At 42.5% G+C, this 144,179-nt stretch overlaps 2 protein-coding genes across 5 annotated transcripts in view; one reads left to right on the forward strand and one right to left on the reverse strand.

Annotated features, from left to right (window-relative positions):
- The first annotated feature begins 2,541 nt into the window (after positions 1-2,541).
- On the forward strand, positions 2,542-104,527 carry MYO15B (myosin XVB). Its single transcript, XM_075846653.1, has 43 exons — positions 2,542-2,593; positions 2,924-2,959; positions 34,532-34,589; positions 35,299-35,429; positions 40,998-41,093; positions 41,176-41,411; positions 41,489-41,658; positions 49,064-49,136; positions 49,249-49,551; positions 67,348-67,448; positions 68,864-68,931; positions 69,030-69,117; positions 71,812-71,910; positions 73,623-73,771; positions 73,895-74,179; positions 74,713-74,797; positions 74,894-75,022; positions 75,200-75,398; positions 75,507-75,594; positions 76,282-76,447; positions 76,554-76,663; positions 76,823-76,882; positions 77,989-78,064; positions 78,405-78,523; positions 81,859-81,977; positions 82,057-82,198; positions 82,274-82,385; positions 82,574-82,731; positions 85,296-85,408; positions 85,747-85,810; positions 86,973-87,045; positions 92,644-92,717; positions 92,795-92,871; positions 93,452-93,570; positions 94,673-94,767; positions 94,862-94,939; positions 96,097-96,193; positions 96,596-96,744; positions 96,826-96,950; positions 98,135-98,268; positions 99,989-100,122; positions 101,029-101,169; positions 103,132-104,527. The coding sequence occupies exons 2-43, from the start codon at positions 2,957-2,959 to the stop codon at positions 103,192-103,194; spliced, it is 4,959 nt and encodes a 1,652-aa protein (XP_075702768.1). The 5' UTR covers positions 2,542-2,593; positions 2,924-2,956; the 3' UTR covers positions 103,195-104,527.
- Positions 104,528-127,945: 23,418 nt separating this feature from the next.
- RECQL5 (RecQ like helicase 5) overlaps positions 127,946-144,179 on the reverse strand; it is a 123,082-nt gene continuing 106,848 nt past the window's right edge. For all 4 annotated transcript variants that reach the window (XM_075846045.1, XM_075846046.1, XM_075846047.1 and 1 more), the window contains exons 13-20: positions 136,977-137,050; positions 136,707-136,800; positions 135,682-135,816; positions 134,867-135,579; positions 134,737-134,773; positions 132,732-132,989; positions 132,269-132,344; positions 127,946-128,875 (exon numbers count right to left, since the gene is read on the reverse strand). In XM_075846045.1, coding sequence (XP_075702160.1) covers positions 128,775-128,875; positions 132,269-132,344; positions 132,732-132,989; positions 134,737-134,773; positions 134,867-135,579; positions 135,682-135,816; positions 136,707-136,800; positions 136,977-137,050 — 1,488 coding nt within the window. In that variant the 3' untranslated portion in view covers positions 127,946-128,774. The remainder of the gene's footprint in view (positions 128,876-132,268; positions 132,345-132,731; positions 132,990-134,736; positions 134,774-134,866; positions 135,580-135,681; positions 135,817-136,706; positions 136,801-136,976; positions 137,051-144,179) is intronic.

A 144,179-nucleotide genomic window follows, 5' to 3' on the forward strand; every position in this document is an offset into this window, starting at 1 on the left:
CGGTGGGGATCCGAGCTGTTGGACACCCACCGATCAACATATCACCTCTTCCCCTACGGATAGGGGGTAACTTGTTGTAACTGGAATACACCTTTAATGTATAACAGTATGTAGTAAGCTCCCTTTAGTGTCAGCTGCAGGTAGCCAGCATGTTTGGTTTTAAATTTATGTCTATGCAGGGGATTTGGAGCTCTGTATAAGAAAAACAAAGCTCTGACCGCTATAAAGATGTAATGAGAAATTAATCAGCCCACAATTTTGTACTTAAAAAAGGTTTAAAAGGTTGAGATTACTTTGAGGCTGGGTTCCCACAGTGCAGATTCTGCATGTATTTTTTTCAGCCAAAACCAGGAACAGAACCTAAACAGAAGAAATCTATAAAGAAAGGCCTTATAGGTCTGCTCTTCTCGATCCAATTCTGGTTTTGGCTTACAAAATGCAGGCAAAATCTGCAGCAAATCTGCACTGTGGGAACACAGCCTAAGGGTATGTGCACACGGTAGCAGGCTTTTACGTCTCAAAAGACAGACTGTTTTCAGAAGAAAACAGCTGCCTCGTTTCACACGTAAATGCTCCTCCTCGCATTTTGAGTTCAATGAAGAACGGCTCAAATTACGTCTGAAAGAAGTGCCCTGCACTTCTTTTGACGAGGCTGTATTTTTACGCGTCGTCGTTTGACAGCTGTCAAACGATGACGCGTAAATTACAGGTCGTCTGCACAGTACGTCGGCAAACCCATTCAAATGAATGGGCAGATGTTTGCCAACGTATTGTAGCCGTATTTTCAGACGTAAAACGAGGCATAATACACCTCGTTTACGCCTGAAAATAGGTCGTGTGAACCCAGCCTAAGGGTATGTGCACACGCTAGCTTGCTATTACGGCTGAAATGACAGACTGTTTTCAGGAGAAAACAGCTGCCTCGTTTCAGCCGTAAAAGCTCCTCCTTGCATTTTGCGAGGCGTCTGAGACGCTCGTAAATCTTGAGCCGTGCTTCATTGAGTTCAATGAAGAACGGCTCAAATTACGTGGCAAAGAAGTGTCCTGCACTTCTTTGCCGAGGCAGTCCATTTACACATCGTCGTTTGACAGCTGTCAAACGACGACGCGTAAATTACAGGTTGTCTGCACAGTACGTCGGCAAACCCATTCAAATGAATGGGCAGATGTTTGCCGACGTATTGTAGCCCTATTTTCAGGCGTAAATCGAGGCATAATACGCCTCGTTTACGTCTGAAAATAGGTTGTGTGAACCCAGCCTTAGGCTAAGCATACTGTTTCTCAAATCTTTTCTGTAAAGTTTTATATCTTAATCTGGACACACAGTAAATCCCCATGCACACGACTGTAAAATCGCCCATAATTACAGACCGTAATTACGGTCCATAATTACGGTCCCATTCATTCTATGGCAGACGGACACCTTCCCGTATATCTAAGGAAGGGTGTCCATGCTGTAGAAACCTGCCGAAAAAAATAGGACATGTCCTATTTTTTTATTTTACGACTGTGCTCCTATACTTTAATGGGAGCACGGCTCGTAAAAACGGCCGGCTGTCTGCGGGAACGGTTATGTGCATGAAGCCTAAAGCAAACAACACTTGGAAGATCAGTAGTAGGTCAGTTTATTCCAATAAATGATCAGTCCCACAGAAAAATATACTATATACTATTGCAGATTAGGAAAGGCCCGAAATTCAACTTGGGTCTGCATTTTTCTAGGACAGAGCCACTCTTGCTCATTGACTTGTGTTTCAGATTAGCCCCCTTCACTTCAATGGTGATGAGCTGCAATAGCCGACATAACCCATGGACAAGAGTGGCATTGTTTCTGGGGAAAGAGAACAAATAAACCCAGGCTTTTTTCTAATCCCAGGCTGCCCTTTTTCAACCATGTCTGTGCTGCTTCCAATCAGTTCTTCCCCCACCATGTTGGGCTCTAAAAAAATGGATATCTTCCTTTCAGATATTTAGAATATCACATTTCACAACTGCAGTATAAAAGAACAAAAAAATCTAAGAGTTCGTGTTTAATAACCTTTTTTTCCTTTATTCATATCATTTTGTTCTTCTATGCCACATATACAGGCAACGTTATAGGAGACTGAAGAATACACGAGTGCAGTTTGGAGCAGTCCTCCTGATCTCAAGGATTCCTTCCATCCACCGGCGTATTTGTCAGGTGACCCATTCAGAAATATGTAACATGTTCTATCTTTATCTCTTACAACATCTCAGACAGTAATAATAAGTCTCCATCCTTGTGAAGGCCTAATCACTCTCAGGCCAGTGTAATGGCGGTGTATCTCCTCCTGCACCATTACGTCCGCATACGCCTAGTTTAAGAATGTATTTTCCCTTTTGCCATACCCTGAGATCTGTGATGTGCCAAAGTCCATGGGACTTGAAACAATTACAGCCGCCTTAAATCTCTTTGTGTAAGGTCTACTTTGCTCTTGCTCTTGTTTTTTCCCTGTTGGACTTTGTCTTTTCCTGCCCTCGGGGTGTGTCTCTCTGTCACTTTTCTGTCACACAGAGCTACAGACACTACATGAGATCTGCTTTGGACGGACTCCTTTACTTTTAAACTGGGGTATGCATATTGATATGAAAAGGTAGAATGTTGTACATTGACATTGTGACTGTTGTGAAACAGTAGAGATGCTGTTAAGTGACTGAGGATTCTGTGTCTGTTTTATATGGTTTTATTTTATACAAAAGATTATGCGTGACTGCACGTCTTATAAATATATATGTCAGTCTGAAGTTTCATTAAACCTATCAAATCAAATATGTGACTTTATGTTTACTTGTGTATCAAGTCTGTAATCTTTCCTGCTTTTGTGTAATCATCTGTGTCAATGTGACAGGCTACATTTTTGCATATCAGTCAGTATATTAATGGAAGCCTTCGTCTCTACAGCTGAAGGTCAAGGGTGAGGAGTCCCTTCCCGGCATGGTAAGTATACATTACTGTGTTTTTAAAAAATAGTGTCTTTGCGTGGCCATAAACATTTAGAATAATGGAGTTAGATTTCTGCCATGACCAGAGCGCAATGGTTTACAGCTTCTGACTCGACATTATTGTGAAATAACAATATGGTGGTGAATATTTCACCTATTCACTATAAGATGGACACTGTACCCATAGCCAGGTATTGAAGCACCATGCAGCTAGTTATATGTACAATATCAATGAGCATCTGCACTCTTAATAAAAAAAAATTGTTTTATTTGGTATACAAAAGAAGTTTAAACTGTACCCAGTAGGTCTCAGATTTACCACATAAGGTAAAGAAAATAGGAAATGGTATATATTGAGGTTCGCGTAATATCTACCACCCCCTTTGTCAAAAGTAATGCTCACCCTCATTAACAATGAATGTGTCTCTCTGCTAATCACTCTTAGATCAGTATATACAAATAAATTATCCTTGAAGTAGCATTGTTCCCGGGGAGTCCTCGACGAGCGGAGGAGCTCCCTCTGCTCCTCCGCTCTGTACTAATGCTGAAGCAGGGAGCTGACAGTTCCTTGCATTGGATTCAACTGTATCTGCAACGTGATGACGTAGATACAGTTGACACCGGGACATACCACCTCCCGCCCGGGACAGCGGGACCCTGCCCGGAATCCAGGAGTGTCTCGCTGTATCCGGGACGGTTGGGAGGTATAGGTCAAAGGAGGAGCTCAGCTCAAACATACAAGTCCATAAATCATTTTTGCAGAGAAAAGAGTGTGCAGCACTCACCCAGTTTGACGTTTTCTTCTTTATTTTATTGCCCATTTAAAGGGGAAAGACAGAGACTTCGACGGGCAAACAGGGGTGTAACTAGGAAAGACAAAACCCCATAGAAAACTGTTGACTGGGCCTCCCCTCACAACCAAAACTCCATACCCCCACAACCCCTGCCCTCTCGACAATGAATATTTATCAGTTCTTTGAAAAGAGGGACCATTTTTTTTTTTCATTTTAAGCCACGTCTCTAATCCTGCCTAATCCCAGCCCATACACACCCGGTTCAGCCCACACAGTAGCATGCTTTTATAGTGCCTCACAGCAGTATAATGGCCCCATAGAACCCCCATAGTATAATGCCCCCATAGCTGCCCCACATGCAGTATAATACCCCATAGTGCCTCCCACACAGTATAATTCCAAATAACTTCTCCACACAGTATAATACCCCCATATAGCCAACACAGATGCCCCCATACAGTATAATGCCCGCACAGATGCCCTCATACAGTATAGTGCCCACATAAATTCTTCCATACAATATAATGCCCCATAGTTACCCCATACAGCATAATGCCCCCATAGCTGCCCGATACAGTATAATGCCCCATAGATGCCCCATACAGTATAATGCCCACACAGATTCCCCCATACAGTATAATGCCCCTATAGCTGCTCCATACAGTACAATGCCCATAGCTGCCCGCATACAATATAATGCCCCTATAGCTACTCCACACAGTATAATGCCCCATAGCTGCCCACATACAGCATAATGCCCCCATAGCTGCAACTGTACAGTATAATGCCCCATAGCTGGCCACATACTGTATAATGCCCCATAGCTGGCCACATACTGTATAATGCCCCATAGCTGCCCCATACAGTATAATGCCACAATAGCTGTCCCATACAGTATAATGCCCCCATAGCTGCCCCCATATAGTATAATGCCCCCTTAGCTGCCACCATACAGTATAATGCCCCCTTAGCTGCCCCATACAGTATAATACCCCCAGGGCCGGCCTTAAGATAGATGGTGCCCCGTGTGAAATTATCTTTTGGTGCCCCACCCCATCATAAAAAAAATGCGCCTTATAGGATGCAGGCCTAACGTGGTCCGTAGCCTAGTAAACGGCAGAGCAGGGAGCTAGCTCCCTACTCTGCAACAGTATACAATTGAATGTGGCAGTCGCCCGGGGTCCCAGATGCCCGATGCTAGCGACGCCACCTGGCATCAGCAGACCTGTGCCGCCCGGCCCACAATGTTATGTGCTGGGCTGCACGGGCCCCCTCATCCTGCGGGCCCCGTAACAGCCGCTTTGGCTGCTACAGCAGTAGTTAAAGCACTGCAGGCAACAGCTGTTTCGCTTTCACAAACCTGATTACATGGGACGTGCCCACGCTCCTTATATGCGTGCGTCATGTGAGATGCCATGGAAACATACATACACAATACAAATTTAAAGAGACAGTGAGTAATAAAAACACGCGATAGTTAAGTCCTAAGTTGACTAGTTAATTTGTCTTAATGATCCAACTAGCCTCTCTTTGGATTAGAACTCTATGGTGATCACCCCTGCATAGGGCTTATCAGCCTTTTCTATTCCTGCAAATGTGAGGACGTCTGAATTTCCTCCATGCGTATTCCTCACATGTTCTATCAACTTTGGCGCTCCTTCACCTGTCACAATAGATCAATAGTGTTCTTGGAACCTAGTATGTAAACACTGTATGGTTTTGACAATATAATAATAGCCACATGGGCAAAAGAAGGCGTACACCACAAATATGGATTTGCAATTTATGAACAATAGCTGTGCCTCCTATTTTCAGGAACTTAGTTTTTAAAAGTAAATGACAACTGTTACATTGGTCACATTAATAATTCCCCTTTGGAACTGATTTTCAAACCAAGTCTCGTGGTCCTTCTTTTAGCGTACTTCTAACTAGCATATCACTAATATTCTTGCTTCGTCTGAAGCTTATAAGGGGTTTATTAGTAGCTACTTCTTTAACCCCTTCCTGCTCCGTCTAGTTTTGATCTTCCAGACTGCCTCAATTTTCAAATCTGACATTTGTCACTTTATGTGGTAATCCCTTTGCGATTCTGAGATTGTTTTCTCATGACACATTGGACTTTATGTTAGTGGTAAAATTTGATCGTTACATTCAGTATTTAATTGTGATGAACACCAAAATGTGACGAAAAATTGCAAAAATTAGCATTTTTATCAATTTAAATCCATCTGCTTTTGCTTTTACCTATCAAAGCCTTTCTGAGATTTTCTCGTGACATATTGGACTTTATGTTATGTTTACTTTATCAATATAAATGCATCTGCTTGTAAGATAGATAGTAATACTACACAAAATAGTTGCTAATTAACATTTCCCATATGTATACATTATGTTGGCATCGTTTTTTGAACATCCTTTTATTTTTCTAGGACGTTATAAGGCTTATAACTTTAGCAGCAATTTCTCACATTTTCAATAAAATTTCAAAAGGAGGTTTTTTTCAGGGAGCAGTTCAGTTCTGAAGTGGCATTGAGGGGCATACAGCTGACAGCCGGTGGTGATGGTGTGGGCTCAGCTTCTGAGCCCGCACTACCACTTCAAGGTAATGGTACTGCGCTTTGTGGGAACATCTTCCCGATAGTGCCGTATATATATGGCGGATTTCGGGAAGGGGTTAAGATCCGGATCACTTTCTATGATATGCCAATTTTTGTTAATAGCTGACCTGATTGCTGACTCCAGGGGGCGGCTGAGCTGGAAGGAAAAAGTAAACCTCCTTCCTTCTTACATTTGTTTTTGTCCAATTTATTATTTTGACGCTAACTATGCAGCAAGTCAACCCTATCTTTTTCCAAAAATTCTTTTCAGCGCAATATCCAATGACTCATCTGAGAAGCCTCTCTCCAGAAGGCATTCCTTGAAATCGAATGCCTGCTGGAGGAAGGCTTGCTCACTTTTCTCTGGCATTAACATCAGCACAAAAACTGTGCGCAGGGAGCTTCAGGTCATAGATTTCTATTGCCGAGTAGCTGCATGCAAGCCTTACATCACCAAGCACAATGCAAAGTGTTGGATGTAGAGGTGTAAGGCCTCATTCACACGGCAGGGTTTCCCGGCCGGGTGCCGGCCGTTCATAAATCGGCCGGCACCCGGCTGCATTAGGAATAATAGACCCCTAATGGGGCTATTCACACGACCCATTTTTTGACGGCCGGGAAAACCGCCCGTCAAAAAATAGGACATGCTCTATTTTCGCCCGGGTACCCGGCCGCCCGGCTCCCATAGAAGTCTATGGGGCCGGGTAATACCCGGCCATCACCGGGATGTGTCCCGAGTGACGGCCGGGTTTTCCGGCTCTTGCGCTCTATCTCCTCCTCCTCACAGCGCAGAGTGCATGTGAGGAGGAGGAGTTGATGCCATTCTGACGAATGGCATCGCTCTACACGGTGTGGCAGGGCCGGGGTGTACAGCAGGTGGAAGGGAGCGCTGCGCTGGCTCCCTTCTCCTGCTTGTTTTAAAAGCACCCTGGCCCGGCGACACCTTCGATGGCGCCGCTAGCAGCAGCTGCAGCTGCTGCTGCTGCTACTACTGTAGCGACGCCACTATAGCAGAGCGGGGAGGTATCTCCCCGCTCTGCTATGTGCTAGCCGCACTTTAGCTCCTTGAAGGAGCGGAATCCCCGTGTTTTCGGGGATTCCGCTCCTGGACAGAGCGCTTGATGTCTCTGTCCATATCTGGCAGTGACATCAGGGGAAACTCCTGAAGCGGAATCCCCGAACACATGGGGATTCCCCTTCAGGAGTTGCCGCTGATGTCACTGTCCGGATCTGCCCGGCCCGGCGCGGATGCATAACTTTATGCAAACCGGCCGGGCAGAATGGCCGATTTTACCGGCCGGCACTCGGGCTCGGACGCGACCCGGTCGTGTGAATCCCGCCTAAAGCACACCGCTACTGGACTCTGGAGCAGTGGAATCATGTTCTGTGGAGTGACGAATCTTCCTTCTCTATCTGGCAGTCTGGTGGACGTGTCTGGGTTTAGCGAATGCCAGGAGAACATTACCTGCCTGACTGCATTGTGCCAACTGTAAAGTTTGATGGAGAAGGAATAATGCTATGGGGTTGTTCTTCAGGGCTCTTCTTATAGTCCAGGGTGATCATGGGCTAATTGATTATTTTCATGTGTGCACGCTGGCCCTTTAAGGCCGGGCACGAGCGTGCGCACTCACCCTACAGGATACAGCAGAACGGAGCAGAAGTGAGCGCTGGCGTCTCCTAGGAAGCCTAGTGGGTCCTGACAAAGTCAGGACCCACTATGCTTGCTGTCAGCGTGTAGCTGACCGCTCTAATACATTGCACTACGCATGTAGTGCAGTGTATTAAAATAGCGATCAGGGCCTCCTGCCTTCAAGTCCCCTAGTGGGACAAAAATGGACAACCTACATAAACCTCTAACCAAACCAATGGCGTAGGCAGGGGTCCCAATTATACAAGTAGACAACCTAAACGCGAACCATAAGGGAACAAGTCCCCAAAAGAAATAATGAGCAAAATATTTGCAAAAGTATAAAATCTTTATTAAATATAATATACAATAACATAACCAGAATAAAAAGGATGGACCATATACGGAGAAGAAAAACAATATGGTCAGATGTAAAAGACCAGTGACAAACAGTAACAACCGACGGTCAGTGGCCAAAAACCACTCATGTAACCACCCACAGTAGGAAAATATGTACAGATGGAATGGTACGTGCTACAGTATTAACCCCACTTGTAAGTAGTAACTAGTGGTAAAATATCCACATATAGAAAAAGTGCAACCTAAGTACAATGCACATAGGATAGTGTAGGATGTCCAAATAGCCCAACACAAGAATGCAGGCAAAGAGACAAGGAGGTAAACTGCAGTGATCGTCCGACAACAATTTAAAGACATGAGCACATACCCTGAGACATGGTGGGGAGTGGAAATGGCATCCTCAGGCCTGGAAGAAAAAAGCGTCTCAACGCACGTTTCGCCTATAGACTGGCTTCGTCAGGACAAAGTAAAAAAGTGTAAAAATAAAAAAATAAAAGTTTTAAAAGTAATAAAAGTAAAAATCCCCCTTTTTCCCTTATCAGTCCTTTATTATTAATAAAAATAAATAAACTATACATATTTGATATCGCCGCGTCCGTAACAGCCTGAACTACAAAAGTACGCCATAAAAAAAATAAATAATAAACCATACCAGAATCACAATTTTTTGGACACTTTACCTCCCAAAAAATTGACTAAAAGGAGATCAAAAAGTCGCATGTACCTAAAAATAGTACTGATCGAAACTACAGTTCGTTACGCAAAACACAAGCCATCACAGAGCTTTCTCGATGGAAAAATAAAGAAGTTATGGCTCTTAGAATAAGGCAACACAAAAAGTAAATGATTTTTGTAAAAAGTATTTTATTGTGCAAACACCATAAGACATAAAAAAAAATATATAAACATATGGTATCGCCGTAATTGGATCAGCCCGCAAAATAAAGTGAATATGTCATTTATAGCGCACGGTGAACGCTGTACATTTTTTTTATAAAAAGAATAGTACAATTGGCAGTTTATGACCACATATGGGGTATTGCCGTAATCGGGAGAAATTGCTTTACAAATGTTGGTGTGCTTTTTCTCCTTTATTCCTTGTCAAAATTAAAAATTCGGACCTTTTTTCGGAAAAATTTGATTTTCAATTGCACAGCCTAATTCCACAAAATGCAGCAAAAAATCAGTGGTATCTAAATGCCCACTATACCCCTCGATAAGTTCCTTGAGGGGTGTAGTTTGCCAAATAGGGTCACTTTTGGGGGGTTTCCAATGTTTTGGTACCACAAGACCTCTTCAAACTGGACATGGTGCCTAATAAAAAGGAGGCCTCAAAATCCACTACATGCGCCTTTGCTTCTGAGGCCGGTGCTTCAGTCCATTACCGCACTAGGGACACGTGGGATATTTTTCAAAACGGAAGAATCTGGGTAAAACCTATTGAGTTGCGTTTCTCTGGTAAAACCTTCTGTTTTACAGAAAAAAATGGAATAAAAAGGATTTTCTGTTTTGAATACTTTGAGGGGTCTAGTTTCTAAAATGGGGTGTTTGATACGGGTTTCTGATATATAGGCCCCTCAAAGCCACTTCAAAACTGAACTGGTACCTAAAAAAGAGGCTTTTGAAATTTTATTCAAAATATAAGAAATTGCTCCTGATGTTCTAAGCCTTGTACTGTCCTAGAAAAAAAAAAGAATGTTCAAAAAATGATGCCAACATATAGTAGACATATGGGAAATGTGAACTAGTAACTATTTTCGGTGGTATAACCCTCTGTCTTACAAGCAGATGAATTAAAATTAAAAAAAATTCTATTTTTTTCACATTTTCTCAAAATTTTGCTATTTTTCACAAATAAACACTGAATATATTGACCAAATTTTACCACTAAAATAAAGCCCAATGTCTTTTGTGAAAACAATTTCAGAATCGCTTGGATAGGTTTAAGCATTCCGAAGTTATTACCACATAAACTGAAATATGTCAGATTTGAAAAATGGACTCTGAGCTTTAAGGCCCAAACTAGGCTGCGTCCTTAAGGGGTTAATGTTGCTCTAGTCCTCTGGGTAGCCTCTCAGTCTAATTTTCATCATGTTTTGAGGGACGCCCAGTTCTTGGTAATGTCACTGTTGTGCCAAATGTAATCCACTTCTTGATGACCGTCTTCACTGTGTTCCATGGTATATCTAATGCCTTGGAAATTCTTTCGTACCCTTCTCCTGACTGATGTCTTTCAACAATCAGATTCCTTTGATGTGTTGTAAGCTCTTTACGGACCATGGCTTTTGCTATCACATGCAACAAAGAAAATGTCAGGAAAATAATAATAGAACAGCTGAACTTTGTATGGGGTTACTCAGAATCACTTTAAATAATGGCAGCTGTGTACTGACTACTATTTAAAATGAGTTTAAGGGCAGATACAGACGGACGTTGCGTTTTTGCGTGCGCAAGCAACGCGGCGTTTTGCGCGCGCAAAAACCATTTGACAGCTGCGTGTGTCATCTGTGTATGATGCGCGGCTGCGTGATTTTCGCGCAGCCGCCATCATAGAAATTAGGCTAGTCGACGCCCGTCACTGTCCAAGGTGCTGAAAGAGCTAACTCTTTCAGCACCCTCGACAGTGAATGCCGAACACAATATCGAAAAACCTGTTGAAAAAAAAGAAAAAGTTCGTACTTACCGAGAACTTCCCGGCCGTTGCCTTGGTGACGCGTCCTTGGTGACGCGCCTCTCGACATCGGGCCCCACCTCCATGGATGACGCGCCAGTCCATGTGACCGCTGCAGCCTGTGCTTGGCCTGTGATTGGCTGGAGCTGTCACTTGGACTGAATTGTCATCCCGGGAGGTCAGACTGGAGGAAGAAGCCGGGAGTTATGGGTAAGTCAGAACTTCGTTTTTTTTTCTACAGGTTCATGTATATTGGGATCGGAAGTCACTGTCCATGGTGCTGAAACAGTTTAACTCTTTCAGCACCATGGACAGTGACTATCTCCTGACGTCGCGTACCGATAATTTTTCTGCCGGGTTCGGCCAAAACGAGTTCGGCCGAACCCGGTGAAGTTCGGTTCGCTTGTCCGGCTTCGCTCATCGCAAAGACACTCCGTTTGGATGTTCGGAAACAGAAAAGCACGTGGTGCTTTTCTGTTTACATTCATCCTTTTGACAGCTGGTGCGCTGTTTCAGTCGGTTCGCACGGAAGTGCTTCCGTGCAACCTGCGTGGTTTTCACGCACCCATTGACTTCAATGGGTGCGTGATGCGCGAAATACGCAGAGTTATTGAACCTGTCGCGCTTTTTGCACAGCAGACAAACGCTGCGCAAAAAGCACGGACTGTCTGTACTGCGCCATAGACTTGTATTGGTCCATGCGTGCCGCGTGAAAACCACGCGGCCCGCACGGACCGAATACACGCTCGTGTGAATCCCCCCTGAATGTGATTGGCCAATTCTTAACACAACCACATCCCCTATTATAAGAGGGTGTTCACACTTATACAATAACATTATTTTTGTTTTTTATTTTTATTTTTCACACAAAGTTTTTTGGCGGCAGAAAATTCTGCCTTGAAACATCAGCTCCGGTTTTTTTAAGTGGTTTTTCACCACACACGTTTTTGACGCTTTTTTTTCCACGATTTTTTACGCCTTTTTTTAGGCTTTTTTTTTAGCTATCTCTTCAACAGAAAGATGGAATAACCGCGAGCGGTTTTTACCGAAAAACGCATAAAAACACGCGTCAAAAATCACGGCAACAAAACGCATCAAAAAAAGGTCTCCCATTGATTTCAATGGGGTTTTTGAGGTGGAAAACGCCTCAAGATAGGGCATTTCGCTTCTTTTTACCTCAAGCGTTTTTTCTGCTCGTGGTAAGAAAACACTCCTCCTCCTGGTTTCTGCTGCAAAAACCGCGGCAAAAAACTCTGTGTGAACAGTGCCTTAATGATTTCAGTTTGTTTTTCAATGGAATTGTTCAGATTATGGGTCACATTAAAGGTAGAAAAAGTTCTGAAATGACTAATCCTGTACTAACTTTGCAACATGACAAAAACTGTCATTTTAACAGGGGTGTGTAGACTTTTCATATCTACTGTACATTCAAATTATATTTTTATAAATGTTCTCAAAATGTTTGTGTTTTTCACAATTAAACAGTGAATGTATCGCCAAAATTTTACCACTAACATAAAGTACAATGTTTTACAAGAAAACAATCTCAGAATCGCTTGGATAAGTAAAAGTATTCCAAAGTTATTACCACATAAAGGTACATGTCAGACTTATAAAACGGGGCTATGCCCACAGGGCCAAAACTGGCTGCGTCTCCAAGGGGTTACAAAATGATATCACAATCATTTTTCAGATTAACCCCTCAGTTTCGTATTTTCCTCCCCGCCTTCCAAAAGACATAACTATTTAGTTTTTTCGTCAACACAGCTGTATTAGAGTATAGAAGAATGATCGAGGCACTCACCGGAGCTGGCAAAACAGTTTCTTTATTACAAAAAGATCTCGGTCAGGATGTGGAATTGGCAATTCCACATTCTGACCGAGATCTTTTTGTAATAAAGAAACTATTTTGCCAGCTCCGGTGAGTGCCTCGATCATTCTTCTATACTATATTTAGCTGGTTGTGCTACACTTTCGATGAGCAACTCCGTGGCAACTTACCTGCAACTATCAAAATAGAAAGAAAGCCACTTTCCATATTCCTATTCCGATTGTGCGGTTTTAGCAGTGCCAGCCTTTTTTCCTTCTTCCCATTTAACAGCTGTATTAGAGCTTGTTTTTGTGGGACAAGTAGTTTTTCATGGCACCATTTAATTTACTATACTGAGAAACTGCATATTTTTTGGGTGAAATGGGCAAAAACGCAGATTGCGTGTTTTTTTGGGGGTTTTGTTTATACTCCATTCTTCATGCGGCAAAAATTAGACATTCACTTTATTCTAGGGGTTGATATGATTACGACGATACGAAAATTATATTTTTTTTATGTTTTAACACTTTTGTTAAAAAAATATATATATTCTGAGACCCATAACTTTTTTTCTTTCGATTTAGCGATGTCATGGCTTATTTGTAGCAGGACGGGCTATAATTTTTTATAACCTTTTATCACATCCAATTTTTTGTGGGGCTAAGGTGACCAAAAGACAGCAATTTGGGCCTTTTTTTCAACTGCTTATTTACGGTGTTCACCGAGTAAGTTAAATAAAGTTATGTTATTATAGTGGACTCTTACACACGCAGCGATACCAGTTATATTAACTTTCTTTTTTTAATGTTAACATTACTTTAGGGAAAAAATGAGACAAGGGATATTTTGGAACTTTTAATATATATTTTTTTTGGTACATTAAAAAAAAACTTTAACAGTTTTTTTTTTTTGTTTTTTAGAAGTCCCCCTGGGGGACTTGACTCAGTGATCGTTGGATCCCTTGCACTTTATACTGCAATACTAATGTATTGCAGTATATTGCGATTTTGACAGGCTCCTATTAAGCCTGGATGTACATTAATAGGTGTACAAATATGGCAGACCTGAGTACCTTCATTAGGCCCCGAGGTTGCCATAATGACCATCGGCAGCCCGCGATCGCTCTGGCCGGGATTCCGCTCCTGCAGAAGACCCTGGCGTTACTATCCATATGTGAACAGTGGCTCTCTCTAGGAGCGGACTCCCCGGCCAGAGTGTCGGCAACGCTCTAGCCGTGGATTCTGCTACTAAAGAGAGCCCCTGACATCCCTGTTCATACATGGACTGCGAAGTCAGGGGCTCCTCCAGGAGCATGGTCCCCAGTCACAGTGTTGCTGACCTGATGCTCTGGCCTGGGATTCCCCTAATAGAGGGAGCCCCTGATGTCCCTGTCCATATATGGACAGGGACATCAGTAGCCTTCCTGGACTGGAGTCCCCAGCCAGAGCATTGCTGATGCTCCAGCCGGAATTCTGCTCCTGGAGAAGCCACTGACGTCACTTTCCATAAATGGACAGTGATGTCAGGGGCTCCTCCTGGACCGGAATCCCCAGCCAGAGCATTGCCGGTGCTCTAGCTGGGATTCCGCTCCTAGAGGGAGTCTCTGACGTCCCTGTCGATGTATAGACATTGACGTCAGGGCTCCTACAGGAGCGTAATCCCCGATCAGAGCATCAGCAAAGCTCTAGCTGGGGATTCCACTCCTAGAGGGATCCCTAAAGGATGGCACTATCTACAGGGGGGTGTGGGTGGCACTATCTACAGGGGGCGTAGGTGGTGCTATCTACAGGCGGTGTGGGTGGCACTATCTACAGGGGGCATGCGTGGCACTACCTACAGGGGTGTGCTTGGCATTATCTACAGGGGGTGTGCATGGCGCTATCTAAAGGGTTCGTGTGGTGCTATCTAAGGGGTTCATGTGTGGTGTTATCTTCAGGGGACTGTGTGGCGCGATCTACATGGGGTGTGTGTGGCATATATACAGAGGGCACTGTTGCACTATATACAGAGGGCACTGTGACATTCTCTATAGAGGGCACTGTGGCATTATCTACAGAGAGCACTGTGTCATCTATAGGGGTTGTGTGGTACTTTCTACAGAGGGCACTGTGGCATTATCTACAAATGAAATTCATCAGTTTCTAAAATGGACAGTGAAACACGAATGCAAAACAAGTCACAATCGGCCGTCACAAACAGAAACACGGACATTAAGCGGATGCAAAACAGCTGTCAAAAACGGACCTAGATGGCCGTTTTTAACAGCCGACACCCGGACCCTGTCGTGTGAATAGAAACAACAGCAATCCCGGCGTGGTGTGGGGCGGGGAAGAGATGCGGGTTAGGATTGGGTAGCTGGTAAAGGCACCAAAAACTAACACCTCCCTAAAGTTATGGCTAGTGTTTGGCGCCTTTGCAGGTTCACAAGGCTGCTTCGAAGATCTGAGGTGAGGCGAGTGGACAGCAGCTGCCTTCTGGGCTCTCCCTCTCTGCGCCGGCCTCAGCGCTGCACTGAATATTACACACGTGACATTACAATGTGTGTGTCAGACTTCAGTATGGCACCGAGGCCGGAGCAAAGAAGAAGAGCCCTGACATGCCAGGATCACGTCAGAAGTTTTCTGAAATGACAAGTAGACGACATGCATCTAATCTATCATATATCCAATCTATAACAAACTATGCAGCACTCTGATACAATTGGTACATTTTAGACCCTAGACTACCTTTTTGGTGGAACATTGTGGTAAAAACTGATGTTAAAAACAGATGGTAAAAACTAATGACAACTGATGGTTTTGCAGTAAAAAATTGTGAAAAAGCCTGATGACAACTGACACATTGTACGAGAAATGTCGTTAAGGGGTTATGTAAGAAAGTTATAGTTTAACAATCTGTAAAAAAGTGCTAAAAAAAAAAGCTTGAGTTTTATGGTGCTTGTTTACACAAATTGCTTATAGGTCGCATTTTTTTATTTTTTTTAATCTAGGAGTACAGGGCTGTTTGTCTTTCAGTCTATCACACGTCCACCATTTTGGTATGTTTTTCTCGGCTGTTTAACAGCCGATTGTGACCTGTTTTTCATCCGTTTTTCACTATCCATTTTAAAAGTGGATGAATTTCATTTGTCAAGTTTTTGGGTGCCAACCCATTAAAAACACCCACAGTTAGATTGCATGATCGCCCAGTCACCATTTTCTCTTGCTTTCAGAGTATAGAGAGATTTGTTTGATCCCTGAGATTCTTTGCATTGGTTTCTGGCTTTTTCTCAATATTTTGCTTGCTGCCATGTCCTCACAACCATTGAACCATGTACTGCAGCTTTGGCTGGTTTCTCGGCAATTCGGACAGCAATCGCAGAAGTTGATGCCCTCTGTAGATAGTGCCACAGTGCCCCCTGTAGATAGTGCCCCAGTGCCCCCTGTAGATACTGCCCTCTGTAGATACTGCCACAGTGCCCCTGTAGTTACTGCCACACAGCCCCCTGTAGATAATGCCACAGTGTCCCCTGTAGATAGTGCCCAGTGCCGCTGTAGGTAGTGCCACACAGCCCCCTTGTAGGTAGTGCCACACAGCCCCCTTGTAGGTTAGTGCCACACAGCCCCCTTGTAGATAGTGCCACTTTCCCCCCTGTAGATAGTGCCACAGTGCCCGCTGTATGTACGGCCACACAGCCTTCTGTAAGTTGTGCCACAGCTCCATTGTAAATATCACCCCCATAGATGGCACTCCCCCTGTAGAAAGTGCCACTGTAGCCCCCTGTAAGAGCGGAATCCCTCTTGCCAGGGATTCCGTTTCAGGTGTTTCCCCTCAGGTCACTGTCCATATATGGATAGTGACATCAGGGACTTCTCCTGAAGCAGAATCCTAGGCAGCGGCGCCTGGGATTCCACTTCAGGAGTTGCCCCTGATGTCACTGTCCATATATGGATATTGACGTCAGGGACTTCTCCTAGAGCGGAATCCCCAGCCACAGTGTCAGCAACGCTGCGGCCGGGGATTCCACTTCAGGAGTTGTCCCTGATGTCACTGTCCATATATGGATAGTGACGTCAGGGGCTACATCTAGGAGCGGAATCCCTGGCCAGAGGGATTTCGCTCCTATGTGGATCTACATTGGCACTATCTACAGGTTGGGGGTGTCATCTATGGCACTACCTCTGTGGCACTACCTACAGCAAAAAAAATATCCTCCTCACATGCACTTCACACTGTGAGGAGGAGAAGAGAGCGAGCGGCAGAAAGCACGGCCATCACCTAGATCACATCCATGGAGGCCGCGAAAACAGACCAAAATAGGCATGTTCCATTTTTCAAAAAATCGGCCGTGTCAATAGCCCCATTTGGTGTGTATTGTTTTTACTGCGGCCGTGTGACAGCCGTTAAATAAGCAGCCATCACACGTGCCAACTATCCCTGCCGTGTGAATAGGGCCTAAAGGTATGTTCACACATAGAAATAGAAGTGGCTGAAAATTACATAGCTGTTTTCAAGGGAAAACAGCCTCTGATTTTAAGGCGTGTTTGAAGCTGAAAAGGAAGCTTCTTTTAGCTTGAAGCTTATTTTGAGGTGTTTCTATAAGGGTATGTTCACATGGCTTATTTTTGACCGTTTCTCGAGCCGTAAATGACTGAAAAACGGCTGAAATATAGGAAGCAGAATGCCTCTAAACATCTGCCCATTGATTTAAATAGAAAAGCGGCGTTCTGTTTCGACGGAGCGTTTTTTTAAAAAAAAAAACAGCCGCGTAAAAAAACGCCTGCGAAAAAACAGTGCGTGTCACTTCTTGAGTCGTTTTTGGAGCCGTTTTTCATTGACTCAATAGAAAAACAGCTCCAAAAAGGCTGTAAAAAATGTCGCAAAAAACGCTAGTTAATTAAAAAACGGCTGAAAATCAGGAGCTGTTTTCCCTCGCTTATGCTCCAAAATCAGCCCGAAAATAAACCATGTCAAAATACCTTGAGGCTGGATTCACACATCGTGTTTTGCTACGTTTTTTGTGGCTTTCTTTTGTGGCGTTTTTATGCGGTTTTTTTAGTGCGGTGAGATGCTACATTAATGTCTATAAAAAAATATCAAATGCACTACTACATACAACTGTATTTTGTTTTTTGGCAATCTTTTGGTCAGTGGCGTTTTTTCCAGGCGTTTTTTCCATAGGCTTCTCTATAGGAAAAACAAGGGAAGTAATCCAGCGCTGAGTCCAGTTGTAAGTTTAAAAAGGAAGCGTTGTTCCCATCTTTATTGAAGTAATATTAAAAATCGTAGGGAGACGCAGTCCCAGAAAAATTGTGAGTAGGCAGTATGCCCCAGCCTACGCGTTTCGAGCAGCTCCTGTGCTCTTAATCATGATTCTTTGCCATGATTAAGAGCACAGGAGCTGCTCGAAACGCGTAGGCTGGGGCATACTGCCTACTCACAATTTTTCTGGGACTGCGTCTCCCTACGATTTTTAATATTACTTCAATAAAGATGGGAACAACGCTTCCTTTTTAAACTTACAACTGGACTCAGCGCTGGATTACTTCCCTTGTTTTTTCTATTATATACCGCCAGCCGTAGCGGGAATCCGAGCAGAGAGTCAGGAGACGCACATAACTGGTGAGCTGGAGGTTTCCTCCCCTATTTCTTCTTCTCTATAGGACTTTACAAACGCCATGGAAAAAAAACATATACGTTACATATTAATAAAACGAGCGTTTTTAGAAAAGTTTTTTGACGCAGTTTAAATTGCTGGAATTATTCTGTGTCTAAGGCCTTATTCACACGAACGTGATATACGTCCATGCTACGGACCTATGTTAATGAATGGGGCCGTTCAGACTGTCAGTGAATTTCACGCAGCGCATGTGCGCTGCGTGAAACTCATGACATGTCCTATATTTGCACGTGTTTTTCGTGCTGCACACACCTGTTAAAGTCAATGGGTGCGTGCAAATCGTGCACGGCACACGGAAGCACTTCCGGGTGCCGCGCGTGATGTGCTCAACAGCAGTAAAATAAATGAATGAAAACAGAAAAGCACCCACGATGCCGCAACCGTGCACCATATGCTGATGACACACGGACCTTTTGCACGCGCAAAACACACGCTCGTGTGAATCCGGCGTAAGGGAGGTTAGGATGGTTTCACATAGCCATTTTAGGAAAAACCCTGCATTTTTTTGGTTTGGCGTTTTTTTTCAGGATTTTTCCTATTGGTTTCTTTATAGAACTTGAATACTGGCTAAAGAAAATGGCATGTTGATAAAAAGGGTACCTAAAAACCCTTGTAAAAAAAAATGCATGATCTTCATGGCGTTTTTTTTACAAGCCCAAAAAAATCGCCACAAAAAGTGTGTATTTTCAGACGTAATTCGGAAGTTTTACGCCTTGAATTACGCCTGAAAAAACGGCTCCATTATGCCTACAACATCTGCCCATTGCTTTCAATGGGTTTTACGATGTTATGTTCAAACGAGGTGTCATTTTACGCGTCACTGTCAAAAGACGGCGCGTAAAACGAAACCCGCGTTAAAGAAGTGCATGTCACTTATTGTGACGTTTTTGGAGCAGTTTTTCATTGACTCCATTGAAAAACAGCTCCAATAACGCCAGTAAAATACGCCGCAAAAAACGCGAGTTGTTAAAAAAACGTCTGAAAATCAGGAGCTGTTGTCAGGTGAAAACAGCTCTGTATTTTCAGACGTATTTTGCTAAGCCGTGTGAACATACCCTGTATGCAAAGTCTTAGAACACTTCTGGTCCTCTAAATATGTTATAACTACACCTGCATATTCTTATCTATTATATTTTATACAAGACATTTAAGACATTTGCAAGGTATTTTTATGGAAATTCATATAGGATTAGTCAGGTATAGCTGTAAAATGCCAGAGATACATTGTTTAAAACCTTGTTCTGCCTCTCAAATTCAATGGGGGCAAGGGTATACATTACATAGAGCCTTCCCATGGAAGTGTGTACCTGCCACAAGGGTCCACAGTAACCTCCACATTACCAAACAAGGGAGGGGAATCATCCAAATGTCTTAAGAGAGTTGCACCGGAATATAAATCTTTTTGCTTTCTTTCAGTAGCAATGCCACATGTATACATGTTGTGTTTGGTAGTGCAGCTGAGCCCCATTCAATTCAATAGAGCTGAGTTACAATAGCTTATTATTTTAGCTTGATATTTTCCGGCCTTTTGAACCAATTACTAGTTTTCCATAGAGTAAGGCCGGGTTCCCACGTAGCGTAAACGCTGCAGAATTTCCGCAACGGATCTCTGCTGCTACTATAAATGCTGCAGAATTTCCGCACAAAGTGGATGAGATTTAGAAAATCTCATGCCCACGCTGCGAAAAAAAACTGCAGCGGAAACGTTAATAAATTGACCTGCGGTGCGGAATTTAATTCCACTGCATGTCAATTTGTGCTGCATTTTTGTTGATTTTACGTTGCAGCTTTACCCTATTGAATTCAATGGGGATGCAAAACCCGCAACAGAAAGCCAAGTTTTGCGACTTTTGCGGCGTATTCGCAGCGATTACAGCAGCCAATCACAGGCTGTAGCGGCGGTTACATGGAATCATACGTCATCCCAGGAGGCCGGTTTGGATAACATCAGAGGGCCGGCCTCCTGGGATGACGTTACATCGCATGTGACCGCTGCTGCAGCCAATCACAGGCTGCAGCGTCATCCAAGAAGTACGGACCGGACTGCACAGGAGGGAGCCGTCGCCATAATTACAGCTTACGTAAGTATGAGTGTTTTTTCACAATAGCACTCTGATATTATGACAGCGGATGTGCGCTCTCCCTGTCCATCAGGAGTGCTCTCTGACAGATTCTGCAGGGACAGGTGGAGCTGGATGCTGTTAGCATTCGGCACCGGGTGGAAGTAAGAAGCTACCACAGTGAGCAAACCTGGTCACCAGGGCTGATTTTGTAGTTGTCCAGGGTTACTGGGTTTATTCCAGCCATTAGAGCAGAGTTCCCCCACCTCGTGAGGATGGCCGGATTAAAGGGAGGACACCCAGGAGAGCCTCCACCAGTTGCGGTGGTCCTCACTAGTGCAGGTTTACAAGGCAAGGGATTCTTTTAAATAGAAGTACATTGTCCTGTCGAGCGTCAGTCGCTTCACAAAATTGTTGGAAAAACATCGTCACCTCTAAGCACAGGCAGCAAGATTATATAAGTGAGGAGAATGTCATCTACCACACAAGTGACACGCAGCTAGACTCAAACCCAAGAACCTGGGCTAACTCCATAGGAAGCCTGATCTAAGCACTTGAACCCCAAGCCACGGTGCTGTCATGATGCCACCCCCTCCCCAATGTGATCTAATGTTTTTCTTGTTGAAGGTCCGATTTACCTGTTTTTACAAATAGGTGAAAAAAATATGTGTCTTTGTAAGAGCTGCCGTGCAGCTATATCACAGCTTGCATGATCCGAGTTGAATGCAGGGATCACTATACAATGTGGGTTCTAATCCCCATGTTGTTCTCCTGGTGACCTTGGGCTGCTTCCCCCTTTCCCAAAGTGCCACCTATGGAGAGATGGCCACAGGCTAACTCCATAGAAAACCTGGCCTAGACACTTAAGCCCCAAGCCGCCCTACTGCCCCCTCCCTCCCCAATGTGATCTATAGTTTTTCTTGTTCAAGGTCTGATTACCTGTTTTTAAAAGAGGTGAAAAATATATACTTATAAGGCTGCCGTGCAGCTAGCTCACAGCTTGCGTGATCTGAGTTGAGCGCAGGGCTCACCTCTATACAATGTGGGTTCTAATCCCCATGTTGTTCTCCTCCTGGTGACCCTGGGCTGCCTCCCCCTTTCCCAAAGTGCCGCCTATGGAGTGATTGATTCTGATACCTATTTGAGAGATGGGTATATTGCCGAAATATACAATAATCTACAGGGTGGGCCATTTATATGGATACACCTAAATAAAATGTGAATGGTTGCTGATATTAACTTCTTGTTTGTGGCACATTAGTATATGGGAGGGGGAAACTTTTCAAGCTGGGTGTTGACCATGGTGGCCATTTTGTATCCTACTTTAGTTTTTTCAATGCGAAGAGGGTCATGTGACACATCAAATTTATCGAGAATTTCACAAGAAAAACAATGGTGTGCTTGGTTTTAATGTTACTTTATTCTTTCATGAGTTATTTACAGGTTTCTGACCACTTATAAAATGTGTCCAAAGTGCTGCCCATTGTGTTGGATTGTCAATGCAACCCTCTTCTCCCACTCTTCACACACTGATAGCAACACCACAGAAGAAATGCTAGCACAGGCTTCCAGTATCCGTAGTTTCAGTTGCTGCACATCTCGTATCTTCACAGCATAGACAATTGCCTTCAGATGACCCCAAAGATAAAAGTCTAAGGGGGTCAGATCGGGAGACATAGGGGGCCATTCAACTGGCCCACGACGACCAATTCCCTTTCCAGGAAGCTGTTCATCTAGGATTGCTCGGACCTGACACCCATAATGCTGGAAAAACTCAGGGAACGGGCCAGCTTCAGTGCATAAAGAGGGAAACACATCATCATGTAGCAATTTCAGATATCCCGTGGCCTTGAGGTTTCCATTGATGAATAATGGCCCCACTATCTTTGTACCCCATATACCACACCATACCATCAATTTTTGTGTTCCAACAGTCTTGGAGGGATCTATCCAATGTGGGTTAGTGTCAGACCAATAGCGGTGGTTTTGTTTGTTAACTTCACCATTCACATAAATGTTTGCCTCATCACTGAACAAAATGTTCTGTGTAAACTGAGGGTCCTGTTCCAATTTTTGTTTTGCCCATTCTGCAAATTCAGTGCGCCGATCTGGGTCATCCTCGTTGAGATGCTGCAGCAGCTGGACTTTGTAAGGGTGCCATTTGTGAGTAGCTAATATCCGCCGAAGGGATGTTCGACTGATGCCACTCTCCAGTGACATGCGGCGAGTGCTACGCTGTGGGCTCTTGCTGAATGAAGCTAGGACAGCCACTGATGTTTCTTCATTAGTGACAGTTTTAATGCGTCCACATTTGGGCAAATCCAACACTGAACCAGTTTCACGAAACTTGGCAAGCAGTTTGCAAACTGTAGCATGGGAGATCGGTGGTCTCGTAGGGTGTCTTGCATTGAAATCTGCTGCAATGACCCGGGTACTGCGTTCACCAGACATCAACACAATTTCTATCCGCTCCTCACGTGTTAACCTCTGCGACATGTCGCTGTAAACAAAGAGAAACTTGTAAATAAATCATGAAAGAATAAAGTAACGTTAAAACCAAGCACACCATTGTTTTTCTTGTGAAATTCTCGATAAGTTTGATGTGTCACATGACCCTCTTCCCATTGAAAAAACTAAAGTTGGATACAAAATGGCCGACTTCAAAATGGCGGCCATGGTCAACACCCAGCTTGAAAAGTTTCCCCCCTCCCATATACTAATGTGCCACAAACAGGAAGTTAATATCACCAACCATTCCCATTTTATTTAGGTGTATCCATATAAATTGCCCACCCTGTACTATATAAATACAGCTGTCTCAAAAGAGACAGCTGCATAAGTAACATTCTTCTTAGAAGTAACTTTCTTATGTAGCAACATACTTACTGCACTGCCTCCACACCAATATAAGGACAACCAAGTAAATCACACTTTTGGAGTAATGACACTACCTGCCACAACACAGCCAGGTATCCTTTTAGAGAAGGACACACATCAGGATTTAAACCAGGGTCTACACAGAAGACACACACTGTTTAGACACACAGTTTAGACACTACTTAAGCAACAGACCACCAGCTCAGGTTAATATGTCTGTGTTTTCTTATTGTCCCCATAAGACCAAATGTGAACGTCACTTCCAGCAGGAATAAGAACATGTCATCTTTGGAAGAGTTTGTGGTTGGCTCTCAGCAGCAGAGGTAGTGCACTGGTAATGTTCTCTGCTGATAAACTAGAAGTGTCAGGGATGTGTTGGTTCTATCCCCAGGAGCTCCTCCTTGTGTCTCAGTTTTGAAAGTCTTTCACCAGTTTAGGTTCACAAGGTGAGGCATACTTTTAAATGAGAAACGCATTGCCCTGTTGAGTGGCAGGCACTTGCCAAAATTGTTGGAAAAGAAGTCACCAAGCAACAAACTCATATAAGTGAGGAGACCGCCACCTACCACACAAGCAGCATGCAACATGCTTTGAACCTAGGGACACAGGCTAACTCCGTAACAAACCAGGCATAGGCACTTAAGCACAAAGCCACCACACTCCCTTACTGCTGCCTCCCTCCCCAATGTAATCTAAAGTTTTTCTTGTTCAAGGTCCGATTACCCGTTTTTAAAAGAGGTGAAAAATATGTCCTCTTAAGGCTGCTGTGCAGCTAGCTCACAGCTTGTGTGATCTGAGTTGAGCGCAGGGATCACTTCTATACAATGTGTGTTCTAATCCCCATGTTGTTCTCCTCCTGGTGACCTTGGGCTGCTTCCCCCTTTCCCAAAGTGCCACCTATGGATTGATTCTGATACCTGTTTGAGTGATGAGTATATTGCCAAAATATGCAATAATCTACTATATAAATACAGCTGTCTCAAACGAGACAGCTGCATAAGTAACATTCTTCTTATAAGTAACTTTCTTATGCAGCAACATACTTACTGCACTGCCTCCACACCACTTTTGGAGGAACAACACTACCTGCCACAACACAGCTAGGTATCCCTTTAGAGAAGGATACACATCAGGATTTGAACCAGGGTCTGCACAGAAAACACACACTGTTTAGACACTACTTAAGCACCAGACCACCAGCTCAGGTTAATAAGTCTGGGTTTTCTTATTGTCCCCATAAGACCAAATGTCAAGGTCACTTCCAGCAGGAATAAGAACATGTCATCTTTGGAAGAGTTTGTGGTTGGCTTTCAGCTGTGGAGGTAGTGCACTGGTAATGTTCTCTGCTGATAAACTAGAAGTGTCAGGGATGTGTTGGTTCTATCCCCAGGAGCTCCTCCTTGTGTCTCAGTTTTGAAAGTCTTTCACCAGTTTAGGTTCACAAGGTGAGGCATACTTTTAAATGAGAAACGCATTGCCCTGTTGAGTGGCAGGCACTTGCCAAAATTGTTGGAAAAGAAGTCACCAAGCAACAAACTCATATAAGTGAGGAGACCACCACCTACCACACAAGCAGCATGCAACATGCTTTGAACCTAGGGACACAGGCTAACTCTGTAACAAACCAGGCATAGGCACTTAAGCCCAAAGCCACCACACTCCCTTACTGCCGCCTCCCTCCCCAATGTAATCTAAAGTTTTTCTTGTTCAAGGTCCGATTACCCGTTTTTAAAAGAGGTGAAAAATATGTCCTCTTAAGGCTGCCGTGCAGCTAGCTCACAGCTTGTGTGATCTGAGTTGAGCACAGGGATCACTTCTATACAATGTGGGTTCTAATCCCCATGTTGTTCTCCTCCTGGTGACCCTGGGCTGCTTCCCCCTTTCCCAAAGTGCCACCTATGGATTGATTCTGATACCTGTTTGAGTGATGAGTATATTGCCAAAATATGCAATAATCTACTATATAAATACAGCTGTCTCAAACGAGACAGCTGCATAAGTAACATTCTTCTTATAAGTAACTTTCTTATGCAGCAACATACTTACTGCACTGCCTCCACTATAAGGACAACCAGGTGCCTCACACTTTTGGAGGAACAACACTACCTGCCACAACACAGCTAGGTATCCCTTTAGAGAAGGATACACATCAGGATTTGAACCAGGGTCTGCACAGAAAACACACACTGTTTAGACACTACTTAAGCACCAGACCACCAGCTCAGGTTAACATCTTTGCTTTCTTATTGTCCCCCATAAAACCAAATGTCACCGTCACTTCCAGCATGAAGAAGAACAGGTCATCTCGGGAAGAATTTGCAGCCAGCTCTTGACAACAGAGGTAGCACACTGGTAAAGTTCTCTGCTGATAAATTAGAGTCAGGAACATGTGGGGTCTATCCCCAGGATCTCTTCGTTGTGTCTCTTCCTTTTCTCTCCAGCCTTTCACCAGTGCAGGTTCACAAGACGAGGGATTATTTTAAATAGAAGTACATTGGCATGTCGAGTGTCCTTTTAAAAGAAAAATACAGGGGCGAGGAGAGTGGTCGCATAATCCCGAGCTCCGCTCCTAGCCTTAGCTAAAACGGCTCACACATAACCTGAATTGCCCAGAATCGGTACACACTCACCTGGACCCCACAGTAGAGGTGCTAGAGTAGTATCAATGGGTAAGGGAAGACCCAAGGTGGCCAGACCGGTCAAACTTACCTCATATTATCCTCCGGCGGAAAGCACACATAACGGTGTCGACCATCCTCTGCAGGCAGAGACGACGGAGCTGACCGCTCCTCACCTTCCCCTTTCAGCTCATCGCACGGCTGGTACTTACTCTGGCTCAGATGGTTCCTCAGGCACCCCAGATATGCTGTGCGCAATGGAATACAGGTCAGTCTCTTCTCCACCCACACTGTCTATGATGGGTGGTTCCAGGGAATGCAGCCCTCCAGAGGGGACGGCATTTACTGTGTATGTGACCAGTATGTTACCAGTGTGTGACCAGCGTGTGATCAGCGTGTGATCAGCGTGTGACCAGCATGTTATCAGTATGTGACCAGTATGGGATCAGTTTGGGATAAGTATGTTATCACTGTGTGACCAGTATGTTATCAGCATGTGACCAGTGTGTGACCAGCGTTTGATCAACGTGTGACCAGTGTGTGAAAAGTTAAAAAAGTTGTGTAAAAATAAAAGTTTTAAAAGTAATAAAAGTAAAAATCACCCTTTTTTCCCTTTTCAGTCCTTTATTATTTTTAAAAATCAATACATAAACTATACATAATTGGTATCGCCGCGTCCGTAACAGCCTGAACTACAAAAGTATTTTGTTATCTATCCAGCGCAGGGAAAGCCATAAAAAATAATAATAAACCATACCAGAATCACAATTTTTTTGGACACTTTACCTCCCAAAAAATGGAATAAAAGGAGATCAAAAAGTCGCATGTACCTAAAAATAGTACTGATCGAAACTACAGTACGTTACGCAAAACACAAGCCCTCACATGGCTTTCTTGATGGAAAAATAAAAAAGCTATGGCTCTAAGGGTATGTGCACACGACAACGCCAAATACGTCTAAAATTACGGAGCTGTTTTCAGGAGAAAACAGCTCCTGAATTTCAGACGTTTTTACAAGTGCACGTGTTTTTCGCAGTGTCTTTTACGGACGTAATTGGAGCTGGTTTTCATTGGAGTCAATGAAAAATGGCTCCAATTACGTCCCAAGAAGTGTCCTGCACTTCTTTGCCGCGGGCGTAATTTTACGAGCCATCTTCTGACAGCGACACGTAAAATGACAGCTCGTCTGCACAGAACATCGTAAGACCCTTTGCAAGCAATGGGCAGATGTTTGCCGACGTATTGGAGCCGTCTTTTCAGGCGTAATTCGAGGCGTAAAACGCCTCCATTACCTCTGAAAAGAGGTCGTGTGCACATACCCTAAGAAAAAGGCAACACAAAAAGTAAATGATTTTTATAAAAAGTATTTTATTGTGCAAACGCCATAAGACATAAAAAAAACTATAAACATATGGTATCGCCATAAATGTATCTACCCGCAAAATAAAGTGAATGTCATTTATAGCGCACGGTGAACGCTGTAATTTTTTTAATAAAGTACAATAGTAGAATTGCTGTTTTTTAGTCACCATGCCTCTTAAAAATAGAATAAAAACTGATCAAAAAGTTGCATGCACCCCATGAAAACTACAATGAATTCCTCAAGGGGTCTAGTTTCCAAAATGTGGTTACTTTTAAGTGGTTTCTCCTTTACTGGTACCTCAGAAGCTCTGCAAATGCGACATGGCGCTCAGAAACAAATCCAGCAAAATCTACATGACAAACAGCGCTCCTGCCATTCTGAGCTCTGCCGTTTGTCCAAACAGCAGTTTATGACCACAAATTTCTTTACAAATGTTGGGGTGCTTTTTCTCTCCTTTATTCCTTGTCAAAATCAAAAATTCGTACCTTTTATCGGAAATATGTGATTTTCAATTGCACAGCCTAATTCCACAAAATGCAGCAAAAAATATCAGTGGTATCTAAATGCCCACTGTACCCCTCCATAATTTCCTTGAGGGGTGTAGTTTGCCAAATAGGGTTACTTTTGGGGGGTTTCCAATGTTTTGGCACCACAAGACCTCTTCAAACCGGACATGGTGCCTAATAAAACGGAAGCCTCAAAATCCTCTACGTGCTCCTTTGCTTCTGAGGCCGGTGCTTCAGTCCATTACCACACTAGGGCCACATGTGGGATATTTCTCAAAACTGAAGAATCTGGGCAAAACATATTCAGTTGCGTTTCTCTGGTAAAACCTTCTGTTTTACATAAAAAAATGGAATAAAAAGGATTTTCTGACATTAAAAAATAAATTTGTAAATTTCACCTCTATTTTGCTTTAAATTCCTGTGACAAACCTAAAGGGTTAATAAACTTTCTAAATGCTGTTTTGAATACTTTGAGGGGTCTAGTTTCTAAAATGGGGTGTTTGATATGGGTTTCTAATATATAGGCCCCTCAAAGCCACATCAGACCTGAACTGGTACCTAAAAAAAGAGGCTTTTGAACTTTTATTCAAAATATGAGAAACTGCTCCTTATGTTCTAAGCCTTGTAACGTCCTAGAAAAAAAAAAGAATGTTCAAAAAATGATGCCATCATATAGTAGACATATGGGAAATGTGAACTAGTAACTATTTTGGGTGGTATAACCCTCTGTCTTACAAGCAGATGAATTTAAATTCAGAAAAATTCTATTTTTTTCACATTTTCTAAAAATTTTGCTATTTTTCACAAATAAACACTGAATATATCGACCAAATTTTACCACTATCATAAAGCCCAATGTCTCACGTGAAAACAATCTCAGACTCGCTTGGATAGGTTTAAGCATTCCGACGTTATTACCACATAAAGTGAAATATGTCAGATTTCAAAAATGGGCTCTGAGGTTTAGGGCCCAAACTAGGTTGCATCCTTAAGGGGTTAATGTTGCTCTAGTCCTCTGGGTAGCCTCCCAGTCCAATTTTCATCATGTTTTGAGGGACGCCCAGTTCTTGGTAATGTCACTGTTGTGCCAAATGTAATCCACTTCTTGATGACCGTCTTCCATGACCGTCTTCCATGGTATATCTAATGCCTTGGAAATTCTTTGGTACCCTTCTCCTGACTAATGCCTTTCAACAATCAGATCACTTTGATCTGTTGTAAGCTCTTTACGAACCATGAGTTTTGCAGTCACATGCAACAAAGAAAATGTCAGGAAAATCCTAATAGAACAGCTAACCTTTGTATGGGGTTACTCAGAATCACTTTAAATAATGGCAGCTGTGTACTGACTACTATTTAAAATGAGTTTGAATGTGATTGGCCAATTCTTAACACAACCACATCCTCTATTATAAGAGGGTGTTCACACTTATGCAACCACATTATTTTTATTTTTCCCCTCTAAGGGTATGTTCACACAGAGTTTTTTGCAGGCAGAAAATTCTGCCTGGAAACATCAGCTCCGGTTTTTTTTAAATGTTTTTTTACCACACGCGTTTTTGACGCGTTTTTTTTGCGTTTTGTTTTTTTTTAGCTATCTCTTCAACAGAAAGATGGAATAACTGCGAGCGTTTTTTGCCGAAAAACGCATAAAAATACGCGTCAAAATTCGCAGCAAGAAAACGCGTCAAAAAAAGGTCTCCCATTGATTTCAATGGGGTTTTTGAGGTGGAAAACGCCTCAAGATAGGGCATGTCGCTTCTTTTTACCGCAAGCGTTTTTTCTTCTCACGGTAAAAAAAACGCCTGCACCTCCCATTGAAATCAATGGGAGTCAATTTTGGCCATTTTTTGCCGCGGTCTTTGCCGCGGTTTCCGCGGCAAAAAACTTTTCAATGGAATTGTTCCGGGGATTATGGGTCACATTAAAGGTGGAAAAAGTTCTGAAATGATTAATCTTGTACTGACTTTGCAACATGACAAAAACTGGCATTTTAACAGGGGTGTGTAGACTTTTTATATCTACTGTACATTCAAATAATATTTGTATACATTTCTCAAAATTTTTGTGTTTTTCACAATTAAACAGTGAATGTATCGCCAAAATTTTACCACTAACATAAAGTACAATGTTTTACAAGAAAACAATCTCAGAATCGCTTGGATAAGTAAAAGTATTCCACAGTTATTACCACATAAAGTGACATGTCAGACTTGTAAAATGGGGCTATGCCCACAGGGCCAAAACTGGCTGTGTCTCCAAGGGGTTACAAAATGATGCGTGTTTTTTTGGGGGGTTTTGTTTATACGCCATTCTTCGTGCGGCAAAAGATAGACCTTCCTTTTATTCTAGAGGTTGATATGATTACGATGATACCAAAATTATATTTTTTTATGTTTTACCACTTTTGTTAAAAAAAAAAAATATTCTGAGACCCATAACTTTTTTATTTTTCTTTCGATTTAGCGATGTCATGGCTTATTTGTAGCAGGGCGGGCTATACTTTTTTATAACCTTTTATCACGTCCAGTTTTTTGGGGGGCTAAGGTGACCAAAAAACAGCAATTTGGGCCTTTTTTTTCAACTGTTTATTTATGGTGTTCACCGAGCAAGTTAAATAAAGTTATGTTATTATAGTGGACTTTTACAGACGAGGCGATACCAGTTATATTAACTTTCTTTTTTTTGTGTTAACATTACTTTAGGCAAAAAATGAGACAAGGGATTTTTTGGAACTCTTAGGCCTCATGCCCATGAACGTGCTTTTGCGGCCGCAATTCCCCCAAAAATCCACGGGAGAATTGCACATTCATTTCTATGGGGTCATGCACACGACCGTAGTTTTTACGGTCCTTGCATGGCCCGGGAGCCCGCACCGCAGAAATAACGGACCTGTCTTATTACGGCCCTGTTCTGCGGTCCGGGCTCATTGAAAATAATGGCACCGGCCATGTGCATGGCCCGCGATTTCCGGGCGGCTCGCGGCTGACAGTCCGCTGCCGGCTGACCCGAAAATCACGGCCGTGCACATGGCTACGGTCGTGTGCATGAGGCCTTTATATATATTTACAGAACAGGGGTTTTTTTAATTTGTTTTTTAGAAGTCCCCCTGGGGGACTTGACTCAGTGATTGTTGGATCGCTTGCACTTTATACTTCAATACTAATGTATTGCAGTTAATCGCGATTTTGACAGGCTCCTATTAAGCCTGGATGTACATTAATAGGTGTGCAAAGATGGCACACCTGAGTACCTTCATTAGGCCCCCAGGTTGCCATAATGACGATCGGCACACCGCGATCGCTCTGTCCGGAACTCCGCTCCTGCAGAAGCCCCTGGCGTTACTATCCATATATGAACATGGGCTCTCTCTAGGAGCGGACTCCCTGGCCAGATTTTCGGCAAAGCTCTGGCCGTGGATTCCGCTACTAAAGAGAGCCCCTGACATCCCTGTCCATACATGGACTGCGAATTCAGGGGCTCCTCCAGGAGCAGAGTCCCCGGCCACAGTGTTGCTGACCTGATGCTCTGGCCTGGGATTCCCCTACTAGAGGGAGCCCCTGATGTCCCTGTCCACATATGGACAGGGACATCTGTAGCCTTCCTGGACTGGAATCCCCAGCCAGAGCATTGCCGATGCTCTAGCCGGGATTCCGCTCCTGGAGATGCCACTGACGTCACTTTCCATAAATGGACAGTGACGTCAGGGGCTCCTCCTGGACCGGAATCCCCAGCCAGAGCATTGAAGGTGCTCTGGCCGGGATTCCGCTCCTAGAGGGAGTCTCTGAAGTCCCTGTCCATGTATGGACATTGACGTCAGGGCTTCTCCAGGAGTGGAATCCCCGACCAGAGCATCAGCAAAGCTCTAGCTGGGGATTCCACTCCTAGAGGGAGCCCTAATTGTGCTATCTAGATGGCACTATCTACAGGGGGCACGTAGGTGGTACTATCTACAGGGGGGCATGGGTGGCACTATCTACAGGGGGCGTAGGTGGCGCTATCTACAGGGGACGTGGGTGGCACTATCTACAGGGGACGTGGGTGGCACTATCTACAGGGGACGTGGGTGGCACTATCTACAGGGGTCGTATGTGGCACTATCTACAGAGGGCGTGCATGGCGCTATCTAAAGGGTTCGTGTGGTGCTATCTAAGGGGTTCGTGTGTGGTGTTATCTTCAGGGGACTGTGTGGCGCGATCTACATGGGGTGTGTGTGGCATATATACAGAGGGCACTGGTGCACTATATACAGAGGGCATTGTGACATTCCCTATAGAGGGCACTGTGGCATTATCTACAGAGGGCATTGTGTCATTTTCTACAGGGGTTGTGTGGTACTTTCTACAGAGGGCACTGTGTCATTATCTACAAATTAAATTCATCAGTTTTTAAAATGGACAGTGAAACACGAATGCAAAACAGGTCACAATCGGCCGTCACAAACAGAAACACGGACATGGAATGGATGCAAAACAGCTGTCAAAAACTGACCTAGATGGTCGTTTTTAACAGCCGACACCCGGACCCTGTCGTGTGAATAGAAACAACAGCAATCCCGGCGTGGTGTGGGGTGGGTAGGAGATGCGGGGTGGGATTGGGTAGCTGGTAAAGGCACCAAAAACTAACACCTCCCAAAAATTAGAGCTAGTGTTTGGCCCCTTTGCAGGTTCACAAGGCTGCTTCGCAGATCTGAGGTGAGGCGAGTGGACAGCAGCTGCCTTCTGGGCTCTCCCTCTCTGCGCCAGCCTCGGCACTGCACTGAAAATTACACACGTGACATTACAATGTGTGTGTCAGACTTCAGTATGGCACTGAGGCCGGAGCAAAGAAGAAGAACCCTGACATGCCAGGATCACGTCAGAAGTTTTGTTAAATGACAAGTAGACGACATGCATCTAATCTATCATGTATCCAATCTATAACAAACTATGCAGCACTCTGATACAATTGGCACATTTTAGACCCTAGACTACCTTTTTGGTGGAACATTGTGGTAAAAACTGATGTTAAAAACAGATGGTAAAAACTAATGACAACTGATGGTTTTGCAGTAAAAAATGGTGAAAAAGCCTGATGACAACTGACACATTGTTCGAGGCATGTCGTTAAGGGATTATGTAAGAAAGGTGCGACACCCATCATATATAATTTGCAAGGGTATACATTACATAGAGCCTTCCCATGGAAGTGTGTACCTGCCACAAGGGTCCACAGTAACCTCCACATTACCAAACAAGGGAGGGGAATCATCCAAATGTCTTGAGAGTTGCACCGGAATAGAAATCTTTTTACTTTCTTTCAGTAGCAATGCCACATGTATACATGTTGTGTTTGGTAGTGCAGCTGAGCCCCATTCGATTTAATGGAGCTGAGTTACAATAGCTTATTATTTTAGCTTGATATTTTCGGGCTTTTGAACTAATTACTAGTTTTCCATAGAGTAAGGCCGGGTTCCCACATAGCGTAAACGCTGCGGAATTTCCGCAACGGATCTCTGTGCGGAAATTCTGCAGCATTTATAGTAGCAGCAAAGTAGATGAGATTTAGAAAATCGCATGCCCACGCTGCGAAAAAACCCCCGCAGCGGAAATGTTAATAAATTGACCTGCGATGCAGAATTTAATTCCACTGCATGTCAATTTGTGCTGCATTTTTGTTGATTTTACGTTGCGGGTTTACCCTATTGAATTCAATGGGGATGCAAAACCCGCAACAGAAAGCCAAGTGTTGCGACTTTTGCAGCATATTCGCAGCGATTACGCTGCAAAAATCGCAACTACGGAAAAAATAAATACATTAAATATACTTACCCAGAACGCCCTTCTTCTTCCTACAGTCCGGCCTCCTGGGATGACGTTGAATCCCATGTGACCACAGCAGCCAACCACAGGCTGTAGCGGCAGTTACATGGAATGATACGTCATCCCAGGGGGCCGGCCTGGATAACATCAGAGGGCCGGCCTCCTGGGATGACGTTACATCCCATGTGACCGCTGCTGCAGCCAATCACAGGCTGCAGCCTCATCCAAGAAGTACGGACCGGACTGCACAGGAGGGAGCCGTCGCCATAATTACGGCTTACGCAAGTATGAGTGTTTTTTACAGCTGCTTTCCGCAGCGGAAATTTTGCCGGAAAAAACGCACCACAACGTGGTGCGGTTTTCGGACGGAATGTGCTGCGGCTTCCAGGTTAGATACGCTGCGTGGTTTTTACGCAGCATATCCGTCTCGTGGGAACCTGGCCTTATGGTCTCAAGTTACGATGTTTTAAACTTACAATGGTCATTCCGGAACCAAATAATATTGGAACTCGATGTAACACTGTATTTTTAGAAACTAATTTTGGAAACTCAATGGGAGTGATTCATCAAAACTGGTGCAATGAATAGGGGAACAGTTTCCTATATCAACCAATCAGATTGCTTCTTTCATTTTCACAAAGGCCTCTAAAAAAAAAAAAGAGAGTTGGAGTCTGATTGGTTCTATAGGCAACTTCTCCGCTATTCCTTGGCAACCATTTTGATAAATCTTCCCCAATATTTGTCAAAAAATTAAAATGTTTGAAAGCATAGATATAAAATCAAGCTACAATACTAATATGTTACTATTTTCATCTCTTTTTAAGGACCTTTCAGCTCTGGATGTGCCTGCTGAGCTAGCTGCTGTTTTGAACTCTGCACAGGGTGAGCACAGTGTTTGCAGCTCCAAATACATGGAATAGAAAGCAGTATAGGCACATTCATATTAAAGTTAGGTGTCTTTAAAGGGAACCTGTCACCAGCATTTCACCTATTGAGCTTTACTTATCCCTCACTGGCCGCTGCTTCTAAAAGTTCATTGCCGTTATCCCCTCTCCTAAACTCCTCCTCCGACTGTAAATAACATTTTGCACTTTTTATTGTAATAATCCGGTGTCCCTTTGTGCGCACACACCAGAAGAGGACATTAATGCACAAGTGCGGGATTTTGTGTGCTGGGGAAGGCGAGGAGCTGTCAATCAAAAGTAAGGAGGCGGGGTCAACTCGGAAAGACTTGAGGAATGAAGATATGACTCGTTTCAAATTTAGATTTGACTCTTTTCAAACGAAGATTTGATTCTTTTCTGCTCATTAGCATACGGTGTGGAAACACTAAAAAACTGAATACTAAAGGTTCAGAGCGGACTAAGAAGACAATTATAGGTTATATAGAAATGATTTTTCACCCACTACCACCAGGTATTGCTGGTTTAATAGGTGAAATGCTGGTGACAGGTTCCCTATAAGAAGTAGTTGTATTAGATTTGTGTTTTTAGGCTAATCATATGTATGTAAGTAAATCTTCTTTTGTTGTCTTTATAAACTATGTTACTATTTTCTAAGCCAGTAACTTCAATGTGTTATTGTTTCACAGCAAAGTCTAATGCACAAGGAACGGGAATCACAGAGGTACCTCCACCTCAAGTCAAGGCCCAGTTCGTCTTGACGCTTCCTCCTGACATAAACAATTATCCATTGTCCATCTTCATTCGCTCCTATTTCAAGGTAGACAATCATGTTTATCTTTTATTTTTTAATTAACCTCTATATATTATTTCCACTTACCTACAGTCTGAAACAAATTTTGGTTTTCACAAAATTTGCTGTTTCAGTGTTTTTAGATCTTTTAGTCAGATGTTTCTATGGTATAATGAAGTACAATTATAAAAATGTAATGCGATTTTAACCCCTTGAAGCACCATGACGTACCGGCATGTCATGGTGCAGGGGGAGAATAATGGAGTGCGTTTACAGGCTGAGTGCGCTCCATACGCTTCGGGTGTTGGCTGTGTTTTACAGCCGACACCTGGGAGTAATGGCCAGGAACAGCGATTGCGCTGTTCCTGGCCATTTAAGGGGCACGGCCAGACGTGGTGGAGTTTTTCCACTGCAAATGTTGGTGCAGATTTGGGGCAATTATGCAACGAATCTGCACCAACATTTGCATATATGACAGGTAATTCAGACGTTGCAGAAAAGACAGCGGACATGCCACATATTTCAGTTTTTGCATTGCAAAGGCTTAAATCCGCAGTGAAATTCTGCTTCTTCTCCGCAACAGTCAGTGCATGCTGCTGAGGGAAAATTCCGCACCGCAGCCTATGGTCCACAGCGGAGTGTTCCGCAACGTCTGAATTAACTTGCCTAAAAATGTATTGAAACAACTGTAAAAAAACGGCCGCTGGAGAATTCCACTGCGGACTGTCCGCAACGGAATTCCACAGCAATTCCACCACGTCTGGCCGTGCCGTAACCCCTTAAATGCTGCGGTCAATCGCGACTGCAGCATTTGAGGCATTATAGAGAGGGGAACGTCCCCCTCCGACAGCTCATCGGCGGCCCCATAGGGCCATCGTGGGTCGCCGATGGTTGTCATGGCAGCCCATGGTCTTCATGACGGCCTCCAGGTCTATACACTGACTATACGATCAAACGATCGCTGCTTCAAGTCCCCTAGGGGGACTAATGTAATGTGTATAAAAAAAATGGTGAACATTTTTTAGTAATGTAAAAAATAAAAATAAATAAACAAAATCGGTATCACTGCGTCCTTAGAAGTCCAAACTATAACAATATAATATTATTTAATTTGCATGGTGAACGCCTTAAAAACAAAAAATATAAAAGACCAGAATCGCTGTTTTTTTGTCAACTTAGCGATAAAAAAATGTAATAAAAAGTGATCAAAAAGTTGTATGTACCAATAAAACCACTGCTCGTGCCACAAAAAATAAGCCCTCACACTGCTCAATCGATGAAAATATAAAAATAAAAAAGTTATTACTTACAGAATGTGGGGACACAAATCTTTTTTTTTTTTTTAAAAGGAGTAAAACGCAACAAACTCAAATATTATCTCACCTGCTAATTCCATCGACACAATTAATCTCTCAGAAAAATCTGGAGAGGACATTTCAGCGGAGGATATATCCCAGACCAACCCGGAGGAGAAACAAGCATGGGAAAAGAATTAGAATCCAGATCAATTAACTGTGGAAACACTACAAAAAAATGTTGGATAATTTACATCTGGGAATCCCAAAAAACATCAAAGCCATGGCAACAGAATTAAAATCTGAAAAACAGCAACTGGGAGTGCGCACTGCAGTAATAGAAGAACAAACGTCTAATTTAACAGTAACGTGTAACGCTCTAATAGATGCAAATAAAGCTTTAGTCGATAAGATGGAAGTTCAAAATATAAAATTGATGGATCTTGAAGACAGATCAAGACAAAATAACTTCCGACTGAGAGGTGTCCCTAAACTCATAACAGATCCTGATCTGTTAAGATATATCTGGGACTTGATGTCTACGCCATGGCAGAAGCTACAGACACAGATTTAATGATAGACCAAGCACATCGCTTAAGAAAACAAAGCAATATATCAACGAGTTGACCAAGAGATGTTATTGTTAAAGTGCACTTTTTTCAAATCAAAGAGGAATTCATAAGACCTGCCCGACAAAAAAGATAATATACCTGAAAAATACATAAATATCTCTATATTTCAAGATTTATCACCTACTACATTAGCTGGACAAAAATAATTTAAAGAAATAACATCAATCCTACTAGCAAAAAATATTCAATATAAATGGGGATTTCCGACTAAATTAATATTTTCGCGAGGTGACAACATCTATACATATTTGAATACAAAAGCCGCAAGGGATATGTTTGAAAAAGGCAAATGAAATAACGTTGAGGAAGAATTCCATCAGTATTCCAGTCAAAATCCCAGAAGAATGGACTAAATTGGCATCTTCTTCTACGAAGCATTGACAACTTTATAATAGTCTATCATAAGGAAGAAAAAAAAGAAATAAAAAATGTAAGATGAATTGTATAGTCTAGATGATATATATATATATATAAAAATTTTCTTTCTCCCTTCTCCCCCTTTTTTTTTTTTTCCTCTCCCTTCCACTCCTATCTTGTCTTCTCCTTGTAAGCCCAATTTGTTCACTTGTTTGAATGAATTCTCAAAGTGGTCCATATTGCGACAAAAGGACGCGAAGATTAACATCCTCTAAATTAAAGGATGAATCCCAATTTAAGAACTTGGGGCGAAATATTTCCATACTAATAGAAAGGAGTTATATATTAGAGGAAAGCATAACACACATCTATACCTCATGTTGTGTTTTTTTTTTTCTTCTCTTTTCCTCCCTCCATATTACGCTGTATACATGGATACTGGGAAAGTCTTATATAGTGCTCTAAATGCCGTTAAATCTTTATTGTTTAAATGTTATGGGGTTAAATTCCCCTCAAAAACGTTTTATGGCATGGAGAGACATTCTGAACTCAAAGTGTAATGTCGCTTTCTTGCAAGAGACACACCTCCTCACTAAAGATGCGACTAGATTTTCAGATAAAAGATTCGAACAGGTCTTTTATGCCACTTCTGGCCAGATGACTGCTGGAATGCTAATTGCAATTAAAAATGATATAAGCTTTAAACTTAAAAAAATGTAATGTGACATGGGCAGATATCTTATATTATCGTGTAGCATGCAGAATTGTCTATTTACATTCGTAAATGTTTATGCACCGAATGCCGGACAATATAAATTTCTGAGCATCTTACTATCTAAGATCAGAAAAGAAGCAAATCGGTCATATTATTGTAGCCCGCGATTTTAATGCAACTATAAACCCTGACTTGGATGTTCAGTCTAAAACATCTAAAGGAATTAATTAAATATAAGAGAGTTAGTCTCTCATGGATAGCAAGAATTAATATAATTAAGAGGAATATATTACCCCTAATACTATATGCATTCAGATGTATTCCGCTGTTCTTTCCTAAATATTTATCTATGGAATTAAACTCACAAATCCTTAAATTTATCAGAGGATATAAACGGGCAAGAATTTGGAATCACATTATGTTTAGTCATATGAATAGAGGGGATACCAGATATAGGGGCTTATCAAATAGCAGCATTACTGGAGCCTCTAAAATATTACTGGCTTGAATATACTGATGAACCGTGGGTTCAGATTGAATGGATGCAGCTAGAAAAAAAATTTCACTTAAAGAGGCTCTGTCACCAGATTTTGCAACCCCTATCTGCTATTGCAGCAGATAGGCGCTGCAATGTAGATTACAGTAACGTTTTTATTTTTAAAAAACGAGCATTTTTAGCCAAGTTATGACCATTTTTGTATTTATGCAAATGAGGCTTGCAAAAGTACATCTGGGCGTGTTGAAAAGTAAAAGTACAACTGGGCGTGTATTATGTGCGTACATCGGGGCGTTTTTACTACTTTTACTAGCTGGGCGTTCTGACGAGAAGTATCATCCACTTCTCTTCTTTACGTTAGGAAAACTATATAAAGTTTGGATCACCATAATCATATTGACCAGCAGAATAGAGATAAATTATCGTTTTTGATGCAAGGTGAAAGACGTAAAAATAAAACCCAAAAGAAAATGGAGGAATTACAGTTTTTTACAATTCCACCCCACAAAGATTTTTTTTTCAGTTTTACTGTACATTATATGGTACTTTAAACAATGTCAGTAGAAACTACAACTCCTCCCGCGAAAAAAAAGCTCTCACACTGAAAAATAAAAAAGTTATGGCTCATAGAAAGTGAAACTCGAAAATAAAAAATAAAAAATGGCTTGTATTTCAAGGGGTTAAACTTTTATTAACAAATGCATCAAGTTTAAGCAAAGAGAATATTTAAAGTGTTGAACCTTCTTTTTTAAGACTTCTGCAATTCACCCTGGCATGCTGGATATCAGCTTCTGGGTCAAATCCTGGCAGATGGCAACCCATTCTTGCCTAGTCAGTCCTTGGAGTTTATCACTATTTCTGTGTTTTTGTTTGTCCACCAGCTTATGGAGGATTGACCGCAGGTTTGGGATCAAGACCTAGGGATTTTCCTGGTCATAGACCCAAAATTTCCGTGTTTTGTTCCCCGAACCACTTAGTTATCACTTTTACCTTGTGACATAATGCTTCATCATACTGGAAAAAGCATTGTTCATCATCAAATTGCTCCTGGATCATTGGGATAAGTTGCTCTTAGAGGATGCTCCGATACTATTCTTTATTCATGGAAGTGTTCTTAGGCAAAATTGTGAGTGAGCCCACACCCTTGGATGAAAAGCAACCCCACACATTAATGGTCTCAGGATGCTTTACTGTTGGCATGACACAGGACTCATGGTAGTGCTTTCCTTTTCTTCTCCGGACAATCATTCTTCCAGATGTCCCAAACAGTCTGAAGGGGGCTTCATCAGAGAAAATAACCTTACACCAGTCCTCTGCAGTCCAATCTCTCTACTTCCTCCAGAATGTCAGTCTGTCCTTGATGTTCTTCTTGGAGAGAAGTGGCTTCTTTTCTGCCCTTCTTGACACCAGGCCAGCCTCCAAAAGCATTTGCCTCACTGTGCACGTAGATACACCGACACTAGCCTGCTGCCATTCATGAGCAAGCTCTGCACTGGAATTGAACCGATCCCATAGTGGAATCCTCTTTACCAGATGGTTCTGACACTTGTTGGACTTTTTGGGTGCCCCGAAGCCTCCTTCAAAGCAATTGCACCTCTCTCCTTGAAGTTCTTGATGATCCGATAAATGGTTGATTTAGGGGCAATCTTACAAGCAATAATGTCTTTGCCTGTAAAGCCCATTTGGTGCAAAGCAATGATGACTTCACATTTCCTTAGAGGTAACCATGGTTAACAGAAGAAGACAAGGATTTCAAGCAATTAGTCTGCTCTTATAATTCAATGAGCATAATAGAGTCATGACAGCTGCCCTGTCCTCATTAACACCTTCTCCTGAGCTAACGAGAATAATGTTAGCATGTCATTGTGTGTCAGAGCTGAAAGTCAGTGGAAATAGGGTTTTTGTGATTAAGTTAATTTTCATGGCAAGGAATGACTTTGCAATTAATTGCAATTCATCTGATCACTCTTCATAACAATCTAGAGTTAATGCAAATTGCCACTATAAAAACTGAAGCAGCAAACTTTGTGAAAACCAAAATTTGTGTCAGTCTCAAAACTTTTGGCCAGGACTGTATGTTTCAATTCTGTAACTTTTCAGGACTCTACTCTACCACCCTTGGGACAACCCCTCCAGAATCCTCTTACTCGTGTTTCACAAAACGATCATGGAGTTGCACTGGAGCTATATAAACTGGTGAGAGACACACTTATTTGTATATTTGTCACGTAAAATTGGTTAAGCTTACTACTAACTGCCGTTTCTGTACTCTTATTAGGCCTTGCGTTTTGTGGGGAATACAACAATGCCCCCCTGGCAGCAGAGGATCATTGGTAATTACATTGTGGAACGCTGCTTGCGCCAGCCTTCACTTTCCGATGAGGTGCTCTGTCAAGCAGCATCTCTTACAGTGCAGAACAACAATGAGGAGCAAATTCAGCGGGTATGGCTCCTGCTTTCTGGCCTACTAAGCTGCCTTATTCCTTCGCCAACACTAGAGAAACCTCTGCTTAAGTGAGTGACTTAATGTGATCAGTATTAACATACATATAGCTTACTGTAAAGTAACAATAATTCTCATTCTTACACAGATATGTCTCAGATCAAGGCTCTGAAGGGTACAAGGCCATATGCCAAAGCAAAATCCTTAGAGCTAAGCAAAACGATTTTAATACAGTCCGCACACATGCCCTGACTCTGCTGGAGTGGACAGTTAATGAACGAAAGGGGAAGATGGTAATGGACATCTATACTTACAATGGTGAGTTTAATATTCTCTTTGTAAACGAGGTGCACAATAATTCACACTAGGATCATTCTGTTTCACAGTTCTTATGCTGCTCACTGCAAATGTACAAAAACCTAGGCATTTGTATTCAAAAAAATTCTTCAAGTATATAAATGCAAAAAAACCAAGGTCTGAACATGTAAGACCCCTGAATAGTGGTAATAGGGAGTTGGTCACAGGGGATCAAGAGAGGGCAGAGTTTCTAAATGGGTTCTTTAGCGCTGTATATACAACAGAAGAAAGAGCAGCTGATGTAGCCGGTGCCAGTGCTGTTAATACATGAATTAATAAAGATAATTGGCTGAATGTACTGTAGATATGGTCCAAGCTAAGTTAAATAAAATAAATGTGCACAAGTCTCCGGGACCAGATGGATTACACCCTAGAGTTCTTAAAGAACTTAGTTCAGTTATTTCTGACCCCCTCAACATAATATTCAGAGATTCTCTAGTGACTGGTATAGTGACATGGAACTGGTGCAGGGCATATGTGGTGCCTATTTTCAAAAAGGGCTCTAGGTCTTTCCCGGGTAATTATTGACCAGTAAGCTTAACATCCATCGTAGGAAAGAAGTTTGAGGGGCTATTGAGGGACTATATACAGGGGTATGTGACAAAATATAGTATTATAAGTGAGAGCCAGCTCAGTTTTTCTAAGTACAGAAGTTGTCAAACACACCTAATTTGTTTTTATGAAGAGGTGCGTAGAAGCCTAGACAGAGGGGCCGCTGTGGATATAGTGTTTTTGGACTTTGCAAAGGCATTTGACACTGTCCCTCATAGAGGTCTATGGGTAAATTAAGGACTATAGGTTTAGAAAGTATAGTTTGCAATTGGATTGAAAATTGGCTCAAGGACCGTATCCAGAGAGTTGTGGTCAATGATTCCTACTGTGAATGGTCCCCGGTTATAAGTGGTGTACCCCAGGGTTCAGTGCTGGGACCACTATTATTCAACTAATTTATTAATGATATAGAGGATGGGATTAATAGCACTATTTCTATTTTTGCAGATGACACCAAACTATAGTATTGTTCAGCCTACGGAAGATGTTCGTAAATTGCAAGCAGATTTGGACACACTAAGTGTTTGGGCATCCACTTGGCAAATGAAGTTTAATGTACAGTAGATAAATATAAAGTTATGTACTGTATCTTGGCACCAACTATCTCCATGCATCATATGTCTTAGAGGGAGCTACACTGGGAGAATCACTTGTTGAGAAGGATCTGGGTGTACTTGTAGATCATACTGTCACAGCCTGACAGAACAATTAAAATATAAGTTTATTGATAGACTATTGATAAAAACTGGCTCATAAGCCCAATAGTCTCTAAACAGGCACAAGCAGGCGGTCAGAGAGGGGAAGCGATTTCGGGTACTAGGATATAGATCCACCTGAGGACCGCAAATCTTTCCTTCTTATAAAATATTTCACTGACCCCTTGCTCTAAATTATAATCCTACGCGTTTCAGTATCCTATGTTATGGGCGGCCAAGACATTAGAGTCGTAAAACACGCCGGGAGACCAAATAAGCACAACAACAGTGCAAACCGGCCAAGGGATAGTGTAATCCCTGATGATGTATCCCATAACGTAGGATACTGAAATGCGTAGGATTATTAATTTAGAGCAAGGGGTCAGTGAAATATTTTATAAGAAGGAAAGATTCTCGGGTGGATCTATGTCCTAGTACCCGAAATCGCTTCCCCTCTCTGACCGCCTGTTTGTGCCTGTTTAGAGACTATTGGGCTTATAAACCAGTTTTTATCAATAATCTATTAATAAACTTATATTTTAATCGTTCTGTCAGGTTGTGACAATATTACTACTATAGTGAACGTAACGTTATTATTGACTATACAGTGAATTATTACTTGTAGATCATAAACTAAATAACAGCATGCAATGTCAACCAGCTGCTTCTAAGGCCAGCAAGATATTGTCGTGTATTATGGATTATGGATTATGGATTGTCATGTATTATGGATTAGGCATGGATTCGCGGGACAGGGATATAATATTACTACCTTACAAATCATTAGTGCGGCCTCATCTAGAATATGCAGTTCAGTTCTGGGCTCCAGTTCATAGAAAGGATGCCCTGGAGTTGGAAAAAATACAACGAAGAGCAACTAAACAAATAAGGGGCATGGAGAATCTAAGTTATGGGGAAAGATTAAAAGAATTAAACCTATTTAGCCTTGAAAAGAGACGACTAAGGGGGTCATGATTAATTTGTATAAATATATGAATGGCACATACAAAAGATATGGTGAAATCCTGTTCCATGTAAAACCCCCTAAAAAAAGAAGGGGGTACTCCCTCCGTCTGGAGAAAAAAAGGTTCAATCTGCAGAGGCGACAAGCCTTCTTTACTGTGAGAACTGTGAATCTATGGAATAGCCTACCACAGGAGCTGGTCACTGCAGGAACAGTAGATGGCTTTAAAAAGGGGTTAGATAGTTTCCTAGAACGACAAAATATTAAATAGTTAAATAGTTAGTACGGTTGAAAAAAGACACATGTCCATCAAGTTCAACCAAGGGATAGGAAAAGGGAAGGTAAACATTTCTACACATAGGAGCTAATATTTTTTTGTTCTAGGAAATTATTTAAGCCTTTTTTAAAGCCATCTACTGTCCCTGCTGTGACCAGCTCCTGCTGTAGACTATTCTATAGATTCACAGTTCTCACACTGTTTCCTCGCATTTAACATCCTCCATCTGTAACCCGTCTATGTCTGTCCTGGATGATGAAACCAACTTCCCCAACTTAAATGTGCCCGCAAATGCCACTGAGAATGCTGCCCTAAACAGCAGACTTTCATGCTTGTCCCTACAGATACCATGCATGGCTGCCACCAGCCTCTGTACCCTCTCTGATTCTACTGGCTCCCTCTTATCCCCTCTCCTTGGCAAGGACCTTGCCCAACTCTTTAAAACTCTCTTTATCGCAAAGACCTTTTAAGGGTCTTTCCCCCCTCTCAGTTTAGTGAAAAAGGACACCGCCGACACCAAAGTGGCATCCCTACCTTTTCTGGACTCATCCCTCCACATGTTACCCAGTAGTTTACATCAGCACTGGACTGGGCACCTATACTCTTTCTTCTTCTGGAAGTCCTCATCCTTCTTGTGCTTGGCGCCAATGACTTTTACACCAATTTCTCTAGAATCGGGTCAGTACCTGCCAAATATTGTTAGGGCACACATCTCCTGTTCAGCCCGTATTTGGCACCAATTGAAAAAAGGCTACCTATTTCCCCCTTGATATTGCATCTGCAGTTAAGATATAAACCCCCGGGGCATGTTCTGTCCTGAAGTTAATGTTCTATTCCATGCATTTCCCTACCAAATGCCTTAAAAAGTGCTAAAAGCTACTGGAGAGATTGTTAAAAACCGCCACCACACTCATATTGTATGTCCAAAAGATTGCTCTTTCCATAGTTCCACTGCCACCACGATTGGGAACAGTTCCAGCAATATCATATTCCTTAACCATTCCTTCTCCTCCCAATTGTCTGGCCATGCCCCCCCGCACACCATCTACCATTGAAAATGGCCCTCAAATCCACTGACCCTGAGAATTTCTTGAACAACCTTAACTCCTGATTGGAACATAGTTCCCTCAGCCAAACCCTCACACCATTAAATTTACCAGAACACTCTTCCATACCAGCAGCCCCTCCTTTAGCGCCCTTGTTATCCAAATTTTATGGTATCCCTCCTACACCCCCCCCCCCCCAGTTTTCCATCGGGATCACTCTGCAGGCAAAATTGAAAGAAACCAACAGAGACTGCATTTTCTACAATGCCACCACCTTCTCCACTAGTAACTTGCATTTACCCTCCAATTGATGTATCCCAATCCCCAAATAAGACAACCTTGTTGCAGGCTCAACTTTCTTTACCTCCACCATTGGGTACCCCTATTATTGCAGCAATCTTGTAAATTTCCCAAACATTTCCTGACAAATTCTCAACTCTGCTGGACTAACAAAAAGTAATCAAGGTAGTAGGCAATTGTCCTCCTACCTGGGGACCACTAGAAAAACCAGTGCAAAAATTATCTAAAAATTATGAAATATGGGCACCCTCATACCAAATCTACCGCAGTTTCAAATGACTGGTAATGGACCTCACTCACTTCCTTCCCTATTGCATCATACACTGACCACCCTTTAGGGTAAGACAAATGCTGGATCATTATGTACTTCCCTTCCTCCTTCTTGGGTACCACCCCCAATGGTGATATCACCGTACCCTCCACGAAGGTGCATCAAATGGTCCTTCCATTCGCTCCAATTTTACCTCCTTCATTATTTTGTCCTCCAACATTGACTGCAAGGAATCTGATGATTTTATATCTCTGCACTTTTTGGACCTATGCACCTCCCCCTCAACTGGTAACATAAAACCAAACAAAAACCCCTCCTCCAAAAACTCAGCCTTTTCCCTACCCAGATAATTCTTTAACCATTCACTTAATCTTTTTAGAATCATCGGTGATTCTGCTTTTTGCAAACCCCCGAAAGAAATTGTTACTGGATTCCCCTCCACATTCCACCTGGGGATGCTCTGTCTCGCACTTGGAACCTGCATTTAGTTTTAAACCCAACAAACCATTTTGCCTCTGCTGCGTTGATTAGGCCCCCTGACCCCCATCCCCACCTGGGCCCCCTCATTACCCATCAATCTAGACCATAAGTTTAAATTCTTCTGGCCAAATCTCAAAATCCTGCTTCTCGCCATCTTTTTTCTAAAAGCCCGGTCATATTCCAGCCACCATAGAATGCATGCGCATCAACTATCAAGTCCACATATTTCAATAGATTAATACATTGCTCAGGTCTAGCCTCTACCCATATGCTGTTATACACCAAAAACCCCTTGATCCACTCAACTATAATCCTTCTATGCCTCCTATCTGCTTGACTAACCCCCTCCTCCATTGCCACCACCACTTTCCTGGATAACTCAAAGATGTACTTTACCTCCCTAATCCTCTTCACCACCTTCTTGAGCCTTCTTCATTTGCTTTCGTTGCGGACAACGAGCACGCGTAGGTGTATTTGCCACCTAGGGCTAGTACTTTCCACACTAATTCATTATTTTTTCCCTGACTTGTCAGGCCCTCTACTCCAGCCTTCCCTTTTCATTTAATTCAAACACTTCTTAAACACTTTAAGCATCCTTCCCTCTTTACTATTATCATCTTTGTCAGACCATAAATCCCCTTCCAACGAATCAGAATCAGACTCACCCAGCTGATGTATCTCAGGAACTCCCGCTTCTTCATGACCTCCTTCCGAACTGCTGTTACCTGGAATTTCCATCTGTGCTCCTTCAGGTGCTTGTTGTGGTCTGTTTCTGCTCCAGACTCTGCAATAGCAAACGCTTGGCAAGTATATGTCACCAGATACATTTCTCTCAACACCTATGCCCCAATTGGACCAATGTTCCCCTTGCTGCTGTTCTCGAGGGGGGGCATTTGGGCCCGGCCCTGCCTACCATTACCCAGGGCCCAGGTATAACTGGCTGCCATATCTTGGCTTGGAAACTCCTGCTGTTTAAACATGCCAGGGGCCCCTTGGGGCATGTAACCCTAGAACCTGCCAACCCCAATGGATCACAACCCAAAAAAACCTTGCTGAGCGTAGTAATGGCCTGTATAGCTATTTAGTGGGGTAGTCCTTGAAAAACAAAGAGAGTGGCCAGGGAAACCATAGAATGGTGGGATATATTATGGGTGGGAGGTAGGCCTGGTTGAAATCGTGGTTGCTGCCAATTGCCAAACTGAGCGGTTGCATCATTGCCGATTCGCATACTGGGCTACCCTCCCAACCTGAGGTGGCCGCACCACTTATTTCAGGTCTAGCCAAACGCTTCTTCTTTCTGTCGGTGAGTGCCCTGCCGAAATGCTGTACCCTGGAGCAGGGATCCTCCACATACCAGCCGTTAGATGGAATTGGGGCCTGAACTTCACACTATGGGGTATGTAGCCTCCCCGCTTACCCCCACCTGGGCACTAATGGGGTCACCGATTTTAGAAAGCCCAATGCGATATTGGGCAGACTTACATGTCCTGCATCCCTTAGCTTCCTGGGAACGACAATCTTCCTCCTCTGCCTCTTCCCCGCTGGTGCTGCCACTCCCACTGCGACGGTGCTCTCTGCGTCTCTGGACAACTTCTCCTGGCTTGGATCCATGTTCACTGCATCTTTGCTTCTCTTCAGGTAGGAAGACAAAAAATTCCCTATGTTTGCCTGCCCTAGCTACCAGCTACTGTTAGCTACCTAACTCTTCCCCTTTCTCTTCTTGCCGTTACTCCCTTTCCTAACACCTGTCCCAGGTAAAACAAACGGCTCACCTTCCGCCCCCAGACTTACTACCGCCAGCACAATTTTTTTTTAACCTAGAAACTACCACTACCACTGTGCTAAGGATGCCCTGTTTCCATATGCCTCCTTGGACCTAGTCACCCCTCATCCCAAAATAGTTAGCTTGGCCGGCTGGAGGAGAGAGAACTGTGCTGGAGTGTAGTGCAATGAATAACATGCCCATAGTAGGTCCTGTTAGAGAAGTATGTAATCTCATTCTCATGTACCTTCATCCTCTCAGTTAAATGGAACCTATCACCAACATTTCACCTATGGAACTCTACTCACCCCTTGCTCGCCGCTGCTGTCAAAAGTTCATTGCCGTTAGCCCCTCTCCTAAACTCCTCCTCCGACCATAAATAACGGTCTGCAAACATTTTGCGCCTTTTATGGTAATAATCCAACAGTCTCGTTCGTTACTCTTCTTATGCCTGCCCAGCGCAGAAAACTGTCCCACCCTGAATGCTGTAAATCAAAAGTGAGCGGTCAATCAAAAGTAAGGAGGCGGAGTTAATTCGAAAATGCTTGAGGAATGAAGATATGACTCTTTTCGACTGAAGATATGACTCTTTTATACTCATTAGCATACAGTGCAGGAACACTAAAAAACCTGAATACTAAATTTACGGAGCCTGCTTAGAACATAATTATAGGTTACATAAAAATGATTTTTCACCCACTTCCACCAGGTAATGCTGGTTTAATAGGTGAAATGCTGGAGACAGGTTCCCTTTAATCTCAAAATCCCATTACACCACTATTACAAAGATGTGGTTGTGTCTTTTAGAGTTTATAATCTCTTATAAGGTCATGGCTACACAGCGACCTTTGTCTGCCCAACCTGCAATGTTCAACTTTATATACAATCTAAAGTGACGGTTTTGTTACATTTTTATAAAGGAGAATTTTTTTTAAAAATTAACTTTTTTTTTTATTGTAAGAAATCTTCATACATATCTCCAAAGACAGCATTCAATGTGTTTTTGTATATTATTTCAGAAGAGAAATATACAGCAGAAGTGGATTCATGGACAAGTGCAGAACAATTAGCTGGCTGGCTGCTGCAGTCCAGGTGAGAACATACATCAGTGACCATCCATGACATATGAATATTCCTGATGAGACTCTTAATCTAATTGTGATATCTGAATCTGTGTATTTTTCTATATTATTTTCCAATAAAGAGGTGTTGGTGATAACCACCGTGGTTGGTCTATTTCTATTCTGGATGGGAATCAGTGGCTTGATCTCTGTGGCGATGAGCTATTACTGGATGTGATTGCTGAGGTAGAAGATGGAGCTCCTTCTCAGCCCTTTACAACATCTGATTACCCTTTTGGAGATAATGATAGGATCCCAGAGCCTCCTCCTGATTTTGCACCACAACTCTCTCCTGGATTTCCCTCTTTCTCTGCACCTGGATTATTTCCTAGTTCTGCACCAGTGCTCCCACCAGTACCTCCACCAATTCCACCATCTTTTGAAAGGTAATAACATTTTCTTAAAGAGGAGTTGGGACAATAGATAATGTTTTATAGATCTGTCATGTAGAGCATTGGCAGCAAGATCATGTCAAATTTAATCTTTGAGGGCATGGTGGTAATGGAAAAATAATGATCGAATGTAAATGTGTTCACTAATTAGGGAAAAGGCTGTAAGAGGTTTTTTTAGGGTGCATTCACCCTTTTGATCAGGTTTTGATCAGCAATTTTTTAATCAGTTTTTATAGCCAAAACCAAGAGTGGATTCAAATAAAAGAAGTACTATTTGTCCTTTATACTTTCTCTCCCTTTATGATCCACATCTGGTTTTGGCTTCAAAAAAAGAATCCTGATCCAAACCTTCACATGTGAATACACACTGCACTATTCGCCCACATGCAATGAGAAATGCTATGATGGTTACTTCTGGTAACAAGCGCATTCATACAAAAGTATCATTTTTGGTTGGACAGATTGCATAAATAAATCCATCTTTTATATGTAACATTCTACTAAGGATTCGATCCCCCTCCCAAAATTAAAGAAATGCAGAATTGTTACTAGGAGGAAAGATTGCATTCGTGTTTTACAGCACAATATCATTGGATAGAAAATGTTATTTATTTATTTATTTATTCATTAACAAACACGGAAGTAACACCAGTCATGTAATAACACCACAAGAGGGCATTTTTCTAAAGACACACAATTTAAAGGGGTTGTCAGGTTTCAGCAAATTAATTTTATTTTTTGTATAATTAAAAGTTATACAATTTTCCAATATAATTTCTATATTATTTCCTTGGGGTTTTCAAGATCTCTGATTTATTAGGCACATTTATTGTTTGTTTCCAGTGGATACAATTCTGTCCATGGTCAGGTGATTATCACACAGGTGCACTGCTAATTACAGTATGTGTATCAGAGCTGTGTCTTGTAACGATCACAGCATCTGTGTGTCCATCACAGAACCAAGGACAGAATTGTATCCATTGGAAGCAAACAATGAATGTTCCAACTGCATAACAACAAGCAGAGATCTTGTCACGATCACAGGGTATGTGACTGTCACGATCACAGGGTATGTGGACCCACTAGGCCGCTCCGCCATAGCAGAGAGGCAGCTGGCCTAGTCACAGTCTATACAAAAGTCTATAGCAGTTCGTAACACACGGGTACCTGAACTAGTCCAGACAGTGGCTGTGGCTTTAGCACGGATGGATGTAGGTGCAGCAGGTTGCACCAGACGTGGCGGACAGTACTAGACGTGGCAGACGACACTGGACGTGGCAGAAGACACTGGACGTGGCAGAAGAACACTGGACGTGGCAAACAACACTGGACGTGGTAAACAACAGCAGGTGCAGTACACAGCACGGGATACAGGATACGGGTAACAGGGCACGGGTAGCAACTAGAACGGGAAAACATTAAGGGACCATTTGCAAGACTGACATTGGATACACTAACAACGCTCAGGCAAGGATCAGAAGGGCAGGGCCCTTCTTATAGTCCAGGAAATCATGTGTAGTTGATGATGATAATTGTTCACATGTGCGCGCGCTAGCCCTTTAAGACATGACATGAGCGTGCACGCGCACCCTACGGGACACAGCGGACCGGAGTGGAAGCGAGAGCTGGCATCTCCTAGGAAGGAGATGCGAGCCAGTGCTCACTGATCCATGGCTGCGGGCATCGGGAGCTGAGTAAACCCGGCGGCCCGCGGCCATCGATGCTACAGATCTTGAACCTGTCTGGCTTCTTCTCGAAGATTGTATTTTTTTTTTAATGTATAACTTTCTAGCCTGCAGTGCGTAATAAAATCCCTGCATCTTTTATTACTGGTCATGGACATATTGAACAGTATTGCCAATTACACATATATAAATGTCACAGCTATGGGTATGTGGACCCACTGGGCCACTCCGCCGTAGCGGAGAAGCAGCTGGGCAAACTAACTACAGTCAGTAATAGTCTTTAGGACAAGAGTACCTGGATAGAAGATTAGGCAGACACTTGGTGTAGCAGATGTATGATGTAGCAGACGTTTGATGTAGCAGACACTTGGGCACAGATGACACTTGGCACAGATGACACGGCACAGATAACACTAGACTTCGCACTAGAACAAACACAATTACTGGATACGGGAAGACGGGATACAGGTTACAACCAAGGGACCATTTGCTATGACGAACATGGGCAGAAACAACAACGCTCAGGCAAGAAGGGGGCAGAGTCCTTTTTATACAGGGGGGAGAGTAAGGATTGGATAGGGAGCTTATTTTAGGTGCGCGCGCTGGCCGTATAAAGCCCTATTCACACTGAGTTTTTGCAGGCAGAAAATTCTGACTCAAAATTCCACCAGGAATTTTGAGGCAGATTATGACCGCTTGAACTCTCCTTGGCGCATTTATCACAGCATCTTTCGGCCGCGGCCATTGAGCGCCGCAGGCAGAAACGCAGAGAAAAACGCTTTCTCTGCCACCCATTGATGTCACAGCGAGGTCAGAGATCAAAACGCCCGAAGAGAGGGCATGTCGTTTCTTTTTTCCGTACACGGAGAAAAACGCCTTCGCCTCCCATTGAAACCAATGGGAGGAGATTTCGGCCAGTTTTTGCCATGGTTTCCGCGGCAAAAACTTTGTGCGAACAGGGCCTAAGGCCAGGGATGAACGCACGTGCACACTCTTCAGAGCAGAGGAACAGAGCGGCCACGTGTGCTGGCGTCCCCAAGGTCCATAGCGTGAGAGGAATCTCCTAATGAGAGCTGGAGCATCCACATTCTCTTCTGGCTCCCAAGACCTCTCCTTAGGACCAAACCCTTTCCAGTCCACCAGGTAGAAGGACCTCCTTCCTACCCTCTTGTAATCCAGGATCTCTTTTACTTCAAAGATGTCACAAGAACCGCAGGGAGCAACTGTCGACCCAGGGGATTTGCTGAATCGGTTCAGGACCACAGGCTTTAGAAGGGACACATGGAATGAATTGGGATTTTGAGGGTAGGAGGTAGCTGGGGCTTATAAGATACAGAGTTTATCTGTGGCAAAATTTCGAAGGGACCGAGGAGCAAATTTGTGGGAAGGGATCTTCAGACGAATGTTTTTGGTTTTAACTGTATTTTTTATTAAAGATTTTTTTAAATTTATACAGAACAATAGATCATTAGTTCAAATTGAACAGCAAGTACAAGAACAATATAAACATATAAATGCGTGGCAAGTGGTAATGATCCAAGTCCCATACGGGAAGCAAGATGAGACAGGACAAAAACAAGGGGGAAAGAACAATAGGAAAGGGGGAGAAATTCAAGGGAAGGATTGGGAGTAGGGCCCTATATATGAATAGCCGAAGATTTATCCAGAGGACAGAGTAATCAAGTAGGTGTCCCATGGTTCCTAGATTAGTCCAAAACGGTAGGGCAAAGATTTTCTTTCAAGTACACACTTCTCAAGTTTGGCGTATAAGCTGTTACCCCATAACCGCGACAGGACTTGGCGAACATGCTTTCGATGCATCATCAGATCAGGTGAGAAAATCAAGATGTCGTCCACATAAACCACCACACGGACATACAGAAGATCACGGAAGGTGTCGTTTAAAAACTCCTGAAATACCGCTGGCTTGTTACACAGTCCAAAGGGCATTACGAGATACTAGTAGTGACCGTGCCGGGTGTTGAATGCGGTTTTCCATTCATCACCCTTGCGAATACGGATCAAGTTATAGGCCCCCGCGTAGATTCAGCTTTGTGAAAAACTTTTCTCCATGAATCCTATTGAAGAGCTCGGAGATAAGTGGCAGGGGGTACTTGTTTTTTACCGTGATTAAGTTTAACCCACGGTAATCGATGCAAGGTTTGAGTGATCCATCCTTTTTCTTCACAAAGAAGAATCCTGCACTGGCTGGTGACGAAGATTTTCTGATGAACCCCCTTCTCCAGGTTCTCCTTGACATACTTTGACATGGCCTGGGTTTCAGGCAAGGAGAGAGGATAAACCCGTCTATGAGGAGCTGAAGCTTCAGGAAGCAACTCAATAGGACAAACGTATGGACGATGAGGAGGAAGCACCTCTGCCTCCTTCTTGCTAAAGACATCCGCGTAATTAGCGGATTGTGGAGGTGTCCAGTGAGAGATAGAGGTAGCAGAGAAACAACAGGACGAACCTGAGGCGGACAGCAGTGAAGACATCAGGGACACCATTGGAAGACCTTTCTGGAATTCCAATCAAGAACTGGAGCATGCTGTCAAGGCCATGGCAATCCCTGCAGGAGGGGGTTTATTGCTTTGGATAGAACATAAAAAGTTATTAGTTCTGAATGCAGGACTCCTATCTCAGCGGTTTGTCTCAGCGGTTTGGTGATAACTAGAATAGGATCCGGCAGAGGTTGTCCATCAACAGAAGCGACCGCCAGAGGTTTTTCCAGGGGAACAGTAGCCAAGTGGAGACACTCTACTATGTCCTGCTGGATGAAGTTTGCAGCTGCCCCAGAATCCAAGTAAGCAGGTAGAGAGTGTGATCATTCACCGGTGACAAAAGACAATGGAATAGAAAGTCTGGGAGAGAATTTAGTAGTCGTGGGAGATTCACCTAGGATTGCCTCTCTAATCAAGCCTAAGTGCTGGAGCTTCCCAGCTTTTCCGGGCATTGGCGCAAGAAATGTCCCTTGTGGCTGCAATACAGACATAGTCCAGTTGAACAACTGCTTTCCATTTCGGATCGGACAGTCAGAGTCTGCCTACCTGCATAGGCTCCTCCAGAGGTTCAGCAGGACAGGGCAGTAGAGGCCTTTGAAATTTGGGTGCCAGTCGACAAGACCTTTTCTCTCGACGAAATTCCAAAGTGCTCTCTTGGATCCTCATATCAATCCGGGTTGCCTTACGTATTAGGGCATCCAAGGTAGCAGGAAGCTCTCGAGCTGCCAGTTCAACCTTTATATGAGGGGCCAGAAAGTTGCCACTATGGCCTCATTATTCCAAGCCAACTCCACTGCAAGCATACGGAAGGAGATAGCATACTCCCCTACAGTTGATTCCTCTTGGTTGAGGCTCAGCAGAGAGGCAGCAGCAGAAGATATTTGACCTGGTTCCTCGAACACTGTATGGAAAGTCTCAAGAAACAGTGGCAGATCAAAGAATTCTGAAACCTCTCGGTCCAAGATGGGATTCCCCCATGGCAGGTCTTTGCTGGAGAGGAGAGAAATAATAAAAGCAACTTTGGTCTCATCTGAGGGGAAGAGGTGAACACGTAATCTGAAGTGCACCGTATATTGATTGATGAAACCTTTACAGGTCTTAGGATCCACGTCATAGCGAGGAGGTAGAGGCAACGAAATTGCAGATCCAAGGCAGGCAGGAGAGTTAGCAGGTGGTGGAGCAGTAGGATAAGCCAGTGGAAGTACAGAAAGAAGATCCAAACTAGTAATTATGGAGCTTACCGCCTGTAGTAGTTGATACTGGCGTGCCCGGAGGTCACGCATGTCTGCTTGCCTTATTTGAACTGCGGTTTTGGGTTGACCACCGGGATCCATGGCCTAAGCGTACTATCACGGCTATGGGTATGTGGACACACTGGGCCACTCCACCGTAGCGGAGAAGCAGCTGGTAAAAGTACGGTCAATTCTAGTCTTTAGGACAATAGTAGAAGGATAGAAGATTAGGCAGACACTTGACGTACCAGACGTTTGATGTAGCAGACACTTTGGCACAGATGACACTTGGCACAGGAGACACTAGACTTCGCACTGGAACAAACACAATTACTCGATAAGGGAACATGGGATATAGGATACAGGCTACAACTAAGGGACCATTAGCAATGATGTACATTGGCAGATACAACAACGCTCAAGCAAAGAGGAAAAGGGCAAACTCCTTTTTTATACACGGGGGAGAGTAGTGATTGGGTAGGGAGCTTATTTTAGGTGCGCACACGCTCCATCCCGGGCTTATATCCCTAAATAAACTACCTATCCAATTCCTACTCTCTCCCTGCATAAAAAAAGGGTTCTGCCCTTTTCCTCCTTGCCTGTGCGTTGTTGTGTCTGCCCATGTTTGTCATTGCAAATGGTACCCTATTCAGAGCAGAGGAACAGAGCAGCTGCGTGTACTGGTGTCTCTGGAAGAGGGAGACGGACGCTGGCGGAAGCACATTGGTCTGCGGTCGCAGCCGTTGGCGGGTAAGTGATGCCGGTGGTGCGCGACCGCAGCCATAACAATAAATAAGTCAAATATCTATGTAAGCATCTGCAATGGCATTCACAATTTAATTTTCATATTTCAGATGAACACACCCATATACGCTAGGGCCAATTTCCATCAAATACATTTATATTCTTTCATTTAAAAAAAACATACAAAAAAAAGACATAACAGTCCCGCTTCCCCCATCCATCCCCACCCCATCAACATCAAATTTCCGTACATATTTTAACAGAACAGTATGTCAAAGAGAGAAGCTACTAACAATCAATTCCCTCTTTAAATATCCTACCCATAAAGAGGCTTAACCCCTTAGTGACCGGCCTATTTTAAACCTTAATGACCAAGCTATTTTTTACGTTTTTCCATCGTCGCATTCCAAGAGCTATAACTTTTATATTTTTGCATCAACATAGCTGTATAGGGACTTGTTTTTTGTGGGACAAGTTGTATTTTTTATAGCACCATTTTGGGGTACATATATTTTATTGATTAACTTTTATTAACTTTTTTTGGGGTAATAGAAAAAAAAAGAGCAGTTTCGCCAATTTTTTTGCATCCTTAATTTACGCCGTTTACCGTGTGGTACAAATAACATAATAACTTTATTTAGCGGGTCGTTACGATTGCGTCGATACCAAATTTATATAGCTTTCTTGTGTTTTACTACTTTTACACAGTAAAAACACTGTTTTTTCAAAATTATTTGTTTTTGTGTCTCCATATTTGAAGAGCCGTAACTCTTTTATTTTTCCGCTGATACAGCTGTATGAGGGCTTTTTTTTTGCAGGGCGACTTGTAGTTTTCATTGGTACCATGTTGGAGTACATGCAACTTTTTGATCACTTTTTATCACATTGTTTAGAAGGTAGGATGCAAAGAAAGCATTAATTCTGGCATTATTTTTTATTTTATTTTTTACACCGTTCGCCGAGTGGTTTAAATAACATAATAGCTTTATAGTTTTGGTCATTATGGACACAGCGATACCAAATATGTGTAACTTTTTTTTCATAATAAAGCATTTTATAGGCGAAAATGTGGGTTTTTCCATTTTTTTTTCTTTTGGGGTTCTTATTTATTTAACTTTATTAACACCTTCCCGACCACCCCACATAGATTAACGGGCTGCAACACTGGTCCTTGTGCCTGCAGCCCTTTAATCTACGTGTGCTCTTAACAGAGAACACAGGCACTTGTTGCAGCCTGGCATTTCCCAGTACGGGCTGCTACAAGCAGCCTTAGTACTGGGGGAAAACATCGGGTCGGATCCCAGCGATGATCCGAATCAATTAACCCATTAAATGCGGCAGTTAATAGCGACCACCGCATTTAAGTTGTTATAACAATGTCGGCACCCCGCTACGTGATTGCAGGGGGCCGATTGTTGCTATTGCAACCGGAAGCCTAACAAAGGCTTCTGGTCTGCCATCTATGGCAGGACAGAGGCAGGACCTAATATGCCCCCTAGTATTGCAGGGTATTATAACAACGATCCAACAATTGGATCTTCAAGTCCCTAGTGGGACTAAAAAAAAAAGTTTCAAAAAGTTACAAAAAAATTTACAAAAGCAAAAAGTAGAATTTAAAAATACAATTAAAAATCGCCCTTTTTCCCTTATAAAGTCCTTCATTATTAGAAAAAAATGAAACTATAACGGCCTGAACTATAAAAATATAATGTAATTTATCCCGCACGGTGACCGCCATAAAAAAAATGAAAAAAATATACCAGAATCGCTATTTTTAGTCACTTCAGCTCCCAAAAAATTGAATAAATAGGGATCAAAAAGTCGCATGTACTCAAAAATGGTACCAATAAAAACTACAGTTTGTTCCGCAAAAAACGAGCCCCCACACAGCTTTCTTGATGGAAAAATAAAAAAAGTTGTGGCTCTTAGAATATGGCGACACAAAAACAAAATATTTTTTTTCAAACCATGATTTTATCGTGCAAACACCGTAAAACATAAAAAACCTATATACATAAGGTATCGCCGTAATCGCATCGACCCACAGAATAAATTAAATATGTCATTTATAATGCACAGTGAACGTCGTAAAAACAAAACAAAACAATAAAAAACAATAGAAGTTTTCACGGCCTAATTACACTAAATACAGCAAAAATCCTATGGGATCAAAATGCTCACTATACCTCTAGATAAATTATTTTTAGGGCTGTAGTTTCCCAAATGGGGTCACTTCTGGGGGGTGTCCGCTGATTTGGTCCCGCAGGGGCTTTGCAAATGTGACATGACACCCGAAAACCAATCCAGCAAACTTGAGCTCCAAAAGCCAAATAGCCCGCCTTCCATTCTGACTCCGACCGTGTGTCCAAACAGCCATTTATTACCACATATGAGGTATTGCCGTAATCAAGAGAAATTGTTTTACAAATCCTGGGGCGCTTATTCTTCTTTATTCCTTGTAAAAATTTATAATTTCGACGTTTTATTGGAAAAAATTTAGATTTTCATTTTTATGGACGAATTCCACTAAATTCAGCAAAACAACGATGGGGTTAAAATGCTCACTATAACCCTGGACACACTCCTTGAGGGATTTAGTTTGCCAAATGGTATCTTTTTGTGGGTGTTTCCACTGTTTTGGTCCCACAAGACCTCTTCAAACCTGACATGGTGTCTAAAATGTATTCTAATAAAAAGGAGGTCCCAAAATCCTCTAGGTGGTCCTTTGCTTCTGAGGCCTGTATTTCAGTCCATTACTGCACTAGGGCCACATGTGGGATATTTCTAAAAACTGCAGAATCTGGGCAATAAATATTGAGTTGTGCTTCTCTGGTAAAACCTTTTGTGTTACAGAACAAAATGGATTAAAAGGGATTTTCTGACAAAAAAATTAATTTGTAAATTTCCCCTCTACATTGCTTTAATTCCTGTGAAACACCTCAAGGGTTAAGAAACTTTCTAAATGCTGTTTTGAAAACTTTGGGAGGTGCAATTTTTAAAATTGGGTGACCTATCGGGGTTTTTAATATATAAGACCCTCAAAGCCACTTCAGAGCTGAACTGGTACCTATAAAAATACTTTTGGAAATGTTCTTGAAAATGTGAGAAATTGCTGCTAAAGTTCTAAGCCTTGTAACATCCTAGACAAAAAAAGGATTGTTCAAAACACGATGCCAACATAAAGTAGACATATGGGAAATGTTAATTAGTAATTATTTTGTGTGGTATTGCTATCTGTTTTACAAGCAGATACATTTTAATTTAGAAAAATGCAAATTTTTAAAAATTTTCTCTAAAGTTTGGTGTTTTTCACAAATATATACTGAATTTATTGATCAAATTTTTCCAATAACATAAAGTACAATATGTCACGAGAAAACAATCTCAAAATTGCTTGTATAGGTAAAAGAATTCCCAAGTTATTAAAACATAAAGTGATACGTCAGATTTGAAAAAATGCACCGAGGAAGCAGAGCTTTAATGAAGCCCTGCACATAGTTGGTCAGATCTTGTGCTGCAACATCCACTGGGACCCCTCGAAATTTGACATTATTCCTACGGGACCTATCTTCCAGGTCCACCATTTTAGCTTTAATCTGAGATACTTCATCCTCCAAGTCATAATGAGCTTCAATCAGTTAGTTTTGGGAAGTGACACATTCACTGATATTAGATTCAGCATGATGCACTCTATGCTCCACGTCTTGCACTGCAACAGATAAGGGGTGCAGCAGTTTAGCAAATCCTGCTTGTAGAGAAGTGCTGAGAGCCTGAAGCATTGTCTTTATAGTAAGCTCAGTGACCGGATTAGTGGAAGAGGGCAGATTCTCCAGATCATTACCATAAGTAGAGGCAAGGGCATCATGGGGTATAGTGTTCCCTACATTTTTCCGTCGGCGACTGCGGAGAAAGCAGTCGTTGCTTCTGCTTCGTCGGGCTTCTGGAGATCGAAGATGACGGAGAAGCAGCAAAATCATGTGCTGAGCTAAGAAGATGGCGCCCACGCCTGCCAGAAGGCGGGCCATCTGCAGCTTGAAACCAGTGATCACCAGAGTCATTGCGGGTAGCCGTGGGCAGGAGAGCCAAAGCCGGTACGGAGTTACTTCTCCTTTGTGTGTCCGCTGCAGTCGAGAGCTGAGATGGTGACTGTGGAGGCTGTTCAGAGGTAAGGGAGCCGGCCTGGGAACAGGCGTCACCGCCATCTTGTCCTTCATTCGCATGTCGGGGAGGATAAAAATCGGTAAGCCGAGTAGGTCTCGCCACCGGCTTCCAACGTCTCGGCATCTTTGTATAGGCAGCTCTCAGAGGAGGGTAAACTGCTGTAAATTAAGTCAATTGTTGAGGCATAAATCGTTTGAATAGTGGGGATGGGGCAGGAGCTTAGCCCTCAAGCGTCCATTTAGATCAGCAGCCAAGCCACGCCCCAGAGGCTCCCATTTCAATGAGTGAGTTCTAATCTGCGATACCTAGGCATAAAAATCGCAAATAGCATTTTAAAAACAAACAAGATTAATCAAAAAACTCTTATTGAAGTTGTACGGGAAGATGTAAGGAAGCTAACCAAAATAAATCTGTCCTGGATAGCAAGGATAAATGCTTTCAAAATGAAAATACTACCGAAAATACTCTATGTTTCGCAATCTTCCCCTTCACTTGGATAAAGGAACTACAAGGTATTATGTCTCACTACATTTGGAGGGGAGGTAGAGGGAAAGTTAGAGTTTCTGTAATGATGGGGGTAGGGAAACGGACAAGTGAGCCCTAATCTACCCACCACTCTGTCCCTGCCTACTTGCAACGACCCGCCCTAGGCGATGGGGTACAACTGGGCGGCGGTCCCTACGCTCAGTAAGTGCACGAGACAAACAGACAAGGGTACACAAAGCTAAGGGAAAAGGGGCAGTTGCCCACGGCAACACCGTGAGCAACAAGAGTGGTGAACGAGCCGAGTCAAACCAGGAGTGTACGAGGTACCAAACGCAGAGCAGGAGAGTAGTCAGTATGCCAGGGTCAGTATGGAGCAGGATCAAATAGTCAGAAGCTGTAGCTGGGCCAGGAAACCACACGAGAAGAATCACAAGCAAAGGAGGAACAGGAAAGGCAGGTATAAATAGACAGAGGGCGGGAGCTAGCTCCGTCTGGCAAGGCTGCGATAGGCTCTCCCACTCCTAAGCCTGGCAGCCTGAGTGGTGGAAGCTGGAGTCAGTCTCAGAGACATAGACTCAGGTGCAGACTGATTGCCTATGGGCGTATACACAGAAGTTGTGCCTGGCAGATCCTTTACAGTACCCCCACTTTTATGATGGGCCACCGTACCCTTTCTAAGTGGACCTGGTTTATTGGGGAAACGGAGGTGGAACTTCCTGACCAATACCCCAACGTGAACATCCCGGGCGGGTACCCAAGTCCTCTCCTCAGGCCCGTATCCTCTCCAATGGAGCAGGTACTGGAGGGAGCCTTGGACCATCTAGCTGTCCACAATCTTGGCCACCTCGAATTCCACCCCCTCAGGGGTGAGAACGGGAACAGGAGGTTTCCTCGAGGGAGCCAAGGACGGGGAGCAGCGTTTAAGGAGGGAGGCATGAAACACGTCGTGTATTCGAAAAGATGGGGGCAGCTCCAGTCGGAAGGAGACAGGATTGAGGACTTCAATGACCTTATACGGCCCAATAAACTGGGGAGCAAACGTCTTGGACGGAACCCTAAGGCGCAAGTTCCTAGACGATAACCACACCAGATCCCCGACCATAAACAAGGGGTTAGCAGAACGTCTTCTATCAGCCTGAGTCTTTTGTACGCTCTGGGACGCCTCTAGGTTCTTCTGAACCTGGGCCCAGACTGTGCACAGTTCCCGATGAACGACCTCTACCTCGGGATTGTTGGAACTACCAGGTGAAACGGAGGAGAACCGTGGATTAAACCCAAAATTACAGAAAAAGGGGGAGACCCCTGACGAGTTACTGACCCGGTTATTAAGGGAAAATTCGGCGAGGGGAATAAATGAGACCCAATCATATTGACAGTCGGAGATAAAACACCTTAAATATTGTTCTAGTGATTGATTAGTCCTCTCAGTTTGGCCATTAGTTTCAGGATGGAAGGCAGATGAGAAGGACAGATCAATCTCCAACTTTTTACAGAAGGCTCTCCAAAACAATGAAACAAATTGTACCCCTCTGTCCGAAACAATATTGACAGGGACCCCGTGGAGACGCAGGATGTGTTTGACAAACAAGGTAGCTAACGTCTTGGCATTGGGTAGTTTCTTGAGGGGCACAAAGTGGCACATCTTACTGAAGCGGTCTACTACAACCCACACCACCGACTTGCCTTGAAATGGAGGCAAATCGGTGATAAAATCCATGGAGATATGGGTCCAAGGTCTCTGGGGAATGGGCAAAGAACGTAGTAAGCCCGCTGGTCGGGACCTGGGAGTCTTGGCCCTAGCACAAACCTCACAAGCGGCGACGTAGGCCTTAACGTCTTTAGGCAACCCAGGCCACCAATAGTTTCTGGCAATGAGGTGTTTGGTACCCAGGACGCCTGGATGACCAGATAGTGCGGAGTCATGATTTTCCCTAAGTACCCTTAGCCGGAATTGCAGGGGAACAAACAGCTTGTCCTCAGGAAGGTTCCCGGGAGCTGAACCTTGATCAGCCGCAATTTCAGAGACTAAATCAGAATCAATAGAAGAAATGATTATATCAGGAGGCAAAATACAAGCAGGATCTTCCTCCGAAGGAGGGCTGGCCATGAAGCTACGCGACAGTGCATCGGCCTTAATATTTTTAGACCCAGCCCTATAGGTAACCAAAAAGTTGAATCTGGTAAAAAATAGCGCCCATCGTGCTTGTCTCGGGTTTAGCCTCCGGGCAGATTCTAGGAAAACCAGATTCTTGTCCTTCCTCCAGGAAGTGGCGCCACTCTTCAAATGCCCATTTAATGGCTAAGAGTTCGCGGTTGCCAATATCATAGTTACTCTCAGTGGGCGAAAACTTCCTGGAGAAGTAGGCACAGGGACGGAGATGGGTGAGGGACCTGGTACCTTGGGACAAGACAGCCCCCACTCCCACCTCGGATGCGTCAACTTCCACAATAAATGGCTCCATTTGGTTGGGCTGAACCAGCACCGGGGCCGAGATAAAGCACTTCTTAAGGACCTCAAAAGCCTGGACAGCCTCAGGAGGCCAGTGGAGGAGATCAGCACCTTTGCGAGTGAGGTCCGTAAGACGCTTAGCGATGACCGAGAAGTTAGCAATAAATCTCCTGTAATAGTTAGCGAACCCCAAAAAACACTGTAGCGCCTTCAGGGAGGCAGGTTGGACCCATTCCGCCACAGCCTGAACCTTGGCAGGGTCCATGCGGAGTTCATGAGGAGTGAGGATTTGACCCAAAAATGGTATCTCCTGTACCCCAAACACACATTTTTCGGTTTTGGCAAACAGTTTGTTTTCCCGAAGGACCTGGAGCACCTTCCTGACATGCTCAATGTGGGAGGACCAGTCCTTGGAAAACACCAGTATGTCATCAAGGTACACTACAAGAAATACCCCCAGGTAATCTCTTAAAATCTCATTTATGAAATTCTGGAAGACCGCAGGAGCATTACACAACCCAAAGGGCATGACAAGGTATTCAAAATGGCCTTCGGGCGTGTTAAACGCAGTCTTCCACTCATCCCCCTCTTTGATGCGGATAAGGTTATACGCCCCCCATAGATCAAACTTAGAGAACCATTGGGCCCCCTGAACCTGATTAAAGAGATCAGGAATCAAAGGAAGGGGATACTGGTTCCTTACAGTGACCTTATTCAAGTTACGGTAGTCAATGCATGGCCTAAGACCACCATCCTTCTTCCCTACGAAGAAGAAGCCAGCACCTACCGGAGAAGTAGAGGGGCGAATGTAACCCTTGGCCAGGCATTCCTGGATATACTCTCTCATGGCTTCACGTTCGGGACAAGAAAGATTAAATATCCTACCCTTAGGGAGCTTAGCTCCTGGTACCAATTCGATAGCGCAATCGTATTCTCTATGAGGAGGTAACACTTCGGAGGCCTCCTTAGAGAAAACATCAGCGAAGTCCTGAACAAACTCAGGTAGCGTGTTCACCTGCTCAGGGGGAGAAATAGAATTAACAGCAAAACATGACGTCAAGCATTCATTACCCCATTTGGTAAGCTCCCCAGTATTCCAGTCAAACGTGGGATTATGCAATTGCAACCAGGGATGGCCTAAAACCAAATCGGACGATAATCCCTGCATCAACAGTACAGAGCACTGCTCCAAATGCATGGAGCCAACAAGGAGTTCAAAAACAGGGGTATGCTGTGTAAAATAACCATTAGCAAGAGGAGTGGAGTCGATACCCACTACCGGGACAGGTTTAGGCAAATCAATCAAAGGCATAGCTAGAGACATAGCAAATTCCACAGACATGATATTAGCAGAAGACCCTGAATCCACGATGGCACTGCCGGTAGCAGACCTACCACCAAAAGAGACCTGAAAGGGAATCAAGATTTTATTACGTTTCATATTTACGGGAAATACCTGTGCGCCCCAGTGACCTCCCCGATGATCACTTAGGCGCGGAAGTTTTCCGGCTGCTTATTCTTACGCCTAGGACAGGTGTTCACTTGATGCTTGTCATCCCCACAATAGAAGCAGAGACCATTCTTCCTGCGGAACTCTCTACGTTGTCGGGGGGACACGGAGGCCCCGAGTTGCATAGGTACCTCCGAGTCTTCCGTGGAAGAGCGAAGCGACGGGACCTCGGGGCGCATCATGGGGGAGTCAGAGGGGAAAACACAAAAACGTTCAAGTTGTCGTTCCCTGAGACGTCGGTCAAGTCGTACCGCTAAAGCCATAACCTGGTCTAGGGAGTCAGAATTGGGATAGCTAACTAGCAGGTCTTTCAGGGCGTTCGACAGGCCCAACCTAAACTGGCACCTTAAGGCAGGGTCATTCCACCGAGAAGCTACGCACCACTTCCTAAAGTCAGAACAATACTCCTCAACAGGTCTCTTACCCTGACGTAAGGTCACCAGATGACTCTCGGCAAAGGCAGTCCTGTCAGTCTCGTCAGAAATGAGTCCGAGAGCAGAAAAGAAAAGATCAACGGAGGAAAGTTCAGGGGCGTCAGGAGCCAAGGAGAAGGCCCACTCTTGGGGCCCTTCCTGGAGCCGGGACATAATTATACCCACCCGCTGGCTCTCAAAACCTGAGGAGTGAGGCTTTAAGCGAAAGTAGAGCCTACAACTCTCCCGAAAGGAGAGAAAAGTCCTCCGGTCCCCTGAGAACCGGTCAGGCAACTTGAGGTGGGGTTCAAGAGGTGAGGTGAGGGGCACTACCATGGTAGCGTCAGGCTGGTTGACCCTCTGAGCCAGGGCCTGGACCTGTAGGGAGAGACCCTGCATTTGCTGGGCCAGGGTCTCAAGGGGGTCCATAGTAGAGTCAGGGACCAGGGTAGACTAGGTATATGGGCTTGTGATTATGTAATGATGGGGGTAGGGAAACGGACAAGTGAGCCCTAATCTACCAGCCACTCTGTCCCTGCCTACTTGCAACGACCCGCCCTAGGCGACGGGGTACAACTGGGCGGCGGTCCCTACGCTCAGTAAGTGCACGAGACAAACAGACAAGGGTACACAAAGCTAAGGGAAAAGGGGCAGTTGCCCACGGCAACACCGTGAGCAACAAGAGTGGTGAACGAGCCGAGTTAAACCAGGAGTGTACGAGGTACCAAACGCAGAGCAGGAGAGTAGTCAGTAAGCCAGGGTCAGTATGGAGCAGGATCAAATAGTCAGAAGCTGTAGCTGGGCCAGGAAACCACACGAGAAGAATCACAAGCAAAGGAGGAACAGGAAAGGCAGGTATAAATAGACAGAGGGCGGGAGCTAGCTCCGTCTGGCCAGGCTGCGATAGGCTCTCCCACTCCTAAGCCTGCCAGCCTGAGTGGTGGAAGCTGGAGTCAGTCTCAGAGACATAGACTCAGGTGCAGACTGATTGCCTATGGGCGTATACACAGAAGTTGTGCCTGGCAGATCCTTTACAGTTTCGGGGAAATTTACTTATTTACACATGAAAAATGGAGGATTGGGGATACCGAACCTATTGTCTTATTACAAAGTTGCAATTATAGAGCCAATTAAATTTTGGTGGCAAGACAACGTAACCCCTGTGTAGGCTAAGCTAGAAGCCGCGTCTTTAATAAATGGATGGCATTTAAAACAACTTTTGATCTTTGATAGCTTGAGTCTGCCAACCCCACACAACCTCGCCCATATAGTGTTCAACACTCTTAGAATTTGGCGCCTTACACGTAAAGAACAAGGGGAATTCACTATTAATATCAAAACGATAGATTTTAAAAGGAGATACTTCCAGCATTTATTACAAAATTGGGAGGACAATTGGTGGGAACAATAATATAATAATGGGGTAAACAATAAAATCATCCATAGATGTGTATTACGCTGTGACACAATCCTGTCTGCACAGGCCGGGGTCGCACTGATAAATGGTGTCCTTACTTATCTCCCATTTGGTCCACACTCCCCAGCAAAATTTTTAGCACATTTTATCTCTTAAAAAGAAGACCATAATAGGAGAAAACCTCTTTAAAGAGGCTCTGTCACCATAATGTGATCGTCGCTGTAATGTAGATAACAACAGTGGTTTTTATTTTGAAAAACGATCATTTTTGACCAAGTTATAAACAATTTTAGATTTATGCTAATTAATTTCTTAATAGACAACTGGGCGTGTTTTTACTTTTGACCAACTGGGCGTTGTGTAGAGAAGTGTATGACGCTGACCAATCAGTGACCAATCAGTGTCATACACTTCTCATTGTTCCAGCCCAGCATGATTGTGCAGTGAAAGAAGCTGGGCTGGAACAATGAGAAGTGTATGATGCACTATCTACAGGCAGCTGTGTGTGGCATTATCTACAGAGGGATGTGTGTGGACTCTTTAATTTATTTTCTTAAAATTTATTGTTATGGTAACTCCCTTATAGAACCTAGCTACGCCTCTGTAGACATTACCTGCTGTAGACATTACCTGCATTCCTATGTAGCATCACAAATAACACTCAGTGATAACTCTGAGTAAAGATAATGTAGTAGATGTGATCTGCAGTCCTATGTATCACCACAGATAACTATACCAACACATATATAAACACACACAGAGGCATACATATATATATATATATATATATATATATATATACACACACACACGAACATAGAGACATATAAACACACACACATACTGGAACATATACAAACACAACCATAGACACATATAGACAATTACGATCTCTCCTTGCTGACAGGACCACAGGCTTCTTGCATTACGGGGTGTGACCAGATCTACCTCCTCTGCTCTTGCTCCTCGGCTCTTGTTTCCTCCGTGTGTGTAACGAGGTGCGGAAGACAGAGCAGAGGCACAGTCCAGTGGCGCCCCCTACATGTTGGGAGGGTGCAGCATGCAGCAACCTTACTCGCACAGGTCGCACAACCCTAAGAACCAGCCTTGTTTTGAATGGGCATGAAAATGGCTAATTAACTGGTTTTATTGACATTTCATTGGATTTACCTCCATTAACTTCTGCTTACAGAGATATTACAATTCCACCAGCCCCACCCATGCAAGCACCTCTTTTGCCACCTGCAGAAGACTCTGGCCTAGATCAGAGGTACTCATCAGCCATAAATGGAGGTAATCATAAATTAATGGTGATATGCTAATATGGATTTAGACATATAATTTAGTCATACATTATACAGTTTTAGAATACCACTCATCACCTTAGTGTGTTGTGCTAGATTAGGCAAAACACTAATGTCAAATTAGTCATAAACGTAGGATGGTTGCCCCCAATTTGCTGAGCATCATACATATCAATGCAGAAATTAGGATCACAAGTGGCTGGATCATCATGGCATGATTTATCATGATCTAATGAAGGGAGCAGTCTGGCCCTGTAAAGTGAGGTCTGAACATGGTAACATAGTCTGTAGGGCTAAAAAACAAGACACAAGTATATTGAGTTCAGCCTATTATCCTGTATTGTTGATCCAGAGGAAGGCGTAAAACCCCCATGAGGCAAAAGCTGATTTTCCTCATCTTATGGAAATAAAATCTTTAGTGGACTCCAAATATATCAGAATAAATCCTGGAACAACAACACATCTGCAGTACTCTAGTAACCATAACTTGTAATATTATTACACTCAAAAAAGGCATCCAGGCCCCTCTCGAACTCTTTTAGTCAATTCAACATAACAATTTCCTCTAAAAGAGAGATCCATGGTCTCACTGCTCTTAGGGTATGTTCACACGCAAACAGCTCCTGAATTTCAGACGTTTTTACATGTACTCGCGTTTTTCGTGGCGTTTTTTACGGACGTAATTGGAGCTGGTTTTCATTGGAGTCAATGAAAAATGGCTCCAATTACATCCCAAGAAGTGTCCTGAACTTCTTTTGACGAGCCGTCATTTTGCGCGCTGTCTTTTGACAGCGACGCGTAAAATGACAGGTCGTCGGCACAGTACATCGTAAACCCATTGAAAGTAATGGGCAGATGTTTGCCGACGTATTGGAGCCGTCTTTTCAGGCATAATTCGAGGCGTAAAATGGCTCCATTACGCCTGAAAAGAGGTTGTGTGAACCCAGACTAACAGTAAAAAAAAAATCCATATGTCGTTGCTGTTTTCGTAGTAGAAACCGTATTTCCTCTAGACATAGAGGATGTCCCCTTGTTATAGTTACAGTCCCGGTTATAAATAGATCATAAGACAGATCTCTTTAGTGATCTTTGATATATTTATACATAGTTATTAGGTCACCCCTCAGCCATATTTTTTTTTCTAACTAATTAACTCTAATTTTGGTAATCCTTCTGGGTACTCTAGTCCAGCCATTCAATTTATTACTTTGGTTGACTGCATTTGAACCCACTCAAGCTCTACTAAATGAACTGGAAACCTCCAAATTATTGTGTTCTGCTCTACCCATGAAACTGGAGGGCAGCTGTTCAAGTAATGTATATAAATATGAGCCAATCCAATACTATACAACTTTGAGATGAGTTTCCATCTTAAGTCTACATTTTTATTCAACTTTATTTTAGGTATGAGTGGTTCCCAAAGAATGGACATGTATGTGGATCAGCTCTTCAATCCTGTGTTTACACCAACAGTTAGTAAAATCTCTATGTTTTTACTCTTTGGTTTATCTCTAATATGAAAATGGTTCTGCTTTGATACACATCTCACATCTCCACTTATGTGTGGCAGGATATGGAGAGATCCGAAAACCTCAACAGACGCATGAAAGGTGGTGGAGGTATTGGGCCAACGAGACAAAATGCTTTCGGCTCCCCCGGTGAGTTTAGGCATCAGAGAGAAAACATGCAAACTAAAGGCTTAAATTACTTTTCCTTGTTTTCCATAAATGGCATTTGTGTTATTTAAGGATTTTACAAACGTTTAGATTAAGTGGAGGACAAATGGAGCCGAGTTGCCGAATTGTGTGTTATTTGGTATTTAATAAGTTACGTTCTTCTCGAAGTTAAAGGGGCTGTCCGGTTTTTTATTTATTTATAGAATAGGAAATCATACAGCCTTCTAATATACATGTATTATAAGTTCTGCTCATATTCACTGCATATCATATCACCAGAGATATATTTTGTTACCATTTAACCGTGGTTCATTCATTTGCCATCTTGGCATAGTCAAATTATGACATATGACAATGATATGTCTTTATTTCTAGTGCTTGAGCAATTTATATTGACACCATAAATGTAGCGAGGTAGATCAACATTTCTGCTCTGCTTGTCTGAGTAATAAAGTATTTTTTCTGTTGTTTATATTTTTATATGTTTTTATAAATTATTCAGTTAATTCTAAAAAGATTTTTCCAAGAAATCCAAAAAGATGAGGATCTAATAGCCTCACATCTCTATGCTTGCTATTTTACTCTATTTGTTGGCTTCTTACACCTAAATAGAGGGTGCAGGAGATCAGGGGATATAGCTCAGACTGCACTATCTGTGTGTCTACCTACTACCCACCCTACGCATTTCTTTACTAGATTATATATCTGCCGTAAATCAGCAGGGGCTTGCAGAGTCAGAATATAATAACTTCTAGCAAGTACAATGTATTAAGCACAGAATCGTATGTAACATGGATATTTATGCCAGCCAGGCCATGATGATGTACGGCAGATATATAATCTAGTAAAGAAACGCGTAGGGTGAGTAGTAGGTAGACACACAGATAGTGCAGTCTGAGCTATATCCCCTGATCTACTGCACCCCCTATTTAGGTGTAAGGAACCAACAATCAGAGTCGAATAGCAAGCATAGAGATGTGAGGCTATTAGATCCTCATCTTTGTGGATTTCTTGGAAAAATCTTTTTAGAATTAACTGAATTTATAAAAACATATAAAAATATAAACAACATAAAAAATACTTTATTACTCAAACAGGCAGAGCAGAAATGTTGATCTACCTCACTACATTTATGGTGTCAATGTAAAGTGTGCAAGCACTAGAAATAAAGACATATCATTGTCATATGTCATAATTTGACTACGCCAAGATGGCAAATGAATGAATGAACCACGGTTAAATGGTAATAAAATATATCCCTGGTGATATGATACGCAGGGAATATTAGATACAAATTCGAGGAACAACTATAAGGAAATTAGTATTTACAGTGAATTTATAAGTTCTGCTCACATACATTCTCATGGTGCATGAGGCCCCTGTCGCAGTAGAATGGTATAGCCCATAGATTAGTCCTGTGTAAGGTATCCACAGGCTAACTGAATATGACTAAACATGGCATCAGTTATGTGACCACTCCTCGGACACACACATCATGCGACCCCCTAGCTTTCAGTTAGCAACACGGTTACATGACATACATGTGTTGGGGCCGCATAGAGGACACTTAATGGGTTGGCCCACGAATAACATTTATCACCTATTCACAGGATAGGTGATAAATGTATGATCGCTTGGGGTTCGACCATTGGGACCCCCAGTAATCACGAGAATGAGGGTCCCGTGTCCCTGTCCCCGTTTAATCGGAGAGGAGATCCCGCATGAGAACTATCACTTCATTCATTGTCTAATAAAAGTTGAAGAAAATAGCTGAGTACAGCGCTTGGCTATCTCTGTCAATCCCATAGAGAATGAGTAAAGTGGTAGCACTCGTGGCCACTACTTCATTCAAACAGGGGACACGGGACCCTAGTTCTCATGATCGCTTGGGGTCCCAGCTGGGAGGGGCTCTCAGCCATAATAAATGTATCACCTATCCTGTAGATCGGTGAGAAACCTGGCAATAAGTGTTCAGATCTTATGCAGTGCCACAACTCTGTAGAAATTAAGCATTATATGGTGCGCATAAAAATCAATGGCTTGCCTATGTAATACATGGACGTGTATCATCCTCAACATGAAGAGATGTTCTTTGCAGTCCCTGTTTGTTCTGGATTTGAGATGAGAATCCTGATTGGGGGACCACGATCAGTTAAAGGGCTTGTCCAGGATTATAAAACTTAGGTGCTTTCTTCCAAAAACAGAACTACACCAGTCCATGGGTTGTGTCTGGTATTGCAGCCCAGCTCCATTGAAGTAAATAGGGATGAGCTGCAATACTGCACACAACCTGTGGACAGGTGTGGTGTGCTTTTAATAAGAAAGACATTTTTCTAATCCTGGACATCTCCTTTAACTCAGAATTTCCTAAAAGTCTACATGGTGACTGGGAATGCCTCTGTGCAGGTGAAATGCTGCGGGGACTTCGGACTTTGTTCTCAGGATCAGCGTAGGTCCCAGAGATGGAATTTTCTCCGATCATAATGTTATGGCATATCCTAAAGATATGCCATAAAACGGTTAAATGGGAATACCCAATTAAGGATATATTGCACTATGACACAAAGAATTAAAAAAAAACTATACATAAACTATTTTTATTAGTGCAAATCAAATCTTACCTTGCCATTACATTATAAAAAATTCTCATGATTGTTAACTTCTAATTGTGCTTAGGCTATACAGGGATGGGTTCAATGCCTTCGTATGCAATGCCTATGATGAATGGATTGATGCCTGCAATGGGAAATATGCCAATGATGCCCAATATGCCAGGTAAGCATATTATAGGCAATTACATTATCTTGGAGTTCATGTCTAAAAGAAGACACACACACATATTGATGCATTTTGAGCTTAAAGATGTTTCTTTAACTTAATAATCTGAAAGATCGCTGAGACCTCCACAGATTATTGAAATGAACAGGAGAAGTGCTCAGTCGAGCGCAGTGTTCCTTCAGCTGTACTGGGATCATTTCGGCTCTACTCAGAAAGACAAAGTTAGCTGAAGACAGGCTCATAGACTTCTATGAGTACGTCTTCAGCTAAAACTGCCATTCCGAGAAGAGCCGATGTTATACCATTATAGCCACAGGGGCACTGGGCTCGGTTGAGCACTTCTCCCCCTTCGTTACAGCGAACCCGGACCCCCATTGATCAAAACTTCGGACCTTTCACTTTGTCATGTCAAAAGATTTATGAGACAACAGTTACTCTTTAAGTTACTCATTTTATGCAACCTTTACACCCTCAGTTAACCAAGGCACAAGCAAAAATCAATTATTATAATATACTTGTTATAACTTGAATTAAAAATTCGCTAGTAATGAATTTAGTGTAGAGACAATATTATCTGACAACCATATTGGGCAATTTTGCAAGACATACAAAATTTGAGGTAGCCAAATCATCCTTATCAACAATTTACATGCAGCCAGTGACATTTTCCAGGCTCAAAGTTTATTAAACGGTTATTCCTATCTTATAAAATAATGGTATATTGCTAGGATATTTCAACACTTTATGTTGGGTGTGGGTCCAACCTCTGAAACACCCATCGATCTTGAGAATATAGGGGCCATAGCGCTGATTTAGCACTGCGTCCCCTTCTATGTTTTCCTTGCACAGTGGGCCTCATTGTTTTGAATGGGGCTGCCCTGCACAGTGGGTAGCCGGGGTGACGGTATGTTGGGAAAAGGATGCGGCGATAATTCAGTGCTGCAGCCCTTCATTTTTCAGGATCCTAAAGTCATGGCATATTCTAGCAATATGCCATGAGTTTATAAGATGGGAATACACCTTTTAAGGTAGGGGCAGTCAAAATCTTTTTTTTTTTCTTAATATGCACAGTTTACCTATTAAATGGCTATCATTTTTATTTTATTTGTTGGGTTATTCTAGTCACTTTAGCCTCCTTCTTGTGATAGGCATGATATCTGCACACGTTTTTTTTTTCTGCAAATCCCTGTAAATTTTAATCGTATAAACCACTTCTAATAGGTTAAATAGCCCCTTAACAGTAAGGCTGGGTTCACACGAGCACATTAACGTCCGTAATGGACGGACGTATTTCGGCCGGAAGTCCCGGACCGAACTCAGTGCAGCGAGCCGGGCTCCTAGCATCATAGTTATGTACGATGCTAGGAGTCCCTGCCTCTCTGCCGGACAACTGTCCCATACTGTAATCATGTTTTCAGTACGGGACAGTAGTTCCACGGAGAGGCAGGGACTCCTAGCGTCGTACATAACTATGATGCTAGGAGCCCGGCTCCCTGCACTGAGTTCGGTCCGGGACTTCCGGCCGAAATACGTCCGTCCATTACGGACGTTAATGTGCTCGTGTGAACCCAGCCTAAAATAGGTTTTCAAATGTTTGGCTTTATTTTAATATAGATGTGCAGTTTGGGGGGTTAGAGTTATGAATAACATTGGTGCAACCAGTAGATAAACAAAAAGACAACGTAAAAAAACCCTCTGTTTTATTATAGCTATGATGCCTCAAATAATGCCCCAGCAATTTATGCCACAAATGATGCCTCAGGCAGTGCCCATGCCCCAGCAAATGGTGCCTTCTATGGACCCTGCACAATTAGCTGCACAACAACAAGCGTTTATTCAGCAACAGGCCTTGCTTTTGGTAAGTACTCTTGTCTAATTCATAATGCTAAATATGCCAGCACTGTACCCTGGTCACCCTGCATTTTCTACAATGTGTGCCTATGGTTAGATATTCTGATTATAGCCCTTCTACTTTTCCTAGGCCCAACAGATGACGCTCCAGGCAACAATGCTGTCTCAGCAGCAACAACAGGATCCACCTCATAGTAACAGAGCTCGTTCTCCCCCTCCTAAACCAGCTACTAAGCCAGCACCAGCATCTAAACCATCCCCTGCCCCTGCCCCTATCCCAGCTCCGGCTCCAAAATCAGTCCCTGAGCCACCTCCAGCCCCTTCTTCAGCCTCTTCTCCAGACATGGCTCCAGCCACTAGTCCGCTTCCTCAAGTACCCAAGCCAGTGACTCAGAAGCCGCAAACACCAGTAGAGGTAATACATAAAGAAAACTAAATGTGGAACAGCAGCTGTCTGATATAATATGTGTTTACACCTAAGAAAGAAAGCAGCTTGTCCAGTATTCATGCAATATGTGAGACCCAGCCCACAACTGGACATGGTACAATGCCAACATAACAGGAAAAAACTTATACAGAAACATTTCAGCTTTTCCCACATGTAGTATAAACCCTATTGTGTAATGAGTCAAGTAGACATTATTTATCATCTGTGTTATTACAATTACTCAAGATTTAGGCAGCTGCCTCCAGCATGGACTACATTCTGAGATCTTTTTTGGACAGTGAACTATTATACTAAAAGAAATTACGCTACCTCTAGTGAAAAAATTAAATAATAACTGGGACCCAGTTTTGGTTCCACAATCATCTCTTCTGATAGGTCTGTCCAGCCTGACACACAGAGTGGGTCTTTTGTGAAGGAAACGCTGGGACGCTGGTCAGGGAACCTGTAAGGGCAGAGTATCAAGTGAATAGCATATTATTACATTAGGATTTGTCCTCTAGGTGTATTGGGATGAAGAGAATGAGTCTGAGTATACTTACCAAAGACAAACATTCCAGCAGAAGAGGCAGTTCTTCCAACAAATGGGTGAGCACAGATCAGAGATTAAGACCAAATGCATTTATAAAATTTAAAATTGATCATTAACAATTTTTGTTTTTAAACTTTTACCAACTTTTAAAGTAAGCCAAGGGATTCGTGTAAAATCAGTCAAGCCTCCCTCTAAGATCTTACTTCCAAATCAAAAAGTAGAACCGGAAAATGACAGTGATGAGGAACCACTGGAACCACCTGAACCCGAACCTCAGCCAGGTGACCATGTTTTCAGTTCTATAAGATGTATGGTATAACGAGATCAATTAACGCAGACTTAATTGCCATTATGTTATACATGTTGAGTAGTGAATTACTGCCACTTCTTGATGACCTTTTTGTTTCTCTGTTAACATAGATAAATAATAAATGAATTCTGTTTTTTTATGTTTAAAGAAATAACAATCAGAAAGGCACCGCCAATTGTGCCACCTCCTGCAAGCAAAACTCCAGAGACTCCAGAGAAAGAGACGACGAGAGCTACTAGTATAGTAAAAGGAGCTCCTAAAGTCAAACCCAGTCGAGAGATAAGAGAAATAATCAAGATGTATCAAAGCCGTCCTCAACAAGAACCTAAACCTTTCGAACCCGTCAGGTGAGATCTTAATAGGTTTACCGTACAAATGGGTAGTCAGAGATGAGTTTGTATTTGTTCTCTTGACTCCTGAATTTATTTATAAATGATCAAACCTACATTCCTTAGGAGACCAGTACAAAACTTCATGAAGAAGAAAGACCCCAAAGAAGAAGCTCTAGAGAGACTCAAAAATGCTGGGCCCCCTCCATCCACAGTAAGATACAATACTTTGCGACTTAATAAATGTTATTATATACAGTTATGGGTTATTATATAAATATACATCTTGATGTTTTTTTCTCTCCTGATCGTCTAACTCATACTTGTCTACTTTTAAAAATTAACACAATTTGTTTTCTATACAGACGCCATCCACAAGCAAATGTCATGCTTCCATAATAATAGCTAAACTGCCTCCATAAACCATGCTATTAGAGTGTCCCAACAACAAACCCAGCAAACTGGTTCTATAAACAAACGTTCCAGGAAAGTTTCCTACACAAACGGTGCCAGCATAGTGCCCTATAATCAATACTTTTGGCAGAGAGTCGCACATAAAAAGTCTCAGCATAGTGCTACCCTCAAATGGCCATAAAATGAAGTGATAAAATTCTGTCCGCCTGCACCCGCAACAATAGGGTGCTCAATGCATATATATATATATTTATCCAGCTCCTCTGCTGGGCATCTGGAAGATCTCCCAGACAATGTGGGAGAAGTGGGAAAGTTTGCCTTAACTTCTACCATAATTTAAATATTGTACTTGCGCTTGGGGCTGCCAGGGCAGCATTTCGGTTTCTGGACTTCCTGTCATGTAGGAGAGAAAAACAAAACCCGGTGTATCTGGAAGAAAAGTAGCAAAACGCAGCAAACAAACCAAAACTAATCATTTTCCTTCAAGGACTCCTTGGATGCCCCAGCACCACCTCCTCCACCTCCTCCACCTCCTGCTGAGAAGACGAATGAGATGTCCAATTCTATTCGAGAAAAGCAGAAGCCACTTTTAGGCCTGTTTCAATCTGGTTTACTTCCTCACGCCCCAAAAGTGCCGACTTTTAAGGGAACAGGTACAGAGAAAAAGTGATTTATGTGTTTTCTTTTTATATAACTTTTATGTCCATCATTCTTTAATGGCCTGGTTCTTACTCCCTTTGTTCTAATTTCTACTCTCAGGAAGGTCTCTTGAAGGTGATCACACCACAAAGTCTTCAATCAGCAAGCACATTGCTAGTGTCTTCTTCTCATACAGTGATATGAACTGGAGACTTTATGTGCGAAAGGAGGTAATATCAATCAGATGTATCCTGTAGAACTTAAGTATATGCACCATTAACTCCAGTGTGAAAAACAATCACATCTACCTAAGTATATACTGTATAATATGATTATTTTACCGTTTTCTTATTGAATCTTGTAAAAAATATTATTAATTTTTTTAACAGATCTTCTATCCAAAAGAAAAATTCACTCACCCATACTACCTGAACCTTCTTTGTGAGCAGGTAAAGTGAAGAGTAAATCATGAGTTTTAATTCCTTATATCTATTAAGATTAAAGGGGTTTGACCATCAGGATAGCCAGGGTTTCCAACTGCCCTAAATTCCACGACAGTCAAAAAAAATGTCATTTTTTACAGCGATGTAAAAAATTATTGTCGCGTCTGTGTTCAGATTATTAGGATTGGAATTATCATCATTTTAGACAGAAACCAAGTCAAAATACAGGGAGGCATACAGACAAGGGCTATGAGGGGATCCAAATCCCCGTCGTAGCCTTGGATCCACTCATAGCCTTGGTCTGTATGCCTCCCTGTATTTTGACTTGGTTTTTGTCTAAAATGCTTTACACTTTGGATGATTTTTCTTGTCCACAAATACTTGAGAAATAGCGTACCCGTCGTCTTTTGCACTATTTGCACTATATTTCATTGAGGTTTTAGAACCCGGACTGTGTTAGGATCTATCTTCGTGGCTAATGTGTCCGTTTATGTATTATTTCAATTGTATGGTCTTCTAATAAAGAATTATATTTTTGTGTAGAGATTCTCTGTATAGGTGTTCATATCTTATAGTCACACAGTTCGATAAGTGTGCTAAATATATTGGCCCAATCGTTTCAGTAGGTGTTATATCCTGTGGTTAGTTGATACATATTGATCTTGGGATAACCCCTTTAAAGGAGAAGTTTGTGATGAGACAAACACTTTTAGTTTCAGTCTAGCAATCAATCTACTGTATATCTCTCTCTCCTACTTTAATATTTTTAATCTACTCCACCAGTAAGTACAGGCACAATAGTTAAACACCTTTAAACCGATTTATTTTAGTGGTAGGTTATATTATTGTATATGCACTCGTCAACATTGAAATTGCAAAACCAAAAAGGGCAAGCCTTTAGGTTATGCAAATCGAGAAAGAATCCGGTGTCGCTAAGATCTGAAAATGATCAAATTTTCAAGCACCTCGCTCCAATCTGTGGCACGTGTGAGGGGCATGAAAGCCAGATTGAAAGCAACATTTTTTAGCCACATAAAACCAAAAAATCTGATCAAGTGGTGTGGGATGGTTGTGCGATGCCTCCTGTAAAACCATCTCTCTTGTCACCCTAGATAATTAGAGACACTTATTCAGAGACCGGTTTTAAACTTACTCGAGAGGAAAGGAGGAAGATGAGAGATTTTTTAAGTAAGTATGGGAACAGGAACATGTGTAAATTGTCTGATTTTATTACCTTTGAAGAGAAGAGTAATTATTATTATTACTTAGATTGATTAAGCCAATTCTATTGGCACCAATGAGCATAAGATATACACGTCCATAATACAGCTGTGTGCGGAACCATATATTTAAAGCTAAAAACAAGATCAGATTCTCACATTTTTTGAGAAAGGATTTCCTGATCTCACATGATGGATCCTCATCTATTTTTGGCTATTAATATATGGCTCCAGGCCATTATATATATGTGTGAATGCAGCCTAAGAATGAATAGAGAAGTGACAAGCCTTGTAAACTTTGTTATTAGATGAGTTCCAAGTCGGAAGTGATGCCAGTTCTATCCTGGAGGATTCAATCAAGAAACGAATTGTCATAGCTGCCCGGGATAATTGGGAAAATTATTTTTCCCGCCTCTTTCCTGTTACTGTGAGTAGATTCCACTATAGGCATTATGTGGCTTCAATTTTAACCTGTTAGGGTGGATTCACACGCGACAAATTTTGTTGCTGAAATTCTTTCTAATGAAAATCTGTTCCATTCATCTGAATGGAACTGTTAGAAATCCATGTGGTTACTGCAGAAACAAACATTCAGATTAATAGAACTGATTTCAATTAGCAAAAATTTCTGCAACAAAATCTGCATCGTGTGAATCCACCTTTATACCTACAAACCCTGGTTGAGCCAGATGAAGGCAAAAACGACACTTGAGAGGCATACACCAAGTTATTATAAATTAGAAAACAATCCTTCCTGATCCCTGCTGGCAATTTGGCAGATCGCTGAATCAACATTATGCATTAATACCAGTCAGCCTGTTTTTATGTCTAATCTTTTCTTAAATCTTTCCACAATTTCAGTGATTACCACGTCCTGTATGAGCAAGTTCCGCAACTTTCCAGTTCCGTTATTAAAGTAGTGCCTTGACTTTGTTCCAGGGGTGATTTATTTGTGACTAAATGCATTATAAGGCTGATTACGCTCTACGCCATTTCTCTAGGCTTAGCAGTATATGATGTCATCGGGAGGATTGTGCCAAATTAAGAGAAAAAATAATGTAACCTCAGGGGCATAACTAGGAAAGACTGGGCCCCATAGCAAATTCTTGACTTGGCCCCCCCAGATGCCACAAGCAGCCCCCCCTTATAGTGCCCTATGTAGAATGGGCCATACAGCCCTCCTGTAGACAGTGCTATACAGCCCCGGCTATAGACAGTATCACACCCCACTTGTAGATTACTCTCCTCACCTCCCCCTTGTAGATAGTGCCGTACAGCCCCCCTTAGTAGATAGTGCTACACAGCTCCCCCCTTAGTAGTGCCACACAGCCTCTTGTATATAGTGCCTCACAGCTCCCCATGTGTATAGTGCCACACAGCTCCCCCTTGTGTATAGTACCACACAGCTCCCCTTTGTGTATAGTGCCACACAGCTCCCCCTTGTGTATAGTGGCACACAACTCCACCTTGTGTATAGTGCCACACAGCCCCCCCCCTCCTTGTATATAGTGTCACAAGGCAATGGCGCCTCTGAGAAAGTTGTATCAGCCAGGGGGATGTCAATCAAACATGAAAAGATGGGTTTGGAGGCAGGACTGTGTGACTCTTCAGGATAATGGCACTGCCCCATGACCTTTTAAGTAATTAGCATATAGGATTTTAAAGATTTTGCTGCATCTGAAAAAAAACATACATTTGGAAATATTGTCAGGTCATGTATTACCGCATGGTAACCGAGCTCAGTACATACATACAGCACCAGAACCAAGCTCAGTACATATAAACACCCCCAGAACCAAGCTCAGTACATATATACAGAACCACAAAGAAGCTCAGTACATATATACAGCACCAGAACCAAGCTCAGTACATAAATACAGCACCAGAACAAAGCTCAGTACATATATACATCCTCAGAAACAATCTCATACATATATACAGCACCAGAACAAAACTCAGTACTTAAATACAGCATCAGAACAAAGCTCAGTACATATATACAGCCCCAGAACCAAGCTCAGTACATATATACAACACCAGAACAAATAAAGCTAAATTTAGTGCAACCCCTGCCGTATGGGTTTGTAAGGCGTAAAACTACAGCTCCGAGCATGGCTCGAACAATAGTAAGGATATTCTGGGAGATGCTGTTTCACAAAAAAACAACATACCACCCATCATCTTGCTGCAGATCATACAGTGACTACAGTACTGATTAGAGGCAGAATAAACATTTACCTTAAGTGACTCACCGGTGACGTCTCAAATTCTAGTTCTTTTCTTCTCCCTCCGGTCCAGACCTCGATGATGGATTTCGCCTAGCCATGACCCATTTCTGCAGCTTTCCGCTCAGATGTCTTCAGCTTCTCACTTTTAAAAAATTTCTGCACCTATAAACGAAGTTAAAATTATCAACACCTCTAAATATAATAAAGCGCCATACACTGCCCCTCTAACCATAATAGCGCCATACACTGTGTCCCTGATTATAATAGTACCATACACTGTGTCCCACACACACACCGTAGATAGTGCCCCCATAGCCTCCTGTAGATATTGACCCCCATAGAGCCTCTGTATGTAGTGCCCACATATGGACTCCAGAGCTGCAAGGCAATAGTGCTAACCACTGATCCACCATGCTGCCATACATATAGCTTCTCCTATAGTGCTCCACGTATAGTCCACCTCTGCAGATAGTACCTCACATATAGCTCCCCATGTATATAGTGTCCCACATATAGCCCACACCTGTAGACAGTGCCCTACATATAGCCCCCTGTAGCTAGTGCTCCACAGGTAACCCACCCTTGTATATAGTGTCCCACATATAGCCCACCCCTACAGATAGTGCCCTACAAATAGCTCCCCTATAGATAGTGCTCTGCATATAGCCCACCCCTGTATAGTATCCCACATATAGCTCGCCCTGTATATAGTGGCCCACATATAGACCCCCTGTATATAGTGCCCTACATCCCCACATATAGACCCTCCTGTATATAGTACCCCACATCCCTACATATAGACCCCCTGTATATAGTGCCCCACATATAGACCCCCTGTATATAGTGGCCCACATATAGACCCCCCTGTATATAGTGGCCCACATCCCCACATATAAACCCCCCTTTATTTAGTGGCCCACATCCCCACATATAGACAATGCAGATCTGCTCTCTTCTGAGCAGGTCTGCTGGAGCTGAACGACGCAAGCAGCGCGTCGTTCAAAAGCGCTGATTGGCCGCTAGCGTCGTTGAAAGGCGCTGATTGGCGGGGCAAGTCATTTTGCCCTGCCAATCAGCGTCATTGTAAGGCGCTGAATGGTCGGGCACGGAATGTGCCCGGCTATCCAGCGCTGATGCGTGTATTTGTACCTGCGTGCTATAGACGCAGGTACAATTACTGCAAGAGGGGGTGACTATCGCTAGCACCAGGGCCTCCTCCGGTGGTGCTAGCAACAGCCCTGGGTATGAGAGGGCCTGTGTCGCCCGGCCCATACATGTTAGAGGCTTGGCGGCACAGGCCCCGTAGTGGCGTCGCTACCGCTGTAGCAGCCATAACGGCTGCTAGTGGCGCCAACGAGCATATGGGAGGTGTGTCAGCTGGCGGTACGGGCCCCCTCAAGCCACGGCCCCGTAGCGGCTGCTACCGCGATAGTTACGCCACTATGTAACCTAACATGTTGTGATAAACCTTGATTATACTCTGTGTATCTGGAGAGTAGGGGACTGAAATAATACTGTCCCCTTTTGTTTGTAGTTGGATGATGATGTAGAGCAGATTCTCGTAGGAGTTTCACACCGAGGTTTTAGGCTTCTGAAGGAAGTGAACTCAACAGGAATCCAACAAAAACATCTGAAGACTTTGTGCAGCTACAGGTAATGTGAAGTATAATGGTGGATAGATTTGGAGATTTAACTAGTATAGGACATGTTAATATAAATATTTTTATTTCAGTTTTGCAGATATTCTCTCAGTTGAAATGTCTGGTATTCGTACGTTACGCTTTTTTCTACGTAATGAGGATCTGCAGTTACACTCTGACCATGCTCAGGCTCTGAAGACTTTGTTACAAACCTTTTTGCAAGAGCTAGTGAAGGTGAGAAAGGAGCAGTGATAGACATAGGTATAGCTTTGCACTCTTGAATGTCTTAATTCCATTTTGTTTTTTTAGGACTCAAACCATGTGGTTGCACTGCGAAGTCATATAACCGATGACAAGAGTCTTCTTCAATTTAAAAAGGGTGACATCATCAAAGTGCTGCCAATGGATGGATTGGAATCAGGTACTGGACTGTCAAATTAGTATGATAAACATGATATTAGAATAGCCTGTCTGTGGACGTTCATTGTTCTCTTCTATTGCATATTAAACATAACATCTGATTTTTACTAAGAACCAGTTACTAAGCAGTAATTTTAGAACTCACGGAAATGAAACAGTATAAGAAGCTGTTAGTCTCTTGTTCCATAGGATGGCAGTTCGGTTCTCTTGGGGGTCGTTCTGGTATTTTCCCCTCTCGATTTGTACAACCAGCTGCTGTCCCAGACTACTACAGTGTGGTAGAGAAGAGAGACAACCTGGAAAGCAAAGCTCGACCCCGGGGGCTCCAGAGGACAGTAAGCAAGGAGGTAAGAGCTGCAAAGTCATGGAAAAAGATCAGATTAGTATGGAATGGACGGGGTTATATAATTCTGGCAAATAACAAGATATTAAAGAGCCTATGAGGAGCAGGAGGGAAGTTACGGAAGAATTGTAAAGAAAAAAGTTACATCAGGGATGGGTCAGTAGAAGAATGTAGAATATTGCATACAATTTTTTTTTTCCAGGCATTACTTATTATAGGGAAGGGAGAAAACGAGTAAGTTCCTGGCAAAAATAGTTCAAAATCAGAAATAAAATAAATGAGAGAAGAATGATATTTACGAGGCAAATGAAAAATTAAATAATATATTTGTACACGACCGTAAAAAGCGTCCGTAATTGTGGACCAATGTCCGTGTCCGGGCCCTAGAAGTGTACCGCAACAGATAGGTCATGTCCGTTCTTTTGCATTTTATGGGCCTTGCTGCCATGCTTTATATGGGAGCACGGGCTGAAAATGCGGGCGGGCGGCCGGCCGTGATAGCAGTCAGGGCCCGTGATTACGGGCACGGCCGTGTGTATGAGGCCTAAGTTATTTCCCCCAACTGTATATCTCAAGGATGGCTTATACAGAGAAGAGTCTGAATACATATTTGGATATGATTTAATTTCCCAAATTAAATATTCATCAGAAAAAATTGTAAGATCGACCAATAGAAAAAAATATAAATAAAAGAGGATGTCCTAATGGTCTCCCTGTGGAGATATATAGGAAATGTGGATATACATAGATTAAAAATGTATTGCACGTTTTTGGTAATTCATCAAGGGGGGATGGAACACTCAGACTCAATGCATGAGGCACCTAAAATTTAGACTCCTAAGGGGACTAAGAATAGGGCAGGCCTTAGGGCATATAGACCAGATCAATACAAATATTAAAATTATTGACAATGTTTTGGCCTCAAGATTGGTCAGGGTGATAAAATCATTAGTGGAAAAAGATGAATGTGGATTTATGCCTCAAAATTCTACTCTGCATAACATATTTTGGTTGCGTGCAAATTTATAAATGGGAAACTCCGCTGAGCGCCACTTTATGCTGTCTTTAGACATTATTAAAGTGTTTGACATTGTGAAGTGGTATATCCTGTGTAGTATTTTGGATCGGTATGGTTTTGGTCAGGTCGTTGTTGGTTGTCATTAGAAATAAAGATAAGAAGTAAAACTAAAAGTTTTTGCCAGAACTAAAAGTGTACCTATACTTTAAAAAAACTTTTGACATGTCATAGTGACATGTCCGAAGTTCTGATCGGTGGGGGTCCGAGAACTGAGACCACAAAGATTGCTAAAACGAAGTGGTAGAAGCACACGGGTGAGCGCTGTGGGCTTCGTTTCTGATCGGTTTTCCTCTGAGCGGTGTACGTATGCACAGACTTTCTGTTGAGCTCGTACACCTCTCCAAAGAAAGCCGATCAAAAACAAAGCAGTACAGCGCTCACCTGAACGCTTCTGCCGCTTCATTTTAGTGATCGTTGGGGTCTCAGTTCTCTGATCCCCACTGATCAAAACTTCTGATATGTCACTATGACATGTCAAAAGCTTTTTAAAAATGTAGTTACACTCTAAGGTTTTCAAAATTCTGCACAAAGAAAAAAAATGGAATCGGAATCTTACTCACATTTTTCAGTTGTGCAAGATTATTGGCACAACTCAATATTCAAGCATATAGAGAGTTTTCTCTTTCTGGAGTCACCCCAGCTGCAAGCTCATGAAGTTGATGACAGGCAGACAGATCCCATAGTCCTAATAGTGTTGTCAATAACATGAGAAAAAAAAAATCTTCTTTCTTGGAGTGCTGCCATGTATAGACCATAAAACTGTGGAGTCAAGCCGAGATTCATATACAAGATCGGATCTTTTTATTGTAGAAATGCTTAATAATTATACCTGATAAAGACCTCAGTAGGATAAAAAAAAAAATAAGTAGAATCTGTACAATAAAAAGATCCAAGCTTGTATATAAATCTCGACTTGAACCCATGTTTTTATGGTCTATACATGGCAAGAAAGAAGCATTTTTTTTTTTCATTTTACCGACAATAAGAAAAGATGAATAAAATGACAACTTTGGTTTGTATAATAGGAAAGATGACGGGGTTTTTTAGGAAAAGTGTATTCGTTTGTCATGTGGTGTATGACTTTTATCTTTAACAATCTTTGAATCTATGATTCACGCGCTGCCCACTGCACGAGGCATAATCCAGTGTATCAGTTTTACCTGGAGTTTTCCTTTTAATGAGTCTGTGCGGCAGAAAACAATGCAAGTGCATGTTGTGCTACTATATTGTGAATTTTTCGGAAATATTGATAAGCATGGTGACCTCTGACTTGTGACAGTAATACAATGTTAGACTATTTCATAACTCATAAACGTTGCAATGCATCCTACCAATTAAACTAACCAATGTGACATAATGATAATGCTGATAGCTGCAATGCCGCACATTATCAGTAGGAACAGCCTGATGTGATTGTGTAGTACCGGCCTTATTGAGCCCAAATATCAAACCTTTATTGTATATAATTATAGAAATGTTTTTTTTTACAGAGTGGTCAGGTGAGAGTAGAGTCCATACCAAAATACAGCCCTCCACCCATGGATACCACACATTACACTATGATTGAGTTTGCATTAAAATATTTTCGTGAAGCACAGTCCATGTAAGTAATTTGCAATGCATTTTTTCTTCTGTATATAGATGTTGTAATAAATACTAATACTAAATATAATGATAAAAACAGTAATAATGAAATTGAACATGTATGGCCATGTTCACACATGGCAGCTTTGGCACAATGCATGGAAATTGGGTTTTGATATACATGCTACAGAAAAATCTGTGTGGATTTGAGCATATGCTGTGGATTTTCAAATCTGTGGCATGATTTACATTTCTATGGATAGTATTTTTGAGACATAAGACTAATACATGATGTGTGCTATTTAAGAGATTTGTCATTACCCATGGATTCTATTTATCAATCTCTTGCCGCTGTAGGCTTGGCTGGAAAGGAATGGCTGCAGAAGGGAGGAAAGCAATCGAGTTAGTGCAACACACAAAGGTAGGACATCAGACTCAGTCCAAAAAGCATTTAACTGAGTTTAAGTATCTTGTTATTTTCCCTTTGTTTCTCCACTCTGCACACCATTTACTTCATCAGAATTCTGATGTTGACACTTCCAACACAAACCATGATATTTTCTCTAAGCAGACATTATACATTCTGGTAGGTAATGTTCTCCTGGCATCCACCAAACCTGAATCTTCGTTTGGTGGATGACAGGGCAAAACTACTTAACAGTATGCAAAGCAGCCATTAAAGCAGCATGGCTGGTACTACCATCAGGGGCCCAGTGACAAAGGTAAAAAAAAAAAAGGGGGCCTGTCAACCGCCATTGCCGCAACGTCAAACAGGGCCCTAGTGGTAGTTATTGGAGAACGGGCCCTGCAATGTAGTGGGGCCCATTCCTTTCTCCATGGTAACTAGCGCTAGAAACATGCAAGCTAACAAGGGCCTGACGGTGCATACAAGGTCTTGACATCCTCATCATACACTGGATGGCTGATAGATCTCCTTCTGCTAAATTTCGGTGTATAAATGTCTGTGGCTGAATTCCCATTTACATTGAACATGCCAGACAGTTTTTTTTTCTTAAATAAAACAACGTATTATTGCATTTCAAACTACTTTTTAATTAGTTTTTATTAATGTTTTTTTTTTTTACTTTGAGATACTGCTACTATGTATCCTGGATGCATAGAAGCTGTATCTTGCGCTCAAACCCGAATCCGTAGGGTCAGCGGGACTGAACAACTTCGGTGATAACAGGTCCTTCGTGTCTCTGACACGCAGGATCCAGCTGTTATCGATCACATCTAAGCTCATAAATTCAAAAAATAGAAGGAATCGAGGCACTCACCAACTGTGGCAATGAAATTCTTTATTCAGGATCTATTGGTCTAATTGATGTGGAGTAAGCTTACGGCCGTTTCGCGTACACACACGGTTTCTTTTCTTTTTTTTAAAAAGTGTGCAAAGGTTTGCATAGCCTTTAACTTTTTTTAATATTGTTTTATTATGAATGTGCATTTGTTTTGGTGTACTGTCGCTCGCTCGCTGTCTCACTCTCTCTCTTTCTCCTGTCTGTGCATGCAGTACCATCCAAAACCTGATCATAGTTGCCAGCAATTTTATTCTTATTCCCAACGTTAATTATTTTCAGGTGCCAATCCAGGAGTCTTTGATATATTACACCGATAAAGAACTGAATGAGCTGGCAACTAATAACTTCATGAGTACGTATATCACTGCATAGACTTTATCTGCATAAACATGCAACATCATAGAAGTACAAAGTTACATTAAACTTTGTCAATTACTTTTTGCTAGACATACAAATGTAGCAATCTTGATTCTGATAACTTGCTGCAGCGTGATAACATCACATAAGTCATTGAAAAAGTAAACTTAAAGATTCTTGCCACTGTGTATTTAAATTAAATTTGAAGGCTATGTAAACCTTTGATGGTATCTTTTTTTTTTTTAATAAACAGGTCAGTATTTAGTGTAACTTTTTAATTAGTCTTTATTAAAAATTTGTTGTACTTTTTTAGATACAGCTGCTCTGCATTCTCTATACAGAGCAGCTGTATCTAGCACTAGATCCTGTTCCCGTCAGGTCCGCGGGACCGACTGGTTCAGTGTCAGCAGGTCCTGCGTGTCTCTGACACGCAGGATCCACAAGTTATACATCACATCTAAGTTCATAACTTAGATGTGATAGATTACAGGTGGATTCTGCGTGTTTGAGACACACAGGACCCGCTGACACTGAACCCATCAGGTCCGCGGGACTGACGGAATCAGGTAAAAACAAAAGATACATCTGCTCTGCATAGAGAATACAGAGCAACTGTAGCTAAAAAAGTAAACCAAAGGCTAATTAAAAAGACACACTGACTGACATTTTTATCAAATAAAAAGATGCCCATCAAAGGCGCACATAGCCTTTAAATATTGCTATATCACTATAAGCAGAGTACAGATGTTATCTTGACTCTAATAACTTGCTGCGGCGTGATATCACACAACAAAAACCATTGAAAAGTCATTGAAAATGTCAAGTTAAAGCTTCCTGACACTGTATTTAATGCATTAAAAGTCATGACAAAGATTGCTAAATCAGAAAGCATTGGCACAAGTGTGGAAGTGCGATCAGGAGCGGGGCAATGGCTGTAATACACAGCCGCAGCCCCGCTCTAACGGTGGAGATAAGAGAAACCTCTGAACTCCGCCATTTACACTTTAAATGCCGCAATCTAAGCTGATCGCAGCATTCAAAGGGAAAATGAGAACCCCTTTGATCGCGGCGGTTGAGGGACATTCCTTATATGGGCAGACAGCCAAGGGTCCATTAAAGGACCCCAGGGCTGTCTGACTATATTTCCTGTTGTTAAGGCATATTTAGGTATGCCCTAACAACTGCCTGTGTGCTATCAGTACACAGGCTGATGTACTGGCATAGAGATATATGCCAATATATTAACAAGTTGCTGACACAGGACGAGAATGCTCATCCTGAGTGGTGGGTACTTCAAGCATTAGGACTGCTGTCGAGTGTGACAGCAGTGTCCGCGCAGGATCAGGAGCGGGGTAACAGCTGTAATACTCAGCCGTTGCCCGCTCTAAAAGAATCACTTAGTCTGCCACTCTAAGACATGTGTCTGCTTTCTCAGTTAATGCATGGTCGATCAACCAGCCTTTATTAATTTTTATGAAATTTTTCCACATCTAAACAACCATCCTTCAACGATCCAAAAAAAATAATATTCAGTTTGTTATAGCGTCCTTGCCCGCCCTGTTTGTCACAATTTCTTTGGCTGTATTCCCCCTGGGTTTCCCCTGTCGCCCTGCTTTCTGAGTTCCCCATCATCAGGACTTAACCGTAGGAGTCCTTGTCGTACTACAGGTACTACCTACAGGATATTTCTAATGAATATCTGTTCACAACGGGCAGTTGTGTCACCGGCGAACACTTTTTAGTACCTCTCTTCCACCAACGAACAGTTTGTGCCATTGACGGACATTTTAATATCAGAGTCAGGTGGTCTGTGAATCTCTCAGAACAAACATGCAACAGGGTAACCTTTCCTTTGATCCTTAACAATTTTTACACAACAGCCAAATAATAAATTAAATTTCCAACAGACCTACAACAATACAAGTCAAATCCAATAGCACAGCTCATTGCAAGTTCATTCTACAAAGCCTTTATCTTCCTCACCTCAAACACAAACACTACCGGAGCTCTGAAATTTGGTTACTTTATGAGAACAAGTTTTTTCACTGTCTAAGCGGCACCTTTCACTTTAAGACTTTCACATGTAAGTTACAACTCCTCTCAAGCATCCACTACGTCACTGCATTCCAAGGGGGGTGGGTCATTTACTCACTTTTCATAACTTTACACTTCTGTTCTAGCAATCTTAACAGTTTTATTGCCGGCAAAAATATCCTCTATACCATGTACCTCACTCATGCCCTTTATACCATGAACTCAAGACACAAATTTACACATCTTCAACATTAACTCAAGATAAACGTACGTATCTACAATCAATTATCACACAAAATTTTTTAACATACCTATGGATCCTTCATACCGTTCTGGCTAAATTCCTGCGTCCGGGAGATGTGACGTAATAACAGCTAATTCCAGCTCCGACAAATACATGAGTGAAAAAGGTTTGTGTAAGAATAAGCTTTCTACTTACCGCATTTTCTTTTCAATTTCACTGATGCAATGCCCGAGCTCCAGTGACAGCTATCAGATGATTAATCTCCCGGGTTTCGGCACCAAAGCTGTTGACACAATCATAGCCCAAAATATGTTATACTGAAGTTTTAGTCAGGTATGTCAACTGATACCCTCCCAAGGAACTTATCCAGATCCAAATCATAGGTTATATCGATATATATGGGAGAGAATTAAGAGACACTGCTTGTATGCTCAAAAATACTCCTCTAACGTTTATTGCCAAAAACAATTACAATAATATCTCTCAAAAGGGCAATAGGTTTGAGGTTAACCAATCAGAGGCTATGTGACAATAACTCTGGTTGAGCCAATAGCATACAATGAGTCATATTGAGCCAATCACGTACATACAATATATTTTAAATGTAGAATTATAATTCTGAATGACATGCTTACGTCAGGCTGCACCTGAAACTTTGAACAATACAATTTTTCGAGCAAGAACACAATGTTATCTCTTGCCCTGTTCCTTCTCATAAAACTTTACACCGCCTGCTACAAATTCTTCAGGCCAAAATTAACTCTTATCTTACTCCCCTTCATTCGCAATGAAAGAGTTTTCTTAGGCTGTGTTCACGTCAGCTCTGCCCTTCCGTTGAGGGGCTCCGTCGGAGGTTTCTGTTGGGTTCACCCCACAACGGAAAGGCAAACTGAAACCTTAGCTTCCACTTCCCTCACCGTTGAGCTCAATGGTGATGGAAACGTTGCTAAAGTTTTCTGCTTGTCCCCATTGTGACAGGGTTCTGTTGTTTTGACGGAATAGTGTAGTCGACTGTGCTATTGATTCCATCAAAACAACTGAACCCTCTTGCAACGGTGACAAACTGAAACCTTTAGCAACGTTTCCGTCACCATTGAGATCAATGGTGAGGGAAACGGAAGCTAAGGTTTCAGCTTGCCTTTCCGTTGAGGGGTTAACCCGACGGAAACCTCAGACAGAACCCCTCAACGTAAGGGCAACGCTGATGTGAACAGGCCCTTAGCTTACGAGGTCACTACGCATCTCTTGCAACAGGCTTCAGATAAGAGCCTAGGAGACACATAGCTGAGAAAAAGCATTAATATACTTGCCTTAAAACAACAGATGACTACTTATTCACTAAATGGATTCTTTAAGATACGAGATGGAGACTACATGCAAGATGGAGCCACATAGCCATACTTATTTAAAACAGAATCAATAACCTATTTTAATCACTTTCACACCCCCATAGTGCTTCCCACACAGTATAATGCCCCATAACTGCTCCCCAAAGTCTAATGCCCCATAGCTGCTCACCACACAGTATAATGCCCCTCATAGCTGCCCCCACAGTGTAATGCCCCTATAGCACCCACCATACAGTGTAATGCCCCTATAACTACCCCTCACACAGTATAATACTCCTATAGCTGCCCTCCATATAGAAAATGCCACCATAGCAGCCCACCCAGTATAATGTTCCATAGCAGCCCCCCACAGTATAATGCCCCATAGTTGCCCCCACACCTGCTCCCCACACAGTATAATGCCCCATAGTTGCCCATACACAGTATAATGCCCCCATAGCTGCTCTCCACACAGTTTAATGCCCCCATAGCTGCCCTCCACACAATATAATGCCCCTATAGCTGCCCTCCACAGTATAAAGCCCCCATAGCTGTCCCCACACTGTATAATACCCCCATAGCTGTCCCCACACAGTATTATGCTCCCATAGCTGCCCTTACACAGTATAGTGCTCCCATAGCTGCCCCACACAGTATAATACACCCATAACTGCCCTCCACACAGTATAAAGCCTTCCATAGCTGCCCACTCACAGTATGATGCCCCACTGCTGCCCCCACACAGTATAATGCTCCCATAGCTGCCTCCACACAGACCCAATATTGCCTAATAAAAATAATAAAATACATACTCACCTAACCCCGTTCCAACGACAAGTGGAGGAGATCCTTCTGCTCCTCCTGTCTGTGTGGCTCAGTGCATACAGGCGCAATGATGTCACCGCATCGTGCCTGTCTGTGCCAAGCCACTCTGGTATTGGATTTAACTGTATCTGCGTCCTAACGCAGATACAGTTGAAACTGGGAAAAAAAAAACAACTTAATGATGAGGTTGGTTATCTGCGCTGAATTTCGGTTTTCTTTTTTTCATTAATTACCCAGCCCTAATACATGGTGAATGTAAAATATGAACTGGTTGTCAATGTTTGACGTCTATGCTTGTTATGAGCAGGATGACGTTGCCGCATCATGACGAGCAGAGGCATCATGGTGATCGCGTTTGCGCAGCAAGTGTGTCCGTGCGATCAGGAGCGGGGTGATGGCTGTAATACACTGCCATAACCCCGCTCTAACTGTGGAGATAAGAGAAGCCTTGTTCTCTGCAGTTTATACTTTGAATGCCGCAATCAAAGCAGATTGCGGCATTCAAAGGTAAAATGAGGAGGGACATGCCTTATATGGGCAGACCGCCCAGGGTCCATTGAGGGACCCCAGGGCTGTCTGACCATATTTCCTGTTAGGGCATACTTAGGTATGCCCTAACAACTGCCTGTGTACTATCAGTGCACAGGCTAATGTACTAGCATATAGATATATGCCTATGCCTATACATTAAAATTTAAAAATCTAAATAAAAAAAACAACCCTATGGGATTAAAATTCAATTAAAAAAAGTAATGTTAAATAATCAGTAAAAAAAAACACACACACATGCAGATTTTTTAAATAAATAAACTTTATTAAAGATCAATCCCAAAACATAAAATAGACACATATTTGGTAACCTCATGACCATAAAAACAGCAAATTTATAGTGTCAATTATGATAATCGGTGTATGCTGTAAAAAAAAAAAGAAGAAAAAGAAAACTGCGGCAGAACTGCTATTTTTTCGAAAATAAAAATTTATGTCAATTAAACAATTATGTAGTTTACATTTTTTGGTACAGTTACATTAAGTACAACTCAAAAGTCATGAGTGCCGGGATGCAGAGAGGAAAGAAAAAAAAAACTGTTTTGTCCAAAAGGCCCAAATAGGCACCTGTCCTTAAAAGGTTAATATGTCTGTTGTATGTTTTCTTACCCAGCTCTGATGAGATACATGAGGGACCAGCAGTACAGGGAGCCGGATGACGTGAAGTGTGTTTATGAGATACTTCTGGTGAGAAGGGATGATATAGTCAGTTTGGGAGAAATAAAAATGTAGATAATTTATTAATCATATATATATTCCTTTAGCTCTGCAAAGAAAAACCCGCCCTGAGAGATGAGATTTACTGCCAAATTCTGAAACAGATTACAGAGAACCCTAAACAGTGAGTACCCCCAAATAAACTTAATCCTGTTATCACAAGTGTAAGATTCCTCCTTGTGTGTTAGTAAAAATATAGTGGGTTATTGGAGCATAACGGGGACTGGCATGGGATACTATGATTTGAATGCTCTTAGATGTCAACAGGATTTTGTACCCTGCATTATTAAGCGCCCAAAGTATACCTAACCTTGTGTGCTCATGTTAATTTCATACAATTATAGTATAGTAAAATTACTTTGAGCCAGGATATTTGATAATTCAGCACCTATCAAGTCCCAGTGCCAGACAATCATAGAATATCACCTGTAAGTCACTTGAAGGGGTAGAGCACCTTTAGCGACCCTGGTCAGGGCAGAATGGCTGGTTAGGGCCCACCCAACAATCAGAACACACGTGCTGCCAGCCCCCTCCCCTTTCTTGTTCTAAATAATCCGACATTTATTAGCAATTATTATTGGTTAATTAAATTAATTTACAGGCCAAGTAACAATGGCCAAATCATCAACAAAATATGTAGAATTAGGTACCACAGTTTGCCAAATGTTATTTTTTACTACTGCTAATTCTCTATACACATATAGTGAGAGCTGTAACCAAGGCTGGACACTCTTGAGCCTTCTTACTGGGTACTTCCTACCTACCCCCAAGTTACTGCCATGTGTTACCAAGTATCTGCAAGAAACCACTGGCACTTATCAAGGTATGTATGCAAACTTTGCATTTATCTGAGGAGAACATGTTCATATACCTGGGTTATGGCTATGTAAGTTAAGAGATTTTTATTCTTAGTTGTTTTTCTGTCTGTGGATTTTTTTTTATTATTTACTTATGCACAACTGAAATACAATTTCCTAATAAAAACAAACAAACTATGGCTTTATCTAATTATTACTTTATGGCTAGAACCAGACCTAAGTTACTGTACACGTTCTAGGACCATTATATTTCTGGTAATCCTGCTATGGAAACTGACGCATGTCTAGTTCTGTCCCATTTTGTTCTGTAATACTAGCAAGATGTATCCCCAACATCTCCGTGTACTTGAAGCAGACCAGAACAAATCTTGCCTAAATCTAGGAGCCACTAATCATATATATCCTACTGTATACCCTATTCTTCAACTTCCACATGATTTCCTCTTCTTAATTGGGGCCATAGTGAATTGCAATGGTCTTGTGGGTCTTTTCACAATGATAGTTATTTGAGTAAAGACTGGCATGGAATAATTGAGCCCCATAAAAAAAAGTGGTAAATACAATTCTGCAGTTCCCACAATGTTATATATCACTTATTACTAGCATGTTGTGACTACAGCACGCATACATGTATGTAGAAGGAAAACTTGTACTTCTTTATGCACGGGTTGGTGGTGCTGTGACATGCCAATGCGGGAAGAAGAACTGTGGTTGATACTGCTCTCAGGTGTGGGTCTAGCTCACTGTTACATCATCATGGAGTTTGTTTGAACTTGTGGGTTAACATTCTTATCAGGTGTGTAACTTCAAGCACCTGGGCCTCTCCAACTACCATGTAATTTATAGTACAGGTGTCCTCATATGGGGTAGAGGGATCTTTTGGGGCCCCTCAGGCTCCAGAGCTTGAGGGTGACTGCAACCTCTGTGCTCCCTATAGTTAAACCTCTGATGCTTAGGTTACCTGACATTCTATGAAATTGCCCCTAATGTACTGTATATCTGAGTCTAAGTAAACCCCACTGAGGACAGGATTACAGAACACAGGCCTAAGCATAATCTTTTTCAACCACAAGAAATGTGAGAACTTTGTCATATGTCTGATTACAGAGAACTCTCGGAGCTGTCAAGAATACCTTCGTCACACACTGTTGTACCATGGACGCAAACATCTCCCTCCGCGCAAGGAACTGGAGGCACTCTTGGTAACTACCATTTATTGGATGCTGTCAGGGCAACAACATTACAGTCATGTTATCATGTGAAGGACACTATTCTATTTTCTTATTCTCCTTACAGAATGGACGAGTATCTCGACGACTTGTGATCGTTTTACCAGGGGGAGTTGAATATACAACAAAAATCCAGACTTTTACTGTGAGTATAGAGGGCACTATGATTTATCACTGTTAGTTATGGACTGTTGGATGGCCCAAAAAACAGATTTAGACCATTTTCTGCAGCCTGTCCACTCGTTTGTGTCACGAAAAGGCCAACAGACGCCGAATAATTACAGATATTTGTGGAAAAGTTGATCAGCCGCGTTAGATTTTTTTTATTCGTTGTAAGGGGTAGTCCTTTGAAAGTCATTCATGCCAAACAACAGATCCGCAAGCCCAGACCACGCCTCAGATCAAGGCAGGGATCGATCGACAATTTGTTGTCTTAATTAATGTTGTTGTCCTTCCGTTAAATAAATTATTATAGCCCAGAGATCCTACAACTTTACAACCCTACGTTTCTGATTATATCCATATTAAAATGAATACCCTTTTCCCTTAGAATAAATAAATCACTGATAAAGTTCTCTAAATTGTCTACTTTTGTCATCATGTTACAAATTCTATTAAATTGTTTCTTATTAAAATCTGTTTCTGGAAATGTCAGGTGAGAAACATCTGCCCACATTTACAGCTCTAAGGCTGGATTCACACGAGCACATTACGCCCGTAATGGACGGAACGTATTTCGGCCGCAAGTCCGGGACCGAACACACTGCAGGGAGCCGGGCTCCGAGCATCATAGCTATGTACGACGCTAGGAGTCCCTGCCTCGCTGCGGAATTGTCCCATACTGAAAACATGATTACAGTACAGGACAGTTGTCCTGCAGCGAGGCAGGGACTCCTAGCGTCGTACATAACTATGATGCTAGGAGCCCGGCTCCCTGCAGTGTGTTCAGTCCGGGACTTGCAGCCGAAATACGTTCCATCCATTACGGACGTAATGTGCTCGTGTGAATCCAGCCTAACAGCGGTTATCACAGGTTTCATAGAGGACTGCATGACAAATCCAGTCATATATCAGTTGATGAATCACTACATAAATACAGAGATTTTCCATTCTGGAATCTGCGAAAGATGTGTGTCAATCCATGCTGAGCTAGGAACAGATATAACTAAGAGATGGATAACTTTGTTTAAGGGGAAATTCTCTTAAAGAGAATCAATTACAGAACAACTTCAGGTAAATGTGCTGTCATACACCATGACTAATGAAACATTAAATCAGACTGTTAACCTTCCCTTGCACTAGGTTGCAGCAGACCTGGTACCAGAAATCTGTGAGCAGCTGTTGGTCTCAGAACAAAGTGAAGTGGAAGAATTTGCTTTATTTGCCAACAGAAACAAAGGTACCATCTAGTTGTTTTGGAGTTGCACAAAAAAATGTAGACTTGTCAGGAAAGCTGCAGGTCCTTTTTTAGGATGGTAAATACTTGTATTTCCCATGAAATAATGTTGGAGCATCTTTTCTCTGCATTGTGTCATTCCTCTTTTATTCCTCCTTGAAATCTGTGAACGAAGTGACCATTGGGTGTTATTAGTGTGTGTACCTACACAATCTGACACTGACAGCACGAATTGGACTGTGTAAGGACACATCCCTATTGACAAGGGGAATGGTAACACCCAGGTATCAATTTATGCATTTACATGTGGAATAAAATGATTGACTAAAAACAGACCTGTCAGGAGTGCTATAGCAAATGCACCGTTAGAGGTGGAACATGAATGACTGGTGTTGCTTTTTACAGGGGATGTAGTGCGGCCCATGCGTGCTGGGGACTATATTCATGATTTCCTTCTCCAGGACAACTCTGTGATTCTTGAGTTCAGAAGAGTTACATGGAAAGCCACTTTGAGGGGGCGAAGCGAACTATATGTGCAAGTACATTACAGCCAGGTACCATATAACACAAGGAATGTAGGACGTCCACTCATGACGCCATAAAATGATCTATGATGCATTCATGTCACCTTCTAGGTACGTCATGAATACATGCAAGGAAAAGCCCTGTTACTGAGCCCACCGGATAGGCTGGAGGTGTACACTGGGAAAGTGGCTGCCAATCTGCATCGGATAAAGGGAATGAGCACTCCACCAGACAAGTGAGTAATACTGTACGATCTATGATGTTGTAGTGCCCTGAAAAATTGTTCCCTGGTATCAGAGCACAGCATGTAGTAATGTCATGCACTATGAGGGTACATTACCCTGACATCTTAGTATGATATATGCAAGGATTGTGAATGCCATGGGGCACACCCGGCTGTTACTGCAGACACACTAGTATATTCTCAGTGACTTCCATGATGCGGTTGTCTGCAGGGCAGGGGTCAGCAACTTCAATTCTCAGCATTCTCGACAGCCTTTGGCTGGAATAATTAGGCCTTTGGTTGTCAGTGCATGCTGGGAGTTGTAGTTTCACAGCAGCTGGAGTGCTGAAGGTTGCTGACCCCTGATCTATGGACTACACATGAGCTAAAAACTTAGCCCTGACAATTAATTCACAAAGTAATTATATCAGTCATGGGGCCCAAGACTTCAGACTACCACTTCCCCATGTGCATATAAGAGGTTATAGACTACATTCCACCCTAGTAGACTTTGCAGTATTCTTGTATTAGGCACCATGAAAGTTTATTGAATGCACAAACTACTGTTGCATCACTATGGCTGGCCATAGACATAAGGATTTGGCCTCAAAGATATTTCCCATAATACAAACTATTTTGCCAAATATTGTGCATTTGTATACAGACATTTCCCAGGCACGATTGTACCATTTACCATTTGTCATTCATGTTTCATGTTTTTTTCGCAGTCATAAGGGTCAGATCTCCATCAGTTGGAACCGATAGCTTTTACTACCATAAAGGTTATCATAGTTGTTAAAGAGGTCTTACAGGATTAGGAAAAACATGGCTGCTTTCTTCCAAAAAATAGTGCCACAACTGTCCACAGGTTGTGTGTAGTATTGCAGCTCCTCCCTATTAGCTGAATTACAATACCAGACACAACCCGTGGACAAGTTTTGTGCTGTTTCTGGAAGAGAGCAGCCATATTTTTCTAAAACTGTACAACCCCTTTAATAATCCCTAAATTAATGGCCAGATTTACATGATACTACTTGCTTGCTTTATCCTGAAAAAGTTTTTACAATTTCATGAAAATTACCCATACTACTTTTGAAAAGAAAAATCTGTTGCTAAAAAATGTTTTTGCTCAAGACTTCAATAAAAGTAAAACAAAATATGGCTGTACCTGGAAAATCATATTTTCTCTTCAACAGACAAGAGTTGCTGGGCTACATTCCTTCCTCTGTGCAGAATCGTCTGAACCTACAGCTTGTGCAGCAAACCCTCCTACAGGAACTGAGGACTTTGGAGTCTCTGAATGTCCAACAGGCCAAGCTCCAGTTTTTAGGTAAGGATTCTATGCACAAGTATACAATTAGATGTCCACATTACTCGCTTTGTTACATTAGCCTTCTCAAATATGTTATGATGGCAATATGGTCATTAACCAATAGGATCTATGATCCGTACTATCAATGCCAGGTAATCTAGCATTGCTATTACCATACTGCTAGCACAAAGATGGCTATTCTAAAGGTAAGCTATGGCATACATCACTAAAATGCCAAGGCTGCTCGGGATTCATTGATGCACTAAAAAGAACTGATAGTGACACCATTAGGTTGTCAATACGATGACTCTAATTTCTAGTCAATGTCATAATGTCTTTCCATATAACTGATCTGCACTACAATCCTCGGTTAGTAGAAATTACAACTGATGTTTGGTATTCCAGATGTTAGATTTAAGGTATTCAGGGTGAATTTCCACCTAAGACTTCTCTAGCCATTTCCTGGTCTTCAGGGCCTCCCGTAGCCTGATGTGGACCAACAATGCAGACGCCGAGTCCTAGATTGTGAGTTTTGATACAATGGTTATAAATATCTCCCTGAAATGGACTAAACACTCCTATCCATATATTGTATACACTATTTATAAGGATTGTCGCTCATTCACTTACCGTTTATTATATAACCCAGTGCTCATTTTAATAGCTACTTTATTTTCTCTTAATCGTTTTTGTTTTTTTGGGTTAATTGTTATTTGTATCGATTAACAAAAGCCATTCATGAGTATTTGAGATTTGACAATATTGTTTAGAATTTTAAGTTGTCTCTTTAACCGATACATTCGTTGTTATGTTTTGTATTGTGATGACCCCATGTGACGTCATAGGTGATCTCTCAACGCCCTGTTTGGTGGGTTTTTTCTTAACCTGGGGTATTTAAGATGTCCTTTTTTTATTGTAACTACATGGCCTGATGAAGACGCATGTCCTGCGTCAAAACGCGTAGCCTTATTTTATTACATTATAATTATTAATGCCTTATTATATTAAATTATCATTATTATTACATCAGACTACTCAATTGTTTAGCAGCGCCATTTGGGGTCATATATATCTACATACATACGCTTTTATATATATATATATATATATATATATATATATATATATACACAATTTTCTGCCTTGCACCCTTCCTTCCGGAGAAGCTCAACCTACAAAAGCTCAATAGGGCAATTGTGTCGTCCAAATAGTTTTCGCATAGCTTAGAAGTATTTTTTGCCTGATTGCCCTGCTGCATGATAAAATTTGCACCAACCAAGCGCTGACCATAGCATACTGCATCCACTATATCTGGCAAAAGACATCAAGCACTCCTCCAGCATCCTTTCATTTGTTCTATATCTTATACGTGTTCTTCTCCTTCATCCATCCAGCCTAGACTGTCCATAATACTCTTTTCCGGTTATCCATCATCGCTGGAGTAGCGCAGCCCCTTTACACTGCTTATTGGTTTGGTCCCAGGAGACACGTCATCATGGTTTTGTTTTTTCAAAAATCCCTTAAAGGATGAGCTAGGAAAGTTTGACATTAGGACACTGGAGTAATGGCTGCTGAAAATGGGTCATTATCATATGTAATTTTTAAGTTATAATTCTGTTAGTATTTGTAACATTTGTAATATTACTGCATGAAATGACAAGTCTTAACTGCAAGAATACATTGATTCAAACTTTTGCAAGTGTATATAGAAATTCATGATATTTTGTCATCTCTTCAGAAACCGTATCCACACTACCACTCTTTGAATACAATGTATTCCTGGTAAAAAGGATCAGTGAGCCTGGCATTCTCACCCCTTGCTTTGTGGCTGTCAACCATCAACAACTCCTCATACTACAAAACAACAGCCAGGTATGTGTCTCTATAATATACTATGTAATGCAGTGTGACATCTCTTATGACAGATTTATAATCCTCCACTAAAACGTCTGACATTTCTAAAAATTAGAAGTTTACCTGTTGTAAAAGTGATTACTAATGCTGAATGATAGGAAACGGCTTCCCTCCTTTGTAGATGTCACAATGCTAATTCAGCAATAAAAGCGAATCGCCATCTTTTATAACCATCATGGCAAACTCATTGGAAAGACTGTTAGGGGAATCCCTAGGAACCAGTCAGTCTCTCTCAAATTTCTCTGTTGCTCAGCTTAAAGCGAATATCTACCCTTGAATATCATATTGTTTTTTAAATAGGTCCAGCGTTATGTGCGGATTCACTTCTTAATATATCTGCGTATCAGAAAAACAAAGGTCCGATTGATAAATATCTCCAAATCCCCTGCATTCCTATGAGATTCAGATTGATCGTCTCATAGGAATGCATAATAAAAGTAACTTACTGGGAACATAATATGCAATAGGATCCAGGGAGTCACAGTGCTGGTCACGTGACATAACGGCGGCCTGGAATGGAGAAGATAGTGCCGCAATAAAGCGCCCGGTAAGAGGATTGCACTACCTTTTACTGGGTTTGCTTTAGAAATGAGTGCCAAGAAAAATAAAAATTCCTGGGAGTGCTGCTTTAAAAGATAACATTCTGGATGCCTGCATCCGCCACTAGAGGGAACTCAGGAACTTACTGCTTGCTGTTATACATTGAACTCAATAATAAAACAGTATGCAGAGAGCTCCTAAGCAGCTGCCACTAGCGGATTATGCACTGTACATGTTCTTCATTGTCTTTCATGTACATTTTTTTCATACTTGCATCTAATGTACATAAATATAATAAGTGATGAATGTATGTCGTGTACGCAGCAACCAAGCATTACTGTTAATCTACAAGAGGTGCAGACTATGCGCACCATGCGCCCTCTGGATAGCAACACATTTCCAGGAGTGGAGCTGCACTATGGCACAGCTGCAGAACCTCACACATTGTGGATGGAACTCCAGGAGGTGAGTAGATGGACAACCATGGCTAGTAATAGTTAAAATATATATAAATATATTTGGAAATCAACATCTTTATACAAATTCCTGAAATGTTATTTTACACTAGTATATATTGAGCTATGTAAAAAGTATCTTCAGTCCCTCTACATAATGGAGGCCCCCATGCCTGCTGTCTTTGAGCTCTGACAGAGACATGGATTAATAGGAGCCAGTAAATCACACAATAGGCTGCAATACATAAGGGTGTACTAATACGGTGCAGCGTTGCCACATTCTTTTGCTACATGGCTGAAAACCCCACTGCAAAAAGGGATGTTTTTTTTTTTTGCCATAATTCACCATGGATTTGCAGAAAGCATGGAAACTGTGGCAAATCATGGTAAAAATTAATGTGTTTTGCGGCGGCGTGGTGAAATCGCATTCTGTGAATATACCCTTAAGTATTGCAGTATATTGTGTAAGCGATCCAGCAATCACTAGTTTATCCCATATGGAGACTAAAAAGACAATGAAAAAAGAGAATTATTTTTTTCATTTACAAAAAATATATATTAAAAATTCAATAAACTCCTTTTTCCCATATTTCCCCTAAAGTAATGTAAAAAATAAATAAATAACATAATGTCCTAACTATTCTAATATAACCTCATTAAACCCACACGGTGAAAGCTGTAAAAAAATTAAAATTAAACATGCCAGAATTGCTGTTTTTTGGTCACCAAAAACTAAACCCCCCAAAAAATAGAGCTATCAGTTCTTTCTCCATTACACCCCACAAATAATTTTTTTGCAGTTTCCTAATACATTATACGGTACATTAAATGGTGGCATTAAAAACTACCCCTCAGCCTGCAAAAAAACAAGCAATCATACGGGTATGTTGATGGAAAAATAAAAAATGTATGATTTTTGGAATGCAGGGAGAAAAAAATGAGAAGATTAAAATTGGCTTCCTCTCCAAGGGGTTGAAAAAACAAACAAACATTTTTTTCCAGAAAAAAAAATCCTATATATATATATTTGGTATTGCTGCAATTGTAACGACCCACACGATGGAAAATAAATAACTATGGATAGAAATTATTTATTTTCAGATTTGGCTTTTGCCATAATCACACGAACTCATAGAATAAAGTAAATTCATTTTTATAGCGCACAGTGAATGGTGTAATACTTTTTTATTTTAAAAAAAATGGCAGAATTGCTGTTTTTTTCCATTCCGTAACTTCCATTTATGAACTTAGATGTGATCGGTATTACAGTTATTGTTTTTAGTTAGTGTTTTACAGGCACACAAGAGCTGCTGTCAGCTGAGCCGTCGGTCCAGCTGACTGACGGATTTGGCTTAGAGCGGCGCTATGCAGCTTCTATGTATAATGCATACATAGAAGCTGCATGGCAAAAACGAAACAAGATGTTAAAATAAAGTCAATTTGAAACATGTTTAAAAACACCTAACAAATTATCTTAAAAAAAAAAAAAGACTAAAAAGGTTTACATTCATTTGACATTGCATTAACTGGCTTTGAATTCAAACTATAGGACATGCTAGCAATTCAATTATACAGTGCAAGGCTTCCTTACACATATATTAAAAAAATATTAGTATTCAGAAATTTTCAGAAGGGCAAACCTTGATTTGCATGCATTTTCATTAAAAATAGATGATGAAATTAGTTTGCCATTGGAAATAGTTTTACTGTTTTCTCTGCTGTGATTTGACTTGTTTAAGGAACAGGAAATTGATCTATATTACATTTGGGTAACAATAACCTCAATTAGACATAATTTACAGATTACTTCACAGTAGTCATGGGAGTCATTGATCGGGACAACCTAAAAAGGACATGGGTTCTCTGATTATGGGTTCTCCGATTCTGAGAGGGCCTAGGCAGATTGGGATGTAAACTTCAACTTGAGCGGGCAGCCGAATGTTCTAACCTTTGATTTTTCTTTCTTCTACAGGCTAAAGAGATGTACCATACACTGGCCTTAATTATAGAGACACAGGACACTGCTACCCACTAAGCACAAAGTCGTTTACTACATAAACATAATTTATTTTTTTCCTAATTATTTTCCTGATCTGAAATCAATGAGTTGCCTGTAAAGATTATGCTCATATGAATGTGTGCACAGAACTGGGAACGCCCTCGGTGTCTTTGCAGTGTTTGAAGTGGGTCACTGGGCTAGGATCAGTTGTGCTATTCTTCAAATCACAGACCTACTCTTTACAGACTTTCTATGGTCAGCTTTAATTATTTGTTGTAAAGTAATCATCAGATCTGTAGCTCATTGCAATTTTTCGACAATCTAACTTCTATGGGCGAAACGGTTTTGTTGGTAATTATTTGATCCAATGCCTGGCAAGGCAATTTGGGCAATGTTTTAATTTATAAATTGTTTGCTATACTATTGTGATTGGTATTACTCAGGGAAATGGTATTTATACATTATTAGACTTTAATACTATGGGGATTAATTTTAATATTTTCGTAACTCAGTGAGTGCTGTTTTTTTGTCCGGAAATCTTTTTCTTTTTTGTTCTTTATATCTCCTATATTATCTGGATGGCACCTTGTAAAATTATTTACATTGACTGAGCAGGTTTATTTGACAGTTTCGTAGTTTTTCTATAATTATTTGATGTCCCCAGTCTGCTTTAATAAAATATCAACAGTAACACATGGGTGAGGGGTTCCCATCAAAAAGCTGTCCGTAGACCTAAGACTAGGACTTATCTCACCAAGAATGAATGGCTGGTGGGGACTGCCAGTGCCCAAACACATTAGGCCTTGTTCACACAGTGACTTCCTGCAGATTTTGCATGTATTATTTTAATCCAAAACCTATGAACAGGACCGAAACAGAAGAAATATATAAAGGCAGGCCTAAAGCCTCATGCACACAACCGTGTGTGCCCGCCGGGTCCCGTCTATCCCATATTCTATCTTTCCATGGATTGAAGAGTCTAAAGTAAATGGGTCCGTGAAAACTACCCGGTGCCACTCGGATGCCGTGAAAAACGGCCCGAGTGGCACTCAGTCGTGTGCAATGGGAATTATAGGTCTGCTCTCCTGGATCCAATTCTGGTTTTGGCTTAAAAAAATAAATGCATGCAAAATCTGCAGCAAATCTGAACTGTGTGAACAAGGGATAAAAGTGTTGACAGACTGTGCTGAAAATGGTAGTAACAAGACAAATGGTCTACGTACCTTATGAGGCAGAGTTTTGTAAAGTTGTTTAAGTAGAAATCTGTTAACATGGATTCTGTGTTGGACCGATCTCCATTAGATATAGAACATGCTAACATTTATGTTATATAGATTTGGATATTTCTTGATATTAATGTATTTTGGAAGTGCACATCTCATCTGTGAAACAAAGATATGTTGTAAAATATTAAAACAATGAAACCATTTATTGTCTACAGAGCTTCATTATGGAAAGCCTGCAGTGTATCTGATAACAACCAATATATACTTCTGTATGGTGTTCAGCAGTAATGAGAAGTAGAGAAGCCAGGTTATATCTGTTTACATGTTCTCTCTGCAGGATCAGCCATATAGTCTGCTTTATATGACATATATGTATATACTCCACGTATCTCTTCATGGAAAGAAATGACCATCACCATTTCCCACATCAGCCCATTACATAATTTTACTGAACTAACAATCCCCATCACATCAATATTGTTTGGGACACGATGTCTGAACAAACAACTTACTATGTAATATTTCCCATACACATTTCCAGTGGTCTAAATGCTAGCACAATTAACAGAATGTTATATGTTTGTTTTTTCTTTCCTTTACTTTTCAGACATGAGCATATTTTAAAGATATGTATTCATTATTATGACATTATTGAAACCACTGCGAGAGGTGCCGAATCAAGTCCTATTGCAGGGGTACTCAACATTTTTTTAGTGAAGGTCCATTTACCTGGGTTTGCCGTTAGGTGAAGATCCGAGCTTAACACGGACAGTAAGGCTACGGGTCGGATTTGCCATAGGCCAAAAATATGGGGCAGAAATCCGAGGCTTATCTGCCACAATGCCCTTTATAGAGAGTGCCACACTTAGCACCCTTTGTAGATAGCTGCCTCACAGTGCCCCTTGTAGACAGTGCTGCAAGATGCCATCTTAGATAGTGCCCTACAGTTCCCCCTGTAGATAGTGCCACACCCCGACTGTAGATAGTGCCATACCCAGTAGATAGCGCCACAGTGCTCCCCTGTAGATAGTTCCACAGTGCGCCATGTAGATCGTGCCCCCCAAATAAAAAAAATTGTGCCTTGTTCCCGTGACATTAGAGCATTTACAATAGTATTTAACAAATACAAATACAGTGACCAAATAATAATCATTCCAAGGAAAGTGGTTGAGGCCCTGGGGAATTTGTCCCTTTTATAATTCCTATAATCTAGCCCTGGTTAAAGAGTATCTGTTACCAATTTATGGAGTTTAAATAGTGCTAGTTTATTCCCTTGTGGACATTAAGTCATTTTTTTTTCTTACTGAAAAAAAACAACTTTCTATGAGGAGGTATGTGCAAATCTGGATGTTGGTTATGCAGCAGATGTGATATATTTGGATTTTGCAAAAGCATTGGATACTTGAAAATATTACAGAAAGACCTTGATAAGCTAGCTGTATGGGCAAGAACAAGGCAGTTTAAATTTAATCTTGATATATGTAAAGTAATGCACATAGGAATCAATAATAGTGTTAATTCAAGTACATTAAATGGAAAAATGACAGCTGGCCTTAAATGATTTGGCTAAGAGAAAATGTTTTCTAAAAAGTGTCCCCTAGCATTGGTTTGCCTTCCTTAACTGGTTGCCGACACAGGACGAGTATGCTCGTCCTGAGCGGCGAGCACTTCGCGCATTAGGACGAGCATACTCGTCCTGTGTGACAGCCGTCCCTGCGCGCGTCTGTGCGCGCGATCGAGAGCGGGGCAACGGCTGTAATACACAGCCACGGCCCCACTCTGACAGCGGAGAGGAGAGAAACATCTTCTCTCCGCTGTTAACCCTTTGAACGCCGCGATGACAGCTGATCGCGGCGTTCAAGGAGAGGGGACTGCACATTGATCGCGTCACAGAAAATAACTGTGACGCGATCAAAGCCCACAACTCGTATGGCCAGACAGCCCAGGGTCCAGTGAAGGACCCCAGGGCTGTCTGAACATATTTCCTGTTGTTAGGGCATACTGAGGTATGCCCTAACAACTGCCTGTATACAATCAGTAACAGGCTAATGTACTGGCATATAGATCTATGCCAGTACATTACAGTTACAAAATAAAAATCTAAATAATAAATCCCTTTATGGGATTAAAAAAAAAAGTTAAATGAATGTAAAAAAAAAATAATGGTAAATAAATAAATAAAAAGTAAATAAAATACACAGAAACACACATTTTTTATAATAAATCAACTTTTTAAAATATAAGTCCCAAAACATGAAATAATATAGACATATTTGGTATCGCCATGACCGTAACAACCTGTACTACAAATGTATACCATTATTTATTATGATCGGTGTATGGTGTAAAAAAAAAAATATTAAAACTGCTGCACAACTGCTTTTTTTCTGCATTTTAAATCGAATTAAAAATTTATAGAAATTAAACGATAATGTATTTGTACCAAAAAATGGTACGTACATAAAGTACAACTCGTCCCGCAAAAAACAAAGTCTCATACAACTACGTCGTACAAAAAATAAAAGCGTTATGAGCGTCGGGATGCAAAGAGGGAAATGTAAAAAAAATTGCTCTGTCCTCAAGGCTAAAATTGGCTGTGTCCTTAAGGGGTTAAAAACCCCTACAAACCAGTTTCTGTTTGATCTCAATCATCACTGCTGCTCTGTTTGTTTACATCCCTTGCTTTTGTTCATGTCTGTTTCCTGTCTTGTAACCCACCATACCCATGATCCCTTGCTTTATCTAAGACAGCTTACATCCCCCCCCTCTTCCTCCACAGCATCTCAGCTATTTGCATACTGCCACGCCCCTCTATGTTCACAGGTCATTTTCTGCTCTTCTTATAGTCACCCAGCTCCCTGCACTGTCACACACACCCAGTAATTATCACACAGGGGGGTTGGGGGTTATATACAGGGATGATACAGTTATATACAGGGATGAAGGGAATAATATACAGGGAAGATGGGAGTTATATACAGGGATGATGGGAGTTAGATCAGGGATGATGGGGATAATACACAGGGGTGATGGGGATAATACACAGGGATGAAGGTGGTTATACACAGGGATGATGGGGGTTATACACAGCGATGATGGGGGTTATATTCAGGGATGATACAGTTATATACAGGGATGAAGGGAATAATACACAGGGAAGATGGGAGTTATATACAGGGATGATGGGAGTTAGATCAGGGATGATGGGGATAATACACAGGGATGATGGGGGTTATACACAGGGATGATGGGGGTTATACACAGGGATGATGGGGTTATACACAGGGATGATGGGGAAAAGCGACCAAAAGCCCCATATAGTAACGTGGTCCTCGTGAGTATATAATAAACCAACCCAGGAGCGTTCACGACCATGTATTGAAAAAAATACAAACAAATACTTTATTGATGTGCCATAAAAATACATAAACATAGATTAAAAACAAGAAATGCATAACCCTGCAGGTAATAAATGGAGTCAGAACATAAAAAGCAATGGATGATCCACATAGGTACACAGTGTCAAGGTCCTACACCAATGGAATAGTCAGTAGACTAATCAAAACGTATACAATTTGTATGCACAGAATGGTAATAAGCAGTTGGTAATAGATGCACATTGCAAATACTATAATATAAACATGAAACGGACATAAAATGGATACATTGGCTACATACACCTATAGATGGAGGTAACAAATGAGAGACCAAGACCGGACTGCCACTGCTGAACCAGGGATGATGGGGGTTATATACATGGATGATAGGGGTTATATACATGGATGATAGGGGTTAATACACAGGGATGGGGTAATACACAGGGATGATGGGGTAATGCACAGGAATTATATAACTCCATCATCCCTGCATACAACCTGTATATAATCCCCCTCATTCCTGTGTATTACACCATCATCCCTGTTTATAACCCCTTCATCCATGTATATAACTGCCATCATCCTTGTGTATTACCTCCATCATTCCTGTATATAACCACCATCATTCCCTGCATATAACCGCCATCATCCCTGTGTATTACCCCCATCATCCCTGTACATAACCCCAAATATTCCTCTGTATTACCCCTCATCAACCCTGTATATAACCCCCATCATCCCTGCACATTACCCCAAATATCCTATACAGGGATGATGGTGGTTATATACAGGGATGACGGCTGTTATACACAGGGATGATGGGGTTTATAAACGGGGTTTATAAACAAGGATGATGGGAGTTATATACAGGGATGATGGGGGTTATATACAGGAATAATGACCCCATCATTCCTGTATATAACCCCATCCATGTATTTATATAACCCCATCATCCCTGTATTTATATAACCCCCATCATCCCTGTATTTATATAACCCCCATCATCCAAGTATTTATGTAACCAAGCGTGGGCGATGAGAGAAGAGGAGGGGGTGTGTACGAGGAGAGACGCGGCGGCCAGGCAGTGAGGTAACCTCAAGAGTGAAGAAGTGAGGTCAGAGGATTCCACAGGCTCTGGGGAAGCCCCTGACATTACTGTCCATATATGTCAGTGATGTCAGATATAGACAGTGATGTCAGATAAAGACAGTGATGTCAGAGGGGTCCCAGAGCAGAGCCTATATTAGCGCTATGTTCTGAGTCAACGGCTCTGGGGAAGCCCCTGACATCACTGTCCATATATGGACAGTGATGTCATGGGATTCCACAGAGTCCTGGAGCAGAGCCTATACTAGCTGGCTGCCTGGGATTCCGGATCTGGGGAAGCCCCTGACATTACTGTTCATATATGGACAGTGATGTCAGGGGATTCCACAGAGTCCCGGAGCAGAGCCTATACTAGCCGTCTGCCCGGGACTCTGGCTTTGGGGAAGCCCCTGACATCACTGACCTCCTATCTTGTTGTCCACACCCCTCCTTCTCTTTTGGAGTTCCCACACTGCCTGGCCGCCGCGTCTCTCCTCGTACACACCCCCTCCTTTTCTCTCATCGGCAAGGCAGTGAGGGAACTCGGAGAGAGGAGGGGGCGTGAATGACAAGATAGGAGAAGGAGGGGTGTGTACTTTGGGAGACTATGCTCTGAGTCTTTGCTCACCCAGCACTTCCGGCTAAAAAGAGGCACGGCGTGTCATCAACTAGGAACCTACAGTGGGACTAGAGGCGGAGCTCTGAAGAGCTCATGAAACATCCATCCGGCCTACTGCCTGTAAACGTAGTTGATGATGTAGCCAGATGTCCCAGGAAATGAAAAGTTTACTCTGGACATGATCACGTGACCGCTAATTAGAAGTAAGTAGCCGTTCCAAAAATAAAAATACATTATATTAGAAATGTAATTGTACAGGTCACCTTAGGTTAAAATAGAAATAAAATGTATTCCTGGCCAACCCCTTTAAAACAAGTTTCTTGCTAATCACTCTAAGGATGAGCAACCTTCGGATTTCTTACCAGAATGTACTAAACGCAAGGCCTCATGAATATGGCTATATTAAGACTGCCATAGTATAAGCTAAATGGAGGTTTTTAGATATTGTGGCATACTCCATCAAATACCGTATGTACAGAGCTTTCATCTGCTGGAAGCATTGCTTCTAGGTAAGAAAAAACTCCTACATTCGACACCCGATAGAGCATCATACGGTGATACAAGGAGACTCCGTAGTACGAAACGACAAGGTCTTTGTGTACTTTATATTGCATCACATAGCCTCCTGGGGATTTAGGGTAATAAAAAAAATTTAAAAGATTCTACCGGACTAATAATCTTTACACATTGTGCCTGACTCACTGCATACCGATTCCTAACATTCACTACATAAAACAATGAAAAATAAAGTGATGCTCCAATCCAGTGAAAACTTGGTGCATGTCCTCCTGCTTCATGTACAGGGATAGAGAAAAAGAGGAAAAAGAAACAAAATAGGCGCTCCTCTAAGGTAAATATCATCAGGATCCGTGAGGTATATGACAAACAACAATAATGGTTAGCATGAGTATATAGCGGTAAACAACTCACCTGGAATGGTCGGCACAAGTAAATTTTCAGACATTTATCAGTATATCACTGCAGTGGAGGAATCCACTGTATACAAAACCCTCCGGAGTGTTGCATCGTGTGTGCGTAGGGAAACGACTTCCACCGATGGTAGAACACTTTAGCTATAATAAGGAAAAGGAAAAACTCCCAGTGGCGAGGCGCTCCGGTGTCTGTTCGGTCGCTGTGAAAGCTTCAAATGGTGTAGACAACTCGAGTTTCAGAGAAATAAAAACTTTTATCAAAACCCCGTCACAGAGGGGGTTAAAAGTAATAAAAAGAAAGGCAAGGCGTTTCAACCCTGCACTACGGTCTTCATCAAGCATATAAAACATGACATTCCAAAGCATGGTATATTTATACTAGGGTCAAATAGTATAGGTCGAGGTTCACGGATGGGAGGTGTTCAACTCTCCTTAGATAATGTGTATTTTCATTAAATCTGCCATTATTTGCTTGGAAAAATACAATTTTGTAAATGCATGCTAGCTTTCTATTGTACAAACATTTTATAAGAGTAAAATGTAACCCTATGTATAGCAGGGGCCGCACTGCCGCCTAAAAGAAAGTAAGGGGAGGCCTCCATGACAGGATTAGGAGGGAGTAGGGATAATAGTTTAGTGGTGGGTTCCCAGAGCAGTCAAGAGGGAGGGGGGTGAAGGGGAGGTTGTTTTTCTTAGATGCAGGGTCGAGTATGTGGGAGGGGCATTATAACCCTTGCCTTCTTCCTGCTTTCCTCATTCTGAGGGAAGCAGAGAGAAGAGCAATATAGAAAACATAGCGATTCAAGAAAGTACCTTTCAAAATGGAGTCTAACGATCGCCTATTGGAGAGGCTCCATTCTTTTGCTGCCGACCATGATCCTGGCTGGAGGAGCAGGTAAGGGCTCTACCGAGCTCCCCTGCTTCCTCGGATGTGTTGCCCCGGCGTGCTGTCGCAGGCCCGGGACGCGCCACTGTACTCTCTCCCGGCTCTCCCCCTATTTCCGGGAGCACGGTGACTGGAGCGCAGCTGCTCTGTTTGTTCTCCCCCTGGTAGCGCTGCTCCGGGCTCAGCTGGGTCGGCAGTCAGTGTGACCGGCAGGATTCACCAGCCATGGTGCTCTCGCCCGCCGGAAAGATTGAGCCCTGATGTTATCCCGCGGACCAAGCGCCGCAGGAGGAGCCCCTCTAGGGAAGCTGCAGGCCGGGCTTTGGCAGGGACTACGCCTCCTCTGAGGCCTGGGCCTGGCAGGAATCCTCAACCGCGGCGAGGCTCGGCGGTTAACAGGGGATCCCGTCCCGGATTTCCGGCCACTCCCCCTCCTTCCGGTTCCAGGACTGGTTCGACTACATCTGCAGCCCAGCATGGTGATGTTCCAGCCAGGGGGCATGCTTATCTGCAGAGTGGATCTTCAGGAGCTGCGTCATTGCGAGGAGCATCGTTGACCCGCAGTATGCGGTTTCCAGTATGGGTCACATCTGGCAGGCAGCAGGTCGCTGGCTTGGCCACCTCCCCGAATGCTTCCCACAGCATGACCCATTCCAGGGTGGGACCGCTGCCATCTGACGGGATGGGCAGTCTTTCCAGATCGCCCTGCCGATGTTGCCGATGTGTCCGGCAGCCCCGGGATGCAGCAGAAGTGGAAGATGGCAAAGTGATGGAGTTTCATCATGGGCAAGATGTTCCGGCTGGCGGGAGTACAGGTAGGTAAGAGATACATTCAACACACAACTCTACTTAACCAGGTCATGATATTTCTAAGTTTTTTCCGTTGTGAATAGTGATGCTCTGCTTGCCGGAGCAAAGAATGATTTCTGTGCTTGACTCCCGTGTCAAAGCGCAGTGAGAAAAAGGATGTTTAGTAGCTAGATCGCTACTTCGTATCAGGGGAAATGAATGTTCATATATCAAAACTCTTGGAATGATTCATGTATTGGACTACCGTGTCAGTACATAATAAAAGCGAAAGTGCTTAGTGGCTGTATCGTTACTTTGTATCACAAGCACTGAGTGTTTACATATTGGAGTTCTCAGAAGGATGCGCGTGCATGACTCCATGTAAAGGCATGATAAGAGAGAAAGTACTTAGTAGCTGAATCGCTACTTCGTATGAGAGGAAATGGATGTTTACAACTTAGGGCTCATTGAAGTAACCTATGTTGTGTCATGAGGTATATTGGAGTAAAGTGCCGTGATATCAGCAGTTAAAAAATTTAATTCCTTAAAAGAGAGGGGTGTATCAAGTGCTTTTACATCCTTAATGAGCTGGGTAGAATCTTTTAGATATGATGGGAGTTTTATTACCCACTTCTGTAAGTGCAAGTCAACAAAATGGGAAAGATTACTAGTCAAAGACCCTATCCCAGAGATAATAGGGCGTCCAGGGGGTGAGGTAAGTGTTTTGTGTACTTTAGGTAGATGATAAAAAAATGGTAGGACAAGGTCATGATTTTCTAAAAACTTGCTCTCTTTTTTGTTCAAAAGATGGTTATTAACGGCAGTGGTTATTAGTAGCATATAGTCAGCAAGATAGTCCTCTAATGGGTTTACCCTCTGTTTTTTATAAAAAGTATTTTCGGACAGTATTCTGAGAGCCTCCGCGATATAATCATCTCTGTCTTGGATAACGATACCACCACCTTTATCAGCTCATCTGAATTTAATTGTCGGCTAGAGCCTTAAAGGAACAGTGTCATCGCAAATAATTTTTTTATATGTTAAAGATGTTAGTGCTTTAATAAAAACGTTTATATTCATTTGTTTGTTTGTGTTTTACTGTTTCTTATTTTTACACTTTTTCTTCCCTATGGGGGCTGCCATTTTTTGTTCCATTTCTGTGTGTGTCGATTAACGACACACACAGACATGGAATACGGCAGCCACAGTCCCATAGGGACTGCGAACGGCTCCCGTCCCATTGACTGCCGTGTACGGCGTCTGTGTGGGAACTGCGCATGCGCCGCTCCCACACAGTCCTATTCGAAATTGGCGCCGTCCGGCGCCATTTTCCTGTGGACCGGAAGTCGCGGCCGGACAGTAATATTACTACTTCCGGTCGCGGCTTCCGGACTTGTGCACATGGAACAGCGGCAGCAAACGGAGCGGACGGGCCGGAGGGAGCCGCGGCGGCAGGAGCAGGTAAGAGATTTCAATGTATGTTAGTGTTTGTGTGTGTTTACTACTGTATGTAAACCTACTACACTGTGGGTTACCTCAAAAAATGGCGACACACAGTGTAGGAGGTTAAACCTTTCAAACCCCTCGTTTATCCCGGCACTAGCCAGGATAAAGGAGGGGGGGATGCTGAGAGCTCACTAGAGCGAGGGCTTTTAACCCAATGTTGCAATGCTGCAATTTGGGAACAGCCCCATCTAGTGGCCAAAAATGGGTAGTATTATAAATTAGAAATAATTTATAATATTTCCTGGCTCGTGCCAAAAAAAAATAAAAAATTTGAACAATGTTTAATCACCCACACACTAAATGTTTCATTTTTTTAAAAAAACATGTTTTTCTGGCAACACATTCCCTTTAAAGGGAATGTGTTGCCAGCAAAACATGTTTTTTTTTATTTGATTAAACATTTAGTGTGTAGGTGATTAAACATTGTTCAAATTTTTTTTATTTTTTTCACGAGTCAGGAAATATTATAAATTAGATTCTAATTTATAATATTTCCCATTGCTGGTCACTAGATGGAGCTATTCCCAAAATTGCAGCATTGCATGTGGTAAAGCAACCACATTGCTTTTTGCTGCAAAATTGGGAAAAAAGCACTCGCTCTAGTGAGCTCTGAGAATCCCCCCCTCCTTTATCCTGGCTAGTGCCGGGATAAACGAGGGGATTGAACGGTCTAACCTCCTACACTGTGTGTCGCCATTTTTTGAGCTAACACACAGTGTAGTAGGTTTACATACAGTAGTAAACACACACAAACACGAACATACATAGAAATCTCTTACCTGCTCCTGCCGCCGCGGCTCCCTCCGGCCCGTCCGCTCCGTCTGCTGCCGCTGGTCCAAGTGCACAAGTCCGGCCGCCGCGACCGGAAGTAGTAATCTTACTGTCCGGCCGCGACTTCCGGTCCACAGGAAAATGGCGCCGGACGGCGCGCATTTCAAATTGGACTGTGTGGGAGCGGCGCATGCGCAGTTCCCACACAGACGGCGTACACAGAAGTGGATGGGACGGGACCCGTTCGCAGTCCCTATGGGACTGTGGCTGCCGTATTCCATGTCTGTATGTGTCGTTAATCGACACATACAGAAATGGAAAAAAAAATGGCAGCCCCCATAGGGAAGAAAAAGTGAAAAAATAGAAAAAAGTAACACACAAACACACAAATAAATAAAAACGTTTTTAATAAAACACTAACATTAAACTGACATGAAAATTTTTTTTGTGGTGACACTGTTCCTTTAATCGCTTTTTTTCTCTGCAGGGCTAAGATTGTTCTTGGTAGGGCGTATTGGTTTAAGAGATCTAAATTCATTACTCACTATATTTAAAAAAGTGTCAATGGCGTGTCCACGATGATGTATGGTGTTGAAGGATGATATTGGACGTACATCTACTGGAATAGCTGTAGTTGTTGTAAGGAGTGGCAACTCTTTGGACTAAGGCTCATTATTTGCCATAATTTTAAAATGTCTAGTTAGTGTGAGATTACGGATGTAAGTATTAAGGTCCAGGAACAGTTGGAAACCATCAGGTGATGAAGATGGACAAAAAGATAAGCCTTTGGAGAGCAGTGAAATGTCATTATCTTTAAGTAAATACTGGTGTTTTTTTGCTTTTCCTGGCGTATGTGAGGGAGTTGTTGTTTTTACCTCCCCTATATCCATTTTTCTTTTTACTTGTGGTTTTTGAAGCGTTGAAAGAAACGTGTTATACACTGGCTCTTTGGGCTTGTAAGCTGTGGTACTAACACAGACATCGTTTGTGTCGATAGACGGGTGAGAGCTGGGGAGGAGACAGGTGTATTGGTCAGCTGTGATGGTACACCTAAAAAAAGAGACCATTGATGACGCACTGTCAGTGAAAGTGTTATCAAACTGATTAGGTAAGGATTCCAATGTGATGGGTAGGTCTGAAGATTGTGTTCCAGAGAATCGGTATTTGTAGTGTACGTTTAAATTATTAAACAGGTGTAGTAATTTACACTACTGTTCTATTTGCTATAGCGATACAAAATCACCAAGCCTCATTGAGATGTCCTATATGCACTGGTAATGAACATGCAAAGTGTTGCATGATAGTTCCCAGCCTCATCATGTACAGCGAGTTGTGATAATGAAATGGGGGAACACAAGACATCATTTGAAGGCCGCCTATCATACATTTACTAATACCATTTAATCTCAACCATGCATCTTTTTACCCTTGTATTTTTGTATATATATTTATTTATATGTACAGTACATGCATGCACATATACACATATTGTTTTGATATTTTAGGTATTATATGAGTGTGTATGTATATATAATTTACTCTTATGCATTTATACTATTTCTTGTTTACTTGGGCAATATGCATGCACACTGTTTACTTTCCTACAGGTGAGCATGTACATGTGTTTATATTTATATGTATTTTATAAACATATCTATATTTTTTATGTGAGGTATTTTATGTGTATTATACATCCTTTTATGTATTACCCACGGACAGCTTTTTATGCATTATTCATCAACATTGTATTTATTTATACTTTCACCGTAATATATATTTATCTTTTCTTCACTGTTATAATTCTATATCATATATCTATTGACTGATATTTTCTCTGACAATATATTCATCTAATAACACCTCTCCTTTTAATAATATACATTTCCATTGTTAGAGTATACTGTTAGATCCTGTTAACTACAATGTATTAAATTAATGATTCTTTATTTTTACTGATGTATTACTTCACCAAAACTCTCCTTTTATAGATATATGTTTTTTGGTTATTCCCCTTTTTAGAATTATGTCCTTATATGCCTTCACCTAATGAATCGTTCCTTCATATACAGCCTTCTAAAATTTCTAGCAATGTTCCTGCACTACCTACTACAATTATAGCCTTTTAATTTCCTGTATCTCTAGCTCCTTACTTCTTGTTACATCCATTCCCTATTACTCCCCCCCCCCCTTCTCTGCTTTTTTTCGTTCCGATCTTCGTTCTCCCAGTGGCCGTTCTGTTCCACTGGTGGCTCGTCCTCTCTCATCTCCTGTGGTTGGCTGCTTCCCCAGCCTATCAGGGGAGCATCCTATCTTCATGACAACTGGGGGTTGGCCGAATTCTGAACTCTGATTGGCTGCCTCCCGTCACACTGCCATCAATGATTTGAACCCTCTCGTCCTTGCGCTCACGGTCTACTGGGCATTACACGTCGGGGTTGTTTGTTTTTGGGGATGCAGTGCATATCCACTCCACACACTCCTTTGCCTCGGCTTCTGACATATCACGCCCTAAACTCTAACTCTCTGGCTTCGATCGAACCGTCTATGTCCACTCCTCTGAACACATCTTTACATACATTCTTTATTAAGTCTTTTTAACCAAATAAATACAGCTAATCTACATTAACATATGAATAACCATTCTATTGTACCCTTTGTTATATTTTCTTTATTTTTCTTAAAAAAGTTTTTGTGATTGAATTTTTTATGGTAATTGTTTGTATACATTTGTTCACCTCCGATTGGCAGTTTTAACTGTCACTCAGGGGACATTGTGGCGTTTTTTTATGTATATAAACCACACTGTCTGTAGCTTTTAATGTATTAGGTCTGATGAAGGTGCCAGTCCGGCGTTGAAATGCGTTACCTTAATAAATACTCCTTAAATACTTAAACGTATTTTCTTTCCGCCTCCGTATGAAGTAGCGCTTCTTGACTTCCTCTAATATATATATATATATATATATATATATATATATATAAAAATATATTTACATTTTTCGCACTGATCCGTTCAAAAAAAATAGCAGTGCCAGCATTTTTCGTCAAAAAACGTAATTTAGAAATGGAATTTTTTTTTCAGATTTCCCTTTACTGAACTAATATTTAGTGGCATAATCATTGTGGATAAATACTGCTTGACATCTGTGTTGCATGCAGATGATAAACTTCTCAGACCTCTGAGCTGGTATTCCAGTTCTGGAAGATTGGACTACATTCCAGGTCTTCTGTATTTTTGGGTTGTACCTCATAAACCGCATTTTTTATGTCACCCCACAAGTTCTCTATGGGATTGAGGTCAGGGGATTGGGCTGGCCGCTCCATTACCTCAATCCTGTTTGTCTTTAACCATGATATTGTTCGCTTACTGTGTTTTTTGGGTCATTGTCGTATTGAAACAACCAACTCAAGGGTATTTCTTCTTAGGGATAGGGCAACATGATCTCCTCAAGTATTTTGATATATTCAAACTGATCCATGACCTCTTTTATGCGATAAATAAACCCAATACCGTGGTATGAGAAACATCTCCATATTATGTTTACACCACCATGTGGCTTGAATTCAGGGCTCGGGGGTCGTCTGACATACGGTCCTGGGCCACTAGACCTAAAAATAACAATCTTGCTTTTATCAGTCCACAAAATGTTATGCTATTTCTCTTTGAGCCAGTCAATGTGTTCCTTGGCAAATTGTAACCTATTTAGGACGTCCTTTTTTCATCAATTGGACTTTGCGGGGGTCACGCTGGGTTCGTGGACCCACTGGGCCGTACCGCCTTGACGGTATGGAAGCTGGTCAACGGTACACAGGTAGCGGGCACAGGAAACACTGGGAACTGGAAAACACTTAGGAGACCAATTGCATAGACAGACTAGGGTAACGACAACAAAGCTCAGGCAAGGCAGGAAGGGGGAATCTCTTGTGATGTCATCATGGTCTTGGATTGACCAGCGGGGTCCATGGCCTGAGCGTACTGTCACATTGGGTATGTGGACCCACTGGGCCGTACCGCCTTGACGGTATGGCAGCTGGCCAACAGGACACAGATCATAGTCTATAGTTCGTATGGTGTACCTGTGGTAGCTTGGACAGTAGCAAGACAGGCTCGGTTAGGACTAGGCAACACGGCACTTGACCAGGATAGCACGGGACACAGGTAGCAGGAACGGGGAACACTGGGAACTGGAAAACACTTGGGAGACCATTTGCATAGACATACTAGGATAACGACAACAACGCTCAGGCATTGCAGGTAGGGGCTGAGACCTTCTTATAGTCCAGGGTGCCCTGGGAGCAATCAGCTCAATCTCACACCTTTGTGCGCTTTGGCTCCTCAAGGTTGGACTGAGCTTGCGAGCGCACCCTGGAGGTCACTGTGGAACAGGACAGCCGCATGTGCAGACATCTCTGGAGAGAAAGGCGTCGACCGGATGGAAGGAGTTCGTGGTCAGCGACCACGGATGTTACAGTATCCCCCCTCTTACGTTCCCTCCTCTTGGGACCAGAACGAGAGAGAAGTTCTTAATGAGGGTAGAGGCATTGAGATTCTCTTCTGGCTCCCAGGACCTCTCTTCTGGACCAAACCCCTTCCAATCTACAAAATAAAAGTTTCTTCCTCTTACTTTTTCTTGTGGTCAGGATCTCCTTAACCTCAAATATCTTGGCAGAACTGCTGGGGGCAACTGCAGGGCTAAGATTCTTAGACTACCGGTTCAGGACCACAGGTTTCAGGAGAGAAACCGGAGAGGAGATCTCGAAGGGTCCGAGGAACCTAGGAGCAAACTTGTAAGATGGCACCCTCAGCCGGATATTTCTGGAGGACAGCCAGACCTCGGTACCTGGAGAAAACTGGGGAGGTTCTCTTCTCCTTGTGTCTGCCTTACGTTTCATGCGGTCCACCACCAGCAGAATGGAGGATCAGGTCTGCTGCCAGATCAGCAGGAAGTCCCTAAAAGCAGAATCAGCTGTGGGCACTTCGGATATAACGGACACGGGAGAGGGAGACGTGGGTGTTGGCCGTAAACTATGAAGAACGGTGTATTTCTTGTGGACTCGCTAGTATGATTATTATATGAGAACTCGGCGCAAGGAAGAAGCTGTACCCAGTCATAATTCTGCTTGGATATGAAGTGTCGTAGGTAGTTCTCCATGATTTGGTTGATCCTCTCGACTTGACCATTGGACTGATTATGGCAGGCTGAGGAAAATTCCAACTTTACATTGAGGAGTTTACAGAGGGCTCTCCAGAATTTCAAGGTGAACTGAACAGAATACGTCTAGGCAATCCATGCAGGTGGAAGATGTGTTGGATGAAGAGGGCGGCCTGTCGAGAAGCAGAAGGTAGACCGGTCAGCGGAACGAAGTGAGCTATCTTTGAAAATCGGTCCACCACCGCCCAGACCGCACTGCATTCCGCAGAGGGAGGCAGGTCCGTGAAAAAGTCCATAGCAATATGTTGCCAAGGAGCATCGGGCACAGGCAGTGGATGGAGCAGGCCAGCCGCTTTGGAGTGGGCAACTTTATTTGCTGCGCACAACGTGCAGGAGGAGACAAAGTCCGTAATATCTTTGGGCAGCGTCGGCCACCAGAACTAACGGGAAATCCGGTCTCAGGTCTTATGGGCACCCGCGTGACCTGCCAGTTTTGAACGGTGTCCCCAGCGGAGGATTCTTCTTCTGTCTGCCAGATGCACAAAAGTCCTCCCCGGGGGAGTTTCTCTAACTTGCAGAGGGTTGACAGGGACGATGCAGGATGGATTGATGATATTCTGTGGAGACTCCATGGTGTCCTCTGTCTTGAACGACCTGGACAAGGCATCGACCCTCACATTCTTGTCGGCTGAACGGTAGTGGAGCTCAAACTGGAACCGGGCAAACAGCGACCACCTGGCCTGACGGGGATTCAGTCGTTGGGGCGTTTGGAGATAGGTGAGGTTTTTGTGGTCCGTGAATATCCGGATGGGATTAACTGCGACCTCTAGTGGATGTCTCCACCCCTCCAGAGCCAATTTGATGGCCAGTAACTCCCGATCCCCAATCGAGAAGAGTTTAGAGTAATAGCCACATACCATTGTCTTGCCCTTGGAACCTTTCAGGATCAGGAGTGCACCAGCACCGACAGAGGAGGCGTCCATCTACAACGAGAACTGTCGAGATACATCTGGATGATGGAGGATAGAGGCTGATGTGAAGGCACTCTTCAGGCTAATAAATGCAGATTCCGCTTCAGGAGTCCACACCTTGGCGTTCATGCCTTTCTTGGTGAGGGTAGAGATAGGAGATGTCAGTGTGGAGAAATTTGGAATGGACAGTCTGCAGAAATTAGCGAATCCCAGGAAGCGCTCTATGGACCTCAAGCCTTGAGGTCGTGGTGATTGCAGGACGGCCTTTACCTTCTCAGGATCCATCTTGAGGCCTTGATCCGAGATGATGTAGCCCAGGAAGGGTAGAGCAGTCTTCCCAAACACGCACTTCTCAAACTTGGCGTACAGGCGATACTCCCTTAATCGCAGCAAAACTTGACAGACATGTCTCTGATGAGTCACAGGATCTGGAGAAAAAAATCAAGATGTCATCAAGATAGACCACAACACAAACATAGAGGAGGTCACGGAAGATATCATTAACGAACTCTTGTAAGACCGTGGGAGCATTACACAGGCCGAAGGGCATTACTAGATATTCATAGTGTCCGTCACAGATGTTAAATGCCGTCTTCCATTAGTCACCCTGGCGGATTAGGTTGTAAGGCCCACGCAGGTTTAGTTTAGAAAAAATCTTGGCTCCTTGTATGCGATCAAACAGTTCAGAAATCAATGGCAACAGATATAGATTTTTTACCGTGATCTGGTTGAGACCCCGGTGGTCGATGCAAGGACGCAGAGAACCATTCTTTTTCTTGACAAAGAAGAACCCGGCTCCTGCCGGGGAAGAAGACTCCCGTATGAAGCCCCTCTCTAAGTTCTCCTTAACATAGGCGACATGGACTGAGTCTCTGGCAAGGAGAGAGGATATACCCTACCACGGAGAATGGATGCACAAGGAATCAGCTCGATAGGGAAGTCATACACCCGGTGTGGGGGCAGAGTCTCCGCCTCCTTCTTGCTGAAGACATCCGAGAACGAGGAATAATGACAAGGCAATCCTGCCAAGCACTGAGGCAGAGGAGGCTGAGCCGAACGAATCTGTACCAGGCAGTGGTTGAGACACTTGGTACCCCACTGTAGAACCTCTCCAGAATTCCAGTCCAGGACTGGGGCATGTAGTCGGAGCCAGGGCAGGCCCAGCAGCACAGGGTTGATGGCTTTAGCCATGACAAAGAACGAGATGAGCTCGGAATGGAGGGTTCCCACTTGGAGCCTCAGCGGCTTGGTCACAAGTACAACCTGGTCTGGCAGAGGTAGTCCATTCACAGATGCAACCATCAAAGGCCTCTCCAAAGGGGTTGTGGGCAACTGGAGAAGATCCACCAGGTCTCTTCAAATGAAATTAGCAGCGGATCCAGAGTCCAGATAAGCAGAGACCTGGTGCGTTTATTCACCGGACACTATGGTCACAGGAATGGAGAATGTAGACAAAAGTCCTTCATCATCCAGGGTTGTCACCAACCCTAGGCTCTTGGGGGCACAGGCACACAAGATGGGTCCAAAGGTGCGTCTGCGTTGTCTCCCCTTGGGTAGACCGCTTAAACTGGTCCGTCCTTACAGACTCCTTTGGTGGATCAGCAATTGAGGACAGCAGGGGTTGCTGCAAAGTAGGAACCGGGCTAGGGAGTCTTCCCTTCCGGCGAGCTTCTTGGAACCATTCTCGGATCCTTATATCAATCCGGGCAGCCAGAAGGATGAGGTCATCCAGGCTGACGGTAGATCTCGGGCGGCAAGCTGGTCCTTAATCTCAGGAGACAGTCCCTGCTAGAATGTAGCCACCAAGGCCTCATTGTTCCACGACAATTCTCCCGCCATTGAGTGGAAGTGGATGGTGTACTCGCCCACGGAAGTATCTCCCTAGCGAAGGTCAGCAAGGAGGCAGCTGCAGACGAGACTCGTGCAGGCTCCGCAAACACTGCGAAATGTCCGTAGGAACCCCTGGAAGTCACGAGTTTCAGGTCCTTATTTCTCCCAGATAGGGCCCTGCCAGTGAGTAGAGAGATGATGAAAGCAACCCTTGCACCATCAGTCGAAAATGCCCTTGCATACAGGCTAAAGTGGATCTGGCACTGGTTCATAGCGGTGAGGTAGCGACAAAGAAAATCGGGGATCAGTACTGCCAGGAGATGTAGCCGGAGGATCTGTACTGCCAGGAGGTGTAGTAGGAGGAACGTCATTTTGCACCTCCAGCTGATATGCAATAATAGTCAATACCTGGAGGAGTTGGTCCTTTCGAGACAGGAGGTCTAGCATATCCGCCTGAATCTCTTGTGACGTCATCTTGGTTTTGGATCGACCAGCGGGGCCCATGGCCTGAGCTTACTGTCACGTTGGGTACGTGGACCCACTGGGCCATACCTCCTTGACGGCATGGCAGCTGGTCAACAGGACACAGTTAGCAGGAACGGGAAACACTGGGAACTGGAAAACACTTAGGAAACCATTTGCATAGACAGACTAGGGTAACGACAACAAAGCTCAGGCAAGGCAGGAAGGGGCTGGGCCCTTCTTATAATCCAGGGTGCTCTGGGAGCAATCAGCTCAATCTCACACCTGAGTGCGCTTTGGCTCCTTAAGGTTGAACTGAGCTTGCGAGTGCATCCTGGTGGTCACTGTGGAACCGGACGGCCGCATGTGCAGACATCTCTGGAGAGAGGGCCGTCGACCGGATGGAAGGAGTTCGTGGTCAGCGACCACGGACGTTACAGCGGGGAGTTCTTGCTGGTAACTTGGCTTCACTTAATCGTCTTCTAATTGTAGCAGTACTCACTGGTACCTTCAGATCTTTTTTGATCTTTCTGGAGGTGATCAGTTGCTTTTTGGCTATTCTTCAATTCAAACAGTAGTTCCCCCGCTTCCTTCTGTGACTTTCAGGTTTTAGTTGCCACTTCAAGGCATTTGAGATCATTTTAGCTGAGCAGTCTATAATTTGCTGCACTTCTCTATATGTTTTTCCCTCTCCAAACAACTTTTTAATGAAAGTACATTTTTCATTAGAACAACGTCTGCAATGACCCATTTTCCCCAGTATTTCAGAGGGTAATGCACTACAACCAACATGTGCAACATTTGCCACCCTCCTGCCTTAAATAAGAGCCTTAAATAAGGGCCAAAATTGACATCTGTTATTCTACAGAATGAACGACTTCACCAATGTAACCCCTCACTGCTATTATTTTGAACAAGCCCCTTTCAATTAACCCCCTGCTTGCATTCTAGGCCCTAATGTCCAAGCCATTTTTTCCATTTTTCCATTGTCGCTTTCAAAGAGCTGTAACTTTTTTATTTTTGCGTCGGCATAGCTATATAAGGTCTTGTTTTTTGCGGGACGACTTGCAGTTTTTATTGGTACCATTTGAGAGTAGATGCAACTTTTTGATCACTTTTTATCACATTTTTTTAAAGTCAGGATTAACAGAAAACAGCAATTTTTCCATTGTTTTTTATTTTATTTTTTACGGCGTTCACAGTGCGGGTTAAATAATGTAACAGCTTTATAGTCGGGGTCGTTACGGACGCGGCGATACCAAATATGTGTAACTTTTTTGCTTTATTGTAGTTTTTTTTAATAGTAAAGCATTTTGTAAGGGGAAAAAGTGGGTTTTTCATTTTTTTTGTTTTACTTTTTTTTTTTTTTATTAACTTTATTAAACTTTTTTACTAGTCCCACTAGAGGACTTCACTATCCTCCGATCGCTATTATAATACACTGCAATACTTTTGTATTGCAGTGTATTACTGCCTGTCCGTTTAAAACGGACAGGCATCTGCTAGGTCATGCCTGCGGCATGATCTAGCAGGCATTCGCTCCAGGCAGACCTGGGGGTCTTTATTAGACCCCCGGCTGCCATAGAAGACACAGACACTCGGCGATCTTATCGCCGGGTGTCAGTGAGATGAGAGGGAGCTCCCTCCCTCTCTCCAAAACCATTCAGATGCGGTGCTCGCTATTGTGCAACGCATCTGAAGGGTTAAACGGGTGAGATCGATACTAATATCGATCTCACCCGGCAGAGCAGGGACGCCCCCAGCCCTCAGCTGCCTCTGGCAGCTGAGAGCAGGGAGATTTCACGGCTCCCTGCTCGGTTTACTTTATTCTACAGCAGCGCCGTAGAATAGCGGCGCTCTAGAATAAAGCCCACTAATGACCGCCGTAAAAAGACGTATCGGCGGTCATTAAGGGGTTAATGATTCAATTCCTCAGAATGAGCAGCATGCATCTCCTAATTGTTGGCTCTGGTTTTTTTCTACTACACTACTACACTTACAAGTTAATTATGTAGAAAAGTCACTTCTACCAAAAACATTGATTTATCTGATTAACCCCTTGGCCTTGAGGAGGAAGCCGATTTTTTTCAAATCTGACATGTGTCACTTTATGTGGTAATAACTTTTGAATTCTTTTACCTAATCAAGGGATTCTGAGATTGTTTTCTCGTGACATATTGTACTTTGTGTTATATTGAAAAATTTGTTTGATAACTTCAGTATTTATTTGTGAAAAATACCAAAATTTGGAGAAAATTTGCAAAAATTTGCATTTTTCTACCTTTAAATTGATCTGCTTGTAAAACAGATAGTAATATCACACAAAATAGTTACTAGTTAACATTTCTACTTTATGTTTGCATCATTTTTCTAACATTCTTTTATTTTTCTAGGACGTTACAAGGCTTAGAACTTTTGCAGCAATTTCTCACGAGTAAATTTCAAAAGGCTATTTTTTTAGGGACCAGTTCAGTCCTCAAGTGGCTTTGAGGACCTTATATATTTAGATAGACCCCATAAATCACCCCATTTTAAAAACTACACCCCTCAAAGTATTCAAAACAGTATTCGGAAAGTTTCTTAATCCTTTAGGCGTTTCACAGGAATTAAAGCAAAGTAATGGGGAAATTTACAAATTTCATTTTTTTTGCCGAAATTCATTTGTAATACATATTTTTCGGTAACACAGCAAGTTTTACCAGAGAAACGCAACTGAATCTTTATTGCCCAGATCTTGCAGTTTTTAGAAATACCCCACTTGGCCCTAGTATGCTAATGCAGTGCTCCCCAACCTTTTTGTTTCATGCAAGACAATTTTTCCACAAAACGGCGTGAGGGGGGGGGGTGTCGGGGTTTAAGGTCAGTTCACACATTGTGTAAATACTGCAGATTTTCCTCAACTAAATACGTTGTGGAAAATCCGCAGCATAGTACAGTAGCAAAGTGGATGAGATAGAAGAAATCTCATCCGCACGCTGCGTAAATAGTGAACGGAAAAAACCCTCCTGGGATAACGTTTTATGCCTGTGATTGGCTGCAGCGGTCACATGGGATGAGTCGTCATCCCAGGAGGTCAGCCTGGAGGAAGAAACAGACTTCTGAGTAAGTGTACAATATTTCTTTCTGAGTTGTGTTTCTGTATTTTGTTTCTGTGTTGCGTAAATCGCTGCGATAAACGCAAGAACTGCTATTTGTTGTGGGTTTTACCTCCCATTAAATCCAATGGGGAAAACCCGCAATAAATAAGCAGTGTTTACGCAAATACAATGGACATGCTTCAGAATAAAACTCTGCACCACAGGTCAATTTCTGAGGTCTTGTGGTGCCAAAACAGTGAAAACCCCACAAAAGTGATCTGGTTTTGGAAACTACACCCCTCAAGGAATTTATCTATAGGTATAGTTAGCATCTTGACCCCACAGGTCTTTTGCTATATTTATTGGAGTTAGTCTGTGAAAATGAAAATCTACTTTTTCTGAAAAAACTTTTGTAAAGCAATTGCTCTAGATTACGGCAATACCCCATATGTGGTAATAAACTGCTGTTTGTACCCTTAGCAGGGCTCAGAAGGGAAGGAGCACCATTTAGATTTTGGAGCGCAGATTTAGCTGGATTTTCGGTCGCATGTCGCATTTGCAACGCCCTGAAGGGACCAAAATAGTGGAAACCCCCCAAAAGTGACCCCATTTTGGAAACCTCACCCCTCAAGGAATTTCTCTAGGGGTATAATTAGCTTCTTGACACCACGTTTTTTTTTTGCTGAATTTAGTGGAATTAGGCAGTGAAAACGAATATCAACATTTTTTCAATGTTGTCATTTTTTTATTTTCACAAAAGATAAAGGAGTAAAACGCACTCCAACATTTGTAAAGCAATTTCTCCCGAATATAGCTATAGCCCACATTGCAGCGTTTGCGCAATTAAATCACTTTTTTAATTTATTTATTGTGTCAACATATCCTGAGAGCCATAACTTTTTTCTTTTTCAGTCAAAAAAGCTGTGTAAGGCCTCATGCACACGGCCGTGCCCATAATCACTGTCCGCGATTACGGGCACAGCCGGCCACGGACAGCAACCTGCATTTTCAGACCGTGCTCCCAAAGTGTAACGACAGCGTTCTGCCGTCTTCACTCATCCCTCGTCGGCCGCAACCGCAGACCTCTGTCTTCTGGCCAGCGCCTCCCTCCTAGGAGACGCCAGCACTCGCGGCCGCTCTGCAGTGCCTGCTAGCGTGTGCGCGCTAGTTCCCGGCCTTTAAAGGGCAAGCGCGCGCACATGCAAACAATTACCAAATTCTCCCCAGATCACCCTGGACTATAAAAGGGGCTCTGCCCTTCATTGTTGTTGTATACCCATGTTAGTCTTCGCAAATAGTCCCTTAGCTGTATCCTGTTCCCAGTGCCCTGCTACCCTGTATCCTGTGCTGTTTGTTCCTGTGTCTCTTCTAGTGTTGGAGTCGTGTTATGCCATCTGCCACGCCTGCTGTCATAGACCACGTCTAGTATAATCAGCCATGTCTGGCATCATCTACCACATCAAGTTCCATCTGTGCCTAAGCCTCTGCTACTGTCTGGACTCTTACAGGTACTCTTGTGCTAGGACTTTTCATAGACTTTAAAGACTGTTTGGCCAGCTGCTTCTCCGCTACGGAGTTGCGGCCTAGTGGGTCCACATACCCACGGAGTATAGGAGAACGGTCAGCAAAAAGCAAAAACAAGTCTGGTCCTCATAGGCTTCCGTACACGGCAGGCCCGGAGGTCATTGTCTGGCCTCCGGTTGCCATGCCAAACATTAGCTACAAACATGTGCAACAAACCCCCTAAATGCAGAGATTGCAATAGATCGCCGCATCTAAGGGGTTAATTGCCGAAATCAGCAGGGATGGGCCGCTGATCAGCAACATAGAGAGCAGGACAGAGACACTGCACAGTTAACCGCCGCTGCGGTGTAGCGCCGCACAGCAGTTAACGGTTAAATTCCATACATAACTGCACGTCAAGGTGCGCTAACTAACAGCTCGCCTGGACGTGCAGTTACCTGAAGGTGCGGGAAGTAGTTAATGATATTGGACTGCTATTTTTTTTTACTGTACATAAACCAAAACCTACACGGAGACAAAACACCCTGGATGTATAGAAAACCACCATAGCACTACAATGGCTTAATAAAAAAATAAAATTACAAACAGTTTTTATTTTATTATAATCTCTATTGTCCTCAATTAACAGACATAAGCTATTTCACAGCCAAAAGCAACAAATGTTAAATAAAATACCAGGAAAAACAGATAGTCATAGGATTCTTTCTTTCTCTTGGAAAGGGGGAGGATGATAAAGTAGCACAGTTGTTAATGCATTAAGTAAAAGAAAATAGCAGCAGGAACAAATCAGATCTGTGATGCCAAGAGACTACAATACTATGGCTATTGTACCATTATCTTCCACCAGATGTCCCTACTATAGAGGTTATAATTGCAGCACATACAGGGAAGTCCACTTAGAATGAGTGTCTGTAACTTTGGTTTATAAGAACTTGAAGCACTTGGGTCGAGAATTGATTGCGTAGGAAATAAGACAGCATGTACCCTAAACATGACACCGTATACATCATTACTAACATCAGTTGTTAGGGTCAGTTCACATGGTGGATTTTGCTTAGCGGGTCCTGGGAGGTTCGGGTGGAATCTGCCCGAAGATCGGGCAGGACGCTTCTTTTGTCCGCTAGCTGAAAAAATCTGCAGAACACGCTGCAAAAATTCCACCGTGTGAACAGGGCCTTAATGAGAAAGGTAGGAGAGCCTAGCCTTAACCATCCATGTTCCTGCAGCATTGGGCCATAATGTAAAGTGGTGCTGTATACTGATAACATGTTTGGTTTTAGCTCAGACAACTGGATGCCAACAGTTTTATGGGAGAAGATATGTCATTGTGATGAGAGCAGCCCATTCTGCTGAACAGTAAATGAATAGATGTCAGCAGAATTGCCATTGGATGCAGGTCTTGTACCATCAGGGGTCAGCATGCAGCATCTCCTGCCAGTCCGTTTCACTCTCACAACTTGCCCGATTCTTGAAAAATGCCTTGATCAGTTTTTGAGCTTCTTCTTTTACTAATGGAAGAACGAACACAATTATAGCTTAGTGGCTTTGGAAATCTTGGCTGCAACCTCAATAGGTGACATACCGAGAAACAGAATATTCAGACTGGTGACTATGAACAAGGCACTGCAGCAGTGAGTAGGATGAACTGAATCCATAATGGGCATCCCATCCATCCAGCATTCTCCCTGTGGGCGCAGCCACACTGTCAGCGGCCATAGTCGCGCCGCAAATCATATCAGTGAGTGACTCACGACTGAGGCTCGACTAGGGTCACTGATGGTGGGTCATGTGACCCCGTCCATTAGAGGCCATATCCGGACGGCAGCACCGAACAGAATATCAGTGAGTGGCTCGCGACTCTGAGGCCCAACTATGGCTGCTGATGGATGTATCACATGATACAGTCGGGCCTTAGAGTCAGGAGCCAGTCGCTGAAATGCTGTGCGGCATTACATTAACTCAAAACAGAATTAATTTGTCAAAGCCCTGAGTTTAGTGTTACACTTATCTCCATCAATTTACTCCCTCGTCGCCTCTGCACATTAATGATAATCACCCAGGTACAATTTTTGTTTTAGTTACATAGTACGGTTGAAAAAAGACACATCTCCATCAAGTTCAACAATGGGATGGGAAAAATGGAAGGGATGAAACAAAAATTCTACACATTCATATAGGAGCTGATATTTTTACGTTCTAGGAAATTGTCTAAGCCTCCACAGGTTCACAGTATAGAAGACTTGTCGCCTCCAGCAATTGAACCTTTTTTTCTCCAGACGGAGGGAGCGCCCCCTTTTTATTTTCAGGGGCTTTTACATAGAACAGGTTTTCACCACATTGTTTGTATGTGCCATTCATATATTTATATAAGTTAATCATGTCCCCCTTAGTCGTATTTTTTCAAGGCTAAATAGGTTTAGTTATTTTAATCTTTCCTCATAACTTAGATTCTCCATGCCCCTTATTAGCTTCGTTGCTCTTCTTTGTATTTTTTCCAACTCCAGGACATCCTTTCTATGAACTGGAGCCCAGAACTGGACTGCATATTCTAGATGAGGCCTCACTAATGCTTTGTAAAGTGGTAATATTATATCCCTGTCCCGCCAGTCCATGCCTCTTTTAATACACAACAATATCTTGCTGGCCTTAGAAGCAGCTGATTGACATTGCATGCTGTTATTTAGTCTATGATCTAAAAGTACACCCAGATCCTTCTCAACAAGTAACTTTCCCAGTGTAGCTCCCTCTAAGATATATGATGCATGCAGATTTTTGGTACCCAGATCCATAACTTTACATTTATCTACATTAAGACGCATTTGCCAAGTGGATGCCCAAACACTTAGTGTGTCAAATTTATGAACATCTTCCATAGTCTGAACTATATTACATAGCTTGGTGTCATCTGTAAAAATAGAAATAGTGCTATTAATCCCATCCTCTATATCATTAATAAATAAGTTGAATAATAGTGGTCCCAGCACGGAACCCTGGGGTACACCACTTATTACCGGGGACCATTCAGAGTAGGAATCATTGACCACAACTCTCTGGATACGGTCCTTGAGCCAATTCTCAATCCAATTACAAACTATACTTTCTAAATTTATAGTCCTTAATTTACCCATTAGACGTCTATGAGGGACAGTGTCAAATGCCTTTGCAAAGTCCAAAAACACTACATCCACAGCGGCCCCTCTGTCTAGGCTTTTGCTCACCTCTTCATAAAAACAAATCAGCTTGGTTTGACAACTTCTGTCCTTAGTATTATAAGTGACAGCCAGCACGGATTTACTATTTTTTGTCACGTAATCCTGTATAAAGTCCCTCAATAGCCCCTCAAATATTTTTCCCATGATGGATGTTAAGCTTACTGGTCTATAATTATCTGACGAAGACTTAGAGCCCTTTTTGATAATAGGCACCACATTTGCCCTGCTCTAGTCCCTTGCCACTATACCAGTCACTTGAGAATCCTGAATATTATGAAGAGGGGGACAGAAATAACTGACCTTAGTTCTTTAAGAACTCTAGGGTGTAACCCATCTGTTCTTGGAGCCCTGTGCACATTTACTTTATTTAACTTAGTCTGGACCAGATCTACATTCAGCAAATTTACTATATTAGTTGATGTATTAACAGGACTGGCACCGGCTACATCAGCTGCTCTTTCTTCTGTTGTATATAAAGAGCTAAAGAACCCATTTAGTAACTCTGCCTTCTCTTGATCCCCTGTGACCCATTCCCCATTACCACTATCTAGGGGTCCTACACATGCTCAATGAACGCTGTGTATATGAACCTTGGCTTTTTTGCATGTATATACTTGAATAATTTTTTGTGATTTGTTTTGCTATCCTTGGCCACCTGCCCTTCATTTTGTATTTTTGCTGTTTTTTTTTCTCTTTTGCAGATTTTATTACGCTCTTTGTGAATTATAAAGGTTACAGCTGTACCCTCAGATTTGCATTTTTAAAATGCCCTTTTTTTGTCATATATTGCCCTTTTTACAGAAGGTGTAAGCCACGGTGAAGGTGCAAAAGCAGATAGGGCCAGGGTAGAACATGCAAAAATGAATGGATGGCAAATAATTAGGGTTTGGGGTAACGTACAATCTGCATGATATGGACATATTAATGCCTGAGCCTGTGGCATCCATGCAAAATGTGTTTGTGTCACGCAGGGTGTTTAATACATGCATGTAAGTTTGGAGAGGTGTGCACTTTTTTGGGGTGGAGGGGGCTTTTTCGTTTTTGTTCTTTTGCCAATGTTTTATTATTTATTTTTATTTTATTTATCAAATACTAGTTATGTAGCTTTTAGTTGATTCATTTATACATGCAACACTTTTTGTAATTTTTACAGTTGTCACATTAATGCAGCTAGCCCATCAATAAACCAGAGGAGTTATAATCTCCTGGCACTGACTTACTAATGCAAGGGGTCATGATCAATATCTTTCCTTCACTACAGATATCAGGTATTTGGTAGAGGTAGTGTCTTACTATACACAGCCACTAGGAGCAAGCAACAGGTGTGCGCATGCACGTAGGACTCCTGTGATGCCCTTTTTATTTTGGTCTCTCTATGTGCTCTGCGCATGACTGAGATGCCATAAATGCATGCGCCGGGCTACTTGAGTGCTGGAAATGCAAAAATGGTGTGACCAGATTATGTTTAATGTACCATATTTCTACATTTGATCCAGCAAATCGTTGATAAGTTTAGGTTGCATGGGCCAATATACAATGCAATCTACATAGGAATTTGGTGTAACCCTGCCTTTGATTAACTGTCTTTACTGGTATAAACAAACTTTGACTTTTTAACTTGGTACTTTGAGTAGTATATGACCGTTCTTGCTGCAGGTGATATATTCCATTAGAAAATTGTGCATTTACCAGTTTTTCGTAGTGGTGTTTTGTTATCCCCCGCTAAGTGGTGTGACAGCTGCCTTGCAAATCCTTTAAATAGGTCCTGTAATAAGAAAAGTAATATATCCAGGGTAAGAGACTGGGCATTTCATGCTAAAAAGAAAGTCAACTACTTTAAATTTTCCAAGCTTTAGTTCAACTTAAATGAAAATGACCACTTAGTCAATGCAACAATTCTCTGCATGGCAAGGAATTCTACCAAGTACTTTATACCCAAATTCTTTCCTTGTAGCTAAACGCAACAGGTATTTAGAACTTTTTAAATAATTTTCACTTAATACCAGGCTTTTGTGAAGGAGACATTTTACACATAAATAAAAGCGGAATTATAAATTCACTTCTGCAATTTAGTTTTGGGAGCAACCATCTTTAATTGAAACCTGTCTCTTCTGTTGGCAAAACTAGAAGAAAATTGGAAAGCTACACTTACTTTGGTTGCAAACTTTCCATCTCGGAAGAAAGGGGTCAAGTATTTCACCACTATGTCGGCTGTTTCTTTTAGGGTCACCACTTTATTCCCAGGTGGTTGCAGGATTCTGGCTGTACCTTCTTTGTCGTCTTGGCTGAGGTTTGGGTCAAAGGTCACCTTCTTTTTCGCTTGCCAACTATTCCCTTTTTCCAAATTGAATAAGATGGAGGATGAATTTGTTTCTCCTCTTTGTCTCTTATGCGCTGGTTCCGCAGATTCCTACCACAAAAAAAAAAAAAAACTTATTAAAACCTTGACAAGGTTTAAATTGGCCCTTTGGCTGCCAGAGGTTTCTGACAATTTTAAAATTTCTGACATAAATAAATCAAACCTAAATTATAAAATAAAAAAACATATTATACCCCATACATATTAACTGGTTCCCGACTGCAGGCTGTGTATATACGGCCAGCAATCGGGGTCCTTAAAAGCTGCGCCATAGACTATTTACGAGCGATCGGGCAGCTGAATGTCAGGTACCTGGCAGTCAGTGACTGCCGGAGACCTTGAGGAGAAGATAGGAGCAGCTTTTGCTGCTTCTATCTTCTCTGTTCTCTTCTACACAGCGCTCAATGAGCGCTGTGTATATGAATAGTGGCAGCGACAGTGCCGCCTGTATTGGTGCTGGTGATCATGTGACTGGTCACATGATCGCCGGGTGCCATTAGTGGCAGGCTCCTGCTGGGTCTAACTGTGCAGCCCCAGTTACAGTGGAAAAACATGGTGTAAAATAATAATAATACAAAAAATGAAGTCCCCCAATGGTCTTTTCTGACTTTTGAGGGACAGACCATAGTAATAAAAAAATAAAAGTAAAAAAAAGTGCAAAAAAATTAATAATAAATACACATAAAATACCCACCCCCAAAAAATGCCCCCTCCTGCCAATCATTGTAGTAATGCTAGCCCTGACCAATTTACCCTAAAATAGACATGTAATATATCAAAATTTTGCCATAAAAAATAGCTAAAAAGTAAAAGCGCTTATTTTTTTTACTATTATTTTCAAACTTTAAGAGTTCTAAAAACTCTAAATTCCTAAGAATTCTAAAATAGCAAAAGGGATGTGTATAAAAATGATTAAAAAAAAAGAAACCTGCAGGGTCTGCAAAATAACATTGAAAAAATCACGTTGCTAGCCCAACAAATAAAAAAGTTGTAGCTGTTTAACTAACGCGTGCTAAAAACGGCTAAACGGTGTCTGGTCCTGAAGGCTCAAAATTGCCCGGTCCTGAACCGGTTAAGACTCCTGTATTTTAAGCAGACATCTGGAACATTGCGAAAATGCTACCCAGTACTTTACAAATTGTCAAAGCATAACATTTTGTGAAAAAAATAAAAAAAATGCATAGAAACTGATTTTTAAAAGTTTGTCCAAGCAGAGCCTTAGACACACAACACGTTCTAAATATAAAAGTTCAAGATGTGCAGTTTTCATGCATGCCACTTATGCCTATGTCAAAATAGACGGGAAATTTCTGAAATTCAAAGTCCACTAAACATTTGGGTCATGTAGGCGACAAATGGCCTGATTAGGTGCAACCACTCATCCTTCTAGTAGAAAAAAAAAAGACCCTTTTAGACAATCACAGAGCACATACTGTATTCAAATGGGGTCATTGGAAGGCTGTATAAAGGGAGAGCTGACATTAACAGGTTGTGATCTTTCTTCCTGCTCTCACTTGCAGTTCCTGCCTCCTACCCCTTTTCCCTACACAAAACTAGGAAGTAAATATTTTCATCCTGCACCCCGACAAGTACTGCTCCCCTAATATTCCACATATCATTTGAAAGCTAAGAGACTAGAATCAAAGTTCGTGCCTGGATATTCTAGTTGTGGAAATTGTTTTGAAAGGGTTAATACACTATGATCATATACACATTACTTCGCTAATGTCTTCATTTATTCACCAACCAGCGTTGACAGTTTCCCTAAATCCCCTGACAAACGTAAAAACCAGCTAACCTCATGCTCCAATTTGTTCTTCTCAGACTCCGGAGATCTGGATATGAAGGAAAAAGGTTGACAATGAACATTTTCGAAATACCCGAGTAAAGAGTAAATCTGTTCCTAGTACAAGTATAAGCAGGCTTACCTACTGTGCATCAGAGCCAAGTCTGAGATCACATCATGTGTCAACTGTGATGGCTCATGACGACCTTTATAATTGCCCTGGCTTTGTAGTGGTGGCATTTTTAAGGTATCCACAGCACATGTTCCTAATGGTTGCAGATCTTCAGTTTCCAAGTCTCTAGTCTTGGGATTGTGTTTCCAACGTTCAGTGAGGTTATCTGTGTGTGACGTTTCTGTTGCGTTATCCAGTAACAAATGACTTTTTTCTGTTGGTGGGACAATTTCACTTTCTCGAATATGATCCTTCTTCCATCCATCGGGTTCAGTATTGCTATTCTGGAGCCCTTTCAAAGGGTCTGAGAAGAAGGCCTCATGGATTTTAAAAGTTTTACTAAAAGATGTATGCTCGCTGTCAGATTCTGCTAAACTATGGAGACTAGTTGTGGATTCGGCTTTACTCTGTGAGAAGAAAAACTTTGAAATGTCCTGCGAGTCTTTGGCAGCAGCGGAGGCCAGGTCCTGCTTCTTCTTGCTCTGCTTTTTATTTGGACTGTTATCCTTTTTACTGGGGCTTTCAGTCTTTTCTGGAACGGTACTAGATCTGTTAGGTTCACTTAGCTTGGTGGAACCAGGATCGGCCGGTTTGTGTTGTGCCTCGATATCTGCTCCGGTGGTCTGCAGTAAACTTGATGCAGTTTGGAAGAGTGAGGGTGCCCCAACTCTCTTACGTTTGAACTGAATCCAAAATAAGAAATACAATTAGTATAGTTATGAATGTAATATATAATGTACCCCCAGATCTTCATTTGGATTTCAACCTCATCGCTCTTTACACACCGTGGGCAACTGAGAGGCAGAGACAAATTCATCTTCATGTTGATCAACTTCTGTCTCGTTTTTCTGGGTAAAGTAACAACACCCAGGTGCTACATATGGCTCTCCATCCTTTGAAGCCTTATTGATCTCAGCAACCTAAATGAAAAGCCACACAGAATAAATTAGACATCTTTATCCCTTCAACTGATGTTAGATTCCCATTATCATAGTTGCAAACTAAACATATAAGCCTTAAAGGCTCTTTGAAGGTGGGGAGATTACTATGTAGTATTATCGTTACCCCCAAAATGGTGGCATAAAAAGACTGCTGTATACTACCAAGTGTTGATGATTCTGAAGAGAGAGAGAGAGAAGCACATCAGTCCCAATATGCATGGAGGGTAATTCTACCAATGCTTCATGCATCCGGTGCATGCAGTGTGAGAGTCGTAGCCTATCAACTCCAAACAGACATCAAGAGAAGAATAACTGCAGCACACGTATATTGGATGTATCAAAAAATAAATAAAAAGACACAGGAAGTTTATTTCACCATTTCACCAACTTTTTCAAGTTAAAATGCTTGAAAAAGACCCACTAGGGTCGAAATGTCGCCTTGAAATAAACTTCCTGTGCCTTTTTTTGATAACCTTAATATACGTGTGCTGCAGTTCTCCTTCTCTTGATGATTCTGGAAACGTGATGTGCACAGGACATTTAAAGGGGTTGTATACAGTTTTCCGCAGAAACCGCACCACTCTTTTCATGGGCTGTGTTTGGTATTGCAGCTGAGCCCCATTCAAGTGAATGCCTAGTGTTTGGCACATTTGGTGCTGGTGTTGTATTGTGAAGCTAATTTTAGTAAAGTGGAATACACAATGCAGGGAAAATGTGGATTTATACTATGACTCCCTCCAAACCCTACAATCCTCTTATCTCAGGGACTCTCCAAACCAGACAACTATTTTTATGTATTTTGAAGCACCAGGTTCAACATTTACAACTGAGACCCACACACACACTCACTGCTAAGATTTCATTCTTACCTTTTTTAATACAGCCGCTTTATAAAGGTTTGACATTTTGCTGCTTCGGAAAACCTCATATTCTAGGTCTACAGCAATAGAAGAGATGTCCACTCTGGGTTGAACAGACACAGGATAGTGAGAAAGATCTTATAAAGGTCTAGTCAATAAGTAAAGCATCTTCTATAGTAATACACTTTAGTCACGCTATATATTTTCCTCCCCATCTTGCCAAACACAAAACATACACATCACAATAGGTGTCAGAAAGAAGAAAAAAAATATTTTTACCTATCTGCAGTATTGGTCACCTGTAGATTTTTAGAGATGGCTTCCTTCAGCAACTTCAGACAGTGCTCCCGAGCCTATAATCATAGAAGTCATATATACTGATGCACTACTCATTAATAGCAAAACAGCTGGATATTGCATTAACACAGTAAATATTAAACAAAACAACAATATGCTCTCTACTACTTTTTGCGGTTCCTGGGAAAAACACTGATCAGTCAAGCATGTTACAATATCAAAATGTACTTCAAAATTTATACAATTATTATTACATTTTTAAGTCTTCTAAATTGCACCAATTTTTTTCAAAAGTGCTGCCAATATAGAGTAAACAGATGGAAATATATATTTAATAAAAAACTGTACAGTATGTATGTACATAGGTGACATATTGCAGTTAAAAATAGGGAAAAATGGTGGCCTAGCTGACTATGTGAGAAGACGTCTGTGTGCTGAGCTCCGTCCATCTGTTATCCTGAATGCCCATCCTGGCTCTCATTTCTTCTTCATTCCTGCTGGAAATTGTGTCTTACCAATCCTTACACTTACCTGACTTCATCCAGTGACTTGACATGGTGAAGATCGGCCTTGCTACGCCGGCACAGGCTTTGGAGCGATTCGCACGCAAATCTGAAAAAGATGGCGCCGGTTCCTCCTCTGCTGTGGAAGTGGGTGCTCACGTGGAAACGCCCTTGGCTGCTGAGTCGCCGGACATTACGCTGCAGCAACTGTCTAACACATTGCTGGAAGCCATTACCTCCTGCCAGACAACTCTAATGGGTAAGATTGAGGAAGTGCGTGTATATCTTGGTCTCCTCCGGCATGATGTACAGTCTCTGAGGGAGCGCACTACGGAGGTCGAGACTCGTGTCTCAGATGTGGAGGGCAGACTCTTGCCGCTCACTGTGAGGGTGGATGACCTGGCGGCGGCAGCAGCCTCCTGGAGGCTCAAGGCGGACGACCTTGAGAATCGCCTTTGCAGGAACAACATGCAGGTGGTTGGAGTGCCGGAGCGGATGGAGGGTCAGCATCCGGAAAGGTTTGCTGAGCGCTGGCTGCGTAAATTATTTGGAGATGATGCCTTCTCTCCGGCCTTTGTTGTGGAAAGGGCCCACAGGGTCCCCACTAGGCCTCTACCTTCTGGAACCCCCCCCCCCCCCCCCCGCGGGCTTTTCTCAGGAGACTCCTCAATTGCAAAGACCGAGAAAAGATTCTGGCTATGGCGCGCAACAAGGGCGACATTACTCTGGATAATTCGCATATATCCTTTTCGGTTGACCTGCAGAAGGGCCTCATTTACAGCGGTCAAGAAGAGGTTGCGGGAGGCTGATATCCAAAACTCCATGACCTTTCCTGCCCGCCTCCGTATGCAATGAAGGGGCAAGGCCCATTTCTTTGAGTGCTCTGCTGAGGTCTCCTCCTGGCTGGATGGCCATCCGCGGGCCTCGGCTCGTGCTCGAGACGTGATTCTGATGCATTACCTCTAGCCATGTTATGTGATTTCTGGTCTGCAGCGACTCATTTACCTGCCTGATTTACAGTCCTTGTCGATCTACGGACATTCTCACTTTACCTGCTAAGTGACCTGCTGGTCTTCATCCTTCCATCCTGGATTTGTGAGTACTTTCCTGTGATCTTCAGATAGCTATTACCTCAGCGACCCTGTCACATTTTAGTTAGAATCCTCATGTTGACTGTTCGGGATCCAAATCTATGCAATATGGGGGCTATTATAGGAGGGGTGGGGGTGGGTTGTTGGGGGGGAAGCAGGATTGTTTTTGCGCCTTACATTGGGCATTTTTTTTGGACATGTGCTATACATCTCTATGTGCTATATTATTGTTTTCTTTGTATTGCTCTTACACTGTATGTACACGGCTATGTATGTTGATGGCTCTGATGCAGGTCTTTGGGGCTGGATGCGTAGCTATGTGTTGATTTGCTGTCTGTTGTTTTACTATGGCTAACCCACTGCTTAAATTGTTGGTATGGAATGTCAGAGGCATGAATAATCCTCTTAAGAGGAAGCTTGTGTTCTCCTTTATGCAGCCTCATTCTCCTGACATCTTGTGTTTATTAGAAACCCATCTTTTGCCACAGAACATCCCCTCCCTGAAGAAGAGATGGGTGGGATGGCTGAATAGCTTGTGTCACTCCTATTCACGGGGGGTGGTGGTGCTTGTGCGTAATACTCTTCGCTTTGAAGTTACGACTGTCCAGTCTGATACGGAGGGGCGTTTTGTGTTCATAGCCTGTACTGTAGACACCTATCGATTAGTCCTGCTGTTTGTATACATTCCACCCCCTGCTGATCTGTCTGTTTGAATCAGGCTCTGGCTTTCTCTCTGACCTATCCGGATCACCAGGTGATATGTGTGGGCGATTTTAATATGGTTCCTGACACACTGAAAGACCGTTTTGTTCGGGTGCGGGACTTCCTGGGGTGAGATCGGGGGGGTAGCTGGATGCAGTGGGTTGGAGTGATGCTTGGTGACATCTCCATCCTCAGGAATTGCTGTACCCCTGTTACTCACCCACCCATCGATCTCTCTCCCGTATTGATAATATATTCTGTACCCTTCGCACTATGGTTAATGTTGCTGACATCAAGTATCTCCAGAGGGGAATATCTGACCTCCCCCCCCCCCCCATGCTGCTCTCCCTTGATGTTGGCTTGCCTCCTAGGTCTCGTAATTGGCGATTTCATCCCTTCTGGTTATCCCAGTTTCCGGAGCCTGATAGAATTACTGACCAACTCATGACACTGTTCCTCACTAATCCACCTCCTGCTGATAATCTGTTTACTTGGGATACTGCCATGGCCTATTTGAGGGGTTGTCTCTGATCCTGGATTTCATTTGTTAAGAGACAGACGCGGGAGTCAGAGGAGTGTGCAGCGGATAGGTTGTCCGAGGCGGAGCTATGTCTCTGATCCTACTCCGGCTAATTTTCGTACATGGAGGAGTCTGCAGAGAGCTTATAATTAACTTTTGAATGTTAAGGCTGAACGGCGCCAATTTTTTTTGTAAGCAAAGGTTTTTTGAGTTCGGTAATCAGTCTAGTAAACTTCTTGCATATAAGGCTAGTACCTCCACTGCTCCGCCCCCTATATTGTCCATTAAAGATGTTAATGGGAATGCTGTCACTTCAGTTTCTGCCATATCTGATGTGCTTCGTCAATTTTATGCTCACCTTTATACCTCGACTCTTAATGTATCTCCTAATGCCATTAAGGCCTATTTACAGCCCCTTATATGCCCGTCCCTTACGTCTGTACAGATTGAGGCCCTTGATGCTCCCCTTACTGTGGAGGAGATTGCAAAGGCCATCTCCCTCCTTCCTTCTGGGAAGGCACCAGGTCCGGATGGCCTCCCCCCAGATGTTTATGCCAGTTATCAGGAGGTACTGGTGCTTCAGCTCCTTGCTACTTATAACGCATAGTTCCTGAAGGGCTGTCTACTTCCCTCATTGTATGATGCCACCATAGTTGTCATTCCTAAGCCTGATAAGGATAGTGGGGAGTGTGGATCATATAGGCCGATCTCTCTTATTAATACGGATTGTGAAATTTTGGCTAAGGTCTTGGCCCTAAGGTTGAACAAGGCTATTCTTGACATAATACATGGTGATCAAACGGGCTTTATGCCTACCAAATCTACCTCTATAAATCTTCGGAGAGTCCATATCCATAACTCTGTGGTGCATGATTTAGTTGGGGATAGAGTCTTGGTTTCTCTTGATGCGGCAAAGGCCTTTGATTCCTTGGAGTGGGAGTTTCTATGGGCCTGCAGGGAAAAATTTGGTTTTGGGAGTACGTTTTGTAAGTGGGCTTCTCTATACTTCACCTTCCGCTAATGTGCTTACTAATGGGGGTTTGTTGGGCACTTTTTCTCTGTTTAGGGGTACTAGGCAGGGTTGCCCCCTGTCTCCGGCACTATTTGCGCTAGCTATTGAGATGTTGGCCATTAATCTCAGATCCTCTGAGGAGGTTCTTGGGCTCACCTGCGGGGGGATTGCCTCGAAGTTTGCATTGTATGCTGATGATTTGATCCTGTTTTTACAGGATACTCAACACTCTTTGACAACTGCTATGTCAATCATAGATGAGTTTGGTTGCCACTCAGGCCTCCGTATCAACTGGGGGAAGCCGGTGATATACACCTTGGATGGTGCACACCCTGATATGGCGGCTCGGGGCCTTCCTCTGCAGGTGGTCCCTACTTTCAAGTATTTGGGTATTGTCATTGCTCCTACTCCTGCTGATTTTGTAAGATTGAATCTCACCCCTCTTATTGGATGGGTTTGTGATAAAACTGTAACATGGCGCAATCTACCCTTATCTCTTGCTGGGCGGGTCCACTTGGTTAAGATGCTGATTTTGCTTAAGCTTCTGTATACTTTCTAACACACCTGGATCCCATTCCAAGGTCCTTTTTTGCCACATAGGATGTCAGTAGACTATCCATTCTTTGGACGGGGTCCAGAGTTAAACTTGGTTTAGAACTGTTGAAACGCCCTAAAGCATTGGGGGGTATGGCGCTTCCTAACTTCTTTATGTGCTATGTGGCCTCTCAGCTGAGATATCTGGGTTCCTGGTTGTCGGTGGGGACTTATGCTGGGGATGAGTGTTTTCTGGGGGGGGGGGGGGGGGTGTCGGACCTGCTCGTGTACCTTGAGGGGGGGACTTTAATGTCAGGGCTTACACTTACTTCACCAAGTGGCGAGACAGGTGTGGACTGCACTTAAGAAATTGTTTGATATTACGGGACCCCTTGTATCTTGGCCCTTATGGCATAAACCCATGCTTCGTGAGCTGCATCAGCTTGACGGTGCTGCATTCTGGGAGGGCGTTGGTGTTACCCACCTTGCGCATTTGATAGAGGGTGATTTATGGTTAACTTTTGAGCAATTGCAACATAAATATGAAATTTCCCCTCAGTTCTTCTACAGGTATCTGCAGCTTCGACACGCCCTCACTGCAATTTCCAGGGTATCCTCATCATGCTTTGCAGACACTTGAGATCATTGATCTGTTTTCTGCTAATGGCAGGCTTGGACGTATGTCCTGTATTCATTCCTCTCTGGTGCACAAAACCTGTTCTAAATGTGTCCCACCTGCTAAAGTGGGTTGGCTGGGGGTTCTTCCTCTCCTGTCCGATGATGAGTGGGAGAATATCTTGTCTTCCCATCTTCTGGTCTCACCGACTGCTAATAACAGGCTCATGCAGCTGTATATCACTCACCGTGCTTATTTGACACCGACTCGTCTGCACAGAATGGGAGTGATCCCGTCCACTGAGTGTCTGAGATGTCACCAGGAGGCTGCTGATTTTTGGCATATGATTTGGACGTGTCCATATATTGCATCCTTTTGGGGTGAGGTTTTGTCTTATCTCTCTGGGGTTATGGGGGAACCAATTCCTCAGGACCCACTGATTTGCCTTTTTGGCCTGACTGGTGATGACTCCTACTCACGCCATAAAAATGTTTTCTTTGCGACACTCTGTTTGTTAAATGGTATACTGCCATATGAAAAAGTTCTACAAATGCCCTACAAAGTTTGACAAGATATGAGCCTCCTAGTGTGCTCTCTCTAATACTACTGATTAGGTAACTGTGCAGACGCAACTTGACAACCGTTACTATGATGTGCTTATTTCTTGTATATCAAATGTGATAATATGTCTGAAATGTAAAGATGTATAATGATTGATTGTTTGTGTTGATTGTTTGGCGACTTAGCCTATCTGTTTGTATCTAAATCTTATAAATAAACCGAATTTTTTTAAAAAAAATTGGGAAAAATATAAATTTTTAGAAAATTTCTTAAATGTTTCTATTTTTTTATTAATTTAGGCAAATCGTATCAGTCTACTTTTACCACTAAAATAAAGTACAACATGTGACAAAAAAACAATGTCAGAATTACTTGGATATTCAAAAGTTACGCAGAGTTATTCTCTAATAAATTCAGACATACCAAATTTGACAAATCTAGCTTGGTCATTAAGGTCCAAACAAGCTTGGTCACTAAGGGGTTAAATGGTGCCAATAAAAACCACAACTCCTCCCGCAAAAAATAAGCCCTCACACTCTGTTGACAGAAAAATAAATAAAGTTATGGCTCTTGAAAGGCAGGGGAGTGAAAATGAACAAGAAAAAAAATGGCTCAGTCCTGAAAGGGTTAATTCATTTCTAATAAAAAAAACACCCGTGTGGTCAAAATGCTCATTAAACCCCTTAAAATGTCTTAAGGGGTGTAGTTTTCAAAATAAGGGTCACTACCTGGGAGTTTGTTTTACTATTTGACCTCAGAGCTCTGCAATTGTGGGCCAATGTTGCAAAGATCACCAAAATAGACCTTAAATGCGAATGGTGCTCTTCACTTCTGAGCCCTGTCATATGTCCAGGCAAATGATAAATGTCTCGAGGGGTGTAGTTTCCAAAATGGGGTCACTTCTTGGGGGCTTCCACTGTACTCTTGTAACTCAGGGGTTTTGTAAATGCAACATCGCACCCAAAAACCAAGAGCTTCTGCCGTCTATACAAACAGCAGTTTATGCATGGCATACTCTGTGATACTGCCTGAGGAAGGAGTCGGTCTGGCTCCGAAATGCGTCGCTTGTATCCATCCAAATCATTAACGAACTTTCAAGTTATTATATTGTTTGCTTCATTGCCATGCGGCACCAAGGAACCAATTTCACATCTTTTTAAAAGCCGTTTGTAGGGCTGATTTTTGGGACTTCCCACCACACTGCTACCATAAAGTAACAGGTTAGATTTGAAAAAAATCGGCTGTGGCCACAAGGCCAAAACAGGGTGTGTCCTGAAGGGGTTCATTAACATTTGTCTTTTTAAACCTAGCACTCTTTCAGGGTCATGGCAAAAAATTATATTGACCAAAATTGGTTAAAGCAAAGGACATATGTTAATGAATTTCTTCTTCGTGTTTCATTAACAAGTTCAAGTATTGGAACCGCAAATAAGTATTTCGACGTACTATAGTGTGCCGATCTCTAAAGCTAGTTCTACACAGCAACTTTTGACATGTAAAATTTTGGATACAGAAGCATTAATAGGACGCAAATCAGTCATGCGACTGTCTCATTCATTTCAATGTCTCCGGTAATCTCGGCCGGATCTGCAACGCAGGACCCTAACGGAGCCTCCAACGCAGATTGGAACGAAGCCTTAGATAAA

This window comes from Rhinoderma darwinii, chromosome 13 (genome assembly GCF_050947455.1).
Source record: "Rhinoderma darwinii isolate aRhiDar2 chromosome 13, aRhiDar2.hap1, whole genome shotgun sequence".
NCBI lineage: Eukaryota > Metazoa > Chordata > Amphibia > Anura > Rhinodermatidae > Rhinoderma > Rhinoderma darwinii.

Bases quoted from the DNA above. Each gene is read 5' to 3' on its own strand.
- MYO15B (XM_075846653.1), top strand. The intron at 75,023-75,199 runs GTGACCATGTTT...TTATGTTTAAAG, and splicing joins TGAACCCGAACCTCAGCCAG to AAATAACAATCAGAAAGGCA. The intron at 96,745-96,825 runs GTACCATATAAC...GTCACCTTCTAG, and splicing joins TGCAAGTACATTACAGCCAG to GTACGTCATGAATACATGCA.